At 38.4% G+C, this 144,179-nt stretch overlaps 2 protein-coding genes and 1 pseudogene across 7 annotated transcripts in view; 2 read left to right on the top strand and 1 right to left on the bottom strand.

Annotated features, from left to right (window-relative positions):
- Window positions 1-14,609, top strand: part of GRIA4 (glutamate ionotropic receptor AMPA type subunit 4) — a 666,530-nt gene extending 651,921 nt beyond the window's left edge. For 2 of the 4 annotated variants that reach the window (XM_069554788.1, XM_069554786.1), the window contains exons 15-17: window positions 5,801-5,915; window positions 8,069-8,203; window positions 12,090-14,609. In XM_069554788.1, the coding sequence (XP_069410889.1) occupies window positions 5,801-5,915; window positions 8,069-8,203; window positions 12,090-12,254 (415 nt within the window). In that variant the 3' untranslated portion in view covers window positions 12,255-14,609. Of the gene's footprint in view, window positions 1-5,800; window positions 5,916-8,068; window positions 8,317-12,089 lie in introns of all 4 variants that reach the window. The other 2 variants (XM_069554787.1, XM_069554789.1) reach the window with 2 other exon arrangements.
- A 32,932-nt stretch (window positions 14,610-47,541) lies between these two features.
- Window positions 47,542-95,026, top strand: LOC138421050 (splicing factor 45-like; annotated as a pseudogene).
- A 9,526-nt stretch (window positions 95,027-104,552) lies between these two features.
- Window positions 104,553-115,062, bottom strand: LOC138421313 (myb/SANT-like DNA-binding domain-containing protein 4). Of its 3 annotated transcripts, none has more exons than XM_069555447.1 (3): window positions 114,806-115,062; window positions 107,110-107,732; window positions 104,553-106,762 (listed from the first exon to the last, which is right to left on the bottom strand). In XM_069555447.1, exons 2-3 carry the CDS (start codon window positions 107,569-107,571, stop codon window positions 106,187-106,189), a joined length of 1,038 nt encoding a protein of 345 aa, XP_069411548.1. In that variant the 5' UTR covers window positions 107,572-107,732; window positions 114,806-115,062; the 3' UTR covers window positions 104,553-106,186. The 3 variants fall into 3 exon arrangements, with proteins under 3 accessions (XP_069411548.1, XP_069411546.1, XP_069411547.1); XM_069555445.1 differs by having other exon boundaries at window positions 114,752-115,049; XM_069555446.1 differs by having other exon boundaries at window positions 114,392-115,039.
- Between the last annotated feature and the right edge of the window lie 29,117 nt (window positions 115,063-144,179).

Below are 144,179 nucleotides of genomic sequence, written 5' to 3'. Positions count from 1 at the left end.
TTTCTAAGCAGTGTCTTTTTTAAAAAAGGTATACAGTTAGCAGAAATTATTAACCAGTGAGTGTTTCAGAGCTCTTCTTCACTGTAGAAGACAACGCAATCTAGAGATGGGAATATTCTGACTGAATTTCTTTCCTTACATATCTTCCACTGGTATGTAAGAACATTAAAAATTTTAAAGTATACATTCTTGTCTTTCTTTTAAATTCTAGAGTACTGCCCGAAACAAGAAGCCTTGCTCTTCTTCGGGTTCTTCCCTGGGTTACAAATTCTCTCACTTGGCTGGCCGCCAAGCCCAAAGCTCTATTTAAAAGGAGCATCTGTCTATTTTACATATAGTAGTGTAAAACTATTGCAAAATTTTAAAATAATTACCCTCCAATTAAAATAATTATTTTTTTAGAAAAGGAGTATCTGTCAAGGAAACTGCTAACCTCACCCTCTTTCAATGATGATAACTTCCCCCTTGATCCTGATCTGAAAAGCCTTTCAAATTCAGCTCCCTTGTGCATCCTGCTAGCCCTATTGCAGGAAGAGAAAGAATAAACTTTGCCAAATGATTATTTTGGCAATAGAAGGAGGCATGAAAGAAGACGAAAAAACAAAATGGTGTGGACACAATTCTCATCATTCATCTACTATCCCGAGGGAGAATATGAGCCCCCTAGAGAGCCATCAGGGTTCTTCTGAGATGATTCCCCTTTAAGGCACCTCCATTCAAGACACCAACTGTTTTCTTTAGGAGTGTTAACTCTTTTGTATTTTGGTGCCCCAACTTGCCTAGAACATTTCGGTCATATTCATAAAATATAAATACATACATAAATACGCACATAAACAGAAAATTACTCATTTACAATAATGACCTCTCCTTTATGCAAATTAGAAATGTAAGAAAATGTACTCTAATAGAACCAGAGAAAACAAAATTAAAGATATTCTATTCAGTTAGGAAAAGAAATTGTTTGCAAATTTATAGTTTTTGTCACAAATATAAACAACGTATAACATTGCTTAACATATAAAGTTTTCCATAAAAATAAATAATGAATTCCTGTTTTAGTGTACATTAAAGGCTCTTTCCACAGAAAAATAAGCAAAGAGAAGCAGAAATGTACACATAATGGAAAAAAATCTATGTAACAAAAGTCCTTTTAATTTATTTAAATAAGGGATTGGACAGCTCAATTGAATTTAATCTATTTGCATCCAACACATTGGTACATAATGGACACCAAATAAATATTTGCCATCTAAAGAAATAAATACGAAACTAACCTTGTAGTTTTCAAAAATCAAACTGCTTTCCCCTGTTACTTTCACCAAACATAAATTCTAAGATAATATTTTCAATTTTTTAGATATAAATTTAAGATATGAAAATATTATTTCATATCCTAATAAGTCATTTTCTGAAATGCTATAAAAATTAACATAAAATGCATGTTAATTATTATGTTCTATTTTCCCTCAAGAATTTTGATTTCATACTACAAAAAAATTTTAGTAGGTTGTGTACTGATATAATATTTGTCACCAATAGAATGGGTAATTATAATACCACCCTTAGGAGATGGTGAGGGACAGGGAGCCCTGGCATGCTGCAGTCCATGGGGTCACAAAGACTCGAACACAACTGGGTAACTGAACAACAATAAGTCTGCATCTATTTTAAAAGATGATATTTCAAATGGCCTGACCTAACTTAGAATTAAAGTAAGCTATCAGGAGGCAGTTGCTGCTTTTTAATTTTTGTTCTGTACCTTCTTTAGCTGACTGATTTTCTTTTTGAACTTACCTCACCCCTTCCATTTGGCCTGATCTTTATTGAAAAAGGTAAAAGGAGGAGAAATACTGAATTGGAAGATGATGCTGGCTTGTGGGCTTTGATAAGTATAAAGCCAAAGCAGAAGAGAAAATTAAATGCTACCAGTTTATCTACAATGCACATTGTGTACAGTATACATCCAGAGATCTCATCACAAGTATACAATTATCTGATGTGATCTGATTTTGAGATATACAGTCTTAGTAGGAAAAACTTAACTTTCCTAACAGTGACTCATCTGGTGAAGGGGGAAAAGCTTGGAAAGCTGTACCACACATGAATAGGTTCCAGTGAGGAGCCAATTAATCCACCTGTTATTTTCAGGACCGTAACAAGGAAAGACATCTCCAGACTTTCACACAATGGCATAATAGTAAAGTTGTGTTTTACCTGGGCCATGCACCAGTATCTGTGGATAAAAAAAATATATACATACTATTCATTCCATCAAGGAGCTTATGATTTAATACAATCAACAACTAAATTATTTAGAGTCACAGTGACAGCTTCCATTTGCACTCCATGGCTACAAAATAATCAGCTCAACTGATTGCCATTCCCAGAACCAGTGGTTCCACAAAAGAAATAAGGTAAAAAGTCTGATATGTAAAATGAAATAAAGTGGAAAAGCATGATTTGGGAGAGGATGAATTTGTTTGCTTGAAAAATTACTCATTTGAATGTTATTGTGCTGTGGCCATTTTTATGATCATAAGAAAACCATACTCATTTTTGTGAATAACAAAAACTCCCTAATTGACAGTGAACCAAATTATAAGTTTCACTGCAGTGTCTAAAACATATCCCCTTTGATTAATCTGATATGATTTAGTCGGAGCACAAACCATACACAGAATTTTATCCCTATTTCTTTGTGAATTGTTTAAACCAGGTTCTAACAGGAAATTTTGGCAATGCTTATAAACATTAATGACCCATAATGCTAATACTATCTACAAAATTATTGAATTTTTGCTTGTTTTATAGTTTATTCTCCTCATATACATATAATATATATACATATAGGCATACTCATAGATATAGATATTTATATTAAAGCCATTTTGTAAATGTGATTACCAAATAATGAGTTCTTTAGAGTATAGTAAATCACATAATATCCAGTTTTATTTTGACACTTTAAAGAATACAGCCTGACTAAAATATGTTATACTTGCAAATGGCCTTATCCACGGCCATGGAAACCAATGCAATAATAAAGGAATTATTATAGAAAACGTACATTCATAAGCAGGAAAAAATGTATTAAACAAAGATCAATCAGGAAAGCTAACCCTTAGAGAAGGACTCTCCTAGTAAAGAATTCCTTGCTCAGTGTCTGACAGTCCACCACTTGACCATTAAGTTTGGTTATTGATAAATAGCTTATACTCAAAATTCTAATCTAATTTTATCCTCTAAAACCAAATTACTGGAGTGAATAGCAGAAAGGTCAAAGAGGGAAGGGAAAAATGAAGCAGGTAGGAGAAATGATACCTTAAGAAGGGAGAGAGATAAGTCAAAGGCAGTCTTCATTTAATCCATAGTTTTGCGTTCAGCTTCCCTTCTATAAGAAACTTGAAGGAAACTGCTTTCAGTTTCCTTCTCTTTTCAGCATTAAATCTTCCTCTTCCCACCACAACCCATTCAAGAAGTGCAATGTGGGCTAATGTAAAGTACTCTATGCTTGTGTGCTCAGTCGCTTAAGTCATGTCCGACTCCTTGTGCCCCCAAGGACTGTAGCCTGCCAGGCTCCTTTGTCCATAGGATTTTCCAGGCAAGAACACTGGAATGGAATGCCATTTCCTACTCCAATAATGTACTCTGTACACGTGTTTAAAAGGCTTTAGTAGGCTATCTTGATGACCAAAAAACCCTTAGTATCAGTTTTAAAAAGTGCTTGTTCTGGATTCAAAATAATTCAAATGTAATAATTTTATAGAGCACCTAACCTGAGTCATATACCCTCGTAAGTATTTTACAAAGATGAATGATATATGTCTTCTATTCTCGAAGTTCACAGTTCTCCTACCAACACGCAGGTGTGGTTTTATAATAATCACTTAGTAAATGGAAGCAATAGATGTATGTGGATGTGGGGAGGTTATAGATAGTAAAATCTACATTAACTGGGGCTAAACAAGGACTCCAGTTGTTCATAATCCTCACCTCACCCCACCCCCAAACTCAGTTTTTAGTACAAAGGTTTAAATCATGCTAATGTTAGATTTTAATACAAAAAACTAATATAATATTCTAGGAATGTGGCAATTGCATATTTTTAAATTGAACAATAAACCTTGTAAGATCTTATAACATTGATACAAAAATTAAGTTGAATTCAAAAACCATATAACTGAAAAGAAAAATATATTTTAGAAACTTTTTTCAGAACCAACAATACCTTAAAAAAGTGAATTTTAGTTTAACTGTTAATCAGAAAACTCAACAAACCAGAAATTCCTATTTCTTGAGTCTTCTGTTGTTAATATTTTTAATTACACAGGCTATGAAAGTAGACCATTACAAACCCTGATTCAGCTCCTTCCTAGATGTGCCTAGATGAGTTAACCTTTCTGTGTTTTGATTTCCTCATTTGAAAATACAGGTGATAATAGCAACTAAACATGTAAAATACTTTTAATTGTCCTTTGATACACAGTAAGTGCTCAGTAAGTGTTAGGAATCATCATCAGCATCATTATTACTGCATTACCTAGTTGTGTAAATAGGTTTGTGGAATTAATTTCCTTGTAACCAAATAGATATACACTGTGTTTCTCCAAATGGATCCAACATTCCCTAGAAGTGAGGCATTAGGTGATACAGCCAGACAAAATGATTGTGGCAGCCTTAAAAATGTCAAGAGGAATGCTAGCAGTCTCTCTTTGAATGTTTGTAAAAAGCAAAAAGAAATGAAAACCAAACAACCACAAAAACAGAATAATAATATCTGTTGTTATAATAAAAACAGAAGGTCCTATGTTTTACCGCTTGCCATCCATCTCCTTAGCCTTTATTCTACACACAGAGGTTAACATGGGAATGAAAGAAGAATTCTTAGATTCCTCAGAACACTTATATTGACTGGCCAGTGAACATTTCCTCTCTCAGACTCCTTGTATAATATTTAGTATTGAAGGACTCAAGGATGATAGAAAAAAGAAAAGGAATTTTATAGTATGAAGAGTCTATTTATAAAAATCTTGGTTATTCCTAATCTATATTTGTTGGTAAGAATTTATAGAGTATAAAATAGTCACTGCACTTCAGAATATATCCATATGATAGATTTAAGATAGATGAAAATTATTTCTGGTGATATTTAAGTTAAATACTGCAATTCAGAAGGAAAATATCAGCATTGGCTTACACTTTAAAATAATGATTTACGTATTTGTCTTATAAGGACTTTCCTCTGCATGAGGTAGCTCTGTGTCAGTAACACTTGAATCAGAATCACCCTCCTCTTTAAATTAGGTCTTGGATGAGAGTGGCAGAGGAGTCAATTTAATGATGGATACTTACAGTATCTGTACTTTCAAAGCATAAAGCAAAATTTCATTAGCTGAATAATGATGCCTGCAAGAAACCAGTCCTATCTAGCTTCTATTTTTTTTAAGACTGTCAACCTATAGCCACTTTTGAAGAGATTCTAGATTTTGAATGACTCTGCATTTATGGTGGGAAAATTGAAAATGATGAAGAAACCCAATCCAGGCTAATAGTTTTGGATTCACAGTAATTGCATACATTTTGTTTAAAAATCCTCCCTAGCAGTATGTGCCTGTTACCTAAAGCGATGGAGCAGGCCCCAGTTTTATGTCTGATTCGAAACCTGGGCCTACAGTACAAGACATAACATCTACTGTGGCCTCTGCTCTGTCACTTTGCCATGCGATTCTAATGTAGTTTTACTTGAATAACATAAAATAACATATATAATGTTATTTATGTTATTTTCCACGTGAAGAACTCCTGTAAACCTTGCCGTTTTGAAACTCAGTGAGGCAGGCGTCTTAGACAAGCTGAAAAACAAATGGTGGTACGATAAAGGTGAATGTGGACCCAAGGACTCTGGAAGCAAGGTCAGTCACTGCAGTTCGGGGCCTCCTCTTGTGTTCACAAAGCAGTAAATGGGAGCAATTGTCAAGAGTATATGGAAACAGTAAAAACTAAATGTTTCTCTATACCTATCTAGACTAGAAACTAATGCAATAATTTAAGCCACAGGGATTATCTTTTCAGAAAATTGCAAACTGCTCCCCAATATTAAGGCTTTTAAATAAATTTAAATTAACTGTAAAAATATATAAAAAAATAAAATTCCTATATTATTCTCAAATATACGTACCACTAATAACAGTAGTGCTTTCAGGTTTGATTTTTGTTTGTTTTGGAGGCAAAGAACATCAAATCTGTTATTTCAAGAACTGATGTATTCTCAAAACAGGAAATGGGAAATTGGTCAGTAGTTTTCTACAGAAAGAAAATTTTAAATATTAAATGTTTCTTATTCAGAAGTTCAGTCTTTTGTCATTGTTTTGCCAATCATTCCACTTTAGTTTGAAGATGGTCTATTTTCGTTCTGACAGATAAACAGAGTTAAATTTTCGAACTCTGTTCTATCAAAATTATTTTAATAAATCAATGTTAATGAATAACACCCTCAACTTCTAAGATCTCATTCATGCAGAGATCTTATATCAATTATTTTTAGAACAATACATGAAGTTATAAGTCTGAGTACAAATGAAAATAGTGTTACAGTTATGTTTTCATTTAAAAACAAACTGTAACAATTTATCAGTGAATCTAAATACTTGCATAAATTAATAGAACATAATGCTTGAAAGCCGTGGTTGAGGATTTTTGAAATATATTTTCTGTATCTTGTAGAAAGAAAAAATCTATTAGCTACCCTACGACATTAAATAAGTGAGTTACCTATATAGGAAAATGTCAGTTAATTTAAGAAAGAGATAAAGTAATATTAACTGATCTCTTTTCAAGCATCTCCCTGTGTTTTAATCATTTCTGTCTGCCTTTGAACCAGAGTGGAATGAGACAGGCTTGTCCAAATAATGAAAAAGCTATTTCAAACCCTTATGTAAAGTCAGAAAAGCACAAGTACTTAATTTTTAAAATGAAGTTATCCTAAATTTTTGCTCTAATCAGTTGATATCATGGCTAAGTGGATATAGTGTGCATAATACTTAAACATTCTCCTAATAAAACTAATTAAGTTTACACAAGACACACAACTGAGAAGATGATGGCCTCAGGGCATTCTTTAGGTAGTCAACCTAAAATACCTACTCAAATAAGTTTATATAATATATATTTACAATTTATTTAAAATATGAATTATTGTTATAATTTTAATATCTTCCAATAATATGCTTGACTATTTCTGAATTTATTATAAAATAATATGTATATGAAAGCTCTGGAGAATATATGTTTAAAATATTAACTGATTAAGCATTTTAAAATGAAATAGAATCATATTTTAAAATCAATAAAAATAGTTTTAACTCTGTCCACAAATGGCTTCTTTTTCAATTGATCATGGAAAAATTTGTATATTTTTTTAAAGTTACCAATGTGCTGCATACATAGTTATTCCTAAATAGTATATAATATGTTAAAGTGCCACTTTCCAACAGATTTCCCAAACATATGTGACTAAACGAATAAATAACATGTACCTACACTATTTGCATATATTTGATGAATTCATGATAAACAAGATGTGAAACTGCTAGCTTAAAGTCCCTTACTTCTTTAAGTAGGAAACATGAAGTTAGCTTTATTGAAGAGAAACATCAAACATTAAAAATGTTCTAAGGGAAGGAAAGGGAAAACAGTTTCCCTTCTCATGTAATTGGGTTTTAAGCATGTCATTTTCAAACTTAACAATAATAAGCCCACTTCTGCTACCCTATGCTTATATATGGTTAAGTATAGTGCTCTTCTTTATACAGTTAACAATGATAAAATGTTACAGATTTTATTGAATGTAATTATATACAATTTATTGGTTATCATCATAATTTCATTTCTCTCAAGAACTATAAGCTTTATGTTTAAATTCATAGTGTTACACTAGTGACTTATACAAGTTAAATAATTTCAGGCTAAATTACATTGACTTTAATTAGCTGTTTGGATTTCATGTGCTCTTTCACCTTCTGGATGTGACTTTCCACAGTTAACTGAGATGTCTTTATCCCCCCAGGACAAGACGAGTGCCTTGAGCCTGAGCAACGTAGCAGGCGTCTTCTACATTCTGGTTGGCGGCTTGGGCTTGGCAATGCTGGTGGCTTTGATAGAGTTCTGTTACAAGTCCAGGGCAGAAGCGAAGAGAATGAAGGTGGCAAAGAGTGCACAGACTTTTAACCCAACTTCCTCGCAGAATACCCAGAATTTAGCAACCTATAGAGAAGGTTACAACGTATATGGAACCGAAAGTATTAAAATTTAGGGGTAGGACGTAGGGCCACTACAGTGAGTGGGTGATGCATTCTGTAAATGGAGTGTTGTGACCTGTCTGTCCAGTGATGGTACTGCTTGCTTCTAATTTAGAGCTTTATATTTTTGAAAACTTCAGTGCAAAGTGGTTCAGTTTTCTTTGGCTGCAGATGTACTGTTCAAAACTTTATGTTACCAATAGATATCTGCATTGAAAGGGTTTGAAAGACAAAAGTAAACCTCCAGAATTGCTCTGTAAAATTATTTAAATAGTATATTCTATCTGAAAATTGGGAGAAATTTGAAATTAGGTCTGAATTTTCTTGTACACAGAACAGACTTTTCTCTGGAATAATCTAATGCTAACAAAATAGCATAAAATTTTTTCAAATTATCAAAGCCTAGACAGTTGCCTATTTTGATAAGGGTGTATTGTTTTCTGAGAAAATACATGTAAAATCTCCAGGGCATATAGTAAACCCTTGGTGAGTTTAAGCTCTTCTGGTTTCTTTTACATTAGCCATCTTTCTATATTTTTAGAGGGAAACCCCGATGTTTGTTCATCTGGCAGCAGTCCTTGAACCAGACCTTTAGGCAGGAGTGACCATTAGAATATTGACTACAATTCACATTTATTAGATGAAATTCAATTTTCATTTTCACAACATCACTGAGGTGAATAGACATTTTAGGTAATTTCTCCATCAAAATGTCAGCAATATATTTTCTTTAGGAGAGACACAGTAAAAATAAAACTTGCAGTGAGTTTTATTGACTTTTGTTTTCATTTCAACTGCTTTTGAGTGAGCCAGATCAGTCTCACTTACATCTTCTCACCATGTGACAATAAAAAAAATTATAAGCATTCAGTGAAACACAGGATGAAGTTCATTTTTTAAGATTCTAAATGTCCAATACTTTTTCCCTTTGATGATAGAAAATGAATTTAAAATGAGACTTGGAAGCATTTGTTGTCGCTTTTCTTAAAATCAGGCCTCTAAAACCCATTTTCTGAAATTGTATATAAGAGCCATTCTGGTTATAATGACAAATGAAAATTTGAACCCACAAGAGACATTTAGTGCCTGAGGTATCCTAGAGTCAAACCCAATAGAATTTTTCTAAGAATAAGAAGTACACCTGAAGTTATGCCAGATAAATGTGCTCAATTTTTATATTTATTTATTTTAAAAAGCTATTGAGCATGTTCCCTGGTAGCCTAGTGCCTAGTGATTAGCAGTCCAAGCTTTCACAGGATACCGCAGGCCAGGTAGCACAGCCCAAAAAAGGCTACTGAAATACTTGTTAGTATCTTAAAGCAAAGAACAAAAGCTATTTCTTTACATCAAGATCTAATTGCTTTTATCCATAATCTAGAAATAGAATAGTGACTGAGTACAACTGCACATAGACAAGCCCAAAGTTTTTTTCTTTCCAAATTTTGTGGGAAGAATTGATCATGAAGTTGTCAATTCACTCAGATTAGAATGTTTAGAGCATGTCTTTTCTAACAGCAGAAAAGCAAACTGATAAGGTCAAGGTTTCTTAGTCATTACAGTAATGATTTCATCTTAATATTTACATAACTGAGGAGAGATTTTTTTCCAAACAGAAAAATAATATGTGACAAGTTTTTAGAGCCAATTATTTGGACTTCATTCTGTGATGAATTTCATAAAATATATTTTTAAAATTTTCCTTTAGCATACCAAATGCAATCTAGAAAAATTCTAGAAATGCTCACATGTGACAGTTTAATACAAAGTCCTGGGGAATTGCTCGAAAGAGATGTGCATTCTCATAGGAAAGACTTAATAGTATTCAGAGCAAATTAAATGATATGCACTTGTAGAGATTTGAGAGTAAGTGTTTTTAATTGTACTCCTATATTATATGGCTTTTTCCTTTCAAAAATTCTACTGAGCATAATTATGAAAATGACTGATAATTTAGATAATATTTAGTGTCAGAATTTCAAAAACAAAATCTGAATGTTTACCCTAAAAGTAATTATCCCTCAAGGAAACACATAAATAAATTTACAGCCATTGCCACAACAATCCAAACAGACTCAGACTATATGATAAATTTATAAGAAAGTTTTGTAGTTTGAGTAGTCTCAATAAGGTTACATAAAGATGAACTGAAATGACATTCTATGTAAGAAGCAGGAGATTTAAATGTAGAATATAAGAATGCAGAGAACTAAGAACACAAAGATTTAAAGAGAGAATAAGCAGTTGGCAGAATTATCAGCACTCAATTGCATTAATCTACAGAGAAGGAGAGATTACTTGAGAGGATATGGAATCCTTCCCACTTTTGATATTTTCATTTCCTTTTAAAGACAACCAAGAAAATAAAAGGAAGAAACAGATTTTATGACAAATCTCCTTAAAAGTCTCAATGCTTTTATTATGTATTAATTAGTATTACTAAATACTAAATTCTCTCTTCAAAAAACCAAAACTAATAGATTTTTTACATGATTGTTTTACTTAATATTAAATGTTGAAAAGGAATCTGAAGAAACAAATTCAGACTGCCATCTTGCTTGGTTTGTTTTAATTTAGTGATGAGTAGTTTCTGTAGAGATTGTCTCCTGACTCTTGATTATAAAGATAGATTTTAATTTTTGAGATTGTTCACTGAAGGCAAACTATAATAATGACCTTGATGTTTATCATAGATATGTCAGTAGTATTTTGACTTCAAGTTTCTGAAATTATCAGGGTAAATGATCATTAAACCTTTACATTATAACATTTTTAATCCAATTTTTATTTCATATTTAATATATCATTATTCTAATATTTAAGGTACAAGGTGGAATAAATGCAAGGATAGAATTTCCAAAAGAACTGGGTAAACTTAAATTCACAGCAAGGAATTAAGGTACAATATGAATTATGAGAAAATTATGATCTAAACTACAACAAATAACATTGAAACTCAGCAACTAGAAAGAATTTAAAGGCATGAATGAACAGTCAGTAGATTTCAATAATAATGCTGCCTGTTTCTCCTCAGTGTAGTATTATTACCTGCTACCTAATATGACAGAGCAAGAATATAATGAGGATTTCAAAGACCTGACCCCATAACATCAATCTGCGAAGTTTCCCAGTGATGACCATTCATGAAGCATTGAAACAGTGCACTTCCCTTTAAGCAGTTAAAGCTTCTTGAAACATGAGCCTTAACTTCCATTATAGGCATAGAATGAACTTTATGTGACTGATTTGCCTTTCTATAGCTGTCTATAGCAGCTGTAGTGAATGAGTGAAAGCATCTGTGGATAGATCCGTGTTCTATAAACAGGAAGATCTGTTATAAATAGTCTACATACAGTTCCCTTAGACAATTCATCATGATTTTAAGAGTACAATCATTTAACTGTTAAGATATTTTCTAACAGAAAAAAGAAAAGATACAAAGAAAGATTGTTGTCAAACCTAAGGGACCTTCTAAGTTCAACTGGAAATACTAGGGTGTAAAGTGCAGCAAGTTAAAAGATGTGTCCTGCCCAGATTTGCCAAACAAAATCTTGCAGGATTTTAGAAAATTAGTTCTTAAATAGGACCAGTAACTCTAAAGTGATTTATTCTTCCAGGTCGTTGAGTTTCTTTTTCCTGTGAAAAGTAGTTTAAATATGACCAAAAGAGTATGGGAAAAAATGCAGATGTCTAATTATTGATATTTTGGTGTTTGTTGTGTCATATTTTGCTGAAAAGACAGAAATATTGTAACACTCTGCATTCTTTCTGTTTCCTTTCCATGCAACCCAGCTGACCTTTTCTGAAGCCATAAGAAACAAAGCCAGATTATCCATCACTGGGAGTGTGGGTGAAAACGGTCGCGTCTTGACACCTGACTGCCCTAAGGCTGTACACACTGGAACTACAATCAGACAAAGTTCAGGATTGGCTGTCATTGCATCGGACCTTCCATAAAAACCAAAAAAATAATTGAGTGCCTTAATTAAACTGTTTGTGACTGATGGAAACGCAGCCCTGAGGGACAGGCTAAGCGCAGGTCTTCGCTCAAACAATCCTTTGGCTGAGAGCGGGAAGTTCGTCCTAAGGCGCTAAACATCAGCAACGTGTGCATGAGCTCAGCTCGAAAACCCAAACTCAGATTTTATATCAGGAAAACTCACAATTTAGATTTTTTTTCGGGTAGTGGGGGTCGGGGTGGGGGAGCTGGGATGGGTGTATCAACAGCAACAAATTTCACTTGAGTGGACTTAAAAACTAATCAGACATGCAAGTTAGCACATCAAAGTGTGAAGTTCTTGCTCAGAAAGGCCTCAGTCTTCACTTCAAGGCATAAAATAGTTATAGAAGTCAATGAATATGCTAACCTGTATCTCCAGAACACCCATATATTCAATGGAAGACTATCCAGCTGAGAAAACAAATCACTATACTCTGACAAGAAATAATAAACAAACATGTAAATCCTGTGGAAAAAAACCTTAAAGGAAGTAATTACACTTACTTTGGAGAAAACAAATACTGAAACATGCTTGCTTTTTAACTGACATAAATTCAGTAGAGGACAACACAATTCTTTTTTCTAACCATCTTAGGGACAATACATTGCAATAATTGAAATAAATGCCATCACTGTAATAAACTTCAGAGACCTTTTTAATATAAAAGTTGTTGGTCATTTTGTTTGCTGTAACCTTCACTCTGTCACATGAGTCAGTGTCCACAGATTGCATTTGTCTCACTACCAGGAACAAAATGAAGACAACATTAACATACAATCATCAGTCTACAATGTAGAATCAGAAGATACTATGGGTCATTCATGTTATCAATATTATTTATAATCTTGTTCTGTGTACAAAATTGTGGTTTTTGTACCCACCAAAAAGAATAAACAATATTTACATTCTTACAATATTTACAAAGCTTAAAGTTTTTTCTTATCATTATAAAAATTATTTGAGAAATTATGAGCCTATAGGTGGGATAGTAAAAGTAAACTGTAGGCCATATTGGAAAATGTAGCTAGCCCTTATTATTTTTGCATAGTAAGCTAATTTTTTACACAGATCTTTGCCTCATTAGCAGTTAAATTGTCAAAGATGGAACGTTTGAATTGGGGAATTTAATCATTGTCATAATAACAACATACCCGATAACTACATACTGAAATTTTACTTGGCTCTATTTTGCTGCATAAGATAATGTCTCTTGAGCTCCTCTCCACATTCCCATTTTTTGTTTAAATCATTTGAAGGCACTAATCAGTTTGTGGTAGAAAACATATGAAGAATTAGTCTTTGTTTTCAATTGAAAATTGTGAAAAAAATTATACATGATTATTTACAAAAATCACCTTTTTAGTTATGTAGGGATTAAATTAACAGTTCAAAAGAAAGCTTAGATCATTTGAAATAATAAGTACAACATAGATAAACATCGCAACACTTAGAGATCTTGGCAGAAAGCACAAGATAAGATGATTTTGAAAGTTTGGCCTTGAAGGATAAGTTGAGTTTCATAGGTGTTGAAAGCCTTATAGGTGAGCGATGACTCAATACATAGCTTGTCAATGGACTGTTTAAAGAGTGTATGCAACAGGAAGGGCTGGAGAGAAACGGGTGTGATATCATGGAAGATAAAATTGGAAAAGGTGAAAGACTGATCACCTTGCTTCAACTCTCAAGATTCCCATCCCCCATTCAATTTTTGTGCTGCAGTAAGAGCAATCCTAAAAAGTGCAAATCTGATAGCGCATGCACACACATGCGTGCGCACACACACACACACATACACACACACACAGCGTTCCCTCAGGAAAAACTGCAAGCTCTTGAGCAAAGCAAATGAGTCACTTTATAACCTGACCCTTACTTATTTCTTCCATGAACTCTCTCACCCCCTACCCAACCTCTGCTACCCATGAAAAACCTCAGAAGCAGGGACACTGCTATTTACTGCATTTACTATTTCCTCAATCTATAACACTTTCCTATCTTCTCTTTACCTGACTAACTAGTGCTCATCCTTCAGTACTCAAATCATATTTTACCTGTCATGGGAAGATTTCCATGACTGTCTCCCAGTCCCTGCCTATGAGACTGAGCTAGGTGCCCTTTTGATGTTTTGTCACTATCACAGCACTTACCATACTGCATTGTAATTGCCTGTGTACTTGTCTGTTTAACTACTAGACTGTAAGCCCTTTGAGGGCAGGGACTGTGTCTATCTTGTTCACAGTTGTATCCCCAGCACCCAGCACAGTGCCTGGCATATTGTAGGTGCTTAATAAATATTTGTTGAATGAATGAACTGAATTGAATTGAATCAAATTAATTTAGTAGAAACAGAAAAGACATCTTTCCTCATTAACAGTCTTTTTCTCATTAACAATGTGTATTAAGTATACCGTGAGTTAAAAAGAAGAGTAAAGGTTGGCTGATTTCATGACATTGTCTACTTCACTGTCTACCACACTAAAAAAACAGATGATCTGATAAATTTTATGACCAGATGGGAAGGTATTCCATGTAATTTTATCTACTTGTGGAATAATTTGTTTAGTTAGAGAAATTGTCATAGATAATTAAGGTTTAGCCATACTTCTAAAAGTAGCTTTCATTTAAGTCACTGAGTGAATTAGTTGTACACATTTAAAAGTAATATTTCTATATTAATAATCCTATTATATAGTTGAATTTCTGTATTTCTTATAGAATAATTTTGCCAAAAACAAAATTTTTAATTTGACTTTATTAAAAAGTGATATCTCTCTGGACTCCAATCTGAGGAAGTGCTATAAAACTAGGAAATGTTGTTTAAAAACACTTAAGTTGAAACTCTTAGTTCTATAAAGCTAAGAACTCAGTTACCAAGCAAGCATGATCACCATCTAGGGCAGAGCTTCCTGAACATATTAGGAAAAGCCAATTTTGAAACTAAATCAGCAAGTACATGATGACCACATTTGAAAGATATAGAGTCCTCAGGAGAACCATTTTATTGCACTCAGTTCAATAGATACTAATTGAAAATGGCACACTGTTTATACTTGCTTCAAGCTTGCTGCAGGCCGGTGCCTGGTTGTCCACCCATTGACTGGCAACTTATTCTGTTTCTCAAAGGCATAGCACATAGTAGGTGTTCAATACATTTCTCAATGCATAAGCATAACTGTAAATAGTCAGTATCAGTGAAAAATGGTCTGTTTTCCTGGAAAATAGAATATCCCAGTTGGAAAAACCAATAAAGTGTCAGTAAGAATAAAAGCTAAATGAAAAGTTATATCCAGGAGAGTTTCTGAAAAGACAAATTAAAATTGCACAGATTCATGTTCCTTATACTTATGAATATAATGCTGCATGAAAAATGTGCCTTTCGTGCATAATCATAAATAGGCTTTAATTTCATATAGTCCAGCAGGCTAGAGTACATAGCATTTGTAAAACCAAATGCAAATTTAATCAGTGGTATGTGTATATATTTTCTAAACCGCTAGTACCAGAAATCTTTTCAAAAGAGAACTGTTCTTTAAGAAAATATTTTGATAAATTATGAAGAGCAAGAGATGAGATTTGGAAATTATATCTAAAAAAAACAAAGAGCTAAATTACTTTTCATGAAATAAGAATAAACCAGTTTATTTATTTATCTCGCTTTGATTTTATTTCCTTTGGGTGAAAAAATGGACTGAGAAATGAAAAATAAAAGATAAGGGAAAAACGGAACTTTAAGAGAGTAGAAAGTCAGGTAAAAGGCAGATAGGAATCCCCTGGGTAACCAAAAAACGTATGGGAACAGGAATGTATGTCATGTGATTTTTCCCATGGTAGGTATTTAATTTTTGATGTATTTCTTCTTCTCATAACCTGCAGATTAAAATTTCCTACATTCCCCAGACTGGTATTTTTGGTTGGATTAAAGGAGGGAGTCAAGGAGAAAATTCTAAATCTTGTGTTTGGCTTGATGCTAGGCCAAAAGTAACCCTAATAACATGTCTCTTTCCCACACACAAAAAAATGTGCAGAAACCTAGATTGAGACTTGTCCTTCTACATGGCAAAGAATGAAGGTTCATTTTATTTTTTTCTGAATCTGAAGAAAATGGTAGGCCAGAACACATAACTGTCTTTTAGCCACTGGTGCTGGCTTAAAAGTATCATAAACAACAAAATAAAGCATAAAACATAGATCATTATTCAATTAGATAATAACATCATTAAGTAAATAATCTGTTATGTTATAATGTCCAATTCATGGCTTGAGTGAAGAATTTATTTACAAGATTTGTAATCCTATAATCCTAAACACAGAGAAAATCTACTTAAGTAAATTGTTATAACTTCCCTCTCAGAGTTTATACATTTGACCAACACGTCTAAATTCCTAAACATTTAGTAATGGCTGAAATCTGTGTCACTGGCAATCACTGTTTCAATATATGATTGATTGAACTGACTGACTAAATGAATAAAGGAATTAATGAGTGAAGACCAATTAAAGATATTCACGATCATTGCCTCTACAGAAAATTCTGCCAGCTCCTTAGCTATTTTTTCTGCATAAATGTGAATGCTTTCAATGTTTTCTAACAAAGAAGGTATTAGAAATAATTTAGACCATATCTGTCTCCATCTTGAGATTGACATTAGTCACTGAAAACTGGTGCTGTTTTAAACTTTTTAAATGTGGGGGTTGACTAATTCTGTCTGAGACTTTCTCAATGTCATCCTTCCCAACAATATTCTGTTTCTAACTCTAAATACAATAAAAGTCTATTAGCATCATTGATCTTTTAAGACCACCATCAGACAAAGTCAAAGCTTCCAGATCTTTGGGTGTTAGATGTGTACAGGAACTTCTGATACTTTGACTTGAGCTTCAGTTGGAATGTTCAACCCACTAGGCCTACATCCATGCCATTCTCTGTCACAAGAAGTTATCCCAATAGACTCTCTCTCTCTCTCATTCCACATTTTCCTTCCTACATTATCCTGCGCTTCTCATATTTCCATTCATTTTCTCACTGTTTTCCCCCTCTCCCTGACTTTGCCATCGTTCTTCTTAGCATCCTCATTAGAAAGTCAGGAAACTCCTGACAGCTACAGTCTCTCCCCAGAGCACTGCCCAATATCCTAATAATATCAGTCTACAATAGAGCAATGGAACCTAGAAGGAAAAAGAATGGCAACCCTTACAATTACACATCTTCTCCCATGCATAAAAAACCCTTCCTCTTTGAAGTGTATATCATGTAAACATGCTGTCACAATGGGCTGCCTACTTAGCCATTTTGTCTGCTGATTTCTCTGTCATTGCCTCATCAAGGACTATGGCATTTGGCTTATTCTTTTTTCCAAGTTCTATTATCATCTTGAACAACTTCAAGGTCAATGTATGGAAGCCTTGGCTCTGCAGTTCTTTTACTTTATGTTAAGTCACCTATACTAATAGACATGTAGCAGACCTTAAGATCATTTACCTTCCCATCTTCCTCCAGATAATGACTCAATTCTCTCCTTCCTTTCATACCCTAGTCACTGAAAAGAGTGACCTTTTTCCCCTTATTTAATCTCTCTATATAGTTTTCCCTTAATCCCCTGTTTATTCTTTCTCATTCTATTTTATGTTCCTTATTACCTCCAATCAAACCTGTTTATATTACCCAGGGTTGTGTTGTAGCCTCTTCCCTTTTCTTCTCATGACATAAATCACCCAGCTGATTTCACCATCATTAAGATGTCCATAAACATCTGTTTATTAGCTCAGAAATCCTTATCTTTCATTCCAGCCTCACTTATCCAATTTTCTAGTGGTTAGCTCTTTTTGACTTAATTGCAGCTTATCAAACTTTCGCTCTACATTCCTACCTCCTTTTATATCCCCTGTCTCAGTGAGTGGCACTAACATTTATCTCATTTCCCAAATTTAAAAAATGGGAATGATTCCAGAATGCTTTTCTTCATCATTCTTGCATATAATTAATCGACATCTTAACTTTCTTGCATACTCTAAATATCTCCTTACTCTGTCCCATGCTCTTCATCCATACCATGGCTGACTTAATCAAAGACTCAATCTCTCACTGTTACTACTACAGTTGTATCCTATTAGGTTTCCTTGCTTCATTTCTCACTTATATCTTCCTTAGTCCATTTTATATGTGGCTGCCAGATAGAATTTTCCAAAGCATAAATATGATCCTATCACCTTCCTGATTAAAATAACTCAGTGTCCATTCTGTGAGGCCTATAAATATCTCTGGTATGTTCTCTCATCTATGCTTCATTCCATTAACACCAAATTACTCTAACAGCTTGTTTTCAGAATACTTCATGTTCTTTCCCTTTTAAGTTTTGCCAGTTATTACTTCTATCTGAAATGTGTCTGTTTCAGAAAGGATTCCTAACCAAAAGAACCACTTTCATCCAGTTAAGCAAAAAAGTGAATTTATTAATAAATACTAGAGAATTCACAGAACTTCTGGGAAACACAGAGAGTCAGACCTGAAGGAAAAGCAGCCAGGAATAATGCATAAATTATATCTCTGACCTGCCCCTAACCACCAGTGGACACATATATCAGAACAAGGACACTGGGCAAGGGACACTGTTGTTAGGACTTCTGTTTCAACTGCCTCTGAAGATGAGGTGCCTCCCAGCATATTCTGTTACCTTCTCAGGAAATAAGCATTAAGTATGACCTCTTTCCAATTACAATTTCAGGCATGAATATCTAACTGGTAGTTTTAGATGACAACTTGGTTCTCTTCTTCCTTTTGCACCCTAGGGAGACAGGGAAACCAAACACTGGCTTCCACTTTAGGGAAACATATTATGGAAAATAAATGTAGGAAGATATTCAAAAGAAGCTGAGTGGGCACAAAGTATGGCATATATCATCTGTCCATTTGTGCCTAATTCCTACTCATCCAATAAGGATGATAGTTGGATTGTAGAAATCATATCTTTGGGTATACATTCCTGATTATCTCAGTTTGGAGATCCCTCTTTTTTATTTACCTATGTCCTGTGAGGCCTGGCGTGCTGTGATTCATGGGGTTGCAAAGAGTCGGACACGACTGAGCGACTGAACTGAACTGAACTATGTGTACCTCTATAATAGGATTTATGCCACTGTTGTTGTTCAGTCACCAAGTTGTGTCTGACTCTTCATGATTCCATGGCCTGAAGTATGCCAGACTTCCCTATACCTCACCATCTCCCAGAGTTTTCCCAAGTTCATGTCCATTGAATTGGCGATGCTATATACCCAAACTCATGTCCATCAAGTCAGTGATGCCATCCAGCTATCTCATCCTCTGTCACTCCCTTTACCTCCTGCCCTCAGTCTTTCCCAGCATCAGGGTCTTTTCCAATGAGCCAGCTGTTCACATCAGTTCACCAAAGTATAAAATAGCCACTGTTACATGGTTATTTTTGTAAACGCCTTCACTTTGTCTTTCTACACTCTTTGGTTCCAGAGGCAACAAGTGTTAAATCAGCCTTAGACTCAGACAGAACTAAGTGTACATCCTTGTTTAGGCATTTGCTTCTCTAACTTCGGTGGTGGGGCGGGGAGAGGGGGGGCAGGGAGGGAAGCCAATTGTTTCATATATAAAATGGAAACAAGAATACCTAACATTTGATGCTGCTGTGAAGTTGAGAATGTCAATTACAAATTGGCACATGCCATGGGTGCTTGCCATCTTCCTCGACAAGAATAAGATTATGTGCTGCTGCAGTTGCTGACTTTCTACACCCCCTGGAGGAGTTCAAGGTAGAGAGTAGAAATAAGGTGCTCTGTGTTCAGGGGATAGCTCATAGTACAGGACTTCAGATACCTAGATATTCTCAGGAGCTGATTTCATGAGCCCAATTCTTATATCTCCTCATATCTGGAAAAGCACTAAAATCCTTCATGGTGACAACTGTTTCTCATGCCTAGCAGAAGCTTCATGAGATTAGTATAAATCTTTTGGAAAAACATGTACTTGATTGCATATATTTCTCCCTTTACCAAAATAACATATATACTGACTTTTCCCCTGCCTCTTTAAAACAGTTTCTCAGAACTATCCTAGGTCCTATCTCCTGGGCTGTAGTCCTCACATTTCCCCAAATGAAACAACTCATAGCTCTCATATTTTGCTTTTTTTAGTCAATAAGAATGTTTACAAATTTCTTATTACATATCCAATAACAAGAGCTCAATAGGATAGATCACATCCTGGGCCATAAATCTAGCCTTGGTAAATTCAAAAAAATTGAAATCACTCCAAGCATCTTTTCTGACCATAATGCAGTAAGATTAGATCTCAATTATAGGAGAAAAACTATTTTAAAAATCCAACATATGGAGGCTGAAAAACACGCTGCTGAATAACCAACAAATCACAGAAGAAATCAAAAAAGAAATCAAAATATGCATAGAAACTAATGAAAATGAAAACACAACACCCCAAAACCTGTGGGACACTGTAAAAGCAATGATAAGGGGAAAGTTCATAGCAATACAGGCATACATCAAGAAACAAGAAAAAAGTCAAATAAATAACTTCACTCTACACCTAAAGCAACTATAAAAGGAAGAAATGGATAACCCCAGAGTTAGTAGAAGGGAAGAAATTTTAAAAATTAGGGCAGAAATAAATGCAAAAGAACAAAAGAGACCATAGCAATAATCAACAAAGCCAAAAGCTGGTTCTTTGAAAGGATACATAAAATTGACAAATCATTAGCCAGACTCATCAAGAAACAAAGGGAGAAAAATCAAATCAATAAAATTAGAAATGGAAATAGATCACAACAGACAACACAGAAATAAAAAGATCTTAAGAGACTACTATCAGCAATTATATGCCAGTAAAATGGACAATGTGGAAGAAATAGACAAATTCTTAGAAAAGTACAACTTTCCAAAACTGAACCAGGAAGAAATAGAAAATCTTAACAGACCCAGCACAAGCACGGAAATTGAAACTGTAATCAGAAATCTTCCAGCAAACAAAAGCCCAGGTCCAGACAGCCTCACAGCTGAATTCCACCAAAAATTTCGAGAAGAGCTAACACCTATCCTCCTCAAACTCTTCCAGAAAATTGCAGAGGAAGGTAAACTTCCAAACTCATTCTATGAGGCCACCATCACCCTAATACCAAAACCTGACAAAGATGCCACAAAAAAAGAAAACTACAGGCCAATATCACTGATGAACATAGATACAAAAATCCTTAACAGAATTCTAACAATCAGAATCCAACTACACATTAGAAACATCATACACCATGACCAAGTGGGCTTTATCTCAGGGATGCAAGGATTCTTCAATATCTGCAAATCAGTCAATGTAATATACCACATTAACAAATTGAAAAATAAAAAACATATGATTATACCAATGGTATTTTTCATAGAGCTAGAACAAATAATTTCACAATTTGTATGGAAATACAAAAAAACTCAAATAGCCAAAGCAATCTTGAAAAAGATGAATGGAAATGAAGGAATCAACCTGCCTGACTTCAGGCTCTATTACAAAGCCACAGTCATCAAGACAGTATGGTACTGGCACAAAGACAGAATATAGATCAATGGAACAAAATAGAAAGCCCAGAGATAAATCCACACACCTATGGACACCTTACCTTGGACAAAGGAGGCAAGAATATACAATGGATTAAAGACAATCTCCTTAACAAGTGGTGCTGGGAAAAGTGGTCATAAAAGAATGAAATTAGAACACTTTCTAACACCATACACAAAAATAAACTCAAAATGGATTAAAGATCCAAATGGAAGACCAGAAACTGTAAAACTCCTAGAGGAGAACACAGGCAAAACACTTTCCAACATACATCACAGCAGGATCCTCTATAATCCACCTCCCAGAATACTGGAAATAAAAGCAAAAATAAACAAATGGGACCTCATTAAATTTAAAAGCTTCTGCACAACAAAAGAAACTATAAGCAAGGTGAAAAGACAGCCTTCAGAATGGGAGAATATAATAGCAAATGAAGCAACTGACCAATAACTAATCTCAAAAATGTACAAACAACACCTGCAGCTCAATTCCAGAAAAATAAATGACCCAATCAAAATATGGCCCAAAGAACTAAATAGACATTTCTCCCAAGAAGACATACAGATGGCTAACAAACACATGAAAAGATGCTCAACATCACTCAATAACAGGGAAATGCAAATCAAAACCACAATGAGGTACCATTTCAAGCTAGTCCGAATGGCTGTGATCCAAAAGTCTATAAGCAATAAATGCTGGAGAGGATGTGGAGAAAAGGGAACCCTCTTACACTGTTGGTGGGAATGCAAACTAGTACAGCCACTATGGAGAACAGTGTGGAGATTCCTTAAAAGGCTGGAAATGGAACTGCCTTATGACACAGCAATCCCACTGCTGGGCATACACACCGAGGAAACCAGAATTGAAAGAGACACGTGTACCCTAATGTTCATCGCAACACTGTTTCTAATAGCCAGGACATGGAAGCAACCTAGATGTCCATCAGCAGATGAATGGATAAGAAAGCTGTGATACATATACACAATGGAGTATTACTCAGTCATTAAAAGAAATACATTTGAATCAGTTCTAATGAGGTGGATGAAACTGGAGCCTACTATACAGAGTGAAGCAACCCAGAAAGAAAAACACCAATACAGTATATTAATGCATATATATGGAATTTAGAAAGATGGTAATTATAACACTGTATGCCAGACAACAAAAGAGACACAGATGTACAGAACAGTCTTTTGGACTCTGTGGGAGAGGAAGAGGGTGGGATGATTTGGGAGAATGACATTGACACATGTATAATATCATATATGAAATGAATAGCCAGTCCAGGTTCGATGCATGATACTGGATGCTTGGGGCTGGTGCACTGGGATGACCCAGAGGGATGGTACAGAGAGGGAGGTGAGAGGGGGGGTCAGGATGGGGAACATGTGTATACTTGTGGCAGATTCATGTTGATGTGCGGCAAAATCAATACAATATTGTAAAGTAATTAACCTCCAATTAAAATAAAGAAATTTGTTTTTTTTTAAATCTCAATTAAAAAAACTATATTCATTTCATCTCTATAGCCTTGGCTTTCTGCTTTTACGTAGGAAATATAAAGTTACAAAAATATCACTTTCACCCTAGTAATAAGAAAAAGTCAAATTAAAAAAAAAATCATAACTTTTATTGCACAGGTCTTCTCATGGCATCCAAGTAATCAGAATTTGGAAGAAGAACAAATCCCTTCAGAAAGATACAGGATACAAAAAGTTTCACACTTGGTACAATGAAGAGGAGGTGATACTGTTCTTGTTAGCACAGGTCGATAAGAAGAATTTAGCTAATATTTCAAAAAAATTCTTGATGGCCAAGTGTTGACTGGTCAATTTGAAATAGCTAAGACCCTGGATCAAGACCCTGGGTCAAACATACTTGCAAGCTCTTTCTCCTGACCCTTCACTAAGTATTCAGAAGAAAGACAGAAAGATTGTGGGCAGGGTGAGAGACTCATTTGATGGAGCTGGTGTACATGAGGTGAATACCATCTACTGGGAGACATTCAAGATGTCCTGCCTGATTTCCCAGACCCTTTTGTTTTACAAATCAAAAGTCTCAAGCTACTGGAGGAGGAGCAACAAGTCCTTTTGTTTCCAACACCCAAAGAATTATGGTTTCTGGAGAAATAATTGAACTAACTGAACAGTTGAAATAATGAAGTCCCTCTGCAAGAGGTATTGGTATCTGTATGGGCCCAAGATTCTATACCAACACTCCACAAACATCTACTTCTACTGGCAAAAGGCAAGAATTCCTCACCCAAAATAGGCTGCAATCTTACTTCTAAAACATGGAAGAGCAGGAATGCTGAGAAAGTCTCACTTTAAATGCCAAAATAAAAACTGCCTACCTGTGACTGATAATGTATGGTCATGTATGGTCATATATGGATGTGAGAATTGGACTATAAAGAAAGCTGAGTGCAGAAGAGTTGATGCTTTCGAACTGTGGTGCTGGAGAAGACTCTTGAGAGTCCCTTGGACTGCAAGGAGATCCAACCAGTCCATCCTAAAGGAGATCAGTCCTGGGTGTTCATTAGAAGGACTGATGTTGAAGCTGAAACTCCAATCCTTTGGCCACCTGATGCAAAGAGCTGACTCACTTGAAAAGACCCTGATGCTAGAAAAGATTGAGGGCAGGAAGAGAAGAGGATGACAGAGGATGAGATGGCTGGATGGCATCACTGACACGATGGACATGGGTTTGGGTGGACTCCAGGAGTTAATTATGGACAGGGAGGCCTGGCATGCTGCGGTTCATGGGGTCACAAAGGGTCAGACATGACTGAGCGACTGAACTGAACCTATGACTGATGTTAGACAAGCATAAAAGAAAATCCTAGTTTGCTCCCACAACAAGACTAGTACTGATTAACGAGCTACATCTGTCTGCTACTGAGGGGAAGAAAAAGAGTGTGGAAAGAGACTTCTGCTTTGGCAAAGTTGAGAAGGAATCACTGAAAGCTTATGTGAGGAACAGAAATATAGAGAAAAACCCTCTTGCATCTCAGTCTACACATTATGCAGAGGGTAACAATGACCCTGGTGGCTCAGACAGTAAAGAAGCCACCTATAATTCAGGTGACCTGAGTTTGATCCCTGGGTCAGAATGATCCCCAGGAGAAGGAAATGGCTACCCCCTCCAGTATCTTGTCTGGAGAATTCCAAGGACAGAGGAACCTGGTGAGCTACAGTCCATGGGGTTACAAAGAGTCGGACATGACTGAGCAACTAACATTTTTCACTTTCAGTTTCTTCAACAGCAGCCCACCTCTAGATGACTTTGAAATCTGTAGAATACTGAAAGTTTTACTAATAACAGCAAAGCAGCACAACTATTAACTAGATTTACTCAACACTCTAAAAATAAAGTCCTGACCAAAAAATAGAAGTTCCATTTACACATGTAAATACCTTTCACTTCAGTTTCTACTGTTCTTCTGCCTGTAATATTCAACTTAATATTACTTTTAAAAAAGGGGCACACACACACACAGAGAAAGAAGGAAAGAACCCATAATCAAGAAATAAATCAATAAACAGAAATGTACAAAGATGTTGGAACTATAATACAGGGTCTTTGAACAAATTGGAATAGACCCTAATGATGAGAAAGATTGAAAGGTTGTTGAATCACGATGCCAGGATTCTTGGCCCCAAAGGAGAATAATTCAATCCGGGGCCAGAGACGAGGCTTGATCACTCAGAGCGTTTGTGTAATAAAGTTTTATTAAAGGAGATAGAGAAAGCTTCTGACATAGGCATCAGAAGGGGGCAGAAAGAGTACCCCCCTGCTAGTCTTCAGCTGGATGTTATATAGTCACTAGCAGTCTGTTAATGAAAGAAAGGAATGTCTTAAAACTCAGACTGGCACCAGGTTCCTCACCCATAAGATGTATTTTGGGATAATCTTGGCACCAAATGGTTCATCCTGGGCCATAAAATTATTAACTTGAATCTTGAAGAAGGGCAGATCACCACACAAATAGTTTCATTTACATAGATTAGAGGAACAATATCTGAGTAAAACACATTGGTTTGTCAAGTAGGTTCTGAGCCAAAAGACTGAACTGACTCGAAGACAGAGTTTGGGGTAAATGCATAGTATATTAGCATAGCTTAAGATAAACATTTCCATAAGAAAAAGGCATTGGTTAACTTCAGGTGAAACCAGGTGTCATTATGGCAACACAGAATTTTAAGAGAAACTTCCCTTTAAATTTGTATAGAGAAGGAAAAAATATTGCTAGTTTGTTTCCTCCTGCCACTTAAGAGAGAGAAAAATGTCTGACACTTGCAGGCTATTTGCTCTGTTTGGAGACCCCTGGCCTTCCTGCCTGTTACCCTCTCAAGATGAGAGCTGGAGGAGAAGGAGGCACAAAGGTTGAGATGGTTGCATGGCATCATTGACTCAATGGACTTGGTTTGAGCAAACTCCAAGAGATAGTGAAGGACAGGGAAGCCTGATATGCTGCAATGCATGGGGTCACAAAGAGTCAGAAACTGAACAACAACAACAACAAGCGGATGCATTAGGCAAAATTCTAAGATGGCCCCTAATGATGCAAGCTCTTATATAATCTCCTCTTCTTAAGTGGGGAGCACTGGGCAACACTGGTAGATTTGAGAGCCTGACACACCCTCGCTATGATACATTACATGGAAAATGGGTTTTTTTCCAGATATTATTAAGGTCTCAAACCAGCTGATTTTATCAAAAGGGAGATTGTTCTGGGTGGGCTTAACCTAGTAAAGTGAGTTCTTAGAAGGAAGTCCAGAGGTTAAAAAAAAAAGAAGAAGAAGAAGAAGAAGAAGAAGAAGAAGAGATGCAGTGCTGCTGGCATGAAGAATATCATCTTGTGAACAGTCAAGGTACTGAAGGGGTTAAAACACATTAAAATGTTCATGATGATAATGCTACAAAAGAAGGGAGGGGGTAATTGAAGGTATACTATGTGAAGTTTCTTACACTATACATAAAATACTGAATTATTTGACTGTAGATTTGATGAAATATGGTTCAGTTCAGTTCAGTTCAGTTGCTCAGTCGTGTCTGACTCTTTGGGACCCCATGAACCGCAGCACGCCAGGACTCCATGTCCATCACCAACACCCAGAGTCCACCTAAACCTATGTCCACTGTGTCGGTGATGCCATCCAACCATCTCATCCTCTTTTGTCCCCTTGTCCTCCTGCCCTCAATCTTTCCCAGCATCAGGGTATTTTCCAATGAGTCAGCTCTTCACATCGGGTGGCCAAAGGACTGGAGTTTCAGCTTCATCATCAGTCCTTCCAATGAACTCCCAGGACTAATCTTTAGGATGAACTGGTTGGATCTCCTTGCAGTCCAAGGGACTCTCAAGAGTCTTCTCCAACACCACACTTCAAAAGCATCAATTCTTTGGCATTCAGCTTTCTTTATAGTCCAACTCTCACACCCATACATGACTACTGGAAAAACTATAGCCTTGACTAGATGGATCTTTGTTGGCAAAGTAATGTCTCTGCTTTTTTAATATGCTATCTAGGTTGGTCATAACTTTTCTTCCAAGGAGTAAGCGTCTTTTAATTTCATGGCTGCAATCATCATCTGCAGTGATTTTGGAGCCCAGAAAAATAAAGTCTGACACTGTTTCCCCATCTATTTGACATGAAGTGATGGGATCAGATGCCATGATCTTTGTTTTCTGAATTTTGAGTTTAAGCCAACTTTTTCACTCTCCTCTTTCACTTTCATCAAGAGGCTCTTTAGTTCTTCTTCACTTTCTGCCATAGGGTGGGGTCATCTGCATATCTGAGGTTATTGATATTTCTCCTGGCAATCTTGATTCCAGCTTGTGCTTCCTCCAGCTCAACGTCTCTCATGATGTACTCTGCCTAGAAGTTAAATAAGCAGGGTGACAATATACAGCCTTGACACACTTCTTTCCCTATTTGGAACCAGTCTGTTGTTCTATGTCCAGTTCTAACTGTTGTGTCCTGACCTGCATACAGTTTTCTTAAGAGGCAGGTCAGGTGATCTGGTATTCCCATCTCTTTCAGAATTTGCCACAGTTTATTGTGATCCACACAGTAAAGGCTTTGGCATAATCAATAAAGCAGAAATAGATTTTTTGAGGGGACTCTCTTGCTTTTTTGATGATCCAGCATTGTTGGATCCCTCAAGGGGGCTACACATGCACACCAACATAGCGGCTGTGATGACGCACAAGCGAGGTTGAGAGGAGCTACCCCACATCCAAGGTAAGGAGCAGCAACGGTGCTTTGCTGGAACAGCCATGAAGATACACGTCCAAGGTAAAAGAAACCCAAGTAAGATGATAGGCTCTGAGAGAGGGCATCAGAAGGCAGACTGAAACCACAATCACAATTCATCCCACCATTGCCCTAACCCCTTGGTAATTATACATTTGTTCTTTGTGTCTGCCTCTATTTCTCCTTTGCAAATAGGATCATCTACACTATTTTTCTAGATTTAACATATATGCGTTAATATATGATATTTTTTCTCTTTCTGACACTTCACTCTGCATGACAGTCCTAGGTCCATCTATGTCTCTGTAATTGATACTATTCCGTACCTTTTAATGGATGAATAAGATTCTACTGTATATACACACCACATCTTTATCCATTCCTATGCTGATGGACATTTAGGTTTCTTCCATATCCTGGCTAAATGTAAATAGTGCTGAAATGAACATTTATATACATGTATCTTTTTGAATTATGACTATCTCCAGGTATACGCCCAGTAACAGGATTCCTGAGTCTAGATTGTTCTATTTTTAGTTTTTTAAAGATCCCCTGTACTATTCTCCCACTGTTTTCCAGGGTTTCCCCATCAGTTTGCCATGAAACAATGGGACTGGATGCCATGATCTTACTTTTCTGAATGCTGAGTTTTAAGCCAACTTTTTCACTTTCCTCTTTCATCAAGAGGGTCTTTAGTTCTTCTTCACTTTCTGTCATAAGGCTAGCGTCATCTGCATACTGAAGTTATTGATATTTCTGTTGGAAATCTTGATTTCAGCTTCTGCTTCACCCACCCTCACATTTCTCATGATGTACTCTGCATGTAACTTAATTAAGCAGGGTGACAATACACAGCCTTGATGTAATCCTTTCCAGATTTAGAATCAGTCTGTTGTTCCATGTCCAGTTCTAACTGTTGCTTCCTGACCTGCATACAGATTTCTCAGCAGACTGGTCAGGTGATCCGGTATTCCCATCTCTTTAAGAATTTTCCACAGTTTAATGTGATCCACACAGTCAAAGGCTTTGGTGTAATCAATAAAGCATAAGCAAATGCTTTTCTTCCAGAAAAACTTCTTGCTTTTTCAATGATCCAACGGATATTGGCAATTTGATCTCTGGTTCCTCTGCCTTTTCTAAATCCAGCTTGAACATCTGGAAGTTCATGGTTCACATACTATTGAAGTCACCTTGGAAGATTTTGAGCATTACTCTGCTAGCATGTGAGATAAGTGCTATTGTGTGGTAGTTTGAAGATTCTTTGTCATTGCTTTTCTTTGGGATTGAAATGAAAACTGAACTTTTCTAGTCCTGTGGCCACTGCTGATTTTCCAAATTTGCTGGCATATTGAGTGCAACACTTTCACAACATCATCTTTAAGGATTTGAAAGAGCTCCACTGGAATTCTATCACCTCCATTAGCTTTGTTTGTAGTGATGCTTCCAAAGGCCCACTTGACTTCACATTCCATGATGTCTGGCTCTAGGAGAGTGATCATACCATCGTGGTTATCTGGGTCATGAAGATCATTTTTGTATAATTCTTCTGTGTATTCTTGCCACCTCTTCTTAATATCTTCTGCTTCTGTTAGGTCCATAACATTTCTGTCCTTGATCGAGCCCATCTTTGCATGAAATGTTCCCTTGATATCTCTAATTTTGTTGAAGAGATCTCTAGTCTTTCCCGTTCTGTTGTTTTCTTCTATGTCTTTGCATTGATCACTGATGAAGGCTTTCTTATCTCTCCTTGTTTTTCTTTGGAACTCTGCATTCAAATGGGTATATATTTCCTTTTCTCCTTTGCCTTTCACTTCTCTTCTTTTCACAGCCTCAGAGAACCATCTTGCCTTGTTGCATCTCTTTTTCTTGGGGATGTCTTGATCTCCTGTACAATGTCATGAACCTTTGTCCATAATTCTTCAGGCACTCTGTCAGACCTAGTCCCTTAAATCTATCTCTCTCTTCCCCTGTACAATAATAAGGGATGTGATTTAAGTCATACATGAATGGTTTAGTGGTTTTTCCTACTTTCTTCAATTTAAGTCTGAATTTGGCAATACAGAGTTCATGATCTGAGCCACAGTCAGCTCGTGGTCTCGTTTCTATTGATTATATAGAGCTTCTCCATCTTTGGCTGTAAATAATATAATCAATCTGATTTTCGTATTGACCATCTGTAGATGACCATCTGTCCACATGTAGAGTTTTCTCTTGTGTTGTTGGAAGAAGGTGTTTGCTCTCACTGGTGCGTTCTCTTGGCAAAACTCTCTCAGTCTTTGCCCTACTTCATTCTTTACTCCAAGGTCAAATTTGCCTGTTAACTCCAGGTAGCTCTTGATTTCCTATTTTTGCATTCCAGTTCCCTATAATGAAAAGGACATCTTTTTGGGGTGTTAGTTCCAGGAGGTCTTGTAGGTCTTTCATAGCACCATTCATCTTCAGCTTCTTCAGATTTACTGGTTGGGGCATGGACTTGAATTACTGTGATACTGAACGGTTTGCCTTGGAAATGAACAGAGATCATTCGGTCATTTTTGAGATTGCACCCAAGTACTACATTTTGGATACTGCATAGTTAACTCTTGTTAACTATGAGGACTACTCCATTTCTTCTAAGGGATTCTTTTCCACAGTAGTAGATATAATGGTCATCTGAGTTAAATTCACCCATTCAAGTCCATTTTAGTTTCCTGATTCCTAAAATGTCGATGTTCACTCTTGCCATCTCTTGTTTGATCACTTCCAATTTACTTTGATTCATGGACCTAACATTCTAGGTTTCTATGCAATATTGCTCTTTACAGCATTGGATCTTGCTTCTATTACCACTTCCATCACATCCACAACTGGGTGTTGTTTTTGCTTTGACTCTGTCTCTTCATTCTTTCCATAGTTATTTCTCCACCTTTCTCCAGTAATTTATTGGGCACCTACCGACCTGGGGAGTTCATCTTTCAGTATCCTATCTTTTTGTCTTTTCATACTGTTCATGGTGTTCTCAAAGCAAGAATACTGAAGTGGTTTGCCATTCCCTTCTCCAGTGTACCACATTTTGCTAAAATCACTGCAGATGGTGACTGCAGCCATGAAATTAAAGATGCTTGCTCCTTGGAAGAAAAGTTATGACCAACCTGAAAGTGAAAGTGAAGTCGCTCAGTCGTGCCCGACTCTTTGTGACCCCATGAATAGTAGCCTGCACCAAGCTCCTCCGTCCATGGGATTTTCAAGGCAAGAGTACTGAAGTGGGTTGCCATTTCCTTCTCCAGGGAATCTTCCCAACCCAGGGATCGAACCCAGGTCTCTCACATTGTAGACATAGACACTTTACCGTCTGAGCCACCAGGGAAGTCCATGACCAACCTAGACAGCATATTAAAAAGCAGTGACATTACTTTGCTCACAAAGGTCTGTCTTGTCAAAACTATGGTTTTTCCAGTTAATCCTAAAGAAATTCAGTTCTGAATATTCATTGGAAGGACTGATGCAGAAGCTGCAACTCCAGTACTTTGGCTACCTGATGGGAAGAACTGACTCATTTGAAGAAACCCTGATGCTGGGAAAGATTGAAGGTGGGAGGAGAAGCAAATGACAGAGAATGAGATAGTTGGATGGCATCACCAACTCGATGGACATGAGCTTGAGTAAGCTCTGGGAGCTGGTGATGGACAGGGAAGCCTGGTGCAGTCCGTGCGGTCACAAGAATTGGACACAACTGAGTGACTGAATCTGAACTGATACTTTTCTCCATTGTGGCTGTACCAATTTGCGTTTACACCAACAGTGTAGAAGGGTTCCCTTCTCTCCATACCCTTTCTATCAGTTGTTATTTATAAAATTTTTGATGATGGACATTCTGACAGGTGTGAGGTGATACCTCATGGTAGTTTTGATTTGCATTTCTCTATGAAATACCTTTTTCCATCCCCTCACTTTCAGTCTAGTGTGTCTTTAGATCTGTAATGAGTTTCTTGTAGGCAGCATGTGTATGATTCCTATTTTTATATCCACTTAACCACTCTGTCTTTTGATTGGAGCATCTAGTCCATTTACATTTAATTACTGACTTCTATGTTCTTATTGCCATTTTGTTCATTGTTTTGGGGTTTTGTAGGTCTTTTTTGTTCCTTTTTCCTTCTTTTGTTCTCTTGTGATTTCACAACAATCTCTAGCTTTATGGCTGGATTCCTGGATTTATTTTTTGTGTATTATCTATTATAGACTTTTAGTTTGTGGCTACCATGAGATTTTTGAGTAACAATCTATATTTATATGGGTTTGTTTTAAGTTGCTTAGCTCTTAATTTCAAAAGTATTTTAGCTACCCTAAATTTGCACTCATCTTCCCTCAAATTTAGTGTTTCTGATACTGTGTTTTATATCTAATTGTTTTGTGCAGCTCTTAACTGTCCATTGTGAATATTCATGACTTTACTACTTTTGACATTCCTACTAGATTTGTGTGTGGATGCTTTCCTACTCTCACTGCATCTTTGCTTTTACTGATGATTTTCCTTTCATAATTTTCATGTTTCTGGTTGGGGCCTTTTCTTTTTTTGTTTAGAGAAATTCCTTTAGCATTTCTTGTGTAACTGGTTGTGGTGCTGGACTCTTAGCTTTTGCATATCTGTAAAATTTTTGATTTCTCCATGAAACCTGAAGGAAAGCCTTTCTGGGTAGAATATTCTTGACTATAGGTTTTCACTTTCATCACTTTAAATGTATCGTGCTGTTCTCCTTGGTCCTGAAGTTTCTGGTGACAAATCAACTGATAGCCTATGGGATTTCCCTTGTATGTTGTTTGTTTCTTTTCCTTTGCTACTTATAAGATTCTCTGTTTATCTTTAATTTTTTTCATTTTGTTTGCAATATGTCTTGGTATAGTCCTCTTTGGGTTAATCCTATATAGGATTCTCTGTGTTTCATGGGCTTTTATGACTGTTTCCTTTCCCAGGTTAGGAATGTTTTCAGCTATTATGTCTTGAATATGTTGTCACGCCATTGCTCTCACTTTTCTTTCTGGGACCCCTACCATTCAAATATTGATATATGATGTTGTCCTTTAGGTGTCTTAACCTGTCTCCATTTCTTTTCATTCTTTTTTATTATTTATGTCCAGTTTCAGTGATTTCCACTACTCTGTCTTCGAATTCACCAATGTGCTTTTCTATATCATTTAGTCTACTGTTGATTCCTTTCAGTGCATTTTTCATTTCAGTTATTGTGTTCTTCATCTCTGTTTGGCTCCTATTTATATTTTCTTACTCTTTTTATTTAAAACATCTAACTTCTCATACTGTGCATCCATTCTCCTCCCTCGTTATTTGATTGTCTGTATGATCATACCTCGAATTCTTTCTTTGGTAGATTGCTTATCTCCATTTCACTTAATCTTTCTTCTGGGGTTTTATGTTGTCCTTCATTTGAAACATGTTCCTCTGTTACCTCATTTTGCCTAAGTGCTGCATTTCTTTTCATGTATCTGGTAGGTTACTTACATTTCCAGGCTAAAAGGTCTAAAAGTGGCCTTTGTAGATGTTTTATGCTTCCCTCCACTTTCATCTCTTGAGCTGTATGTTCTAAGGGAGTCCTCCTATAAGAGCTGCATGGGTTTTTCATTTAGTTTGCAGGAGGGTAGGGAGCATGTCAACAGGCTATGGAGGTAGTGTTTCCTTGTGACTGGAGTCTGTCCCAGATAGATGAGACTTGTCTAGAAGCTAGAGATTCTAGGGTGGTTACTTGCCCACTAGTGGGTGAAGCTATTTCCTGGGGCTCTTGCTGATGTAATGGCTGGCAGAGCTGGGTCCTGGAGTCTGACTGCAGCACCCAGGGGTCTTTGAGGTGGTGTAGATTGCTGGTGGGTGGGGGGTTTTCTGACACAGTTGGTTGCAGTTTTTGGGGTGTCCTGAAGCTTATGGTGGGCTGGTAGTGGGTAGGGTCAAGACCCAAGCCATTCCACTGCAGGATCTAGCCTGTTGTTGGAGTGGAATGGGTCCACAGGCTGTGGAGCTGTTGCATTCTTGAGACTAGTGTCTGTCCCTTGGTAGGTTCAGCTTGTCTAGAAGTTAGAAAGGCTTCCTGGAGGGTGGGACTACATACTTGTTTTTTTACATAATGATGTGATATTGTAATTTATAAATATATATTTATGTATAAATTCCTCTCCATTTCTGGCACAGGGCTCTTGAAACACTTGCAATTTTTGAATAATAGAGATGTCTTTTGTTCTAATGAGGAGACTCTGTGTGGGCTCCTGGACAGCTCCTGGATGAATGGCCATTGACCAGAAAGACCAAACCATTATTAGAAGCTTAGAATTTTCAGTCCCACACTTATTCTCTTGAGACAGGCTGAAAATGGAGTTAATAATCCATCATGTCTGTGTGATAAAACCTCCATGAAAATCCTAAAAGTGTCTGCTGAGTTTCTAGTTCTTTCAATATCCATATGCTGAGAGTATGATGCACCTTCCACAAGGCAGAAGCTCTTGTACTCAGGAGTCTCCCAGCCTTTGTCCCTTGTATCCCTTTATCTGGCTGTTCATTCGTATTTCTTATCATATCCTTTCATGAACTGGTAAAGATAAGCATTTCCTTGAGATTATGAAATGCTCAGCAAATTATGAAATCCAACTAGAAGCAGGCAATGGGAAGACTTCATTTGTAGCCAAGTCTAACAGAAGTTATGGGTAACTTGGGAACCTACTATTTGCCATTGGCATCTGAAGTAGGGTGAGAGTAGTCTTATGGGGCTGAGCTCTTAAACTATGGGATCTGACACTCTCTGTCAAAGTTGATAGAAATTATAGTATGCCAGATGGTGTTGTGGAGAGTTGCTTGGTGAGGAGGAAAAAAACCTGAATATTTGGTGACCAGACTGTGAGATGTAAAGTGTTCTGTGTGAGGAGTAAGAGAGACACATAGAAGGAAGATCATTAAGTTTTTCTAACATATTGGTTGTCAGTTTCAGTAAAGTATTACCAATTAAATTCATTCATCAAAAAGCAATTTGTAGTGAGTATGAACATTAAGAATGTGTGCTTCTTTAAATGAATCTACCTCCTTTTCCAAGGCCAATATTAGAGTGAAATCAGTGAGGAATCTGCTTTCAGAGGAAAAATAAAGAGGAAACCAAATAACTCAGTATTCAAGTTAAACAATATTTTATTGCAATATTGTTTAAAAATTACTGCAAAATATTTTGATAAAAATATTAAAATTTTAAATAGAGACAATATTCAGAAAGATCCATGCCAAACTATTAGGGACCTTGAGATAATGAAAAAATGTCCCTATACACATATTTTAATTTGAATGACCTACCATTATTATAAAATATTAAGGTACTGGAAAAATATCAAAAATTTAGAAAATAGATATATTCTGTTCAGTTCTGTTGCTCAGTCATGTCCGACTCTTTGTGACCCCATGAACTGCAGCAAGCCAGGCCTCCCTGTCCATCACCAACACCTGGAGTTCACTCAAACTCATGTCCATCGAGTCGGTGATCCCATCCAGCCATCTCATCCTCTGTCGTCCCTTTCTCCTGCTCCTCAATCCCTCCCAGCATCAGAGTCTTTTCCAATGAGTCAACTCTTCGCATGAGGTGGCCAAAGTGCTGGAGTTTCAGCTTTAGCATCAGTCCTTCCAGAGAACACCAAGGACTGATCTTCTCTAGAATGGACTGGTTGGATCTCCTTGCAGTCCAAGGGACTCTCAAGAGTCTTCTCCAATACCACAGTTCAAAAGCATCAATTCTTCGGCGTTCAGCTTTCTTCACAGTCCAACTCTCACATCCATACATGCTGTTGCTGCTAAGTCACTTCAGTCGTGTCCAACTCGGTGCGACCTCATAAACGGCAGCCCACCAGGCTCCGTCGTCCCTGGGATTTTTCAGGCAAGAACACTGGAGTGGGTTGACATTTCCTTCTCCATACATGACTACTGGAAAAACCATAGCCTGACTAGACGGACCTTTGTTGGCAAAGTAATGTCTCTGCTTTTTAATATGCTATCTAGTTTGGTCATAACTTTCCTTCCAAGGAGTAAGCATCTTTTAATTTCATGGCTGCAATCACCATCTGCAGTGATTTTGGAGCCCAAAGAAATAAAGTCTGACACTGTTTCCACTGTTTCCCCATCTATTTGCCATAAAGTGATGGGATCAGATCTCTAATCTTTCCCATTCTGTTGTTTTCCTCTGTTTCTTTGCATTGATCACTGAAGAAGACTTTCTTATCTCTTCTTGCTATTCTTTGGAACTCTGCATTCAGATACGTATATCTTTCCTTTTCTCCTTTGCTTTTCACTTCTCTTCCTTTCACAGCTATTTGTAAGGCCTCCTCAGACAGTCATTTTGGTTTTTTTGCATTTCTTTTCCATGGGGATGGTCTTGATCCCTGTCTCCTGTACAATGTCATGAACCTCCATCCACAGTTCATCAGGCACTCTATCTATCAAATCTAGCCCCTTAAATCTATTTCTCATTTCCACTGTATAATCATAACTGGTTTGATTTAGGTCATACCTGAATGGTCTAGTAGTTTTCCCTACTTTCTTCAATTTAAGTCTGAATTTGGTAATAAGGAATTCATGATCTGAGCCACAGTCAGCTCCCAGTCTTGTTTTTGTTGACTGTACAGAGCTTCTCCATCTTTGGCTGCAAAGAATATAATCAATCTGATTTTGGTGTTGACCATCTGGTGATGTCCATGTGTAGAGTCTTCTCTTGTGTTGTTGGAAGAGGGTATTTGCTATGACCAGTGCATTCTCTTGGCAAAACCCTATTAATCTTTGCCCTGCTTCATTCCTCATTCCAAGCCCAAATTTGCCTGTTACTCCAGGTGTTTCTTGACTTCCTACTTTTGCATTCCAGTCCCCTATAATGAAAAGGACATCATTTGGGGCTGTTCTAAAAAGTTTTGTAGGTCTTCATAGAACCGTTCAACTTCAGCTTCTTCAGTGTTGCTGGTTGAGGCATAGACTTGGATTACCATGATATTGAATGGTTTGCCTTAGAAATGAACAGAGATCATTCTGTCATTTTTGAGACTGCATCCAAGTACTGCATTTCGGACTCTTTTGTTGACCATGATGGCTACTCCATTTCTTCTAAGGGATTCCTTCCCACAGTAGTAGATATAATGGCCATCTGAGTTAAATTCACCCATTCCAGTCCATTTTAGTTCTCTGATTCCTAGAATGTCGACGTTCACCCTTGCCATCTCTTGTTTGATCACTTCCAATTTGCTTTGATTCATGGACCTGACATTCCAGGTTCGTATGCAATATTGCTCTTTACAGCATCAGACCTTGCTTCTATCACCAGTCACATCCACAGCTGGGTACTGTTTTTGCTTTGGCTCCAACCCTTCATTCTTTCTGGAGTTATTTCTCCACTGACCTCCAGTAGCATATTGGGCACCTACTGACCTAGGGAGTTCCTCTTTCAGTATCCTATCATTTTGCCTTTTCATACTGTTCATGGGGTTCTTAAGGCAAGAATACTGAAGTGGCTTGCCATTCCTTTCTCCAGTGGACCACATTCTGTCAGACCTCTCCACCATGCCTGCCCACCTTGGGTGGTCCCACAGGGAATGGCTTAGTTTCATTGAGTTAGACAAGGCTGTGGTCCTGGTGTGATTAGACTGACTTGTTTTCTGTGATTATGGTTTCAGTGTTTCTGCCCTCTTGCAACACCTACCATCTTACTTGGGTTTCTCTTACCTTGGATGAAGGGTATCTCCTCACCGCCACCCCTCCTGACCTTGAACGTAGAATAGCTCCTCTATGCCCTCTGGCACTGGTGCACCCCCTACTCCTTGGACGTGGGGTCGCTCCTCCTGGCCGCTGCCCCTGGCCTCAGGCAGGGGTAGTTCCTCTCGGCTGCTCCTGCGCTGTCACAGCCTGGCACTCTCAGCTGCCCTCCCTGACCTTGGACATGGGATAGCTCCTTTCAGCCGCTACCCCTCAGGGGTAGGGTCCTCCGGACTTCTGCCCCTGACCTCAGACGTGGGGTACCTCCTCTCGACCATGCTCTGCATGTCATCGCAGCCACCAGAAGAGGTGGCAAGAATATACAGAAGAACTATACAAAACAGATCTTCACGACCAAGATAATCACGATGGTGTGATCACTCACTTAGATCCAGACATTCTGGAATGTGAAGTCAAGTGGGCCTTAGAAAACGTCACTATGAACAAAGCTAGTGGAGGTGATGGAATTCCAGTTAAGCTATTTCAAATTCTGAAAGATGATGCTGTGAAAGTGCTGCACTCCATATGCCAGCAAATTTGGAAAACTCAGCAGTGGCCACAGGACTGGAAACGGTCAGTTTTCATTCCAATCCCAAAGAAGGGCAATGCCAAAGAATGCTCAAACTACCACACAATTGCACCCGTCTCACATGCTAGTAAATTAATGCTCAAAATTCTCCAAGCCAGGACTCAGCAATACGTGAGCCATGAACTTCCTGATGTTCAAGCTGGTTTTAGAAAAGGCAGAGGAACCGGAGTTCAAATTGCCAACATCCGCTGGATCATGGAAAAAGCAAGAGAGTTCCAGAAATCATCTATTTCTGCTTTATTGACTATGCCAAAGCCTTTGACTGTGTGGTTCACAATAAACTGTGAAAAATTTTGAAAGAGATGGGAATACCAGACCACCTGACTTGCGTCTTGAGAGGCCTGTATGCAGGTGAGGAAGCAACAGTTAGAACTGGAAATGGAACAAAAGACTGGTTCCAAATAGGAAAAGGAGTACATCAAGGCTGTATATTGTCATCTTGCTTATTTAACTTCTATGCAGAGTACATCATGAGAAACGCTGGGCTGGAGGAAGCACAGGCTGGAATCAAGATTGCCAGGAGAAATACTGATAATCTCAGATATGCAGATGACACCACCCTTATGGAAGAAATTGAAGAGGAACTAAAATGCCTCTTGATGAAAGTGAAAGAGGAGAGTGAAAAAGTTGGCTTAAAGCTCAACATTCAGAAAACGAAGATCATGGTATCTGGTCCCATCACTTCATGGCAAATAGATGGGGAAACAGTGTCAGGCTTAATTTTGGGGGGCTCCAAAATCACTGCAGATGGTGACTGCAGCCATGAAATTAAAAGACGCTTACTCTTTGGAAGAAAAGTTATGACCAACCTAGATAGCATATTCAAAAGCAGAGACATTACTTTGCCAACAAAGGTCCATAGCAAGGCTATGGTTTTTCCAGTGGTCATGTATGGATGTGAGAATTGGACTGTGAAGAAGGCTGAGCACTGAAGAATTGATGTTTGTTGTACTGTGGTCTTGGAGAAGAGTCTCGAGAGTCCCTTGGACTGCAAGCAGATCCAACCAGTCCATTCTGAAGGAGATCAGCCCTGGGGTTTCTTTGGAAGGAATGATGCTAAAGCTGAAACTCCAGTACTTTGGCCACCTCATGTGAAGAGTTGACTCACTGAAAAAGGCTCTGATGCTGGGAGGGATTGCGGCCAGGAGGAAAAGGGAACGACAGAGGATGAGATGTCTGGATGGCATCACTGACTCGATGGACATGAGTCTGAGTGAATTCTGGGAGTTGGTGATGGACAGGGAGGCCTGGTGTGCTGCGATTCATGGGGTCGCAAAGAGTCAGACACGACTGAGTGACTGAACTGAACTGAACTGAACTGATGGGACCAGATGCCATGATCTTCGTTTTCTGAATGTTGAGCTTTAAGCCAGCTTTTTCACTCTCCTCTTTCACTTTCATCAAGAGGCTTTTTAGTTCCTCTTCACTTTCTGTGATAAGGGTGGTGTCATCTGCTTATCTGAGGTTATTGATATTTCTCCCAGCAATCTTGATTCCAGCTTGTGCTTCTTCCAGGCAAGCGTATACTAAACCAACAATATTATTTTAGGTTTAAATATTTTATTCATTTCAAAGCAAAGTGCATTCTCTTTTTACTTTCATCATTTAAATGAAGGCAAACACATAATATTTTAAAAATCAACTTATCTTCTTATCAATTGGGAAAATTGACATTTTTCTTACTTTTTAAAAATAAGTAAACACCTTCAGTAATTTTTAATCAATTTCATCTTACTGAAACTTCTTTTGCAAAGTGGCCACGTACCATCTGTTTTACTATGTCACTTTTTAAATGTCAAATTTTCATATTTTGTTTATTAATAATTTCGCATGAATTTTTATTAAAAAATGCATTAAAATAAATTTATCAATTACTTAGGTTTTTGGTTTCCCATTAAATTTTGCATTAGATCAAGGGCCACATTCTGTGCTACAGCCATAGAAAATCATTTTTCTACACCAAAGCATGCCAAGAATTAAGCTTCTGAGTCTTTCTCCATGCAGCAGCCTCTGACTGAAAGCTTTTCTATGCTCTGTTTTTGTCTTTCATTAAAAATTCTAAGACCCACTCCTAGGAAACTTCCTGAACACTACTCTCAAGAAAAACCAATCACTCTCTTCCTCAGGCGTCACTAAACCTTGCACGTGCTTCCATCATACTTATCACCTGCTTACTTCAAATGTGTTCATTGCAAGCCACTTTAAGGGTAGGAACAGTCTCATATGTTTTTGAAACATTTTTACTAGCACAGGCCCTCAGCAATACTTCATAAATATTGAATTAAGGAAGAGATGGAAACTAAAAGTGAGGAGGAAATGAGGGAGAGAAGAATGTAAGAGAATAGAGTTGTCTAATAAAAAAGAAAGAAGTGGATAGTTATCTGATAAGAATATCACTAAGGTAATTTACTTTTTTATTAAAGTTACCTGGATAAATAAGTTTTAAAACATGTTTTATGTAACAGAAACTCCAAATCAAACAACTTAATCTAACTCCCCCCCCCCACAACCCCGGCTAAAATAAAGGAATGGGGGAATGGGAGTGCTCTAAATTTATATCAGGAATTTAATTTACAGAGGTATGACTGAGTGACAACATGAAGAGGGGAAAGACTTCAAAGAAAATTTTTATTTCTTACATTTCCTAAAAGAAGGGAGAATGCCACACCATGCAGTATCACAGAAGTGTCAGGACTTTGGCTAGAGGCAGAAGAGTAATTGAAAAGCCTGGCCAAAGTTTTTGTTGGAGTCTCCATGGAAAAGCCATGGCAGAGCAGTTAAAACAACTTTGGACTGGCCAGTTTGAATAATGTTGCTTACCTGGTCCTGGGTTTAAGGTAGAGGAATTAGTAGCTTGTTGTATTATAGCTTGATAAATGAGGTCCCTGAGACATATAGACTCAAGGTTAGTTGGCTTACATATGAAATGCATATACCAGGCTATCTCTAAAAATTCACTAGTACTGAGAGAAACAGTCTCTACCCAGTCAAAGAGGTAACAAAGAGACCCTGTGATGAATGTACCCCAAATAGACAAATGTAGAATTCAGGAAAGTACAGAACAGGGAGAAATTCCCTGGTTCATAAAATCGAAAATTCAGAATTAGTGTCAATATCAAGTGAGGTTTTATTTGGGAGTTCAAGTGATCTCATTAAGAGCTCAACTTTACCCTCTCATTTCTATCTTCTCAGATAGGCTGTTTACAGAGACTTCCCAGCTATGCCATTCAATATAATAAAATGGCTTCACACCTCTGCAGACATGTCATCTCCATGGGAAACAGATGTCAAAGAGAAAGAAGGAAGTTTCTTTCTTAGAAGTTTCAACAAATACCTTCTTCAGTTTCATTTGCTCTGAATGAGTTATGTGCCTGTCTCTGAACCAACCATTGTAGAAAGAGAATGAAATATATGGATAGTTGAACTCATCTTACTCCTTTCCTAGAGCTTGGGATCAAGTCAACTTTACTTGGACTATGAAAATGGGAAATTTAGTGAATTCTAGAAAAAAATCTATAATGTCAGGAAGGGATAGGAATTCTGGGTATACCAAAATATGCCTGTTAGTCAGAATTTTTCATATTTCTTGTACCAGTTTGAAAAAGTGCCAGATTCCTCCGTTGGTACACTGTAGAAAAAGATGGGCGATCCCCCCTTCCTTTCAGGACAAAAGTGAATGGCTTTACCAGACAGTAACTGAAATAATTAGGAAACATTTAGAAAAACACACAATTTACTAATATGTGTTTTAACAAGTGGAGAAACATATTATTAATACCATTTTGATTCAACTGAAGCATTACTTTTACTAGTGCAGTCTTTCACATATTGGTCTACAACAAAGCACTAACATTGTATCATATTATTGTTTTCTCCAGATATATGCCCAGGAATGAGATTATAGGGTCATATGGTAGCTGGGTCATTTTTAGTTTTTAGGAATCTCATTGCTATCCTCTATAGTAGCTGTACCAATTTACATTCCCAACAATAGTGGAGGAGGTTTCCTTTTTCTACATATCCTCTCCAGCATTTATTGTGTTGACTTAAAAAAAATGCACAATGTGAAAGCTGCAAGTTAGGTTTTGTTGTTGTGGTTCATTTGCTAAGTCATGTCCAAATCTTTGCAACCCCATGAACTGCAGCATGCCAGACTTCCCTGCAATTCACTATCTCCCAGACTTTGCTCTCATCCTCTGTTGCACCCTTCTCTTCTTGTGCTCAATTGTTACCAACATCAGGGTCTTTTACAATGAGTTGGGTCTTTGCATCAGGTGGCCAAAATATTACTCTCCACCAAAGCAGTGGCTGCGGGTATACCCTAGGAAAGATAAAACCCATGCTTCAAATCCTGGTCTCCCATGAAAACCACTGGGCAACTACAGACTACATGGGGATGGTTCTACACAAGGACACCCACCTTCAGGACCAGGATAGGTAACTGTTTTGCCTGCTTTCAAGAATAAAACCACAGAAAGTCAAACAAAATGAGAGCAGAGGAATATGTTCCAAATGAAAGAACAAGATAAACCCCCCAGGGGAAAAAATAATGAAATGGAGATAGGTAATTTACCTGATAAAGACCTCAAAGCAGTAGTGACAAAAATTCTCACTGAATTTGGGAAAAGAATAGAAGAACACAGTGAGAACTTTGTCAAAGAACTAGAAAACATCAAAAAGAACTGATCATAAAGAAAAATACAATAAATCATCAGAAACGATCCAATTCAGAATGTCATATAGAATAAAATTTTACTTAGGATAGCTCAAGAAACCTCCAGGATAGAGTCAAGTTACAAGTATTTGTATTATAGGGGACCCAGAAAAAAGAGAGAGAGAGAATTAAAAGAATACATTTGAATCACTTCTAATGAGGTGGATGAAACTGGAGCCTATTATATAGAGTGAAGTAAGTCAGAAAGAAAAACACCAATACAGTATACTAACGCATATATATGGAATTTAGAAAGATCATAACGATAATCCTGTATGTGAGACAGCAAAAGAGACACAGATATATACAACAGTCTTTTGGACTCTGTGGGAGAGGGAGAGGGTGGGACGATTTGGGGGAATAGCCCTGAAACATGTGTAATATCATATAAAAAATGAATCGCACGTCCAGGTTTGATACAGGATACTTGAGGCTGGTGCAGTGGGATGACCCAGAGGGATGATATGGGGAAGGAGAGGGAGGGGGAGTTCAGGATGGGAAACACGTGTACGCCCATGGTGGATTCATGTTGATGTGTGGCAGAACCATTACAATATTGTAAAGTAATTAGCCTCCAATTAAAGTAAATAAATTTAAATTTTATAAAATAGAAATCAAAGAGGACACTAATAGATGGAGAAATATACTGTGTTCATGGATCGGAAGAATCATATAGTGAACATGAATATACCACCCAAAGCAATCTATAGATTCAATGCAATCCCTATCAAGCTACCAGAAGTATTTTTCAGAGAACTAGAACAAATGATTTCACAGTTTGTATGGAAATACAAAAAAACCTCAAATAGCCAAAGCAACCTTGAGAAAGAAGAATGGAAATGAAGGAATCAACCTGCCTGACTTCAGGCTCTGCTACAAAGACACAGTCAACAAGACAGTATGACACTGGCACAAAGACAGAAATATAGATCAATGGAACAAAATAGAAAGCCCAGAGATTAACCCACACACCTATGGACACCTTATCTTTGACAAAGGAGGCAAGAATATACAGTGGAGAAAAGACAATCTCTTTAAAAAGTGCTGCTGGGAAAATTGATCAACCATTTGTAAAAGAATGAAACTAGAACATTTTCTAACACCATACACAAAAATAAACTCAAAATGGATTAAAGATCTAAATGTAAGACCAGAAACTATAAAACTCCTAGAGGAGAACATAGGTAGAACATTCTCCGAGATAAATTACAGCATGATCCTCTATGATCCACCTCCCAGAATACTGGAAATAAAAGCAAAAATAAATAAATGGGATCTAATTAAACTTAAAAGCTTCTGCACAACAAAGGAAACTATAAGCAAGGTGAAAAGACAGCCTTTGGATGGGATAAAATAATAGCAAACAAAGCAGCTGACAAAGAATTAATCTCAAAAATATACAAACAACACCTGCAGCTCAATTTCAGAAAAATAAGTGACCCAATGAAAAAATGGGCAAAAGAACTAAATAGACATTTCTCCAAAGAAGACATACGGATGGCTAACAAACAATGAAAAGATGCTCACCATCACTCATTATCAGAGAAATGCAAATCAAAACCAATAATGAGGTACCATTTCATGCCAGTCAGAATGGCTGCTATTCAAAAGTCTACAAGCAATAAATACTGGAGGTGTGGAGAAAAGGGAACCCTCTTACGCTGTTGATGAGAATGCAAACTAGTACAGCCACTATGGAGAATAGTGTGGTGATTCCTTAAAATACTGGAACTAGAACTGCCATACAATCCAGCAAACCCACTGCTGGGCATACACACCGAGTAAACCAGGATAGAAAGACACACCATGCACCCCAATGTTCATCGCAGCGCTGTTTCTAATAGCCAGGACATGGAAGCAACCTAGATATCCATCAGCTGATGAATGAATAAGAAAGCTGTGGTACATATGCACAATGGAGTATTCAGTTCAGTTCAGTCGCTCAGTCGTGTCCGACTCTTTGCGACCCCATGAATCACAGCACGCCAGGCCTCCCTGTCCATCACCAACTCCCAGAATTCACTCAGAGTCATGTCCATCGAGTCAGTGATGCCATCCAAACATCTCATCCTCTGTCGTCCTCTTCTCCTCCTGCCCCCAATCCTTCCCATCATCAGAGTCTTTTCCAATGAGTCAATTCTTCGCATGAGGTGGCCAAAGTACTGGAGTTTCGGCTTTCGCATCCTTCCTTCCAAAGAAATCCCAGGGCTGACCTCCTTCAGAATGGATTGGTTGTATCTCCTTGCAGTCCAAGGGACTCTCAAGAGTCTTCTCCAACACCACAGTTCAAAAGCATCAATTCTTCAGTGCTCAGCCTTCTTCACAGTCCAACTCTCACATCCATACGTGACTGCTGGAAAAAACATAGCCTTGACTAGACGGACCTTAGTCAGCAAAGTAATGTCTCTGCTTTTCAGTATGCTATCTAGGTTGATCATAGCTTTCCTTCCAAGGAGTAAGCGTCTTTTAATTTCATGGCTGCAGTCACCATCTGCAGTGATATTGGAGCCCCCCAAAAAATTAAGTCTGACACTGTTTCCACTGTCTCCCCATCTATTTCCCATGTGTTAATACACTGTATTGGTGTTTTTCTTTCTGGCTTACTTCACTCTGTATATCGGCTCCAGTTTCATCCACCTCATTAGAACAGATTCAGATGTATTCTTTTTAATGGCTGAGTACATCTCCACTGTGTATATGTACCACAGCTTTCTTATCCATTCATCTGCTGATGGACATCTAGGTTGATTCCATGTCCTGGCTATCATAAACAGTGCTGCAATGAACATTGGGGTACAGGTGTCTCTTTATATTCTGGTTTCCTCGGTGTGTATACCCAGCAGTGGGATTGCTGGGTCATAATGCAGTTCTATTTCCAGTTTTTTAAGGAATCTCCACATTGTTTTCCACAGTGGCTGTACTAGTTTGCATTCCCACCAACAGTGTAAGAGGGTTCCCTTTTCTCCGCACCCTCTCCAGCATTTATTGCTTGTAGACTTTTGGATCTCAGCCATTCTAACTGGTGTGAAGTGGTACCTCATTGTGGTCTTGATTTACATTTCTCTAATAATAAGTGATGTTGAGAATCTTTTCATGTGTTTGTTAGCCATCCGTATGTCTTCTTTGGAGAAATGCCTATTTAGTTCTTTTGCCCATATTTTGATTGGGTCATTTATTTTTCTGGAATTGAGCTGCAGGAGTTGCTCGTATATTTTTGAGATTAGTTGTTTGGCAGTTATTTCATTTGCTATTATTTTCTCCGATTCAGAAGGCTGTCTTTTCGCCTTGCTTATAGTTTCCTTTGTTGTGCAGAAGCTTTTAATTTTAATTAGATCCCATTTGTTTATTTTTGCTTTTATTTCCAGTATTTTTGGAGGTGGATCATAGAGGATCTTGCTGTAATTTATCTCGAGAGTGTTTTGCCTATGTTCTCCTCTAGGAGTTTTATAGTTTCTGGTCTTAGTTTAGATCTTAAATCCATTTTGAGTTTATTTTTGTGTATGGTGTTAGAAAGTGATCTAGTTTCATTCTTTTACTAGTGGTTGACCAGTTTTCCCAGCACCGCTTGTTAAAGAGATTATCTTTAATCCATTGTATAATCTTGCCTCCTTTGTCAAAGATAAGGTGTCCATAGGTGTGTGGGTTAATCTCTGGGCTTTCTATTTTGTTCCATTGATCTATATTTCTGTCTTTGTGCCAGTGTCATACTGTCTTGATGACTGTGTCTTTGTAGCAGAGCCTGAAGTCAGGCATGTTGATTCCTCCAGTTCCATTCTTCTTTCTCAAGATTGCTTTGGCTAGTCGAGGATTTTTGTATTTCCATACAAACTGTGAAGTTATTTGTTCTAGCTCTGTGAAAAATACTGCTGGTCGCTTGATAGGGATTGCATTGAATCTGTAGATTGCTTTGGGTAGTATAATCATTTTCACTATATTGATTCTTCTGATCCATGAACATGGTATATTTCTCTATTAGTGTCCTCTTTCATTTTTCACCAGCGTTTTATAGTTTTCTCTATATACGTCTTTATTTTCTTTAGATAGATATATTCCTAAGTATTTTATTCTTTTCGTTGCAGTGGTGAATGGAATTATTTCTTTAATTTCTTTTTCTGCTTTCTCACTATTAGTGTATAGGAATGCAAGGGATTTCTGTGTGTTGATTTTATATCCTGCATTATTACTATATTACTGTATTCATTGAATAGCTCTAGTAATTTTCTGGTGGAGTCTTTAGAGTTTTCTATGTTGAGGTTCATGTCATCTGCAAACAGTGAGAGTTTTACTTCTCTTCCGATTTGGATTCCTTTTCTTTTTCTGCTCCGATTGCTGTGGCCAAAACTTCCAGAACTATGTTGAATAGTAGTGGCGAAAGTGGGCACCATTGTCTTGTTCCTGACTTTAGGGGAAATTATTTCGATTATTTCACCATTGAGGATAATGTTTGCTGTGCATTTGTCATAGATAGCTTTTATTATGTTGAGGTACGTTCCTTCTATTCCTGCTTTATGGAGAGTTTTTATCATAAATGGATGTTGAATGCTGTCGAAGGCCTTCTCTGCATCTATTGAGATAATCATATGGCTTTTATTTTTCAATTTGTTAATGTGGTGAATTACATTGATTGATTTGTGGATATTGAAGAATCCTTGCATCCCTGGGATAAAGCCCACTTGGTCATTGTGTATGATCTTTTTAATGTGCTCTTGGATTCTGATTGCTAGAATTTTGTTAAGGATTTTTGCATCTATGTTCATCAGTGATATTGGCCTGTAATTTTCTTTTTTTGTGGCATCTTTGTAAGGTTTTGGTATTAAGGGTGATGGTGGCCTCATAGAATGAGTTTGGAAGTTTACCTTCCTCTGCAATTTTCTGGAAGAGTTTCAGTAGGGTCAGTGTTAGCTCGTCTCTAACTTTTTGGTAGAATTCAGCTGTGAAGCCGTCTGGACCTGGGCTTTTGTTTGCTGGAAGATTTCTGATTATAGTTTCAATTTTCGTGCTTGTGATGGGTCTGTTAAGATTTTCTATTTCTTCCTGGTTCAGTTTTGGAAAGTTGTACTTTTCTAAGAATTTGTCCGTTTCTTCCGTATTGTGCATTTTATTGGCATGTAATTGCTGATAGTCATCTCTTATGATCCTTTGTATTTCTGTGTTGTCTGTTGTGATCTTTCCATTTTCATTTCTAATTTTATTGATTTGATTTTTCTCCCTTTGCTCCTTGTTGAGTCTGCTAATGGTTTGTCAATTTTATGTATCCTTTCAAAGAACCAGCTTTTGGCTTTGTTGATTTTTGCTATGGTCACTTTTGTTTCTTTTGCATTTATTTCTGCCCTAATTTTTAAGATTTCTTTCCTTCTACTAACCCTGGGGTTATCCATTTCTTCTTTTTCTAGTTGCTTTAGGTGTAGAATTCGGTTATTTTTTTGACTTTTTTCTTGTTTCTTGATATATGCCTGTATTGTTATGAACTTTCCCCTTAGCACTGCTTTTAGTGTCCCACAAGTTTTGGGTTGTTGCTTTTTCATTTTCATTCATTTCGATGCATATTTTGATTTCTTTTTTAATTTCTTCTGTGATTTGTTGTTTATTCAGAAGCGTGTTGTTCAGCCTACATATGTTGGAATTTTTAATATTTTCTCCTTGAGATCTAATCTTACTGCACTATGGTCAGAAAAGATGCTTGGAGTGATTTCAATTTTTTTTTTAAATTTATCAAGGCGAGATTTATGGCACAGGATGTGATCTATCCTTGAGAAAGTTCCGTGAGCACTTGAGAAAAGGTGAAATTCATTGTTTTGGGGTGAAATGTCCACCATCTATAAATGTCCATTTATAGATATGAATTAGGTCTAACTGGCCTATTGTATCATTTAAAGTTTGTGTTTCTTTGTTAATTTTGTGTTTAGTTGAACTATCCATAGGTGTGAGTAGGGTATTAAAGTCTCCCACTATTATGGTGTTATTATTAATTTCCCCTTTCATGCTTATTAGCATTTGTCTTACATATTGTGGTGCTCTGCAATATGTTGGGTGCATATATATTTATAATTGTTATATCTTCTTCTTGGATTGATCCTTTGATCATTATGTAGTGTCCTTCTTTGTCTCTTTTCACAGCCTTTGTTTTAAAGTCCATTTTATCTGATATGAGTATTGCTACTCCTGCTTTCTTTTGGTCTTTATTTGCGTGGAATATCTTTTTCCAGCCCTTCACTTTCAGTCTGTATGTGTCCCTTGTTTTGAGGTGGGTCTTTTGTAGACAATATATACAGGAGTCTTGTTTTTTATTCATTCAGCCAGTCTTTGTCTTTTGGTTGGGGCATTCATCCCATTTATGTTTAAGGTAATTATTGAAAAGCATTCAGGTATGACCTAAATCAAATCCTTATGATTATACACTGGAAGTGAGAAATAGATTTAAGGGACTAGATCTGATAGATAGAGTGCCTGATGAACTATGGAATGAGGTGCATGACATTGTACAGGAAACAGGGATCAAGACCATCCCCATGGAAAAGAAATGCAAAAAAGCAAAATGGCTGTCTGGGGAGGCCTTACAAATAGCTGTGAAAAGAAGAGAAGCGTAAAGCAAAGGAGAAAAGGAAAGATATAAGTATCTGAATGCAGAGTTCCAAAGAATAGCAAGAAGAGATTAGAAAGCCTTCTTCAGCAATCAATGCAGAGAAATAGAGGAAAAGAACAGAATGGGAAGACTAGAGATCTCTTCAAGAAAATTAGAGATACCAAGGGAACATTTCATGCAAAGATGGGCTCAATAAAGGACAGAAATGGTATGGACCTAACAAAGCAGAAGAAATTAAGAAGAGGTGGCAAGAATATACAGAAGAACTATACAAAAAACGATCTTCAAGACCCAGATAATCACGATGGTGTGATCACTCACCTAGAGCCAAATATCCTGGATGTAAAGTCAAGTGGGCCTTAGAAAGCACCACTACAAACAAAGCTAGTGGAGGTGATGAAATTCCAGTTGAGCTGTTTCAAATCCTGAAAGATGATGCTGTGAAAGTGCTGCACTCAATATGCCAGCAAATTTCAAAAACTCAGCAGTGGCCACAGGACTGGAAAAGGTCAGTTTTCATTCCAATCCCAAAGAAAGGCAATGCCAAAGAATGCTCAAATTACCGCACAATTGCACTCAACTCACACGCTAGTAAATTAATGTTCAAAATTCTCCAAGCCAGGCCTCAGCAATACATGAACCGTGAACTCCCTGATGTTCAAGCTGGTTATAGAAAAGGCAGAGGAACCAGAGATCAAATTGCCAACATCCGCTGGATCATGGAAAAAAACAAGGGAATTCCAGAAAATCATCTATTTCTTCTTTATTGACTATGCCAAAGCCTTTGACTGTGTGGATCACAATAAACTGTGGAAAATTCTGAAAGAGATGGGAATACCAGACCACCTGACCTGCCTCTTGAGAAATCTGTATGCAAGTCAGGAAGCAACAGTTAGAACTGGACATGGAACAACAGACTGGTTCCAAATAGGAAAAGAAGTATGTCAAGGCTGCATATTGTCACCCTGCTTATTTAACTTCTATGCAGAGTACATCATGAGAAATGCTGGACTGGAAGAAACACAAGCTGCAATCAAGATTGCTGGAAGAAATATTAATAACCTTAGATATGCAGATGACATCACCTTTATGGCTGAAAGTAAAGAGGAAATAAAAAGCCTCTTGACGAAAGTGAAAGTGGAGAGTGAAAAATTTGGCTTAAAGCTCAACATTCAGAAAACAAAGATCATGGCATCCAGTCCCATCACTTCATGGAAAATAGATGGGGAAACAGTGGAAACAGTGTCAGACTTTATTTTGGGGGGCTCCAAAATCACTGCAGATTGTGACTTCAGCCATGAAATTAAAAGACGTTTACTCCTTGGAAGAAAAGTTATGACAAACCTAGATAGCATATTCAAAAGCAGAGACACTACTTTGCCGACTAAGGTCCATCTAGTCAAGGCTATGATTTTTCCTGTGGTCCTGTATGGATGTGAGTGTTGGACTGTGAAGAAGGCTGAGCGCCAAAGAATTGATGCTTTTGATGTGTGGTGTTGGAGAAGACTTTTGAGAGTCCCTTGGACTGCAAGGAGATCCAACCAGTCCATTCTGAAGGAGATCAACCCTGGGATTTCTTTGGAAGGAATGATGCTAAAGCTGAAACTCCAGTACTTTGGCCACATCATGTGAAGAGTTGACTCATTGGAAAAGACTCTGATTCTGGGAGGCATTGGGGGCAGGAGGAGAAGAGGACGACAGAGGATGAGATGTCTGGATGGCCTCACGGACTCAATGGACATGAGTCTGAGTGAACTCCAGGGGTTGGTGATGGACAGGGAGGCCTGGCATGCTGCCAGGGGTCATGGGGTCACAAAGAGACGGACGCGACTGAGCGAATGAACTGAACTGAACTGAACTGAATCATCCCGTTGCCATTTACTTTATTGTTTTGTGTTCGGGTTCATACACCCTTTTTGTGTTTCCTGTCTAGAGAATATCCTTTAGTATTTGTTGGAGAGCTGGTTTGGTGGTGCTGAATTCTCTCAGCTTTTGCTTGTCTGTAAAGCTTTTGATTTCTCCTTCATATTTGAAAGAGTTCCTTGCTGGGTACAGTAATCTTGGCTGTAGGTTATTTTCTTTCATCACTTTAAATATGTCTTGCCATTCCCTCCTGGCCTGAAGAGTTTTTATTGAAAGATCAGCTTTTATCCTTATGGGAATCCCCTTATGTGTTATTTGTTGTTTTTCCCTTGCTGCTTTTAATATTTGTTCTTTGTGTTTGATCTTTGTTAATTTGATTAATATGTGTCTTGGGGTGTTTTGCCTTGGGTTTATCCGTTTGGGACTCTCTGGGTTTCTTGGACTTGGGTGATTATTTCCTTCCCCATTTTAGGGAAGTTTTCAACAATTAGCTCCTCAAGTATTTTCTCATGGTCTTTCTTTTTGTCTTCTTCTTCTGAGATTCCTATAATTCGACTGTTGGAGCATTTCATATTGTCCTGGAGGTCTCTGAGATTGTCCTCATTTCTTTTAATTAGTTTTTCTTTTTTCCTCTCTGATTCATTTATTTCTACCATTCATCTTCTATTTCACTGATCCTATCTTCTGCCTCCATTATTCTACTATTTGTTGCCTCCAGAGTATTTCTGATCTTATTTACTGCATTATTCATTATATATTGACTCTTTTATTTCTTCTAGGTCCTTATTAAACCTTTCTTGCATGTTCTCAATCTTTGTCTGCAGGCTATTTATCTGTGATTTCATTTTGATTTCAAGATTTGGATCATTTTTACTCATTATTTGGAATTCTTTATCAAATAGATTCCCTATCTCTTCCCCTTTTGTTTGGTTTGATGGGCATTTATCCTGTTCCTTTACCTGCTCGGTATTCCTCTATCTCTTCATCTTGGTTATATTGCTGCATTTGGGTGGGCTTTCTGTATTCTGGCAGTTTGTGGACTTCTCTTTATTATGGAGTTTCCCCACTGTGGGTGGGATTGTATCAGTAGCTTGTCAAGGTTTCTTGGTTAGGGAGGCTTGTGTCGGTGTTCTGGTGAGTGGAGCTGGATTTCTTCTCTCTGGAGTGCAATGAAGTGTCCAGTAATGAGTTATGAGATGTCAATGGTTTGGGAGTAACTTTGGGCAGCCTGTATATTGAAGCTCAGGGCTGTGTTCCTGTGTTGCTGGAGAATTTGTGTGGTATGTCTTGCTCTGGAACTTGTTGGCCCTTGCGTGGTGCTTGGTTTCAGTGTAGATATGGAGGCGTTTGATGGACTCCTATTGATTAATGTTCCCTGTAGTGAGGAGTTCTCTGATGTTCTGAGGTTTTGTATTTAAGCCTCCTGCTTATGGTTTTCAGTTTTATTTTTACAGTAGTCTCAAGACTTCTCCTTCTATACGACACCATTGATAAAACATCTAGGTTAAAGATGAAAAGTTTCTCCACTTGAGGGACACCCATAGAGGTTCACAGAGTTACATGGAGAAGATAAGAGGGAGGAGGTAGTTAGAGGTGACCTGAATGAGATGAGGTGGAATCAAAAGAAGAAAGAGCAAGCTTGCCAGTAATCACTTCCTTGTGTGCACTTCACAGTCTGGACCACTCAGAGATGTTCACGGGGTTATACAGAGAAGAAGAGAGAGAGGAAGGAGACAGAGGTGGCCAGGAGGATAAAAGAGGGAAATGAAAAGGAGAGAGACAGATCCAGCCAGTAATCAGTTCCCTAAGTGTTCTACAATCTCTGTCTGGAACCCACAGAGATTCACAGAGTTGGGTAGAGAAGAGAAGGGGGAGGGAGGAGACAGAGGCGACCTGGTGGAGAAAAAGGAGAGTCCAAAGGAGGAGAGAGCAGTCAAGCTAGGAATCTTGCTCTCACGTAAAAATGGGTACTGAAGATTTGGTTTTTGAAGGTACAAAATTGATAACAAATACCAAAAAGCAAAGATTAAAAATCTAGAGTAGAGGTTGGATTTTCAAAAATACAATATTAAAGAAAAGAAGAAGAAGAAAAAAAAATCACAAGAATTATTAAAAAGAAAAAAATATATACATGAAGTTTGCTTTAAAAATAGGGTCTTTTTTTGAAAAGTAATAGTAGGTTATAAAAATGAAAATTAAAGGAGAAAGAGAGGACTTAAAATTTAAAAATGTTTAAAAAAAAGAAGAAAACAACCAAAAAAATCATAGAAATAGTAAAGATAGATCTAGGACTTTCTCTGGTGTTGTTGTGGGCAGTGTGGGGTCAGTTCATTTTCGGGTAGTTTCTTTGTCTGGCTTATATTTCTCAAGATCTATAGACCCCTTCCTACGTTGTCAGTACTAACAACAGGGCTTTAATCTATTGCACCTGTCACTTCCAAGGTGGTTCCCTTTGTTTTAGCTTCTTCTATTTGCTGGTCTCTTCAGTGTCTGATTTCTGCCCTGACACAAGGGGGGCAGTGGTGGACACTTTTTTTAGGGTTACTTGTTCAGTCGCACTGTGGGGAGGGAGGGACGCTGGAAACAAATAACATTGGCATGTGTGCGTAGTGTCTCAGCCACACTGGGCCTGTCCCTGCTCACTGCACACACAGCTCAGGCTCTAGGTTGCTCCGCCGGGAACCGTCTGAGGCCAGCCCTGGGCTACATGCACCTCCCAGGTCTAAGCTGCTCAGGCTCAGTACTCAGGTAGTGCTCAGCAGTGCAGACTCATTTGGGCCTACACTTTTTGCCCTTCCCAGGTCTGAGTAGCTCTGGTGTTTGGTGAGCACGGTTGCTGTGACTTATCACCTCTCCCATCCCTGCTGCTCAGTTTTCTGGGTGTACAACTGGTGCACCTTCTCATGCGGATGATGACTGTCCAGAACCCCAAGAAGTCTTAATTAGCAAAGAAGCCTGTTTGCAGTTTGGTAGTTAATGTCTCTCTGGGGCTGCGATTGCCCCCTTCTGGCCCTTCCAGCTCTGGCTGCCTGTCACCGGAGGGGGATGGTCTGCAGCTGGCTAATTCTGTTCCATCCTTTGTTCTGTGTACAGTCCTGGTGGTGTCTTATGTTAGAGCTTTTCGCATGGTAACTATCCCACAGTCTGGTTTGCTAGCGCATTAGCTCACTCTGGTTATACTCAGGGCATTTGGGCCCTATCCTTAAAATGCAGTGCAACCCACACCCCCCTACCCAGCCCCCGCTTGCTAGTGGTGGATGCAGGTGTCTGTGCTGCTTCTCCGCTGGGGGAGTTACTGTTGGGCTGGTAATCTGTGGGTTTTAATTATTTATTTATTTTTCCTCCCTGTTACATTGCCCTCTGTGCTTCCATGGCTCGCCACAGACTCGGCAGTGAGAGTATTTCCCGGTGTTTGGAAACTTGTCCCTTTTTAACACTCCCTTCTCAGGATAGAGGTCCCTCCCTACCTCTTTTGCCTCTTTTTTTGTCTTTTATATTTTTTCCTACCTGTTTTCAAAGACAATGAGCTGCTTTTCTGGGTGCCTGATGTCCTATGCTGGCATTCAGAAGTTGTATTGTGGAATTTATTCAGCGTTGAAATGTTCTTTTGATGAATTTGTGGGGGAGAAAGTGGTCTCCCCATCCTATTTATCTTAGGACTTAAGATCTTAGGCCTTCCCCCAAATTGGTTTAATTTAGAAGCAATGGATAAATTGCCAGAAGCATACACTTGTCCAAGACTGTATCAGAAAGAAATAGAAAAACTGAATGTACTGAATACTAGTATTAAACTGAAGCAGTAATCAAAAAACTCCCCCAAAAAGAAAAAGTCCAGGACAGTAAGACTTCACAAAAGAATTCTATCAAATATTTACAAAAGAGTTTATACCCATATTTCTCAAAGTTCTGCAAAAGCCTGAAGGGACTGGAATACTTCCAAAGGTATTCTACTATGGTCAGTATTACCCTGATACCAAAAACAGACAAAGAAACTACAATAAAAGAAAATTAAAAGCCAACAACCCTGATTAACACTTACAAAATTCTTCAACAAAATAGTAACAAACAAAATTCAACCATACTTAAAGAGGATCATACATCACGATAAAGTGGAATTTATTCCAGGGATATAAGGATTATTAAATATCCATATCAATCAACATGACAGAATAATATTCACCTGATTACCTCAACAGATGCAAAAAAGTATTTGACAGAATGCAACTTGCATTTATGATAAAAATTCAACAAAGCTTGTATTAAGGGAACATAGCTAAATATATGTTGAGGGAAGAGCAGAGAAATAGCTCCAGAAAGAATGAAGAGGTTGAACCAAAGCAAAAATGATTCCTATTTGCAGATGTATTCCTATTTGCAGAAATATTTCATGCAAAGATGGGCACAATAAAGGACAGAAACAGCAAGAATCTAAAAGATGCAGAAGAGATTAAGAAGAGGTGGCAAGAATACGTGAAATAATTTTTTTTTTTAAGCCTTGATGATGCAGATAACCACAATGGTATGGTCACTCACTTACTTTCTAGTTGTGAAAATACAGTCCAATGCTGTAAATAATAATAATAATAATAATAATAATAATAATAATAATATCACATAGTAATCTGGAATGTTAGGTCCATGAATCAAGGTAAATTGGGTGTGGTCAAACAGGAGATGGCAAGAGTGAACGTCAATATTTTAGGAATCCGTGAACTAAAATGGATGAGAAAGGGTGAACTTAATTCAGATGACCATTATATCAACTACTTTGGGCAAGAATCCAATGGAAGAAATGGAGTAGCCCTCATAGTCAACAAAAGAGTCCAAAATGCAGTAGTTGGGTGCAGTCTCAAAAATGACAGAATGATCTCAGTTTGTTACCAAGGCAAACTATTCAACATCACAGTAATCCAAGTCTGTGCCCCAACCACTAATGCTGAAGAAGCAGGAAAACAATAGAATGGGAAAGACTAGAGATCTCTTCAAAAAAACTAGAAATACAAAGGAAATATTTCATGCAAAGATGGGCACAATAAAGGACAGAAACAGCAAGGACTTAAAAGATGCAGAAAGATTAAGAAGAGGTGGCAAGAATACATAGAAGAACTGTTTTTTGTGAGGTTTTTTTAAGTCTTAATGATGCAGATAACCACAATGGTATGGTCACTCACCTAGAGCCAGGTATCCTGGATCCTAAAGTCAAGTGGGCCTTCAGAAGCATTACTATGAAGTTAGTGGAGGTGGTATAATTCCAGCTGAGCTATTCCAAATCCTAAAAGATGATCTTGTTAAAATGTTTCACTGAATACATCAGCAAATTTGGAAAACTCAGCAATGGCCACAGGACTGGAAAAAGTCAACTTCAATTCCAACCCCAAAGAAGAGGAATGGCAAAGAATGTTCAAACTACCACAAATTGTGCTCATTTCATATGCTAGCAAGGTAATGTACAAAACCTTTCAAGCTAGGCCTCAACAGTATGTGAAAAAAGAACTTCCAGATGTATAAGCTGGATTTTAAAAAGGCAGAGGAATCAGAGATCAAATTGCCAACATTTGTTGGATCATAGAAAAAGAAAAAGAACAGGAAAGCATCTACTTCTGCTTCATTGACTATGCTAAAACATTTGACTGTGTGGATCACAACAAACTGGAAAATTCTTCAAGAGATGGTAATACGAGACCACTTTACCTGGCTTCTGAGAAACTTGTATACAGGTCAAGAAGCAACAGTTAGAACTGGACATGGAACAACAGACTGGTTCCAAATTGAAAAAGGAGTATGTTAAGGCTGTATATTGTCACTCTGCTTATTTAACTTATATGCAGAGTACATCGTGCAAAATGCTATGCTGGATGAATCACAAACTGGAATGAAGATTGTGCCGAGAAATATCAACAACTTCATATATACAGATGACACCACCCAAATAGCAGAAAGTGAAGAACTGAAGAACCTCTTGATGAAGGTGAAAGAGGAGAGTGAAAAGGATGGCTGAAAATTCAACATTCAAAACACTAAAATTATGTCATCCAGTCCCATCACATCATGGCAAATATATGGGGAAAAAATGATAACAGTAACAGACTTTATTTTCTTGGGCTCCAAAATCACTGTAGATGGTGACTGCAGCCACAAAATTCAAAGACACTTGCTTCTTGGAAGAAAAACTAAGATGAACCTAGACAGTGTATTAAAAACCAGCGACATCACTTAGCCAACAAAGGTCCATATAGTCAAAGTTATGGTTTTTCCAGTAGTCATGTACAGATGTGAGAGTTGGACCATCAAGAAGGCTGATAGTCGAAGAACTGATGATTTCAAACTGTGGTGCTAGAGAAGACTCTTGAGAGTCCCTTGGACAGCAAGGATATTAAACTAGTGAACCTTAAATGGCATCACTGACTCAATAGGCATGCATTTGAGCAAACTCTGGGAGACAGTGAAGGACAGGAATCCTGACATGTGGCAGTCCATGTGATCACAAAGAATTAGACATGACTAAGTGACTGAACAACAACAACAATCTCAACATAATAAAGGCCATTTACGACAAATCCATATCTAACATCATATTTAATAATGAAAAACAAAGTATTTCCTGTAAGATCAGGAACAAGACAAACAAGTCCAATTTGACTGTTTCTATTCAATATGTAATTAAAAGTCCTAGCCACAACAATCAGACAATTTTTAAAAAAATTTTTAAGCAAAATGGAAAAAAGCTCACTGTTCGCAGATGATATTACACTATATATAAAACCTGAAACTGTCATGATATTTTTTGTTAATTGGCTATGTTTAGTATTAGTTGCTCAGTCATGTCTGACTCTTTGCAACCTCATGGACTGTAGCCCACCAGGCTCCTCTGTCCATGGAATTCTCCAGGTAAGAATAAAATTTTCAGGATATGAGATTAATATACAGAAATTTATTATTTTTCTATGCATTAATAATTTACTACCAGAAAGAGAAATCAAGAAAATAATGTCATTTACAACTAAATCAAGAGGAATAAAATACCTTGGATAATTAAGGAGGCTAACTAAGGAGGTAAAAGACCTATACTTTGAAAACTAGAAAACACTGATGAAGGAAATTCAAGACAATGCAAATAAGTGGAAATGTATCCTATGTTCATTAATTTGGAGAATTAATATTGTTTAAGTGACCATATTAACTAGGCAATCTACAGCTTCAGTGCAATTTCTATCCAAATACCCATAATATTTTTTACAGAATTAGATCAAATAATCTTAAAATTATATGAATCTTAAAATACCCTGAATAGCAAAAGCAACCTTGAGGAAAAAAGAAAAAACCTAGAGGTATCAGGCTCCCTGACTTCAGACTATATTACAAAGCTACAGTAAGCAAAACAGTATAGTACTGGCATAAAAATAGACACATAAATCAGAAGAACAGAGCAAAGACCCCAGAAATAAACTCACGCATACAAGGTAAAAAAGGCAAAAGTATACAATGGAGAAAACACAGTCTCTTCAATAACTGTACTAGGAAAAGTAGACAGCTACATGTAAAAGAATGAAACTAGACCATTTCTCGCACTGGGTACAAAAATGAACTTAAAATGGATTAAAGAACTAAGGGTAAGACCTGTAACCATAAAACTCCTAAAATAAAATATGGACAGTATGCTCTTTGAGATCAGTTTTAGTCATAATTTTGAGGTACTCTGTCTCCTCAAGCAAGAGAACAAAAACAAAAATAAATGGGACCTAGTCAGATGTAAAAACATTTTAACAGCCAAGGAAACCTTTAACAAAACTAAGAGGCAACCTATTGGATGGAAGAAGATATTTGCAAATGACATGTCTGATAAGAAGTTAATATTCAAAATATATTTTAAAATTATACAAACAATATTTTTAAATGAACAATTTAATTTAAAAAACAGTCTGGCACCCAGCCTCTGGCCCAGGTGCGCAGCCATGGCTCAGGAGCATCGGCTAGGTGGACAGTCATTAAACTGGGAAGGTATCTCTGTACAATAACCTGGGAGTGAAGACCAGTGACTCAAAAACATAAGGCTGGTCCAAAACTTTCAAATTTCTTCAGTCTCAGCTCCAGATGAAGAAGGCAGCTCTCACTCAGACCAAGACCCAGAGGACAATACAAAGTACAGTCTTAGGTTCAGTAATCAACCTGAAGCAAGGTGATTCTTCAGATAAGTGGCACTCTTATCCCCCTCTGCACTTAGCCATGGGACTCAAGAACCTTGTTCCCAGGTTGTTTTCTGCAGAAGATTTGATCCTCTTATCTGATGAATATGAGCCCAGGTTTCCTAACGATTATGAGAAAGTAGTGAAGCACCAAAGAGAGGAGCAACAGATACAGTGGGAGCTGGAAAGACAGAAGGAAATAGAAGAGAGGGGAAATAAATGTAAAGACAGACGTGAAGTTAGTGGGTTTTCCAGGTGACCAGAACCAGATTCTGATGAAGATTATGACCAAGAGAGGAGCAAGATGGGTGGAGCTGTCATCACACCATCCACTTCTCTTATAGAAAAGGACAAAGAGTTACCCCAAGACTTAACCAGGAAGAGGATTCAAGACCTCACTCACAGTCTTCCAAAGGTGCTATTCCTCCCCCAATGTACAAGGAATAAGACAAACCCAGATCCCCAGTCAGCCTCAGCAACTCCTTCTTCACCAACATGGGGGTAGGGTAGCATATAAAATCATGCAGAAGTTTAGCTTCTGGGAAGGCCCAGTCTTAGGAAGCACCAGCAGGGCCTGAGCTCCACCAGCAAGTTGGGGGGGGGTGGGGGGGTGGGGGTAGGCATGGCAAGAGCATATGCCTGACACCATCAAGAAAGATTCAGCCAAAAAGTTGGATTTAGGGGGGGTGGTCCTAAAATGGCAGAGGAATAGGACGGGGAGACCACTTTCTCCCTCACAAATTCATCAAAAGAACATTTCAGCACTGAGTAAATTCTACAAAACAACTTCTGAATGCTGGCAGAGGACATCAGGCACCCAGCAAAGCAGATCATTGGCTTCAAAAACAGGTAGGAAAAAATATAAAAGATACAAAAAGGGACAAAGGAGGTAGGGAGGGAGAGAGTCCCATCCTGGGAAGAGACTCTTAAAAAGAAAGGTTTTCAAACACCAGGAAAAATTCTCACAGCCGCGTCTGTGGTGAGCCTTGGAAGCACAGAGGGCAACATAACAGGAAGGAAAAATAAATAAATAATTAAAACCAACAGATTACGAGCCCAACTGTAACTCCCCCAGTGGAAAAGCAGCGCAGATGCTTGCATCCACCACTAGCAAGTGGGGGCTGGGCAGGCAGGAGCGGGAGGCACAGGCGGCAGTGCTTTTTAAGAATCATGCCATGGGAGGCTCAGGCTACAGTGCTTTTTTGAGAATCGGGCCGGAACACCCCACGCGTGGCCAGAGCGAACTAACTTGGGCTAGCAAACCAGACTGTGGGATAGCTGCCACATGAAACGCTAGAACATAAGACACCTCCAGGACCGTGCACAGAACAAAGGACGGAACAGAAATAGCCAGCTGCAGACCATCCCCCTCCGGTGGCAGGCAGCCAGAACCTTAAGGGCTGGAAGAGGGCAATTGCAGCCCAAGAGAGACATTACCGACCAAAATGCAAGCAGGCTTCTTTGCTAACTAAGACTTCTGGGGGTTCTGGACAGTCATAATCTGCCTGAGAAGGAACGCCAGCAGTACTCCCAGAAAACTGAGCAGCAGGGAAAGGCCATAAGTCACAGAGATTGCACTCGCCAAACTCCTGAGCTACTTGGACCTGGGAAGGGCACAAAACTCAGGCCCAACCAAATCTGCACCTCTGAGGGCTTCCTGAGCACCCAGCCTGAGCAGCTTAGACCAGGGAGGTGCATGAAGCCTAGGGCCGGCCTCAGACAGTTCCCCGGCGGAGCAACATAGAGCCTGAGCGGTGTGTGCCGCGAGCAGATGAGATACTGCAAGCACACGCCAGTAATATTAGTTTCCAGCATCCCTCCCCCCACCCCCCCGACAGCATGCCCCCACCACCTTCTATGTGTCAAGACAGAAATCAGACACTGAAGAGACCAGCAAACAGAGGAAGATAAACAGTGGGAACCGCCTTGGAAGTGACCCCACACAGCCCACAACACCAGCGAAAGGGCCAGATATACCTTTACTACTTTTACGATCATTTTTTTTCAGTTGATGTGGTTGCGTGATTGTTTTTTCTTTTCTTTTTCTTCTTTTTTTTAACTTTCTTAAATTTTTAAGTCCTCTATTTCTCTAATTATTATTTTTATAACCTATTATTACTTTTCAAAAAAAGGGACCCTATTTTTAAAGCAAACGCTGTATATAGTCTTTTTGTGGTTGATGTTTTTGTTTTTTAATAATTCTTGCGGCTTTGTTTTTTTGTTTTGTTTTGTTTTTTTCTTCTCCTTCTTCTTGTTCTTTTCTTTAATAGTGTAGTTTTGAAAATCCAACCTCTACTCCAGATTTTTAATCTTTGCTTTTTGGTATTTGTTGTCAATTTTGTACATTTAAAAACTCAATCTTCAGTACCCAATTTTACCTGAGAGTGAGATTACTGGCTTGACCACTCTCTCCTCCTTTGGACTCTCCTTTTTCTCCACCAGGTCGCCTCTGTCTCCTCCCTCCCCCTTCTCTTCTCTACTCAACCCTGTGAATCTCTGTATGTTCCAGACAGTGGAGAACACTCAGGGAACTGGTTACTGGCTGGATCTGTCTCTCTCCTTTTCATTTCCCTCTTTTATCCTCCTGGCCACCTCTGTCTACTTCCTCCCTCTCTTCTTCCCTGTATAACTCCATGAAAACCTCTGAGCGGTTCAAACTGCGGAGTGCACATAAGGAAGTGATTACTGGCTAGCTTGCTCTCTCCTCTTTTGATCCCACCTCATCTCATTCCAGTCACCTCTAACTATCCCCTCCCTCTTCTCTTCTCCATGTAACTCAGTGGACCCCTATGGGTGACCCTCAATGTGGAGAAACCTTTCATCTTTAACCTAGATGTTTTATCATTGGTGCTTTATAGATGGAGAAGTCTTGAGGCTATTGTAAAAATAAAACTGAAAACCGGAAACAGGAGGCTTAAGTCCAAATCCTGAGAACATCAGAGAAATCCTGAATCCAGGGAACATTATTCGATAGGAGCTCATCAAATGCCTCCATACCTACACTGAAACCAAGCACCACCCAAGGGCCAACAAGTTCCAGAGCAAGACATACCATGCAAATTCTCCAGCAACACAGGAACACAGCCCTGAGCTTCAATATATAGGCAGCTCAAAAATACTCCAAAACCACTGACGTCTCATAACCCATTACTGGACATTTCATAGCACTCCAGAGAGAAGAAATCCAGCTCCACCCACCAGAACTCCAACACAAGCCTCCCTAACCAAGAAACCTTGACAAGCCACTGATACAACCCCACCCACAGTGAGGAAACTCCATAATAAAGAGAACTCCACAAATTCCCAGAATATACAAAGGCCACCCAAACGCAGCAATATAACCAAGATGAAGAGACAGAGGAATACCCAGCACGTAAAGGAACAGGAGAAATGCCCACCAAACCAAACAAAAGAGGAAGAGATAAGGAATCTACCTGAGAAAGAATTCCAAATATAGATAGTGACAATGATCCAAAATCTTGAAATCAAAATGGAATCACAGATAAATAGCCTGCAGACAAGGATTGAGAAGGTGGAAGAAATGTTTAACAAGGACCTAGAAGAAATAAAAAAGAGTCAATATATAATGAATAATGCAATAAATGAGATCAGAAATACTCTGGAGGCAACAAATAGTAGAATAATGGAGGCAGAAGATAGGATCAGTGAAATAGAAGATAGAATGGTAGAAATAAATGAATCAGAGAGGAAAAAAGAAAAACTAATTAAAAGAAATGAGGACAATCTCAGAGACCTCCAGGACAATATGAAATGCTCCAATGGTCGAATTATAGGAGTCCCAGAAGAAGAAGACAAAAAGAAAGACCATGAGAAAATACTTGAGGAGATAATAGTTGAAAACTTCCCTAAAATGGGGAAGGAAATAATCACCCAAGTCCAAGAAACCCAGAGAGTTCCAAACAGGATAAACCCAAGGAGAAACACCCCAAGACAAATATTAATCAAATTAACAAAGACCAAACACAAAGAACAAATATTAAAAGCAGCAAGGGAAAAACAACAAATAACACACAAGGGGATTCCGATAAGGATAACTGCAGATCTTTCAATAGAAACTCTTCAAGCCAGGACGGAATGGCAAGACATACTTAAAGTGATGAAAGAAAATAACCTACAGCCAAGATTACTGTACCCAGCAAGGATCTCATTTAAATATGAAGGAGAAATCAACAGCTTTACAGACAAGCAAAAGCTGAGAGAATTCAGTACCACCAAACCAGCTCTCCAACAAATGCTAAAGGATATTCTTTAGACAGGAAACACAAAAAGGAAGTATAAACCCGAACCCAAAACAATAAAGTAAATGGCAACGGGATCATACTTATCAATAATTACCTTAAACGTAAATGGGATGAATGCCCCAACCAAAAGGCAAAGACTGGCTGAATGGAAACAAAAACAAGATCCCTATATATGCTGCCTACAAGACACCCACCTCAAAACAAGGGACGCATACAGACTGAAAGTGAAGGGCTGGAAAAAGATTTTCCATGTAAATAGAGACCAAAAGAAAGCAGGAGTAGCAATATGCATATCTGATAAAATAGACTTTAAAACAAAGGCTGTCAAAAGAGACAAAGAAGGCCACTACATAATGATCAAAGGATCAATCCAAGAAGAAGATATAACAATTATAAATATATATGCACCCAACATAGGAGCACCACAATACGTAAGACAAATGCTAACAAGTATGAAAGGGGAAATTAACAATAACACAATAATAGCAGGAGACTTTAATACTCCACTCATACCTATGGACAGATCAACTAAACAGAAAATTAACAAAGAAATGCAAACTTTAAATGATACATTAGACCAGTTAGACGTAATTGATATCTATAGGACATTTCACCCCAAAACAATGAATTTCACCTTTTTCTCAAGTGCACATGGAACCTTCTACAGGAAAGATCACATCCTGGGCCATAAATCTAACCTTGATAAATTTAAAAAAAATCGAAATCATTCAAAGCATCTTTTCTGACCATAGTGCATTAAGATTAGATCTCAATTACAGGAGAAAAATATTAAAAACTTCAACATATGGAGGTTGAACAACACACTTCTGAATAACCAACAAATCACAGAAGAAATCAAAAAAGAAATCAAAATATGCATAGAAACGAATGAAAATTAAAACACAACAACTGAAAACCTGTGGGACACTAAAAAGCAGTGCTAAGAGGAAAGTTCATAGCACTACAGGCATACCTCAAGAAACAACAAAAAAGTCAAATAAATAACTTCACTCTACATGTAAAGCAACTAGAAAAGGAAGAATTGGAGAACCCCAGAGTTAGTAGAAGGAAAGAAATCTTAAAAATTAGGGCAGAAATAAATGCAAAAGAAACAAAAGAGACCACAGCAAAAATCAACAAAGCCAAAAGCTGGTTCTTTGAAAGGATACATAAAATTGACAAACCATTAGCCAGACTCATCAAGAAACAAAGGGAGAAAAATCAAATCAATAAAATTAGAAATGAAAATGGAGAGATCACAACAGACAACACAGAAATACAAAGGACCATAAGAGAATACTATCAACAATTATATGCCAATAAACTGGACAACGTGAAAGAAATGGACAAATTCTTAGAAAAGTACAACTTTCCAAAACTGAACCAGGAAGAAATAGAAAATCTTAACAGACCCATCAGAAGCACCGAAATTGAAACTGTAATCAGAAATCTTCCAGCAAACAAAAGCCCAGGTCCAGACGGCTTCACAGCTGAATTCTACCAAAAAGTTAGAGAATAGCTAAAACCTATCCTACTCAAACTCTTCCAGATAATTGCAGAGGAAGGTAAACTTCCAAACTCATTCTATGAGGTCACCATCACCCTTAATACCAAAACCTGACAAAGATGTCACACAAAAAAGAAAACTACAGGCCAATATCACGGATGAACATAGATGCAAAAATCCTCAACAAAATTCTAGCAATCAGAATCCAACAACACATTAAAAAAAATCATACACCATGACCAAGTGGGCTTTATCCCAGGGATGCAAGGATTCTTCAATATCCGCAAATCAATCAATGTAATTCACCACATTAACAAATTGAAAAAAAAAAAAGCCATATGATTATCTCAATAGATGCAGAGAAGGCCTTTGACAACATTCAACATCCATTTATGATAAAAACTCTCCAGAAAGCAGGAATAGAAGGAACATACCTCAACATAATAAAAGCTATCTATGACAAATGCACAGCAAACATTATCCTCAATGGTGAAAAATTGAAAGCATTTCCCCTAAAGTCAGGAACAAGACAAGGGTGCCCACTTTCATTGCTACTATTCAACATAGTTCTGGAAGTTTTGGCCACAGCAATCAGAGCAGAAAAAGAAATAAAAGGAATCCAAATTGGAAAAGAAGAAGCAAAACTTTCATGTTTGCAGATGACATGATCCTCTACATGGAAAACCCTAAAGACTCCACCAGAAAATTACTAGAGCTAATCAATGAATATAGTAAAGTTGCAGGATATAAAATCAACACCGAAATCCCTTGCATTCCTATACACTAATAATGAGAAAGTAGAAAAAGAAATTAAGGAAACAATTTCATTCACCATTGCAACGAAAAGAATAAAATACTTAGGAATATATCTACCTAAAGAAAATAAAGACCTATATATAGAAAACTGTAAAACACTGATGAAAGAAATCAAAGAGGACACAAATAGATGGAGAAATATACCATGTTCATGGATCGGAAGAATCAATATAGTGAAAATGAGTATACTATCCAGAGAAATCTACAGATTCAATGCAATCCCTATCAAGCTACTAGTGGTATTTTTCACAGAACTAGAACAAATAATTTCACGATTTGTATGGAAATACAAACAACCTCGAATAGCCAAAGCAATTCTGAGAGAGAAGAATGGAACTGGAGGAATCAACCTGCCTGACTTCAGGCTCTGCTACAAAGCCACAGTCATCAAGATAGTATGGTACTGACACAAAGACAGAAATATAGATCAATGGAACAAAATAGAAAGCCCAGAGATAAATCCACACACCTGTAGCCACCTTATCTTTGACAAAGGAGGCAAGAATATACAATGAATTAAAGATAATCTATTTAACAAGCGGTGCTGGGAAAACTGGTCAACCACTTGTAAAAGAATGAAACTAGATCACTTTCTAATACCACACACAAAAATAAACTCAAAATGGATTAAAGATCTAAACATAAGACCAGAAACTATAAAACTCCTAGAGGAGAACATAGGCAAAACACTCTCCGACATAAACCACAGCAGGATCCTCTATGATCCACCTCCCAGAATACTGGAAATAAAAGAAAAAATAAACAAATGGGATCTAATTAAAATTAAAAACTTCTTCACAACAAAGGAAACTATAAGTAAGGTGAAAAGACCACCTTCTGAATGGGAGAAAACAATAGCAAATGAAACAACTGACAAACAACTAATCTCAAAAATATACAAGCAACTCCTGCAGCTCAATTCCAGAAAAATAAATGACCCAATAAAAAAATGGGCCAAAGAACTAAATAGGCATTTCTCCAAAGAAGACATACGGATGGCTAACAAACACATGAAAAGATGCTCAACATCACTCATCATCAGAGAAAGGCAAATCAAGACCACAATGAGGTGCCATTTCACACCAGTCAGAATGGCTGCGATCCAAAAGTCTACAAGCAATAAATGCTGGAGAGGATGTGGAGAAAAGGGAACCCTCTTACACTGTTGGTGGGAATGCAAACTAGTACAGCCACTATGGAAAACAGTGTGGAGATTCCTTAAAATATTGCAAATAGAACTGCCTTATGACCCCGCAATCCCATGGCTGGGCATACACACCAAGGAAACCAGAATAGAAAGAGACACCTGTACCCCAATGTTCATCACAGCACTGTTTCTAATAGCCAGGACATGGAATCAACCTAGATGTCCATCAGCAGATGAATGGATAAGAAAGCTGTGGTACATATACACAATGGAGTATTACTCAGCCATTAAAAAGAATACATTTGAATCAGTTCTAATGAGATGGATGAAACTGGAGCTGATTATACAGAGTGAAGTAAGCCAGAAAGAAAAACACCAATACAGTATACTGACACATATATATGGAATTTAGAAAGATGGCAATTATGACCCTGTATGCGAGACAGCAAAAGAGACACAGATGTGCAGAACAGATTTTGGACTCTGGGAGAGGGAGAGGGTGGGATGATTTGGGAGAATGGCATTGAAACATGTATACTATCATGTAAGAAATGAATCGCCAGGCTAGGTTCGATGCAGGATACAGGATGCTTGGTGCTGGTGCGCAGCAATGATCCAGAGAGATTATATGGGGTGGGAGGTGGCAGGGGGGTTCATGATTGGGAACTCATGTACACCCATGGTGGATTCATGTCAATGTATGGCAAAACTAATACAGTATTGTAAAGTAAAATAAAGTAAAAATAAAAATTTAAAAAATAATTTAAAAATTTTTAAAAAAAAATAGCATATCTAGGAATAAACCTACTTAAGGAGAAAACAGAACTGTAAATGGAAAATTATAAGACACTGATGAAAAAATCAAAGATGTTATAAACAGATGGGGAGATATTCCATGTTCCTGGGTAGGAAAAATCAATATTATGAAAATGACTAAACTACCAGACTCAGTTTACAGATTCAATGCAATCCCTATCAAATTACAAATGTCACTGTTCACAGAACCCTAAAAAAAAAATTTCACAATTCGTATGGAAACACAAAGGACCTCAAATAGCCAAAGCAGTCTTGAGAAAGAAGAATGGAGCTGGAGGAATCAACCTTCCTGACTTTAGGCTATATTACAAAGCTACATTCATCAAGACAGTAAAGTACTGGCACAAAAGCAGAAATATAGACCAATGGAACAAAATAGAAAGCCCACAGATAAACCCATGCACCTATGCATACCTCATTTTTGACTAGAGGCAAGAATATAAAATGAGGCAAAGACAGCCTTTTCAATAAGTGGTGTTTGGAAAGCTGGACAGCAAAAGAATGAAATTAGAACATTTCCTAACATCATACACAAAGATACACTAAAAATGGATTAAATACCTAAGTGGAAGACCAGAAACTATGAAACCCTTAGAGGAAAACATAGGCAGAACACTCAATGACATAAATCAAAGCAAAATTCTCTATGACTCACCTCCTAGAGTAATGGAAATAAAAACAAAAATAAACAAGGGGGACCTAGTTAAATTTAAAAGCTTTTGCACAACAAAGGGAATTATAAACAAGGTGAAAAGACAACACTCAGAATAATAATAGCAAAAGGAACAACTGACAAAGGATAAATTTCAAAAATATACAAGCAGCTCATACAACTCAATACCAGAAAAACAAACAACCCAATGAAAAAGAGGGGGAAAGACTTAAATAGACATTTTTTCAAAGAAGACATATAGATGGCTAATAAACACATGAAAAGATGCTCAACATTGCTCACTATTAGAGAAATGCAAATCCAAACTCCAATGACATATCACTTTACACCAGTCAGAATGGCCATCATCAAGAAGTCTACAGACTATAAATACTGGAGAGGGTATGGAGAAAAGGAAAACCTCTTGCATTGCTAGTGGATGTAAAGTGATTCGGCCACTATGGAAAACAGTATGGAGATTCCTTTAAAAACCTAGAAATAAAATGACCGAGCAATCCCACTCCCAGGCATATACTTGGAGGAAACCAAAATTGAAAAAGACACATGTGCCCCCATATTCATTGCAGCACTATTTACAATAGTTAGTACATGGAAGCAACGTAGATGTCCATCAACAGATAAATTGATAAAGACGTTGTGGTACAACTGGTAATATACAATGGAATATTACTCAGCCATAAAAGGGAACACATTTGAGTCTGTTCTAATGAGGTGGACAAACCTCAAGTCCTTCACACAGGGTGAAGTAAGTCAGAAAGAGAAAGATAAATACCATGTACTAATGTATATATATGGATTCTAGAAAGAAGGTACTGATGAATATAGTTGCAGGGCAGCAATGGAGAAACAGACTTAGAGAATAGACTTATAGACACAGGGAGAGGGGAGAAGGGAGAGGGTAAGATATGTGGAGAGAGTAACATAGAAACTTACACTACCATATATAAAACAAATAGCCAATGGGAATCTGCTGTATGACTCAAACAGGGGCTCTGTAGCAATCTAGAAGGGTGGGATGGGGAGGGAGTTTCAAGAGAGAGGAGACATGGGTGTATCAATGGCTGATTCTTATTGATGTTTAACAGAAAACAACAAAATTCTGTAAAGCAATTATCCTTCAGTTTAAAAATAAATATTTTTTTTTAAGGAAACTCAAGGTAATATCCAAGGTTGGCCAGAGCAGTTGAGTGTAAGAAGTACTGTTCAAATAGCAGAGACTGAGGAAGAAAAGAGGTTTATGTGTGGTTTTGGTGATAGCCAAGGACTACAGATTGGACACTGTACAACTGCAACATTAAGCATGAAAGTAGCAATAGCTTACACAGTACTCACTATATATCAGACACTCGTGGATGCATTTTAGACTTTGGCTGGTCTAATCTTCAAGATAACCCTGGTTGAGGGTTGTGACCCATCTCCTCACTTGATAAAGCAGGACATCAAAGTAACCTATCTTAGGTGACACTGCCAAGTATCATGGAAGTGGACACATAAACAAAACAGTTATGTAGGTAGACTTATGACTCAGAATATATAGTTCTAAGCTGATTTTTGAATGCTCAAAATTCTCCAAGCTAAGCTTCAACAGTATGTGAACAGAGAACTTCCAGCTGGATTCAGAAAAGGCAAAGGAACCAGAGATCAAATTGCCAACATCTGTAGGATCATAGAAATAGCAAGAGAACTCCAGAAAAACATCTACTTCTGCTGTATTGACTACACCAAAGCCTTTGACTGTGTGAATCACAACAAACTGTGGAAAGATTTAGGAATAACAGACCACCTTACTTGTCTCCTGCAAAACCTGTATGCAGGTCAAGAAGCAGCAGTTAGAACCAGACAGGGAACAACAGACTGGTACCAAACTGGGAAAGGAGTACATCAAGGCTGTATATTGTCACCCTGCTTATTTAAGGTATATGCTGAGTACATCATTCAAAATGCCAGGCTGGATGAAGCACAAGCTGGAATTAAGATTGCCAGAAGAAATATCGATAACCTCAGATATGTAGATGACATCACTCTTATGGCAGAAAGTGAAGAAGTAAAGAGACTCTTGATAATGGTGAAACAGAAGTCTTAAAAAAGTTGGCTTAAAACTCAGCATTCAAAAAATGAAGATCATGGTATCCAGTCCCATCATTTCATGGCAAATAAATAGGGAAACAATGGAAACAGTGACAAACTTTATTTTGGAGGGCTTCAAAATCACTGTGGACAGTGATTGCAGCTATGAAATTAAGATGCTTATTTCTTGGAAGAAAAGCTATGACAAATCTACACAGTGTACTAAAAAGCAGAGATTTCACTTGCTAACAAAGGTCTATCTAGTCAAAGCTATGCTTCTTCCAGTAGTCATGTATAGATATGAGAGTTGGACCATAAAGAACTCTGAGTGCAGAAGAACTGATGTTTTCAAACTGTGGTGTTGAAGAAGACTCTTTCAAGTCCCCTGGACTGCAAGGAGATCAAACCTGTCAAACCTAAAGGAAATTAGTCCTGAATATTTATTGGAGGACTGATGTTGAAACTGAAGCTCCAATACTTTGACCACCTGGTGTGACAAAACTGATTCACTGGAAAAGACCCTGATGCTGGGAAAGATTGAAGGCAGGAGGAGAAGAGGATGACAGAGGACGAGATGGTTGGATGTCATCACTGACTCAATGGACATGAGTTTGAGCAAGCTCTGGGAGATGGTGAAGGACAGCAAAGCCTGGCATGCTGCAGTCCATGGGTCTGCAAAGAGTCAGACATGACTGAGCAACTGAACAACAACAACAAGCTGAAGACCACCAATTGTTGGCCATCAAGAGTTTCGATGATCAGTAAATTTCATAGCTCTGTAGACAAGAATATAAGCAGAAAAAAATGAAGCACCTTTCTGTTTTGATAATTTGATGAAACGATATAAAGAAAGATTTTTAAAAGCATGGTGAAATATCACCTCACACATATCAGAATGGCTATTGTCAAAAAGATAAGAAATAACAAGTGTTGGTAAGGAAGTGGAGAAAAGGGAGCCCTCATGTACTCTTGGGCAGGTATGTAACTTGATAACAGTAGGGATGTTGTTCAAAAAATGAAAACTAAACCTATCATACAATTCAACCACTTCACTCCAGGATATTTATTCAAAAAGAACGAAAACATTAAACCAAAAAGGTATACACACCCTAATGCTCACAGTAGAATTATTTATTATAGCCAAGATATGGAAGCAGTCGAAGTATTCACAGTTAAATTGATGAAGATGGTAGTATATACATATGCAATGAAATATTAGCCACGAAAAAGAAAGAATGAAATTTTGCCTCTTGTGAAAACATTGATGTAGTTAGAAGGTGTTGTAGTTAGGGAAGTAAGTCAGAGAAAAAGAAATATTGTATATTTTCACTTATAGGTGCAATCTAAAACATAAATAAATATAATAAAACAGAAACAGACTCACAGATACATAGAACAAAGTGGTGGTTACCAGAAGGAAGAGGGATGAGTTGACGACCAAAATAGGTGAGGGGCACTTAGAGGTGTAAACTACTCAGATTAAAATAAATAATTTACAATGATACATAGCAAAAGGAATATAGTCAATATTTTATAACTCTGTATGGAATATAGTCTATAAACACATCAGATTACTATGTTGTATATCCAGAACTAATGTAATATTTTGTCAACTATGCAGCAATTTTTAAATGACATCAATTTTATATGATAAAATATTTCCATTTTATTCAGTGAAATTCATTTTTATAGTTTAAATTGTGGTAGAGAATAGTAGAAATGGCAATGTCCCCAGATCTGAAAAAGCATTTCTCACTGACTGTCACTGTAGGATAGAAATTGAAAAGTTCAAATGTGAAAGCAACATGATCAAAAGAAAATGCATGGGGCATTTGGAAAGAAGCTTGAGAAACCTATTTATGCTGGTATATGAGATAATTTTAGACAGGATAGGCAAAGACCATGTGAGGACATCACACTTGTTTCACAGGGAATCCTTATCAGAGATTTAAAAAAAAATTATAATAACTTTAAGTTGATTTCTAAATTCTAACTGCATTCTCATAGATTAATTTTATTATTATAAATACAGTGAGAGTTAGGCAAGACATAATATTCAATGCAATAGAGACAAAGAACCACAAAGCTGAGAGACACCAACTGCCCCAAATAACCCAGCTGATAAAGTGAAGCTGAGAGTGTACCTATGGTTTTTCCAGAGCTCTGCTCCTCTTCCACTATTTTATGTCCTATTAATTCTAGGGCATAATGAATGCAGTACTTTGTGAAACCTATTCTGGAAGTGTCAAACAGGAAGAATTAAATAGAAAGGAACTGAGAATCAAGAATCCTCAAACTACCACACAATTGCACTCATCTCACACGTTAGTAGAGCAATTCTTAAAATTTTCCAAACCAGGCTTCAGCAATACGTGAACCATGAACTTCCAGATGTTCAAGCTGGTTATAGAAAAGGCAGAGGAACCAGAGATCAAATTGCCAACATCCTCTGGATCATCGTAAAAGCAAGAGAGTTCCAGAAAAACATTTATTTCTGCTTTATTGACTATGCCAAAGCCTTTCACTGTGTGGATCACAATAAACTGTGGAAAATTCTGAAAGAGATGGGAATACCAGACCACCTGACCTGCCTCTTGACAAACCTATATGTAGGTCAGGAAGCAACAGATAAAACCGGACATGGAACAACAGACTGGTTCCAAATAAGAAAAGGAGTACGCCAAGGCTGTATACTGTCATCCTGCTTATTTAACTTATATGCAGAGTACATCATGAGAAACGCTGGGCTGGAGGAAGCACAGGCTGGAATCAAGACTGCTGGGAGAGGTTATATCAATAACCTCAGATATGCAGATGACACCACCCTTATGGCAGAAAGTGAACAGGAACTAAAAAGCCTCTTGATGAAAGTGAAAGAGGAGAGTGAAAAAATTGGCTTAGAGCTCAACATTCAGAAAAGGAAGATCATGGCATCTGGTCCCATCACTTTATGGGAAATAGATGAGGAAACAGTGTCAGATTTTATTTGGTAGGGGGGGCTCCAAAATCACTGCAGATGGTGATTGCAGCCATGAAATTAAAAGACGTTTACTCTTGGAAGGAAAGTTATGACCAACTTAGACAGGAAATTAAAAAGCAGAGATATTACTTTGCCAACAAAGGTCCACCTAGTCAAGGCTATGGTTTTTCCAGTAGTCATGTATGGATATGAGACTTGGACTATAAAGAAAGCTGAGCACCAAAGAATTGATGCTTTTGAACTGTGGTGTTGGAGAAGACTCTTGAGAGTCCCTTGGATTGCAAGGAGATCCAACAAGTCCATGTTAAAGGAGATCAGTCCTGAATATTCTTTGGAAGGACTGATGATGAAGCTGAAACACCAATACTTTGGCCACCTGATGCAAAGAGCAGACTCATTTGAAAAGACCCTGATGCTGTGAAAGATTGAGGGCAGGAAGAGAAGCAGACAACAGAGGATGAGATGGTTGGATGGCATCACGGACTCAATAGACATGGGTTTGAGTGAACTCTGGGAGTTTTTGATGGACAGGGAGGCCTGGCGTGCTGCGGTTCATGGGGTCACAAAGAGTAGGACACAACCGAGCGACTGAACTGAACTGAACGGAGAATCAAGAGACTGCTGAAATAAAGGTTGCAAATGTCACGGTGCTAAAGACTACATGTGAAATTGAAGGAGGTTGATATGAAGCAGCTAAAGAAAGTCAGAACTTGATAAAAAAACATGAATAGATTAAAGATGGCAAGGAATTAGAAAACAACACTAAATTTCCAACCAAATAATCAGATGTTACCTAACAACAAATGTTGCCAACTGTATAAGGGAGATAATTTACAGATAAGAGAAAGTGAAGTTAATAAGTTTTATTCTGGGATGTACCAGGTATTTCAGGAAACACAAAAATATGCTAAAAATTTTTTGTAAAATTCCTTCAGTTCAGTTCAGTCGCTCAGACATGTTTGACTCTTTGCGACCCCATGAATTGCAGCACGCCTGGCCTCCCTGCCCATCACCAACTCCCGAGTTCACTCAAACTCACGTCCATCAAGTCGGTGATGCCATTCAGCCATCTCATCCTCTGTTGTTCCCTTCTCCTCCTGCCCCCAATCCCTCCCAGCATCAGAGTCTTTTCCAATGAGTTAACTCTTTGCATGAGGTGGCCAAAGTACTGGAGTTTCAGCTTTAGCATCATTCCTTCCAAAGAAATCCTAGGGCCAATCTCCTTCAGAATGGACTGGTTGGATCTCCTTGCTGTCCAAGGGACTCCCAAGAGTCTTCTCCAACACCACAGTTCAAAAGCATCAATTCTTTGGTGTTCAGCTTTCTTCACAGCCCAACTCTTACATCCATATATGACCACTGGAAAAACCATAGCCTTGATTAGATGGACTTTTGTTGGCAAAGTAATGTCTCTGCTTTTGAATATGCTATCTAGGTTGGTCATAATTTTCCCTCCAAGGATTAAGCATCTTTTAATTTCATGGCTGCAGTCACCATCTGCAGTGATTTTGGAGCCCCAAAAAATAAAGTCTGACACTGTTTCCACTGTTTCCCCTTCTATTTGCCATGAAGTGATGGGACCAGATGCCATGATCTTCCTTTTCTGAATGTTGAGCTTCAAGCCAGTTTTTTCACTCTCCTCTTTCACTTTCATCAAGAGGCTTTTTAGCTCCTCTTCACTTTCTGCCATAAGGGTGGTGTCATCCACATATCTCAGGTTATTGATATTTCTCCTGGCAATCTTGATTCCAGCCTGTGCTTCTTCCAGCCCAGCGTTTCTCATGATGTACTCTGCATATAAGTTAAATAAGCAGGATGACAGTATACATCCTGGACGTACTCCTTTTCCTATTTGGAACCAGTCTGTCATTCCATATCCAGTTCTAACTGTTGCTTCCTGACCTGCATACAGGTTTGTCAAGAGGCAGGTCAGGTGGTCTGGTATTCCCATCTCTTTCAGAATTTTCCACAGTTTATTGTGATCCTCACAGTCAAAGGCTTTGACATAGTCAATAAAGCAGAAATAGATGTTTTTAAAATTCCTTAGAACAATTGAAAATATAGGTTTATAGTTCAATTCAAATGTTGGAACTGGAAATTTAGGCTTGAGAAGAATTGACACCAAATTAGAAGAATTTTATATTTCAATTTGTTAAATGTTTTAAAGATGAATGAATCTTATCAGAAAAAATAAGTGGTAAATAATAAAGGGTATTCTCTAATAAAATTTTGTCAAGAAAGTTTTTCTCAGAATATATTTATCAAAATTCAAACTTTATAGTCTTCATTTCTCATTTCTTCTGGTCTCAGTTTAATTCACCGTGGTTTCAGTGCCTCTGTCTACAATGGTGCATTTATCTCCTGAGATTTAATCTTTCCAAGAATATATGTTCTTTGGTTGTCTTCCTGCTATGTGTGGGTTAAATACTTTTTGATATGCAGGGAAATTTCAAAGTCATAATTTGACTTTTCTCACTTGGGTATAATTAAGGCACTGCAGAAAATGCCACTTGATATGCATGATGTAAAAGATCCGCACATGTCAAAAAGAAGTTAGAGGTTAAAAAATGAAACAAGTGTTTAATATTCTGGGAGCTTTAGAAGTTATAACTTCAAGTGTGATAGTGATTAGAAAGCCTTGACAGTTAAAAGTCAAACCTTTGAATTGCATAGGTTGAGCGGTCCACTTATATGCAGATATTTTTCAATAAATATACTGGAACTTTTTGTGACAATTTGAAAAACTTCCTGAATGGAACTTCATAGCCTACAAATATAAAACATAAGAAAAATTTAGGTATGTCATGAATGAATAAATATGTAGGAACTAGTCTATTTCACCATTTACTATCATAAAATATACAACCATCTGCTATAAAAAGTACAATTTATCAAAACTGACATACTCAAACACTGACAGACCACACATGGCTCCATTCATAGTCCAGAGAAATGTAAACAAATGTAAAGATCCAGCATAAAGTCATAAGTGCAGAAATTAACTGTAGCAATTATTATATTACTATAATAATTTCATAGCTACCTCTTGTTGCTATTGTGGTGAGCTTGTGTTGTATCAGCTTAAAATGCCATGTGATGCTAAATATTTCTATGCGAGTAGTTTAATCTCTTAAGTAACTAGCATAGCACAAAAAAAGTGACCTCTCACAGTTCCTGTGTATTTTTCATTGTGTTTGGCACAGTACCATAAAGCTTGAATAACACCATGGGACCCATACAAAATGCCACAAGTGGTGCTGAAAGTGTTCCCAAGAAGCAAATTCATAATTTTATAAGGAAAAGTTTAATTGCCCAATATGCAGAGTAGATTAAGTTTAACAAATGTGGTTACCTGCCATTTCAAAACACATGGATTTAGCCTAAGGATCACTGTAAAAAAGGAAAAGAAAACCTGTAAAGCTGTCACTGTGGCTACACCAGCAGGTGTGAAAATCTCGTACATTTTGCAAAGTATTTTTTAAATCTTTTTTTACTGGATTATATTTACTTCACAATGTTGTGTTAGTTTCTGCTGTATAACAAAGTGAATCAGTTATATGTATACATATATCCTCTCCCCTTGAGCCTCTCTCCTACCCCACCATCCATCCTATCCTTCTAGGTCATCACAGAATACTGAGATGAACTCCATGTGCTATACAGCAGTTGCCCACTACCTGTTTTACACATGGAAGTGTGTGTATGTTAGTGCTATTCTCCCAATTCATTCCACCCTCCCCTCCCTTTTCCCCGTGTCCATTAGTCCATTCCCTATGTCCGTATCTCTATTCCTGCCCTGAAAAGATTCCATATATATATATATATATATATATATATATATATATGCATATATGTATATATATATATATATGTTTTAATACATGAAATTTGTTTTTCTCTTTCTGAGTTACTTAACTCTATCTGATAGACACTAGGTTCATCCACATCACTACAAATGACCCAATTTCATTCCTTTTAAAACATCTTTATCCATTCCTCAGTTGATGGACGTTTATGTTACTTCTGTGTTCTGGCCTAGTGCTTCAGTGAATACTGGGATACATGTTGAATTATGGTTTTCTCAGGGCGTTGGCCAACAGTGGCATTGCTGGGTCATATGTTAGTTTTATTTCTAGTTTTTTAAGGAAACTCCATGTTGTTCTCCATAGTGGTTGTTATCAATTTACATTCCTACCAACAGTGCAAGAGGGTTCCCTTTTCTCCACATCCTCTCCAGCATTTAATGTTTGCAGATTTTTTTGATGATGGCCATTCTGACTGGTGTGGGTGATATCTCATCGTATATTGCAGTTTTGATTTGCATTTCTCTAATAATAAGTGATGGTGAGCATCTTTTCATGTTTTTATTCGCCATCTGTATGTCTTTTGAGAAATGTCTGTTTAGGCCTTCCATCCATTTTTTTATTGTGTTGCTTATTTTTTTATATTGAGCTGCATGAGCTGCTTGTATACTTCAAAGATTAATCCTTTGTCAGTTGCTAATTTACAATATTTTCTCCCATTCTAAGGGTTGTCTCTTTGTCATGTTGATGGTTTCCTTTTGCTGTGCAAAAGCTTTCAAGATTAATTAGGCCCATTTGTTTTTGTTTTTTATTTTCATTACTCTAGGAGATGAGTCAAAAAAAGATCTTGCTGCAATTTGTCTCAGAGTGCTCTGCTATGTTTTCCTCTAAGAGTTTTATAGTGTCTGGCCTTAGGTTTAAGTCTTTAATCCATTTTGAGTTTATTTTTGCATATGGTGTTAGGAATATTCTGATTTCATTCTTTTATCTGTAGCTGTCCAATTTTCCCAGTACCACTTATTGAAGAGACTGTCCTTTCTCCATTGTATATTCTTGCTTCCTTTGTCAATGATAAAAGTGGTCACAGGTGTGTGGACTTATCTCTAGGCTTCTGTCCTGCTCCACTGATGAATATTTCTGTTTTTGTGCCAGTGTCATACTGCCTTGTTTACTATAGCTTTGTATTAGTAGTATAGTCTGAAGTTGGGGAGCCTGATTCTTCCAGCCATGTTTTTCTTTCTCAAGATTTGCTTTGACTATTCTGGGTGTTTTTGTTTCTATAGAAATCATAAAATGGAAAGATGATGGAGGAGTAGGTGGACGTGGAGTACATCTATCTCCACGGATACATTGCTCCATGGAATATACCTTCGGACATAGAAGTGCTTGCAGAGCACCAGCTGAGAGTGGGTAGGAGTACCTGACCCCTGGAAAGAATATATAGAACCATGCAAAACTCAGTAGGACAAAGGGACTAGGGGGGGAAAACAGGAGTGTTAGTAGGACTGGACCTGCCCTTGGTAGGTGGGGGAACTGAAGCAGGGGACCTATCCCCACATTGGGGCAATTGTCTGGGTCAGAGGAGAAACATTTGAGGCTGAGAAAGAAGCAGCTGATATTTAGGCTGTGACAGCCTAAATGGAATGAGAATCAGACAATAATTTTGCCACAGCCATACGAACCATGGACGGGGATGCAGGTGCCCTAAAAGGCACAGCAGCTGGGAGTTGGAGCATAGGGATTGTGGAGCAATCCCAGGGCAAGGGCTGCTGTTGACTGCTGGGAGAAGGTCCGAGGGGATGTCAGGGAGGAGATTGTGGTGGAAAGCCAGGCAACCATGGAAGAAAGGTGATACTGCTGAGTCATGCATAACGGGTGGAGCCCTCACTGTAGCCTCTCTCTCCCCACACGTCATCACCAGCACCTGAACAAAAGAGAAGTTGGCCCATCAAGCACCAGATAGACAGAACTACAGAGTAGAAGTCCACCCAATGTACCCATTTAAGCACCTGTTGCACCAAACAACAGACTAGGACCCCAGCCAAGATGGCCACTTAATGTGCCTGACTCACTAAACAGCAGAGAAGGACCCCAGCCAAGGGAGCCCTCTAACTGCCTGAATGGGCAGAGCAATAGAGAAAGACTGGCCAAAGAAGCCTTCTGATCACCAGCTGCCAGAGGCTCGAAAAAGACTCTGATAGGGCCTTAACTCCTGCAGTGGGGCCAGTTCATGTCCCTGTACACTTGGCACCACCATGGTCCCCATGACCCAAGCAGCTGCACAACCTTCACGCTCAACCCTCATTGGAGCAGAACTGTCACAGGCAAAAAAAAAAGTCCTGCATCTATAAACATGGGATCGCTTTGGCCGTGTCCAACTCTTCGTAACCCTGTGGACTGTGGCCTGCCAGGCTTCTGTCAGTGGGGGTTCTCCAGGCAAGAATGCTGGAGTAGGTTGCCATATTCTTCTAGAGCACTATATTCCCTGCTGCCCTAGCCACCAATTTCCTTAGCATCTGGTGCTTCCAGGGCCTCTGTGACCCAAGCAGCTGCACCATCTCCACACTTGGCACTCACGGGAGCAGACCCAAGTCCTCCAGGGCAGTCTCAGGAGCAAACCCCAGTGGATGACCCACATGCAGAGGTGGAGATAAAACCACAATTGAAACCAAGGGGCAGTGTGGCTGAGGAAGAGGACCCAAAATGTTCCCATGAGCTGTACAGCTGCAGGTGAAATCCACATGTTCAACTAGGCAGACTCTGTGTCTGTGGAATATATAAAAGGACATTGAGAGTTCCCACAAAAGAAAATGCACTAGTTCTGATATCTGTGGACATTGGAAGCAAGAACACACAGGAGGAGGACCAGATTAGAGTCTGAGCTGCCCCCACAGCAGGTCCAGAGACCAGCACATTGTTGCAGGGCATCCAAGGGAGGTGAAGTAGACTGTGAGTCCCAGAGAGGGAAAGGACACTGACAGCATTGACTCAAGAAAAAAAATTATTATTCTTATATTTTGACTTGTTCTGTAGTTTCTTTCGGATTTTTTTTACATTTCATTTTACTATCTCCCCCCGCCCCCCCCCAGTTGTAGTTGTCTATTTAATAGCACTATAAAATCTATTTAAGCTTTTGAGAATTTTTTTTCAATCATACTTTTTACTTCTGTTATAAACTTCTGCCTCTACGTTGGCTTTTGCAGTTCTGTAGCGTTTTCCTTTTTTTCTCTTTTTCTTAATTTTAATTTTTAAATCTTTAAACTCACTATTATTTTTTCTACATACATTCCTTTCTTTGCTTTTCCTACTGTTCTTTTCCCCTTGCAGTTAATCTTCTTTGTCTACCTCTATTTAACTTTGAATTTCTATTCTTTATTTCTTTTCTTTCTTTCTTTTCATTCTCACCATATTTGTTAGTTTTGTTTTCATTGCTTTATTCCCCAGTTGGTACCTTGCTTTGGTGCTGTTTTTCAGTTTGTGCTTTAGTTAGTTTTGTTCTTAACTGGTGGATATCATTTTTGGTTTCCTTTGTTCAGTCAATCTACTGTACTTTATTTTTATTGAACTGTTTTGATTTTGCTTATGGGTGTATATGTCTGTGTGTATATTCCATTATTTTAAATATTATTTGTCTGATTTTGTAACTGCCATTAGTCTGGGGTTTATCTTTGATATCTCATTTTGGGGCATTTGTTTTAATCCCATTTAATGCTGGAACAAACCACCTGTAGAATCTCTGTTTCTGGCCAGAGATCAAGACGTGAGACTTTGAAGTGGGAGCACTGACTCCAAGACCCTAGAATACCAGAGAACTCCTAACCCCTATCTTTTTTTCCCTGATAGACAGCAGCTTTATTCACTATTGGAGAAGGAAATGGCAACCCACTCCATTATTCTTGCCTGGAGAATCCCATGGACAAAGGAGCCTAGGAGGCTAGAGTCCATAGGTTTGCAAGAGTCAGACATGACTTAGTGACTAAACCACGACTTATTATTAAAACTCTTCAAAAAATGGGCATAGAAGGAATCTACCTCAACATAGTAAAGGCCATATATGAGAAGCCCACAGCAAGCACTATCAGGAACAAGACAAGTGTGTCCACTCTCACCAATATTGTTCAAAATAGTTTTGGATGTCCTAGCTACAGCAATCAGAGAAGAAAGAGAAATGAAATCCAGACCAGAAAAGAAGAAGTAAAGGTCTTGCTATTTGCAGATGACATACTGTACATAGAAAATCCTAAAGATACTATCAGAAAATTACTAGAGCTAATCAGTGGATTTAGCAAAGTCACGGGATACAAAATCAACACAGAGAACTCACTTGCATTCTTATATACTAACAAAAACAAACCAGAAAGATACATTAAGGAATCAATCCCATTAACCACTGCAACAAAAAGAATAAAATATCTAGGAATAAATCTCCCTAAAGAGAAAAAACTGTATATGAAAAATTATAAGACATTGATGAAAGAAGGATGACATATACAGATGGAGAGATATTCCATGTTCCTGGGTAGGAAGAATCAATATTATGAAAATGACTATACTACCAAACTCAGTCTACAGATTCAATGCAATCCCTATCAAATTACAGGTGCCATTGTTCACAGAACTAGAACAAAAAAATTCACAATTTGTATGGAAACGCAAAGGACCTCAAATAGCCAAAGCAGTCTTGAGAAAGAAGAATGGAGCTGGAGAAATCAACCTTCCCGACTTCAGGCTATACTACAAAGCTACATTCATCAAGACAGAACAGTACGGGCACAAAAGCAGAAATATAGACCAATGGAACAAGATAGAAAGCCCACAGATAAACCCATGCACCTATGCATACCTCACTTTTTACCAAAGAGGCAGGAATATAAAATGGGACAAAGACAGCCTTTTCAATAAGTGGTGTTTGGAAAGCTGGACAGCAAAAGAATGAAATTAGAACATTTCCTGACATCATACACAAAGATACACTAAAAATGGATTAAATACCTAAATGGAAGACCAGAAACTATAAAACCCTTAAGAGGGAAACATAGGCAGAACACTCAATGACATAAATCAAAGAAAGATTCTCTATGACTCACCTCCTAGAGTAATGGAAATAAAAACAAAAATAAACAAGGGGACCTAATTAAATTTAAAAGCTTTTGCACAACAAAGGAAATTGTAAACGAAGTGAAAAGGCAACCCTCAGATGGGAGAAAATAAGAGCAAAGGGAACAACTGACAAAGGATAAATTTCCAAAGTATACAAGCAGCTCATACAACTCAATACCAGAAAAACAAACAACCCAATGAAAAAGAGGGGAAAAGACCTAAACAGACATTTTTCAAATACATACAGATGGCTAATAAACACGTGAAAAGATGCTCAACATTGTTCACTATTCAGTCAGTTCAGTCGTTCAGTAGTGTCCAACTCTTTGTGACCCCATGAATCACAGCACGCCAGGCCTCCCTGTCCATCACCAACTCCCGGAGTTCACTCAGACTCACATCCATTGAGTCCGTGATGCCATCCAGCCATCTCATCCTTGGTCGTCCCCTTCTCCTCCTGCCCCCAATCCTTCCCAGATCAGAGTCTTTTCCAATGAGTCAACTCTTTGCATGAGGTGGCCAAAGTACAGGAGTTTCAGCTTCAGCATCATTCCTTCCAAAGAAATCCCAGGGCTGATCTCCTTGGATGGACTGGTTGGATCTCCTTGCAGTCCAAGGGACTCTCAAGAGTCTTCTCCAATACCACAGTTCAAAAGCATCAATTCTTTAGCGCTCAGCTTGATGAAAGTGAAAGAGAAGTCCAACTCTTCACAGTCCAACTGTGAAGAGTCCAACTCTCACATCCATATGTGACCACTGGGAAAACCATAGCCTTGACTAGACGGACCTTAGTTGGCAAAGTAATGTCTCTGCTTTTGAATATGCTATCCAGGTTGGTCATAACTTTTCGTCCAAGGAGTAAGCGTCTTTTAATTTCATGGCTGAAGTCACCATCTGCAGTGATTTTGGAGCCCAAATAAATACAGTTCTGATGCTGCTTCCACTGTTTCCCCATCTATTTCCCATGAAGTGATGGGACCAGATGCCATGATCTTCGTTTTCTGAATGATGAGCTTTAAGCCAACTTTTCACTCTCCTCTTTCACTTTCATCAAGAGGCTTTTGAGTTCCTCTTCACTTTCTGCCATAAGGGTGGTGTCATCTGCATATCTGAGGTTATTGAGATTTTTCCCGGAAATCTTGAATCCAGCTTGTGTTTCTTTCAGTCCAGCATTTCTCATGATGTACTCTGCGTGTACGTTAAATAAGCAGGGTGACAATATACAGCCTTGACCTACTCCTTTTCTTATTTGGAACCAGTCTGTTTTTCCATGTCCAGTTCTAACTGTTGCTTCCTGACCTGCATACAGATTTCTCAACAGGCAGGTTAGGTGGTCTGGTATTCCCATCTTTCTCAGAATTTTCCACAGTTTATTGTGATCCACACAGTCAAAGGCTCTGGCATAGTCAATAAAGCAGAAATAGATGTTTTTCTGGAACTCTCTTGCTTTTTCCATGATCCAGTGGATGTTGGCAATTTGATCTGTGGTTCCTCTGCCTTTTCTAAAACCAGCTTGAACATCAGGGAGTTCACGGTTCACGTATTGCTGAAGCCTGGCTTGGAGAATTTTGAGCATTACTTCACTAGCATGTGAGATGAGTGCAATTGTACGGTAGTTTGAGCATTCTTTGGCATTGCCTTTCTTTGGGGTTGGAATGAAAACTGACTTTTTCCAGTCCTGTGACCACTGCTGAGTTTTCCAAATTTGCTGGCATATTGAGTGCAGCACTTTCACAGCATCATCTTTCAGGATTTATAGGTGTGAAAAGAAGAGAGGCGAAAAGCAAAGGAGAAAAGGAAAGATATAAGCATCTGAATGCAGAGTTCCAAACAATAGCAAGAAGAGATAAGAAAGCCTTCTTCGCCAATCAATGCAAAGAAATAGAGGAAAAGAACAGAATGGGAAAGACTAGAGATCTCTTCAAGAAAATTAGAGATACCAAGGGAACATTTCATGCAAAGATGGGCTCGGTAAAGGACAGAAATGGTATGGACCTAACAGAAGCAGAAGATATTAAGAAGAGGTGGCAAGAATACACAGAAAAACTGTACAGGAAAGATCTTCATGACCCGGATAATCACGATGGTGTGATTACTCATCTAGAGCCAAACATCCTGGAATGTGAAGTCAAGTGGGCCTTAGAAAGCATCACTATGAACAAACCTAGTGGAGGTGATGGAATTCCAGTTGAGCTATTTCAAATCCTGAAAGATGGTATGAAGTCTTCTTTAAAAAACTAGAAATAAAACCACCATATGACCCAGAAATCCCACTCCTAGGCATATGGTTGGAGGAAACCAAAGTTTAGAACGACACGTGTCCCATTGCTCTTTGCAGGACTATTTACAATAGCTAGAACATGGAAGTAACCTAGATGTACATTGTCAGATGAATGGATAAAAAAAGCTGTGGTACATATACACAGTGGAATATTACTCAGCCTTAAAAGAGAAAGCATTTAAGTCAGTTCTAATGAGGTGGATGAACCCTGAGTCTATTAAATAGAGTGAAGTAAGTCAGAAAGAGAAAGATATAACACATATATATGGAATTTAGAAAGATGATACTGATTATCATTTATTTGCAAGGCAGCAATGGAGAAACAGAGAACAGACTTCAGGGAGAGGGGAGGAGAGGGTGAGATGTATGGAGAGAGTAACATGAAAACTTACACTACCATATGCAAAACAGATAGTCAATGGGAATTTTCTGTATGACTCAAACAAGGGCTCTGTAACAATATAGAGGGGGGGGATTGAGAGGGAGATGGGAGGGAGTTTTAAGAGGGAGGTGACATCCATACACCTATGGCTAATTCATGTTGATGTTTGACAGAAAATAATAAAATCCTGTAAAGCAATTATCCTTCAATTAAAAAATAAATTTTTGAAAAAAATCATATAGTCAAGAAAATACCAGCAAAAATCCTTATGTTTCAGTAGATTCTTGAAGTAGGAGAGGAAGCAGAATTCAGCAATGTTGGTAATGAGATTGCAAGCAAAATGAAAAGACAAAGACCCAAACACGCTTACTTGTGTTAAAGTAACAAAAACTTTGTGCCTAGAGCACTGTGGTAAAGGTGGACAGCAGCAGGAGAGGATATAAAAAAAGATTATGGAAGACTTAGGGGAAGGCAAGAAAAGCCATAGTTCTAATGGAATCTCACTCAACCATAAAAAAGAATAAAACCCTGCTTTTTACAACAAACATGGATAGATCTTGAAAGTATTATACTAAGATAAATCAGAGAGAGAAAGAAAAATGCCATTTGATTTCACCCATATGCAGAATCTAAAAGCAAAACAAATAAACAAACAAAAATAAACAAAAACCAAACAGAACACATTAGTGATTGAGGTTGTTCAAGTCGCCCAGTCATGCCCAACTCTTTGCAACCCCACGGTCTGCAGCATGCCAGGCCTCCCTGTCCATCACCAACGCCCAGAGCTTGCTCAAACTCATGTCCATTGAGTCAGGGATGCCATCCAACCATTTCATTCTGTGTTGTCCCCTTCTCCCCCTGCCTTCTGTTTTGCCCAGCATCAGGATCTTTTCCAATGAGTCAGTTCTTCACAACAGGTGGGCAAAATATTGGAGCTTCAGCTTTGGCTTCAGTCCTTCCAACAAACATTCAGGACTGATTTTCTTTAGGATTGACTAGCTTGATGTCCTTGAAGCCCAAGGGACTCTCAAGAGTCTTCTCCAACGTCACAGTTCAAAAGTGTCAATTCTTCGGCACTTAGCTTTCTTTATAGTCTAACTCTCACATCCATACATGACGACTGGAAGAACCATAGCTTTGTCTAGACAGACCTTTATCGGCAAAGTAATGTCTCTGCTTTTCAACACTATGTCTAGGTTTGTCATTGCTTTAGATTAGTAGTTATCAGAGGGGACATGAAGGACAGCGGGTAAATAGGGTGAAGAAGATGATATATGGCAACTATATTTGTGGTAGTGATAACTCTGTAGTATACATAGATGTCAAATCATAATGCTGTACTCCTGAAATATATTTTTAAAAAATAAGAATAAAATTTGCAAAACAATAAAAAAGAAATCATAAAATGTTTTGTTCAAGTTCTGAATAAAAGGCATTGGTAATTTGATAGAGATTGTATTGAATTTGGGAGTAATGTAGTCATGTTCACAATACTCATTCTTCGAATCCAAGAACATGGTATATCTCTCCATCTGTTTGTGTTGTCTTTGATTTCTTTCATCACTGTCTTATCATTTTCTTCACAGGTATTTTGTCTCCTTAGGTAAGTTTATTCCTAGGTATTTATTCTTTTTTCTGCAGTGGTGAATGGGATTGTTTCCTTAATTTCTCTTTCTGATTTTTTGCTGTTAGTATATAGGAGTGCAATAAATTTCTGTGTATTAATTTTATATCATATGACTTTAGTAAATCCATTGATTAACTCTAGCAGTTTTCTGGTGGCATCTTTAGGATTTTCTATAGTATCATGTCATCTGCAAAAAGTGACAGAAATTACGACTGACACTGCAGAAATGCAAGGATTCCTAAGAGACTACCACAAGCAACTATGCCAATAAAATGGACAACCTGGAAGAAATGGACAAATTCTTGGATGACCTTCCAAGAATGAACCAGGAAGAAATAAAAAATATGACCAGACAGTTCACAAGTACTGAAACTGTGATTAAAATCTTCCAACAAACAAGAGGCCAGGGTCAGATGACTTCACAGATGAATTCTATGAAACATTTAGAGAAGATCTAACACATTCCCTTCTCAAAATCTTCCAAAAAATTGAATAGGGAGAAACACTCATTCTATGAGGCTACCAGCACCCTGACACCAAAACCAGACAAAGAAACCACACAAAAAAGGAAAATAACAGGCCAATAGAATTGATGAACATGGATATAAAAATCCTCAACAAAATACTAGCAACAGAATCCAGCAATACATTAAAAGGGTGATACTCTATGGACAACTGGGATTTATGTTAGGAATGCAAGGATTCGTCAATATATATAAATCAATCAATGTGATACACCATATTAACAAACTGAAGGATAAAAGCATATGATATGATATGATAATCTCAATAGATGCAGAAAAAGTTTTAGACAAAATTCAAAACCCATTTATGATAAAACTCTTCAGAAACTTGGCATACCTTTATTTAATAAAGTCCATATACAAGCACATAGCAAACATTATTCTCAATGTTGAAAGCATTTCCTCTAAGATCAGGAACACACCTAGGGTGCCCACACTCACCACTATTATTCAGCATAGTTTTGGAAGTCCTAGCCATGGCAATCAGAGAAGAAAAAGAAATAAAAAGGATCCAAGAAAAGAAAATGCAAAATACTTATCTTATATTGAAAGTGCAACTTTCATTTGGAGGCAGGGTTGCTAAAAGAAATGCATATCAATAGACTCTAATATGAGTCAAGAAAAAGCAAAATAGTTACATGACAATTTAAAGCAAGCAGGTAATAGATCAAAAACTGGAGAATTTAATGCTAGCAAAGGATAGTTTAATAATTTTAAAAAGGTTTTTTAGTTTGTTTGTTTTTTGTTTTTTGTTTTTTTTTAACGTCAGGACCATAGGAGGAGAACCTTATGGTAACTAAGAGGCAGCAGACAAGTTCCCAAATGCCATTAGAATGTCATTGAGGAGAATGGCTATCTTCCTGAATAGTTCTTTTTTGTTTGTTTGTTTAATACAGACAAAAGTGCCCTGTTCTGGAAATAAATTCCATGCAGGACATTTATTACTAAAGAAGAGATATGAGCACTAGGATTTAAGGCAGGGAGGGATAGGCTAACTACTGACCTGTGCAAATACAATGGAGTTTACAATCAGCACTGCTCTTATTTATAAAATTGCTAACACTTGTGCCTTGAAGATAACAGATAAACACCAGCTGCTAGTCTTAGTTGTACAACAAGAAGGACTGAAAGTGAGAACAGTTTTTCTGGATTGGTTCCATTGAAGCTTTGTCCTTGAAGTTAGAAAGTATCTTGCCAGTAAGGAGCTGCCTTATAAGTTATTTAGCTATTGGACAATGCCACTGGCCACCCAGAACCCCGTGAGTACAATTATTGAGTTCAGCATTGAAGGCATCAAAGTGATCTACTTCCCCTCAAACACAACATCTCTAATTCAGCCTCTAGATCAGAGGGCCCTAGGGACCTTTAAGGCTCATTCCACATGGTACTTTATGGAAAGAACTATCAACACAATGGAAAAGAACCCTGATAGAGAGAATATGATGAAAGCCTGGTAAGACTGCATCACTGAAGACACCATGATTATTTTGTAAAAAGCCATTAAGCCTGAAACAGTAAATTCTTGTTGCCAAAAACTGTTCAGATGTGTTACATGACTCCACAGGATTTATGATAGAGCCAATCAAGGAAATCATGAGAGAGATCGTGAATATAACCTAAAAAGGGGGGGGAGGCTGTGGAGGAAGGGTTTCAAGATAAAGATCTTGGAGAAATTCAGGAGCTGATAGACATCACATTCAGAGGAGTTAACAGAAGACAACTTGATGAAGATGTGTGCTTTTGAACTAGATGGGAAAGAATTTGTAGAAGCAGCAGTGCTAGAAATCAAATTGACATTAGACAATCTGGCAGAAGGGCTCCAATTATGCAAAACTGCATTTGACTTCTTTTACAACATGGACCCTCTGTAATATGAGCAATGAAACTAAAGCAAATACTGTAAGGACTGGTACCATGTTAAAACATTTTTAGTAAAAAGAAAAAAGTAAAAAAGACAGAAATTACAATGTATTTCCATAAAGTTACACAGAATGTGCCTGCCTCTCCTGACTCCCCTTAGAACTCCTCTACCTCTTCTGCCTCTTGCTACCCTGACAGCAAGATTAGCTTTCTTTGTGTCCCCCTCCTCAGACTACTCAAGGTAAATACTATGAGAATGAAGACCTTTAATATGATCCATTTCACTTAATGAATAGTAAATAATCACCCTGCTGTTAATAAACTTATCTGTTGTGTTTATATGTCTTCATGTGAAAATCTAATAACTGTACGGCAAGAACTGTAAGAGATAGTTTCATGTCATAATCATCTCCTAAGTATTCATTATATAGAATACCATATGCAAGATTTGTATTTAAGTGGAAAGCCTATCATTCTATAGGCATAAAGAGATATTTCTTAAGATTCATAATGTGTTAATCTCCTTGCTACTTTATACCTTGTTTTCAAAGTATTATATTACTGTAGGGTATGCCTCTCTCTCATAACTGGGAAAACAGTATCAGCCTATCATCGTGATTTTTTAATGTAATGTTTCCAATTTGTACCATGACTATTACTGTTTACTATATGCCATAAAATTCTTATAATCATTCACTTTTATTTTTATTGAAGGATAATTGGTTTACAGAATTTTGTTGTTTTCTGTCAAAACTCAACATGAATCAGCCATAGGTATACATATATCCTCTCCCTTTTGAAACGCGCTCCTCATCCCACCCCTCTAGATTGATACAGAACCCCTGTTTGAGTTTCCTGAGCCATACAGCAAATTCCTATTGGCTATCTATTTTACGTATTGCAATGTAAGTTTCCATATTACTCTTTCCATACATCTTACCCTCTAATCCCCTCTCCCCATGTCCACAAGTCTATTCTGCATTGTTTCTCCATTGCTGCCCTGTAAGTAAATTCTTCAGTACCATTTTTCTAGATTCCGTATATGTGTGTTAGAATACGATATTTACCTTTCTGTCTCTGACTCACTTCACTCTGTATAATAGGTTCTAGGTTCAACCACCTCATTAGAACTGACTCAATGGTGTTCCTTTTTATGGCTGGGTAATATCCATTGTGAATTTCTTCTCTGATCTTAGTGATTTCTTTCCTTCTAGTTTGGGGAAAGGGGAAGATTGTTCTTCTTTTTCCAGTTCCTTTAGGTGTAAAGTTAGGTTTTCTATTCGATGTTTTTCTTGTTTCTGAGGTAGGATTGTATTGCTATAAACTTCCCTCTTAGAACTGTTTTTGCTGCATCCCATAGGTTTTGAGTTGTGTTTTCACCGCAATTTGTTTCTAGAAATTTTTTATCTCCCTTTTGATTTCTTCAGTAACCTGTTGGTTATTTAGAAACGTATTGTTTAAAGTCCCTGTGTTGTATTTCTTACAGGTTTTTTTTTTCTTGTAGTTTATATCTAGTCTCAGACCACTGTGGTCTGAGAAGATGTTTGCTGCTGCTGCTAAGTCGCTTCAGTCGTGTCCGACTCTGTGCGACCCCATAGATGGCAGCCCAGCAGGCTCCGCCACCCCTGAGAGTTTCACGGCAAGAATACTGGAATGGGTTGCCATTTCCTTCTCCAATGCATGAGAGTGAAAAGTGAAAGTGAAGTCGCTCAGTCGTATCTGACTCTTCAAGACCCAATGGACTGCAGCCTATCAGGCTCCTCCATCCATGGGATTTTCCAGGCAAGAGTAGAGGAGTGGGTTGCCATTGCCTTCTCCAGAAGATGCTTGATACTATTTCAATTTTCTTAAATTTACTGAGGTTTGATTTGTGACCAAAGATGTCTATCATGAAGAATGTTCCATATCCTGGAGAATATCCACAAGAAGGTATATTTTTCTGCAATTGGATGGAATGCCCTGAAGATATCGATGAGATCCATCTCATCTAGTGTATCATTTAAGACGTGTTTCCTTATTAATTTTCTGTTTTGATGATTGGTCCATTGGTGTGAGTGGGTTATTAAAGTCTCCTACTCTTATTGTGTTACTGTCAATTTCTCCTTTTATGTCTGTTAGTGTTTGTCTTATATATTGAGGTGCTCCTATGTTGGGTGCATAGATATTTACAATTGTTATGGCTTCCTCTTGGATTAATCCCTTAATCATTATATTTTGTCCTTCCTTATCTCTTGTAATCTTTATTTTAAGGTCTATTTTGTCTGATATAAGGATTGCTACTCCGGCTTTCTTTTTCCCATTTGCATGGACTATACTTTTCCATCCTCTTGCTTTCAGTCTATATGTGTCCTGAGGTCTGAAGTAGGTTTCTTATAGACAGCATATAGAGTGAGATTTGTGCTGAGTTTTTTGTTGGTGTTGTTTGTTTGCTTTTCCTCTGATTGGCAAGGCTGAGTGAGATGGTAATCCTATCTGCTGATGATGGGTTTGTATTTTTGTTTTGTTTGTTTAGATGAGGTGTCCTGCCCAGGGTGATACTGGTGGTTGGGTGATGTTGGGTCTTGTATTCAAGTGGTCTCCTGTGTGTGAGTTCTCACTATTTGATACTCCCTAGGGTTAGTTCTCTGGTAGTCTGGGGTCTTGGAGTCAGTGCTCCCACTCCAAAGGCTCAGAACTTGATCTATGGTCAGGAATGAAGATTCCACAAGTGGTTTGTTATGACATTGAGATTAAAACAAATACCCAAAAATGAGAAACCAAAGATGAACCCCAGACAAATGACAGTTACAAAATCAGACAAATAATAATTGGAATAATGGAACATACACATATACATATACACCCAATAAGCAAAGTCAAAACATCCCAACAAAATAAAGTACAGTAGATTGACCCAGCAAACAAAGGAAATCCAAAGTTATATTTACCAGTTAGAAATGAAACTAACTAACACAAACGAAAGCAAGATGCCAAGTGGAGAATAAAGGAATGAAAACAAAACTAACATATATGTTGAGAGGAAGGGAAAGAAAGCAAGAATAGATGCGCAAGGTTAAATAGAGGTAGATGAAGACGATTTATATACATTAAAGATTAACTGCAAGGGGAAAAGAACAGTAGGAAAGGCAAACAAAGGAGTAAATGTAGAAAAAGTAAATAGTTTAGAAAAATTAAAAGTTAAAATTATAAAAAAGAGAAAAGAAAAAAAAAAGGAAGAACAAAGAGGAAAAGGAAACATCCATAGAACTGTAAAGCCCAATGTGGAGGCAGAGGTTTATAACAACTATAAAAAGTGTGACTGAATATACACATATACATATACACCCATAAGCGAAATCAAACAGTCCAACAAAAGTAAAGTACAATAGATTGACTCAGTGAACAAAGGAAACAAAAAATTATATCTACCAGTTAAGAATGAAACTAACTGAAGCACAAACTGGAAAACAAAACTAAGGCAAGGTGCCAATTGGGGAATAAAGCAATGAAAATAAAACTAACAAATATGTTGAGAGGAAAAGAAAGAAAGAATGAACTGATATGAAAAGTTAAATGGAGGTAAATAAAGAAGATTTCTATACATTAAAGCTTAATGGCAAGAGGGAAAGAAAAGTAGGAAAGGCAAATGAATAAATGTAAAAAATAATATGATAGGTTTAAAAAAATTTTAAAGAGAAAAGAACAACAACAACAACAACAAAAAGGTAAACTCCACAGAACTGGAAAAGCCCAATGTAGAGACAGAGGTTTATAACAACAATAAAAAGTGTGACTGAATATACACATATACATATATACCCATAAGCAAAATAAAAACAGTCCCACAAAAATAAAGTATAATAAATTGATCCAACAATAAAGGAAAACAAAAATTACATGTACTAGTTAAGAATAAAACTAACTAAAGTACAAACTGGAAAACAAAACTAAAGCAAGGTGTCAAGTGGGGAATAGAGCAATAAAATAAAACTAACAAATATGTTGAGATGAAAGGAAAGAAAGAAAAGAAATAATTGATATGCAAATTTAAATAGAGGTAGATGAAGAAGATTTATATACATTAAAGTTTAACAGCAAGGGGAAGAGAACAGTAGGAACAGCAAACAAAGGCATAAAAGTAGAAAAAATAATAGGTTCAAAAAATTAAAATTAAACATAAAAAAAAAGGAAAACTCCACAGAACTGCAAAAGCCCAACGTAGAGGCAGAGGTTTATAACAACAACAAAAAATGTGACTGAGAAAAAAAAAAAAAAAGAGCTCAAAAGCTTAATTAGATTTCATAAGATTTCAAAGTATTAGTAAAATAAACAACTATAACATAGGTGGAGGAGAAAGCAAAAGAATCTACAGAACAAGTCAAAACATAAGAATAATAAATGGTTTTCTGGAGTCACTGCTGTCAGAGTCTTTTCTCTCGCTCAGAGTCACAGTCCACCTCCCTGGGATAACCCCCAACACTGTGCTGGTCTCTGGACCTGCTGTGGGGGCAGCTCAGACTCTAATCTGGCCCTACTCCTGTGTGTTCTTGCATCCAATGTCCACAGCTATCAGAACTAGTGCATTTTCTTTTGTGGGAGCTTTCAATATCCTTTTATATATTCCACAGACAGAGTCTGCCTAGTTGATCGTGTGGGTTAAGTCTGCAGCTTGTACGCCTACTGGAAAGGTTTTGGGTCCTTTTCCTTCATCACATTGTCCCTGGGTTTCAATTGTGGTTTTATCTCCACCTCTGCATGTGGGTCATCCACTGAGGTTTGCTCTTGAGGCTTCTCTGGAGGCCTTGGGTTTGTCCCTGTGATGACCAGGTGTGGAGGTGGTGCAGCTCCTTGGGTTGCAGGGGTTCTGGCAGCACTGGGCACTCAGGGGTGTTGCTGGATAGGGAAGTGGGAAATATAGTACTGTGGAAGGGTGTGGCATATTGGGCACCTAATGACCTGGGGAGTTCTTCTTTTGGTATCCTATTATTTTGCCTTTTCATACTGTTCCTGGGGTTCTCAAGGCAAGAATATTGAAGTGGCTTCCCATTCCCTTTTCCAGTGGACCACATTCTGAGACATCTCCACCATGACCTGCCCATCTTGGGTTGCCCCACAGGCATGGCTTGGTCTCATTGAGTTAGAAAAGGCTGTGGTTCTAGTGTGAGTAGATTGACTAGTTTTCTGTGAGTATGGTTTCAGTGTGTCTGCTCTCTGATGCCCTCTTGCAACACCTACCATCTTATTTGGGTTTCTCTTATCTTGGTCGTGTGATATCTCTTCACGGCAGCTCCAGCAAAGCACAGACGGTGCTCCTTACCTTGGACCGGGGTATCTCAATGCCGCTGCTGTTCCTGACCTTCAACGTGGGATCAGTGGAGAAATAACTCCAGAAAGAATGAAGGGATGGAGCCAAAGCAAAAACAATACCCAGCTGCGGATGTGACTGGTGATAGAAGCAAGATCCGATGTTGTAAAGAGCATTATTGCATAGGAACCTGAAATGTCAGGTCCATGAATCAAGGCAAATTGGAAGTGGTCAAACAAGAGATGGCAAGGCTGAACGTCAACATTCTAGGAATCAGAGAACTAAAATGGACTGGAATGGGTGAATCTAACTCAGATGACCATTATATCTACTACTGCAGGCAGGAATCCCTCAGAAGAAATGGAGTAGCCATCATGGTCAACAAAAGAGTCTGAAATGCAATACTTGGATGCAATCTCAAAAACGACAGAATGATCTCTGTTCGTCTCCAAGGCAAACCATTCAATATCACAGTAATCCAAGACTATGCCCCAATCAGTAACGCTGAAGAAACTGAAGTTGAACAGTTTTATGAAGACCTACAAGACCTTTTAGAACTAACACCCCCAAAAGATGTCCTTCTCATTATAGGGGACTGGAATGCAAAAGTAGGAAGTCAAGAAACACCTGGAGTAACAGGCAAATTTGGACTTGGAATACGGAATGAAGCAGGGCAAAGACTAATAGAGTTTTGCCAAGAAAATGCACTGGTCATAGCAAACACCTTCTTCCAACAACACAAGAGAAGAATCTACACATGGACATCACCAGATGGTCAACACCGAAATCAGATTGATTATATTTTTTGCAGCCAAAGATGGAGAAGCTCTATACAGTCAACAAAAACAAGATTAGGAGCTGACTGTGGCTCAGATCATGAATTCCTTATTATCAAATTCAGACTTAAATTGAAGAAAGCAGGGAAAGCCACGAGACCATTCAGGTATAACCTAAATCAAATCCCTTATGATTATACAGTGGAAGTGAGAAATGGATTTAAGGGCTTAGATCTGATAGATAGAGTGCCTGATGAACTATGGAATGAGGTTCGTGACATTGAACAGGAGACAGGGATCAAGACTATCCCCATGGAAAAGAAATGCAAAAAAGCAAAAAGGCTGTCTGGGGAGGCCTTACAAATATCTGTGAAAAGAAGAGAAGTGAAAAGCAAAGGAGGAAAGGAAAGATATGAGCATCCGAATGCAGAGTTGCAAAGAATAGCACGGAGAGATATGATAGCCTTCCTCAGTGATCACTGCAAAGAAATAGAGGAAAAGAACAGAATGGGAACGACTAGAGATCTCTTCAAGAAAACTAGAGATACCAAGGGAACATTTCATGCAAAGATGGGCTCGATAAAGGACAGAAATGGTATGGACCTAACAGAAGCAGAAGATATTAAGAAGAGGTGGCAAGAATACACAGAAGAACTGTACAAAAAAAGATCTTCATGACCCAGATAATCATGATGATGTGATCACTAATATAGAGCCAGACATCTTCGAATGTGAAGTCAAGTGGGCCTTAGAAAGCATCACTACAAACAAAGCTAGTGGAGGTGATGGAATTCCAGTGGAGCTGTTTCAAATCCTGAAAGATGATGCTGTGAAAGTGCTGCACTCAATATGCCAGCAAATTGGGAAAACTCAGCAGTGGCCACAGGACTGGAAAAGGTCAGTTTTCATTCCAATCCCAAATAAAGGGAATGTCAAAGAATGCTCAAACTACCACACAATTGCATTCATCTCACATGCTAGTATAGCAATGCTCAAAATTCTCCAAGCCAGGCTTCAGCAATACGTGAACCATGAACTCCCTGATGTTCAAGCTGGTTTTAGAAAAGGCAGAGGAACCACAGATCAAATTGCCAACATCTGCTGGATCATGGAAAAAGCAAGAGAGTTCCAGAAAAACATCTATTTCTGCTTTCTTGACTATGCCAAAGCCTTTGACTGTGAGGATCACAATAAACTGTGGAAAATTCTGAAAGAGATGGGAATACCAGACCACCTGACCTGCCTCTTGAGAAATCTGTATGCAGGTCAGGAAGCAACAGTTAGAACTGGACATGGAACAACAGACTGGTTCCAAATAGGAAAAGGAGTAGGTCAAGGCTGTATATTGTCACCCTGCTTTTTTAACTTATATGCAGAGTACATCATGAGAAACACTGGGCTGGAAGGAACACAGGCTGGAATTAAGATTGCCGGGAGAAATATCAATAACCGCAGATATGCAGATGACATCACCCTTATGGCAGAAAGGGAAGAGGAGCTAAAAAGCCTCTTGATGAAAGTGAAAGAGGAGAGTGAAAAGTCGGCTTAAAGCTCAACATTGAGAAAACTAAGATCATCGCATCAGGTCCCATCACTTCATGGGAAATAGATGGGGAAACAGTGGAAACAGTGTCAGACTTTATTTTTGGGGGACTCCAAAATCGCTGCAGATGGTGGCTGCAGCCATGAAATTAAAAGACGCTTGCTCCTTGGAAGAAAAGTTACGACCAACCTAGATAGCATATTCAAAAGCAGAGACATTACTTTGCCGACTAAGGTCCGTCTAGTCAAGGCTATGGTTTTCCCTGTGGTCATGTATGGATGTGAGAGTTGGACTGTGAAGAAGACTGAGTGCTGAAGAATTGATGCTTTTGGACTGTGATGTTGGAGAAGACTCTTGAGAGTCCCTTGGACTGCAGGGAGATCCAACCAGTCCATTGTGAAGGAGATCAACCCTGGGATTTCTTTGGAAGGAATGATGCTGAAGCTGAAGCTTCAGTACTTTGGCCACCTTGTGCGAAGAGTTGACTCATTGGAAAAGTCTCTGATGCTGGGAGCGAATGGGGGCAGGAGGAGCAGGGGACAACCGAAGATGGGACAGCTGGATGGCATCACGGACTCGATAGATGTGAGTCTGAGTGAACTCCAGGAGTTGGTGATGGGCAGGGAGGCCTGGCATGCTGCGATTCATGGTGTCACAAAGAGTCGGACACGACTGAGCGACTGAACTGAACTGAACTGAACTGAGAAGGGTGTGGCAACCAGTATTGGCCAATATGCTCCAGTATTCTTGCCTGGAGAAATCCCCTACCTGACAGAGAAGCCTAGCAGGCCAGTTTGCAGGGTGGCAAAGATTTAGACATGACTGAAGCAACCCTGAACACATAGATGAAAATTTTTCTTTTTTTGCTTGTGGCGGTTCTGCCCTAGTTAGAGTTGAGCTTGAAGGTGGCACAGCTGCTTGACTTGCGGGGACCCTGGTGGCACAAAGTTTGCAGGGACATGGACTGCCTCCACCCTAGGAGTTATGGCCCTATCAGAGTCTTTTTTCGAACTTCTTGTAGCTGGCCATCAGAAGGCCTCTTTGGCCCATCTTTCTCTGTAGCTCTGCCTGTTCAGGCGCTTAGAAGGCTCCCTTGCCTGGGGTTCTTCTCTGTTGTTGGGCGCATCAGGCACATAGAGGGGGCCCCCCTGGCTGGGGTCCTACTCTGTAGATCAGTGCATCAGGCACTTAAACAGACACCCTGGTTGGGGTCCTACTGTGTAGTTCAGGGCATCAGATGTTTGGTGGGCCAGCCTCTCTATTGTTCAGCTGTGGATGCCAGACTGTGGAGAGAGAGAGACTATGGTAATGGCTCCACCCCCTACGTGTGACTCAGCAGTATCACCTTGCTTCCATGACTGCCTGGCTTTCCTCCACAGGCATTTCCCATCATGTTCTCCTCCCTCACACCCCCTGGATTCATCTGTCCATAGTCAACAGCGGCTGTCACCCTGAGATTGCTCCACAATCCCTAAAGTCCAGCTCCCAGCCTCTGCACCTTCCTGGGGACCTGCATCCTTGTCCAGGGTGTATATGGTTGCGGCAAGGACTGTCTGTTCTCGTTCCATTTAGGCTGCCACAGATCAGCTGTTTCACTCTCAGGCTTAAATGTTTCTCCTCTGACCCAGACAATTGCCCCACTGTGGGGATCAGACCCCTGCTTCAGTTCCCCCACCAACTGAGGGCAGGTCCAGTCCTACTAACACTCCTGTTTTTCCCCCTAGTTCCCTCATCTTACAGAGTTTTGCATGGTTCTACATATTCTTTTCCGCTGGTCAGGTACTCCTGTCCACTCTCAGCTGGTGTTCTGCATGCACTTCTGTGTCTGAAGGTACGTTCCTGATGTATCAGTAGAGAGAGATGTACTCCATATCCACCTACTCCTCCATCATTTTGTTCTTTCTAATGATTCACTATTTTAGTGTGTAGGCTAGGCTACCATGAAGTAATTATATTGATTACACTAAGCTAACATAGGCAATCACATTGCTGCTTCTTTATTATCAATACATGAATCATTATACCTGTAAATAAATTTTCGCATAATCTTTACATTTTTGATATCTAGTACTAATACAAAAATAAGACAATATTGATGGAGATACTGCCAAGACAGATAATTCATCTTGTATGTAGATGTTGTAAACTTAAAGTATAGATAAATACAGTAGGGTACTGTTAAATGTATTTTCTTTTTCTCATGATTTTCTTAATAACATTTTCTTTTCTCTAGCTCACTCTATTGTAAGAATACAGAACATAATACATGTATAAAATATGTTAAACAACTGTTTATCAGTAAAGCTTCCAGTCAAGAGTAGGTTATTAGTAAAGTTTTCAGGGAGTCAAAAAGTATATGCAAATTTTCTGCTGCATGGGCAGAGGGGTGAGTGCCCCTAACCTTCAATATCATTTAAGGGGTCATCTGTATTTAAGAAATTAATTTATCAGGGGGAAGTATAATGTTAAAGCAAATATAGAGCAAACCAATGAAAATTATTTTCATTTCAAAAAATTAAGGAGAGATATGAAAGGTAGCTATCAATTTAAAATAAAATATTCTAGAAAGGCTATGATCTGCTTTTATTTTCAGGATTTAATGACAAAGCATGAAGAGGTAGAAAAATGAAAATAGAGAGGCAAAGTAATAATAGGAAAAAAAGGACAATTTAGGTAGAAAACAAAAGAAGAATTCTCTTCAGTTACAGACTAATGTGTTTAATTTATAAAAAGCCTGAGCACACACTTTGTTTTTCTGCAAATGTATGGCTCCTATCTTCTTTAAAATCAGCATCCTTACAAAAGGTATTCTTCATGATCAGAATGACAATATAATTTAATGCCCATATTAGGGTATTTCTGTCTAGAACTAATGCTAAACCAGATAAACTACCAATACCACTGACATAATCGGGAGCATCCAGATAAACCAGAATGGCCATGTAGTAGATTATGAGAATGAACACAATTCCTTACCCCTCTCTGTATCCATTTCTTTTCAGAAAGACTTTCAGTTCACTTCAGTTCCTAAGTCGTGTCCGACTTTTTGTGACCCCATGAACTGCAGCATGCCAGGCCTCCCTATCCATCACCAACTCCCAGAGTTTATCCAAACTCTTATCCATTGAGTTGGTGATGCCATCTAACGATCTCATCCTCTGTAGTCCCCTTTTCCTCCTGCCCTCAATCTTTCGCAGCATCAGGGTCTTTTCAAATGAGTCAGCACTTCGCATCAGGTGGCCAAAGTATTGGAGTTTCAGCTTCAACATCAGTCCTTCCAATGAACACCCAGGACTGATCTCCTTTAGCATGGACTGGTTGGATCTCCTTGCAGTCCAAGGGACTCTCAAGAGTCTTCTACAACACCACAGTTCAAAAGCATCAATTCTTCGGTGCTCAGCTTTCTTTATAGTCCAACTCTCACATCCATACATGACTACTGGAAAAACCATAGCCTTGACTAGACAGAACTTTGCTGACAAAGTAATGTCTCTGCTTTTTAATATCCTGTCTAGGTTGGTCTTAACTTTCCTTCCAAGGAGTAAGCATCTTTTAATTTCATGGCTGCAGTCACCATCTGCAGCGATCCCAAAAAATAAAGTCTGACACTGTTTCCCCTTCTATTTCCCATGAAGTGATGGGACCTGATGCCATGATCTTGGTTTTCTCAATGTTGAGCTTTAAGCCAACTTTTCACTCTCCTCTTTTACTTTCATCAAGAGGCTCTTTAGTTCTTCATATTCTGCCATAAGGGTGGTGTCATCTGCATATCTGAGGTTATTGGTATTTCTCCCGGCAATCTTGATTCCAGCCTGTGCTTCTCCATCCGGCATTTCTCATGATGTACTCTGCATAGAAGTTAAATAAGCAAGGTGACAATATACAGCCTTGATGTACTCCTTTTCCTATTTGAAACCTGTCTGTTGTTCCATGTCCAGTTCTAACTGTTGCTTCCTCACCTGCATACAGGTTTGTCAAGAGGCAGGTCAGGTGGTCTGGCACTCCCATCTCTTTCAGAATTTTCCACAGTTCATTGTGATCCACACAGTCAAAGGCTTGGGATAGTCAAGAAAGCAGAAATAGATGTTTTTCTGGAACTCTCTTGCTTTTTCCATGATCCAGCAGATGTTGGCAATTTGATCTCTGGTTCCTCAGTTCTGCATATCAAAAGGTGACACTCTCCCCCACCTTTCAACTCTGGTATGACCCAATGATTTGTTTTCGCCAATATCATGCAGCAGAAGTGAAGTGCCAGTCCTGAGCCTTGGCCTCAAAACACCTTGATCATCACTTCTTTCATTCTTGAACTCCTGCTATCCTCACTAAAATAAGTCCTGTTAGATAATTAAACACCATCAGGAGAGCTGAGACAAACCCCTCACCCCAAACCAATACCCAGTTAACACCCCCCAGAAGCTGAACAGCCTAGCCAACCTGAAGCTGACCATGAGAAAACACCCAAATCAGAACTACCCACCTGAGTTTAGCCTAACTGCCTCTAAAATAATAAGCAACATGAGTCACTAAGTTTTGGACTGGTTTATTACACTGAAACAGCTAACTAAAATGATTTTGAGCTCCAAATCAGTGCAAATGGTGACTGCAGCCACAAAATTTAAAAAACACTCGCTCCTTGGAAGATAAGCTGTGACAAATCTAGACAGCAAATTAAAAAGCAGAGACATCACTTAGCCAACAAAGGTACATATAGTCAAAGCTATGATTTTTCCAGTAGTTATGTACAGATATGAGTTGGACAATAAAGACTAAGCACCAAAGAATTTGCTTTTGAACTGTGGTGCTCGAGAAGACTCTTGAGTGTCCCTTGAACAACAAGATCAAACAAATCAATCCTAAAGGAAATCAACCCTGAATATTCATTGAAAGGACAGATGCTGAAGCTGAAGCTTCAATACTTTGGCCACCTGATGCAAAGAGCCAACTCACTGGAAAAGACCCTGACACTTGGAAAGATTGAAGGCAGGAGGAGAAGGGAGAGACAGAGGATGAGATGGTTGGATGGCATCACTGGCTCAATGGACATGAGTTTGAGCACTCTCCTGGAGATACTGAAGGACTTGGAAGCCTGGTGTGCTGCAGTTCATGCAGGTCACAAAAAGTCAGACATGCCTTAGCGACTACACAACAGCAACAACAAATTACACAGAAACAGCTAACTAAAATGACTCACTCCAACTGTGCATACTTCAGAAATGCAGCAATGAAGTTTCCTACTACAGTGAACCAACTGAATCCATCTATACCTGGGACAGTGTTAAGAAGTTCAAAGCTCTTCAACCAAAGCCCTGGAAGATAGTAAGCTGATGCTTCCTTTTTTTTAGGTCTCTTACTTCTTGGAACCAAGAGTGCTCCAACCATAAATAATACTTTCTATCTTCAATGCTTACTTCTAGGAAGTTAAAAATCTATTGATCTTAAATGTTAACACTAGTATCAACTTGCCTTTAAAATAGCATTTTATTTTATATATTATTAACAAAAAAAGAACTATGAAGCATACGTAGAGCAGATATCATTACACTCATTTTACAGATGAGGAAATCAAATCATAGTTTAAGTTAAATGACTTTCACAAGTAGCAAGGAACTAAGCTACAATAATTATAACTACATCTATAAACCTTCAGTACTCCTTCTCCTTAGAGCTTTATGCTAAAATCTTGGGTCAGTATTGGCATATCACTTTTTTATGTATTTTTTTTAATTTTTATTTTTAAATATAAATTTATTTAAATTGGAAGTTACTTTACAATATTGTATTGGTTTTGGCATACATCAACATGAATCTGCCACAGGTATACACGTGTTCCCCATCCTGAAACCCCCTCCCTCCTGCCTCCCCATACCATCCCTCTGGGTCATCCCAGTGCACTAGCCCCAAGCATCCAGTATCATGCATCGAACCTGGACTGGCGATTCATTTCATATATGATATTATACATGTTTCAATGCCATTCTCCCAAATCATCCAACCCTCTCCCTCTCCTGCAGAGTCCAAAAGATTGTTCTATACATCTGTGTCTCTTTTGCTGTCTCGCATACAAGGTTATCATTACCATCTTTCTAAATTCCATATATATGCATTAGTATACTGGAGAAGACTCTCGAGAGTCCCTTGGACTGCAAGGAGATCCAACCAGTCCATTCTGAAGGAGATCAGCCTGGGATTTCTTTGGAGGGAATGATGCTAAAGCTGAAAGTCCAGGACTTTGGCCACCTCATGCGAAGAGTTGACTCATTGGAAAAGACTCTGATGCTGGAAGGGATTGGGGGCAGGAGGAGAAGGGGACGACAGAGGATGAGATGGCTGGATGGCATCACTGACTCGATGGACGTGAGTCTGAGTGAACTCTGGGAGTTGGTGATGGACAGGGAGGCCTGGCATGCTGCGATTCATGGGGTCGCAAAGAGTCAGACACGACTGAGCGACTAAACTGAACTGATACTGTATTGGTGTTTTTATTTCTGGCTTACTTCACTCTGTATGATAGGCTCCAGTTTCATCCACCTTAGAAATGACTCAAATGTATTCTTTTTAATGGCTGAGTAATACTCCATTGTGTGTATGTACCACAGCTTTCTTATCCATTCATCTGCTGATGGATATCTAGGTTGCTTCCATGTCTTGGCTATTAGAAACAGTGCTGCGATGAACACTGGGGTACACATGTCTCTTTCAATTCTGGTTTCCTCGGTGTGTATGCCCAGCAGTGGGATTGCTAGGTCATAAGACATTTCTATTTCCAGTTCTTTAAGGAATCTCCACACTGTTCTCCATAGTGGCTGTACTAGTTTGCATTCCCACCAACAGTGTAAGAGGGTTCCCTTTTCTCCACATCCTCTCCCGTATTTATTGCTTGTACACTTTTGGATCACAGCCATTCTGGCTGGCATGAAATGGTACCTCATTGTGGTTTTGATTTGCATTTCTCTGATAATGATGTTGAGCATCTTTTCATGTGTTTGTTGGCCATCTGTGTATCTTCTTTGGAGAAATGTCTATTTAGTTCTTTGGCCCATTATTTATTCTTTAATTAAACTGATGAATTACTGTTTCCTTTCTTATAAAAATCGGGCCAAAATGACTCAAGGCTTAAGAAACAAAATAATGCATGAAAAGCACATAGCATAATCCCTAACACAAATGTTAGGCCCCTTGCCACCACTCACCAGGATAAAGCTCTCTTCCAGCCTTGACAATCTCAACCCTCACGGCATTGAGCATCACTTGAAATGATAAATATTCACACAATTAGTATCAGCAAATTCATTTCTATGGTAGAAGCATTTATTTCAATTATACAAAAATAACACTATTCCAAACGCAAGGTAACTAAAATGTATATTTTTGCCTCATATACCATACTCAAATGTTACAGATGGTTTCAAGACATTCTTAAATTAACAAGAACCAATTTAGAATCAAGGTAGTATCTGTCAATAGAACAGACGTATTAAGGCTACTTATCCTGGAAATGGGAAAATACAAATTGATCTCATGCAGTGATTCTCTTTAGTGTGCGTCAGAATCATCTGGACAGTGGAACAATTACCTTTAGGAGACTGAAGGCAAATCACCAGATTAAGTAAACCCTCGGTCTCAGAATAAATACCAAAACGACTGACTAAAGATACAAACTCTGTTTCACAGGGAGGAACAAAGACAAAATGCATCAAGATATATGAAATTAGTCATTTAAGTGAAGTGTGAGTTCTCTAAGCCTCAGGTTCAGGAATACTACTCTCAAGACTTTTTCTACAGATTATGTCAGATAGTGTGCAATAGTGCTTCCCTAATTCATAATACACCACTACTATCATTATTTCATCACCATCATTACTATTGGATACAGAGGACATTCTCCCCCACCCCCATTCCCAGTTCCAAATAGTTATTATCTATTTTAAAAATTAAATGACCAACTACTGAGCTTCAGTTCATTGACTACTGGCACCATTTTTAAACTGGTAACATTCTTACTAGCTTCAAACAAGTATATTAGGATTTCAGTACATGGTTGAAATGACAATTTTTGTCTAAACTACCGGCTTAGTCAATGGAGTCAGAAGAAAGCGTAAAGCTTACAAAAATGTGTGCTGTTTCTAAAGCACTGAAGGCTAAATGAATGAACTGCTTTGCAAAGTAACCCACTTTAGACAACCTCTGATGTTGCCTATATTCTTTTCTGACTCTCACATTATCTACAGATGGAAACCAAGGAATAAAACATCTATAATCTTCATCACACCTATAGTCAATATAGTATACTGTTTCATAGTTAAAGTGTGGGGCCATTTAAGTAATTCCTACATAAATATCTGCGGTTTTAACATTTTGAAACTGAAACATAGCTAGAAGAGGTGCTCAGCCAGGCTAAGACAGGGTTCTTCAACTTCAGCAATATTGCCATTTTGGATTTGATCATTCTTTTTAGGGGGGAGGGTGGAAACTGTCCTGTGCATTGCAGGATGTAGGCATCCCTAGCCTCTATATACTACATGCCAGTAGCAATGTGCCCAACTCTCCAATCCTGACAACCAAAAAATGTCACCAGAGATTGCTAAATGTCTTTGGGGGGGGCCAAAGTCACCCCCAGTTAACAACTACTGAGCTAGAATTTTACACAGACATAATTGTAAACTGAGTCCATAGATTATACAAGACTGTAATTTTACTAAAGAGTATAGTACAACAATTTCTGCTACATTGTTTATGCTAGGGCACATAGTTTTCATAGACGACTTAAGCATATAATTATCCACAAATAATCATCTTTTTCCTACTGAAAACACTATTATTAAACAGGGGAAAAGAAACCAACAATACAGCTAACCCTGCAATGATTTTTAAACTGAAACCTATGGTTTACAAACATTTGATAAATGGAGACCTAGATAAATCACTGCAAGTGTCCTTCCTTCTGAATTCGTAGTCTCTCTTTCTCTACTTGTAAGCGTTCCTTTTCAATCTGCAGCTTCTCTGATTCAAATTTCAAAAACTGCAGCCTATCTTTTTCCAGTTGTAAGCGTTCTCTCTCAAGTTTTAACTTCTCAGTTTCTATATCCTGTGGCTGATGTATGGACTTTTCCCCTTGACCAAGTTCACTTTCCAAAGATGGCTTCTCTGAGTTGACTATCTGTAACCTCAGCTTCTCTCTTTCAATCTGCAACCGCTCCTTCTCCAGCTGAAGTCGCTCATGCTCCATGTCTAAATGTCGCAGCCTCTCTTTCTCAATCTGTAGGCGTTCCTTCTCTACCTGCAGTCTTTCAGCCTCAATATCAAGCCTTCGTTTTTCCAGTTCTAGTTTCTGTTTCTCTATGTTTACAAGCAAATGGGGCTCATCATATGCAGACCTAGATGGTGTTGAGTTCAGAGTAAAAAATTCATCAATGTGGGGGAAATCAGGAAGTTCATTTTCCCTCCTGGAATCTGGTATGACTGATGACAACATTTCTTCTTCCTCTTCAATCTCAAACTAAAAGAGAAAAGTAGTTCTCAGTATTTATTTATATTCATGGTTTTAAATTTGTTTAGGCATTTCTTTAAAGCTTTCTGTATTTGAGCACACAAAACCATTTATTTTGAATTTTGAAAAATATTTACAACTGTGTGACATTACTAATAATGTACAGTTACAAGAGTACATTGAGGTGAGAAGAGATTAATGACGGTAAGATAGTAAAAAATGGAATGACTCTGTTATGTACTATTTTTAAAGTTAGCTTGAAAATCTGGGAATTTCTTAACTGTTCTTGGTCTATAACAAACTCTCATATCAGAAATGAAGAAATAAAAAGAGGGTTCACATAGGCTAATACTTACTTCAGGACTCTGGGGATCTCTTTCTTCCTCTTCCACCTTGACCTCAGTTAAGGATCCACCTGCATCCCTGAAATCTGCCACATTTTGCCAATCAAAATTTGTATCACTTCGGAATCCAATCTTTTCATCTATCTCTTCAGTGAGAGAGTCATCTAAATCAGATGTGGGAAGGGGAAACCCTGAACCAACTAGCTTAATGTTTGCCTTCATCTTCTTTCTCTTCATAAGGGCTCGCCAGTCAAGGTACCTTCTTTTCACTTCTGTCCCTGTTCTCTGTTCTCCTTCTCCTACAGCATTCACACACTGTGCAATCTCCTCCCAAGCCATTCGCTTCATTACATTAATTGTTGTATTGAGCTGCTTGGAAAAAATTACTTCTTTCCTTTTCGTAATTTCTTTCAAAAGGGTCTGAGTTTCTTGTACACTGAAATTGCTTTTCCTTTTCCTCTTCAATTGCTTCATTTTCTAACTTAAATGCAGTTTTTACAGTAAGGAAAGATGTGAAAAGAATTTGAGGAAGAATTTTTCTACAAAGTACAAAAATCAAGGACAATTCCTTGTTAGTACTTTGTTTAAATCAGAGTTTTCCATTCATCTAGTAGCACAGGCTGGCTGGATGACTCCTAAAGAGAAAAGAGTAAAAATCAATCAGCTTGCAACTTTTGCAATATATTTAACAGAGTAAGTTATATAATTTAAAAACAAACAAAAGCCCTCTTAATACGGCTTAAAACTGACTACATTTTCTGTCTCTGCCAGCACTACCACAGTCCAAGCTACCATCTTCTCTCACCTAGGCTGCTGTAAAGGTTCCTAACTAACTGCCAGTATTTACTCTTGATCTGCTCCCTACTTCTGCTCTCCCCAAATCATCCTCTAACTGCAAAGGCCTTCTTTAAGTCACCCACTGTTGTCAATCTCTTTCCCTGTTCAGGGTTTTTGTACACACTATTCCCTCTGACTAGAAAATAGATTGTTCCCTGTTTGGCCTACTTAATCCCTCCTCATCTTTCAGCTTGCAGATTAGACATCTGCTCCTCAGTGAATCCTCTCCTGACAAGTAAATTACTCATTTTCCTCACCTAAATGTTACACCTGTGCTAATATACAACTAAGAGTGTCTCTTTTCCATTTCACTGTTAATTTCAGAAGACAGCAATATTTCTGCTCACCATCCTGTCTCGAGAGTCTAGCAGAGATCCTGGCACATGGCAGGCATACATACTATAAACACTTTTGAATGAATAAATCAGTCAACCTGCCAAAGTGACCACTAGATGTTAAAAAGCAAAAAAAAAAAATAAGACTGAAAGAGGGTATACCTGAAACTTGTTAAACTTTTAGGTAAACTTTTCAGGCCCCACCCCAGACCATTTAAATACAGCACTCTGGGGGCAAGATCTGGCAATCTGTTTCAATAAGTCTTCCAGATGATCCTAATACTTGCTAAAGTTTGAAAGCCATGGTGCTGACCCACATCAGTAAACAAATGCTTTAAACACCTGATTCTCTCACACACTTTGATTTCAAGTCTTATACAAATGTATCTCTTTGGTGGAATCTAAAGTACATTCAGATCCTCAATACAATAGCTGGTAAATGTAGTTTTTCTGCTATCTAACCTTTGCATTATGGGAAGGCACACAAACTGGAAAAGATGTTGAATGGGTCTTTTCCTTGGTAAAGAGATTTTAAAAGTATGTAATGAGGAACAAGGGCTTTCCTGGTGGCTCAGCAGTGAAGAATCTGCCTGCCAATGCAGCAGACAGATGTGGGTTTGAATCCTGGGTTGGAAGATCTCTTGGAGAAGGAAATGGCAACCAACTCCAATATTCTTGTCTGGAGAATCCCATGGACAAAGAAGCCTGGGGGGGCTATAGTCCATAGTGTCACAAAGTTGGACACGCCTGAAGTGACTTTGCACACACACATTCACACAAACCACATTTTGTGACTTCAAATTCACTCAATGATCACTGCTACAGAGTTTCTTTTTTCCTTCCTTTACAAAATGAGAGGGTAGGCTGTTAAGGTGCCCTCCTGCTCTATCATTGTAGGATCATAAACATTTCCTGCCAATAGAAAAAAAATACCAGTATCATTAAATTCCATGTTCCATCACTAAGTCTGGATAAAGTTCTATATGTAGCCAGAAAACTCTCCAAAGTTTCAATCAGTTATGTTTCACTCTACCACAGTTTCTTCACTGAAAAACTTTAATATTTGCCAGTTTAAAATTTTACTAGTAGAGTGAAAAATATTTCTCTGGTAACTGACAGTATAAATAGTATTTTCTACTGAAGCAAAAGTATAGTAAGGTAACTAAATTTAATCAGTAAATGCACAAATCTTTTCTATCACTATTAAACCTCTTCTCTCCAGGGCTTAAAAATGGATGCAAATCCCTTATTTCTAAACTCTAAAAAATATATATTTTTTATTAAGATTTCACTGCTTGTATGCATTTTTTCCAGGTTTCCAGTAATACTTATTCAACTGATCTTGTGTGTGTCTAGTAACATCATCAAAAAAATGCCCACCAATGCATCTTTTTGTTTCTAACCACTGATGTACAGTAACCATCTCCTGAACTACTCCTTGATGATAAAATGAAGACCAGAGAGAACTAAAACCTTAAAAGAGCAGAAAATAAACCCTTAAAAAGTCACTGTCAATTTCGTACACCCACAAAAAGGGCAGAGCAGGCAAAAATACGGGAAAAAAAAAAGATTGCAGCAAACTATTCTAAAGCAGACTTCCAATTACTTGAGACATTTAATAATAAAATTGAAATCCACTAAATTAGAATGCATAATCAAACAGTGGCAGCACTTTTGATCCTGTCTTAGCAAATACTGCCATTACAGTCAAATATAAGCCTCTTGTCATTAGAGTATAAGCAAACATATTCATACATTTAAAAAGCATCAAAACAGGCTGTGGCTCAGTGGTAAAGAATCTTCCCGCCAATGACCCACTGGAGAAGGAAATGGCAACCCACTCCAGTATTCATGCCTGAAGAATCCCATGGACAAAGTAGCCTGGCAAGTTACAGCCCATTGGGTTACAAAGAGTTGGACACGACTGAGCATGCACACATTCCAACGCACAGTGTAATGGTTATAAGCACACGTTGTGCAGTCAGATGCCTGGTTGGAATCCCAGTTCCACAACTTCCTAGCTTTGTGCCTTAGTTATTTAATTTCCCTATGTGCAATTCCATTGATAAAATAATATTATTACTTCATAGAAATACTATAAGGATTAAAGGATTTAGTAAAATATGGAGAATAGGTCCTGGCACACAGTAAGTTAAGTTCACTATTATTGCATGAAAGGCAAATCTCTAAAGGAAGAAAAAGGCCACAATAATATTGGTATTGTTCTAGTTCATAGGTCAAGTGGTAAATCTGTTGGTCTTTATTACTATGCTTTATAAACTAGGAGTATATTGGAGCCTGCTGATATGAGCTGGTGAAGGTCATTGTACACTTCCCAACTCCATATTCAGTAATGTCATGTTGGGAACTAGAAACTGGCCAAGATGGCAGTATTTACAACACAGAAATGGACAAATGTTGCAAACTAGTATGTTTTTCTTTTCAGTGGTCAAGGAGCTGGTTTACTAGTATACTTAAAGCTACATGATTTTTCAATATTTCAAATATTACCTAATAAAAAATAAGAAAATGGCATGTTTTAACATCTGATCCTACAACAGTTTAGTGAACATTCTAGAAGCCTTGTAATTTTAGAGGATCTCATTTAATTAGCACTGACCTAACATTCCTTATGTAATTCAAGTTCTCGGTTGAGCCGGGCAAGTATATTGCTTTTCTCTAGAGGCAACTGAATAATAATCATTAAATATTATATTTATGGGACTTCCCTGATGGCTCAGACAATAAAGAATCTACCCACAATGCAAGAGACCTGGGTTCGATCCCTGGGTCAGGAAGATCCCCTGGAGAAGGGACTGGCAACCCATTCCAGTATTCTTGCCTGGAGAATTCCAAGGACAGAGGAGCCTGGTTACAGTTCATGGGTTGCAGAGTTGGACACAACTGAAAGACTAATGCTTTCTTTCTTCACTATATTTATAAGCACCATAAAAAAGGAACTGAAGAAAACTGATTTACACATTATTTGCACATCATTAAACCAGCCCCAATATACTTCTCTTTAGTACCTATAGGACCATTGCATCACATTTCAAAGAATTAGTGCAGTCAAATTTCGTTTCCTCCTTCCTCTACCATTTGCTCCACCCTTATGAGGATCTAGAAGATGGTACCCCACCTGCTCCAAAGACAGTATCTTCAATACATAACATTGTGCCTAATAGGAGGTAAAAATGCAACATAAAATAAAAAAGTGATTGAGGGAGGGGAAAGAGCAGAAAATCAAACAGACAATAACTCAAGTAAGGTAAGCTAGCAAAACAAACTGCTACAGACAAAGTATATATTTAAAGAAAAAGGCAGCCCAAGTCAATATAGGCAAGAAGCAGTTTATGAGATTAAGTGAAGACCTTAAATTACCTACCCTATAACTATACTAAAAAACATAACAGTTAACAAGTTATACGAAATTCTGAAAATAATATTTTAAATAAATAGGCTATGAAGAACTACTTAGGCAGTATGAATTAATGAGGAGCAGATTATTAAAAATATATTTAAGAAATGGAATCAGCAGGCCAGATGTCCTTAAAAATAGAAAAGATTGCTAAAGTTACACCAAATTCCATATCAAATTAAGGATGACTTTTTGTTTCCAAAAGATACAGAATGTTTCAGATATTTAAATGGCTTCTTGAACCATTTAAAAGGTAGAAGTATGGTAAAAATATAAATATTCAATAAGGGATTATATGAATAAACTGCAGTGCAGCCACATAATCGAATACCCAATTAGATTATGAATATGGCTTAGCACAACATTATTAGTATGTTAATGCAAGCCAACAAAATCAGAAAAGGAATATATATTTATGTCTATGCTGTATACATATTCACAGAAGCTCAGTTTTCAACCTAAGAATATTTCTAGACAGAACATGCTATGCTCTACAAGTTCACTCACTCTGTCCACCATCATTCACCAGCTCTAGAGATCACATATATGGTCATTTATCTCAGTCATATAGCTGTTTGTTGGCCTAGCCACATGCTTCCACTAATAGGCTATTATAATCACTTACTTTACATTAAAAGCAATAATGGATCAAAGATGAATATACTATTTCTAACAAATAATCTATAATCTATTAAAACATATATGCATAAAATTTACATGAAAAACTTCATAATGGAGACTATAAACAGAAAGTTTTAAATAGAGACTACCAAGGCTTGTATATTAATTCCACTACTTAGAAGCTCTATGATCTGAATACATTACTTAACCTTTTAAACTTATTTCCTAATTTTGTAAATGGGAAAAATAATAGAATAATACAATATTTTGAGGAGTAAATGAGACAACCCAAACAAAAAGCTTATAATATCTAAGATATAATAAGCCCTTAACAAATATCAGCTATTATCCACTTCCTAGTATAGTCTGGACACAGTAAATGAATACTTCTTTACTCGATGAATAATGTGAATGTAGGAAAAGTGCATGAAGAGAAATACTAACAAAATATCCTGGGTGTTCAGAAGGCGTAATTTTTGGTTGGATCAAGGAAAGTTGTCAGGAGGAATTGGCATTTTATTTGGAGGGGCAGTAATACATGGCAGAAGTATCAGGAATCAATGTTAAATAGGTTGGGGACAAATGTCAGGTTGGCTTGAAAGGCCCTACTCTTTGCTAAGAAACTTACTGCAAGAGGCAAATATATCTGAAAATTCTTTTTTTTTTTTTTTGAAATTCAAGCAATATGTATGCCTTTTATATGGAAGCACTGTTACACAAACTATAACATACAAAATACAAGTGCATAATAAACAATGATTACAGTTGCCAACAGAATCTTAATTTAGACAAAAATCTGTAATCAGATTTTGCTGCTCTTAGAATGTGAGGTCAATTGTGTAATGATAGAAATAACAATCCTCTTAAAACTATGCCTGAGTCAATATATTCTTAAAATTTGGGCAGCAGTTTCTACTATTTGCATATTCTGTGCACTCCCGCATCCCTTTGTCTTTGACCTATGTTCCTAACCCTTTGTTCTATACCAAACTGATGGAACTAGTTCACTGATAAAATGCACTTTTTTAAAAAAATTTCTGGCTGACAGGCATGGCTTATGGGAATTTTCCAACCAGGGAATTCTGGGCCACAGCAATGAAAGCACAGACCCTAACCACTAGACCACTAAGGAACTCTTGATAAAAGGCATTTGCAGTTTAACACACATTTTCTACCTCACTGAAATTGATATCAAAAGGTATCTTAGACTTCCGGTCAGTCATGGCTTAATTGTGTGAAAATCTTTGACACCTTCTGATTAATGTAAGATAGTACCCAAATCAAAGCAACCTTGAGTTGATATTTGGTTGCTATGCTTGCATGAATAGAAACTAAGCTGTTTTCAGGAATTTTTTTCTCTCTTCTCCTTTACATTTTTGTACTCATGTAACGGTTTGGGTTTTCATCATCCATTACCCAATAATTTTATTCAAATATATCAAGCTCCTACTATGTGCCAGGCACGTATTCTTGGTGCTGGGGCTAAATACCTCACAAAATATTTTTAAAAGCCATATTAGATGTCAAATACTATCCCTTTTATATTGGTTGTCTTCCGTATCTTTACAAAAGGGAATTTAGTAGTTGCAACCTCTAAAAATTCATAGTTTTTCCATACCCAATCACAGAGAACAGCCATTTTCCTGAAATCTCATTTCACAATCATTCTTCATTGGGTGAAAATAGGTGTAAGTAGTTCACTTGCATAATCCTTGTGAAGATGGTGTGCCACCAAAGGCATATTACACCTGGGTAATTTTTTTCTAAAGACTAACACCTGAGAATGAAGTTCCTAAATACCGCATGATAAGACAGAATTAAGAGGTCTAAGTAAAATCGGAAATAAATTCTGGGTCAAAAATTTTTTTTAGGTACTCATTAGATTGTGCATGAAGAAAAACATCACAAAATCTACAAACTTCCCCCAATCCTCTTTGAAGTGGGTGTCCCACCTCCCACCAACACCGGGCCCTACTGTCTCTACTATACTCTCAGAGGACATTCAACTCCCTGCCTGTAACTTGTGGTAGGTAAATGGCTAAAGTTTACTTAAGAGTCCCCTGTTATCACATTAATAAAGTACCTTTCACTCCCATCCTCTCCCTTTGGAACAGCCCCTTGGGAGAATACAGGAAGGCTGATTTCCCAGGAGGCCATCCAGGAGGAGGGGGCGCGCCGCAGACTCGGCCACAGCCACAGCTGCACCTGACAGGATACAGGGCAACCTGGAAGAGAGTGCTCGCTCCGCAAATCAGATCCCTGAGAGGGGCCTGGAAACTTTTCCAGCCTTGCTGCAGAGGCCTGGGCCCTCCCCACCCTCCCAGGTCAGGCTGAAGCGGCGAGTTCTATCTCTCCTGAGCGTTGTGGTCCGCGACGCGGCGAAGCTGGGTCCAAAGCCAGCGGCGGGGTGACTGCGGCCTGACACCACCCCGCTGGCACCTACCGTCCGCGGAGAGGCCGCCCCTCTCACAGCCTCTTTCGCGGCACCGCCGCTCACCTGCAGGCCGGGGAGCGCCTCCCCGCCGTCGCCTCTGGGGTGTGTATGGGGCGGGGTGGCAAACAGAGATGCTTTATCAATTCCCCGCCCACGGACTCGGCCCGCCCCTGCCTCTACGCCACTGGCTGCCGCGGCCGCCGCTCGTCTAACGAGGCTCGTCCGTTGGCCCGGAGGACGCTGCCGTTCTGGCTGAGGGCCCACCCGGGTCCGGCCTCACAATGGAAAACGCGTCCCAAGCCGTTCCGGGTTAGTGCCCTGACTCCGCCCCCCGTGACTCGGCCTCCCGCCGGAGCTCCTTGGCGCCGGGCCCCGTCAATCTAGAGCGCTGTGGGGAAGGATTGGCCCCTGGCGGTCGCCCGCTGCGCCGTTCTGCCCGATTGGAGCACAGTCAGCTTCATCTCCAAACCATTCCTGTCCTTGACCCAAACCTGTTAAAAGGGCAAAGAGGAAGTGGAACCCTCGCATTTCCTCAGCTGGTTCCGAACCCAGCATCACCTTCTGCTCAGCCAACGGTGACCTAATTTTGCTTCAGTCATTCCCTCTAAAACTACCCCTCCAAAGGTCACTGGTGATTTCCTTTCGACTAAATCTAGTCATCACTTCTCAGCCCTTGATGCTGCTGCTGCTAAGTCGCTTCAGTTGTGTGCGACTCTGCGTGACCCCATAGACGGCAGCCCACCAGGCTCCTTTGTCCCTGGGATTCTCCAGGCAGGAACACTGGAGTGGGTTGCCATTTCCTTTTCCAATGCATAAAAGTGAAAGTGAAGTCGCTCAGTCGTGTCCGACTCTTCGCGACCCTATGGACTGCAGCCCACCAGGCTCCTCCATCCATGGGATTTGCCAGGCAAGAGTACTGGAGTGGGGTGCCATCGCCTTCTCAGCTCTTACCTCCTCATAAATATTTGACTTGTTGACCTTTCTTCATTTGATTTCTATAATGCTTCCCCTGGTTTTCTTCCCTCTCAGTTCTCTTCTCTATCCCCTTTGCAATTGCGGAGGCTTTAGTTGCTATCTCAAATTCTAGTTCTGGTGTTACTAATGAGTCTGTTTTTCCATTGCCTTTGTTCAGGCCGCCATTGAAATCCTCAGTTACATCAGTAGCATCCTTACTCGGCTGTCAATCATACCTCCAAGAGGACTGTAGTCTATTCTTCGTACTGAAGCTAAGACAGGCTGCTTACAGGTCACTAGTGGAACCATACTCATAATAAAGTACAAACTCTTTATAAGAGTTTCTTCTATTTTTCTCTCAGGCTTCATCTTTCATCAACATTACCCCTCTTTCATTTACCTTCTTCCTTACCCCAATTACTTTGGCTTCTTTCAATTCCTGGACTTAACAGTGGCCTTGGGACTTTTAGTTTGCATTGCATTTTTTCCACTCAGAATGATTTCTCCCTGCCTATTCCCTGCTATGCCCAGAATTTGTTTTAGAAGTTATTTTCCAAGTAAGCCTTCCTTTCTCTTCATTCGCCCTATCTCCACTTATAAGTTGTCCCCCTAATGTAGGTTTGCCAGATAAAAGACAGGATACTCAACTAAATTTGTTGTTCAGATATGTAACATAATTTTTAGAATAACCGTATCCTATGTAATATTTGACATCCTGTATTTTTATTTGGTAAATCTGCCAACCCTACTTCAGAATGTTCCCAAGGTAGTTAGCTCCTTTCCTCTGACAGCTCTTATCACATATTCCAGGTGGGTAGGTCTTCCTTGTCCACTGCTGAAATTTCTTTTCAGTGCCTGAAATATAATAGGCACTCAAAAGAGTTTTCTTAAATAAAGGAATATTCTGGGTGAATTGTGAATACTTGCTCAATATTCCTGAAGGAATTCTCTTCCATAAAATAGAAGCACTTATGAAATAATGCTCTTTGAAATGTAAACAGTTTTGTTTTTGGAAAAATATGACACCTTGTATTTTATAGTTTGGGGTTTTGTTTGTAGTAGACATTTTCTATGTGAGTGTATTGAAAAGGCAAAAGGACTATCCATCCGCATTATGAACAGACTCTTTCTGACCTTTTCAGAGTCTGTCTACTATTTAAATCTATTTATTTACCTACGTAAAAGGGTTAAGGCCTTGTAAGTCAGTAAGTATTAAGAACTTTCTACCTTTATGTCGTGAACTCTTTAAGCTTCCTCCAATTACCTTAGTCTCTTTGCTGACTGAGAGATCTTTTCCATATACCCTCTTTTTTTGGTCTCATCTGTATCTTGTCTGAGTAAGCACAGAGCAACAAGGGAGAGATGAAAGATAATCCAAAATGCCTAACATTAATATTAGTACCCCATTACTAACCTGATAGTAGTCTTCTTGTGAATTTGATTTTTGAGATAGTAATTTCAGGCAAGAAAATTGACCTAATACTTATTCTAGAACTGAGTTTGTTTCACTGCAGGAGCCACTTGGTAGATGAGCCCTTGAGATTTGGCTACTACAACTGAGTAACTGAATTTTAATTGTATTTAATTTTGATTTTAAAACTAATACTCAATTCAGTTAATGGATAATGTCTAAGTATGTTTGGGAAACTTGAGTGATGTGAATCTACTTTTTCAATTATAAACTTTTTGATATATAAGTACAGATTGAATATTGCTGGTAAAGAATATCTGAATTGAGATGTGCTCTAAGTTTAAAATATATACATGATTTTGAAGATTTAACATAAAATGTAAAATGTCACACTGATCATTTTATATTGATTATACTAAAAAGTTGGAATTATAATATATTGCATAATTATGTTAAGGAAATATATTATTAAAATTAATTATACCTGTAAATTTTTTTATTTTTAAAATGAGTCCAATAAGAAATTTAAATGTATATATTTGCATAGTATTATATTTCTCAGAAAATGCTGTACTAGACTGTGCCTGGCCATAGCTTATCAAAAATTTCAGAGTGGAAATATAATTGTTAACTAAAATCTACCTATTTCATTGTCTACTATTTAACCAAAAAAAAATCACTTTTCCTGTCTCTTCCACATGCCGCTGCTGCTGCTCCTAAGTCGCGCCAGTCATGTCTGACTCTGTGCGACCCCATAGACGTCAGCCCACCAGGCTCCACCATCCCTGGGATTCTCCAGGCAAAAATACTCGAGCGGGTTGCAATTTCCTTCTCCAATGCATGAAAGTGAAAAGTGAAAGTGAAGTTGCTCAGTTGTGTCCAACTCTTCGCAACCCCATGGGCTGTAGCCTACCAGACTCCTCCATCTGTGGGATTTTCCAGGCAAGAGTACTGGAGTGGGTTGCCATTGCCTTTTCCCAAACATAATTTAAGATAAAAACCCAGTGAACATATTATGTATGTTGTTAACTGTACCTAACTGTATCAGTGCTGTTATCAGTCGCCCTTTTTGCCTTTGCACATGCTATTTCCTTTTCCTTAGCACATGTACTGCTTCCTCCTTGTCTTGTCCATATGACATACTCTTATTACTCTTTAAAACAAACTCTTCCCTGACAGTGTTAGGGATCAGCATTTCCTTTTTTCTATGAGTTTTACACTTATACTGTTGCTATTATTATTGTTCAGTTCCTAAGTTCTGTCTGACTCTTTGGACCCCATAGACTACAGCATGTCAGACTTCCCTGTCCATCACCATCTCCTGGAGTATGCTCAGATTTATGTCCATTGGGTCGGTGATGCCATCCAACCATCTCATCCTCTGTTGTCCCCTTCTCCTCCTGCCTTCAATCTTCCTCAGCACCAGGGTCTTTTCCAATAAGGCTCTACATATCAGGTGGCCAAAGTATTGGAGCTTCAGCTTCAGCATCCAGTCCTTCTCATGAATATTCAGGAATGATTTCCTTTAGGATTGACTGGTTTGATTTCCTTGCCGTCCAAGGGAATCTCAAGAGTCTTCTCCAACACCACAGCTCAAAAGCATCAATTCTTCAGCTCTCTGCTTTCTTTATAGTCCAACTCTCACATCTATACATGACTACTGGAAAAATCATAGCTTTGACTATATGGACTTTGTCGCCAAAGTAATGTCTCTGCTTTCTAACATGTTATTGAGGTTTGTCATAACTTTTCTTCCAATAAACAAGCATCTTTTACTTTCATGGCTGCAGTCATTTTGGAGCCCAAGAAAATTAAGTCTGTCAGTTTCCAATGTTTCCCCATCTATTTGCCCTGAAGTGATGGGACCAGATGCCATAAACTTAGTTTTTTTAACATTGAGGTTTAAGCCATCTTTGGCACTCTTGTCTTTCACCTTGATCAAGAGGCTCTCTAGTTCCTCTTTGCTTTCTGCCATAAGGGCAGTGTCATCTGCATATGTTAAGTTACTGATATTTCTCCTTGCAGTCTTGATTCCACCCTGTCCTTCATCCAGCTTGTGATTCATCCAGCCCAGCATTTCTCATGATGTATTCTGCACATAAGATAATAAGCAGGGTGACAATATACAACCTTGACATATTTGGCTGTATATTTGGAACCAGACCATGTGACATGTCCAGCTCTAACTATTGCTTCTTGACCTGCATACAGGTTTCTGAGGAGGCAGGTAAGGTGGTCTTGTATTCCCATCTCTTTAAGAATTTCCCACAGATTGTTGTGATCTGCACAGTCAAAGGCTTTAGCATAGTCAGTGAAGCAAAAGTAGATGTTTTTTTCTCCAATTCTCTTGCTTTTTCTATGATCTAACAGATGTTGGCAATTTGATCTCTGATTCCTCTGCCTTTTCTAAATTCTTCTTGAACATCTGGCAGTTCATGGTTCATGTGCAGTTGAGGCCGAGCTTGTAGAATTTTGAGCATTATTTTGCTGGTGTGTGAGATGAGTGCAATTGTGTGGTACTTTGAGCATCCTTTGGCGCTACCTTTCTTTGGGATTGGAATGAAAACTGACCTTTTCCAGTCCTATGGCCAGTGCTGCATTTTCCAAATTTGCTGGCATGTTGAGTGCAGCCCTTTCCCAGTACTATCTTGAAGGATTTGAAATAGCTCAGCTGGAATTCCATCACCTCTACTAGCTTTGTTAGTGGTGATGTTTCCTAAGGCCCACTTAACTTTGGACTACAGGATATCTGGCTATAGGTGAGTGATCACACCATCATGGTTATCTGGATCATTAAGATCTTTTTTGTATAGTTCTTCTGTGTATTCTTGCCACCTCTTCTTAATATCTTCTGCTTATGTTAAGTCCATACAGTTTCTGTCCTTTATTGTGCCCATCTTTGCATGAAATTCCCTGGTATCTCTAATTTTCTTGAAGAGCTCTCTAGTCTTTCTCATTTTATTGTTTTCCTCTATTTATTTGCATTGATCACTTAGGAAGGCTTTCTTATCTCTCCTTGCCATTCTTTGGAACTCTGTATTCAGATAGGTTTATCTTTCCTTCTGTCTTTTGCCTTTAGCTTCACTTCTTTCCACAGCTATTTGTAAGGCCCCCTTAGACAATCATTTTGCCTTTTTGCATTTCATCTTCTTGGGGATGGTTTTGATCACTGCCTCCTGTACAGTGTTACAAACCTCTGTCCTTAGTTCTTCTGTCTCTCTATCTATCAGATCTAGTCCCTTGAATCTATTTATCTCTTTCACTGTATACTCATAAGGGATTTATTTAGGTCATACCTGAATGGTCTAGTGGTTTTCCCTACTTTCTTCAATTTAAGTCTGAATTTTGCAATACAGAGTTCTTGATCTGAGCCATAGCCAGCTCCTAGTCTTGTTTTTGCTGACTGTATAGATCTTCACCAACTTTGCCTGCAAAGAATTTAATTAATCTGACTTCAGCATTGACCATCTGGTGATGTCCATGTGCAGAGTCTTCTCTTGTGTTGTTGGAAGAGTGTGTTTGCCATGACTAGTGCATTCTCATGGCAAAACTCTGTTAATCTTTGCCCTGCTTCATTTTGTACTCCAGGGCCAAACTTGCCTGTTATTCCAGGTATCTCTTGACTTCCTACTTTTGCATTCCCGTCTCCTGTGATGAAAAGGGCATCTTTTTTTGGTGTTAGTTCTAGAATGCCTTGTGCTGCTTCTGCTAAGTCGCTTCAGACATGTCCGGCTCTGTGCGACCCCATAGACGGCAGCCCACCAGGCTCCCCCATTCCTGGGATTCTGTAGGCAAGAGCACTGGAGTGGGGTGCCGTTGCCTTCTCCAAGAATGCCTTGTAGGTTTTCATAAAACCATTCAACTTCAGATTCTTTAGTATTAGTAATGTGAGCATAGACTTGGATTACTGTGATATTGAATGGTTTGCCTTGGAAATGAACAGAGATCATTTTGTCATATTTGAGATTGTAACCAAGTACTGCATTTTGGACTCTTTTTGAGTATGAGGGCTGCTCATTCTAAGGGATTCTTGCCTGCAGTAGTAGATATAATGATCATCTGAATTAAATTCACCCATTCTTATCCATCTTAGTTCACTGATTCCTAAAATGTTGATGTTCGTTCTTGCCATCTCCTGTTTGACCACTTCCAGTTGCCTTGATTCATGGACCTAACATTCCAGGTTCCTATGCAATATTGTTCTTTACAGCATTGAACTTTATTTCCAACACCAGTCACATCCACAACTCTGTGTTGTTTTTGCTCTTGCTCAGTTTCTTCATTCTTTCTGGAGCTATTTCTCCACTGTTCTCCAGTAGCATATTGGGCACCTACCAACCTGGGGAGTTCTTCTTTCCGTCTCACATCTTTTTGCCTTTTCATACTGTTCACGGGGTTCTCAAGTCAAGAATACTGAAGTAGTTTGCAGTTCCCTTCTCCAGCGGACCACATTTTGCCAGAACTCTCCACCATGACCTCTGTCTTTGGTGGCCCTACACAGCATGGTTCATAGTTTCATTGAGTTATACAAGGCTCTGATCCAAGTGATCAGTTTGGTTAGTTTTCTCTAATTGTGGTTTCCATGTTGTCTACCCTCTGATGGATAAGGATAAGAGGCTTGTGGAAGCTTCCTGATAGGAGGGACTGGCTGTGTGGGAACCTGGGTCTTGCTCTGATAGGCAGGGCCATGCTCATTAAATCTTTAATCCAGTTTTCTGTTGGTAGGTGGGGCTAGGGGTAATGGCAGTAATGGCTAACTCCTTCAAAATACTTATTCCAAAACTATTTTATTCAGTGCCCCTGACCCCACAGAAGGCCACTGTTGACCCATGCCTCCTCTGGTGACTCCTGGACAGTCACAGGCAAGACTCCAGGAAACTCACTGACTCAGTCTCTTGTGGGGTCATTTCTCCTTTCTCCTGGGTCCTGTTGCACACAAGGTTTTGCTTGTGCCCTCCAAGAGTCTGTTTTCCCCATCCTGTGGAAATTCTGTAATCAAATACCACTAGCCTTAAAAGTCAAATTTCCTGGGGGTTCTCGGTCCCTTTGCCAGATCCCCAGGTTGGAAAATTTGTTGTGGGACCTATAACTTTCACAACAGTGTAGAACTTCTCTAGCAGCTCCTGCTATATTTTCTATTATATAACTTCAGAGTCATACTCTGCCTTTTCAAATAGCATGTTCTTCTATATGAAATTATTTGATTTTTCAAAAACTTTGCAATTGAGAAACTAAAGACAGACAAACATAAAATAGACCCATGTTATGTCCTTTCTGAATTCCTTCCATTTCTATAGTTTCCAGCTAGAAAATGTAACAACTGCTAAAATTGCTAGATTCTTACTAAATACTATGGACTTCCCTCATGGTTCAGGTGGAAAAGAGTCCACCTGCAAAGCAGGAGACCCCAGTTCAATCCCTGGGTCAGGAAGATCCCCTGAAGAAGTAAATGGCAACTGACTCCAGTATTCTTGCCTGGAGAATTTCATAGACAGAGGAGCCTGGTGGGCTACAGTCCATGGAGTTGCAAAGAGTTGGACACAACTGAGCAACTTTCACTCCTTTCTAAGTACAATGCCTACATTATCTCTTTAAAGGGGTTTATAGTTTGGGAAAATAAGTCAGGGGGCTTAGTTTATATTTAGCTATGTAGGCCATTTTGGATATTTTGGAAACTAATCCCTCATCGGTTCATCGTTTACAAATAGTTTCTCCCATTCTATACTTCATCTGATTTGTTTTGATTATGGTTTCCTTTGTGGCACAAAAGCTTTTAGGTTTATTTAGGTACCATTTTGTTGTTGTTGTTGTTGTTTTTATTTCTGTACATCTAAAAAAATAGATTCAAAAAAGTATTGCTGCAATTGGTATTAGAGTGATCTAAATATGTTTCCCTCTAGAAGTTTTATAGTATCTGGTGTTACATTTAAATTCATAATTCATTTTGAGTTTATTTTTATGTGTAGTATTAGAGAATGTGCCAATATCATTCTTTTACATGTAGCTGAATTCTTGCTCCCATCGTCATAGATAAATTGACCATAGGCTCAAGGGTTTATTTATGGGATTTCTATACAGTTCCATTGATCTATGTGTCTGTTTTTCTGCCAGTACCATTGACTATTATAGCACTATAGTATAGTCTGAAGTCAGAGAACAATCCCTCCAGCTTTATTCGTTTTTCTCAAATTTTTTTTGACTATTTGTGGTGTTTTGTGTTTCAATACAAATTGAAAACTTGTTTTTTCTAGTTATATGTAAAGCACCATTGGTAATTTGATTGGGATGGCATTGAATCTGTACATTGTCTTGGGTAATATAGTCATGTTAACTGTATTGATGCTTCCAACCCAAGAACATGATATATCTTTCTATCTGTTTGTGTTATCTTCAATTTCTTTTATAAGCTTCTTACACTTTTTGGACTACAGGAATCTCAGCCTCCTTGGGTAGTTTTAGCCATAGGTATTTTATTCTTTTTGATGCAGTGGTAAATGGGATTCTTTCCTTAATTTCTCTTCCTGATAGTTTTTTGTTAACATATAGAAATGCACAGATTTCTGCATATTAATTTTCAATTTGCTACATCACTGAATTCATTGATGAGCTCTAGTAGTTTTCTGGTGGTATCTTTAGGATTTTTCTGTGCATAGGATCATGTCATCTGCAAACACCGATAGTTTGTTGGTTTTTTTTTTTTTTTAATCTATCTTTAGAGGTCTTTTTAAAGAAATAAATACATTTCAATTTTCTTCATTTCTTTATTGGGTTATAAATGATATACAGTATTGTTAGGATTTCAGGAGTACAACAAAGTGAATCTGTTATACATATACGAATATCTACTTGATTTTAGATTCTTTTCCCATAAAGGCCATTGCAGAGTATTGATTAAAGTTCCCTGTGCTATACAGTAGGTCCTTATTAATTATCAATTTATATATAGTAGTGTGCATATGGGGCTTCCCATGTGGCGCAATGGTAAAGAATCTGCCTGCAATGCAGAAGACACAAGAGACATGAGTTCAATCCCTGGGTACAGAAAATCCCTTGGAGTAGGAAATGGCAACCCACTCCAGTATTCTTGCCTGGGAAATCCCATGGGCAGAGGAGCCTGGAGGGCTAGAGTCCAAGGTATCACAAAGAGTCAGACACGACTGAGTGACTGAGCACATATGCAGTGTGTATATATCAATCCCAGTCTCCCAATTTATGCTTCCTCTTATCTCCCCCTGTCCTGGTAACTATAAGTTTGTTCTCTATGTCTGTGACTCTATCTCTGTTTGGTAAATAAGTTCATTTGTACCATATTTTTTAGATTACACATAAGATATGATATTTCCCCTTCACTGCCTGACTTACTTCATTCAGTATGACAGTGTCTAGGTCCATCCATGTTGCTAAAAAAGGGCATTATTTCTCTTTTATGATTGAGTAATAGTCCATTGTAGATGGATGTATAGGTTGCTTCCATGTCCTGGATAGGGCCACGATGAATATTGGGGTGCATGTATCTTTTCAAATTTTGGATTCCTGCAGATATATGCCCAGGAGTGGAATGGCTGGTTCATATGCTAGCTCTATTTTTACTTTATTGAGGAACCTCATTACTGTTCACCGTAATGACTGTACCAAGCTATGTTACCACCAAAGTGAAAGGGGCTTTCATTTTCTCCACATCCTCTCCAGCTTTTATTGTTTGTAGAATTTTTGATAATGGGCATTCTGACCTGTGTGAAGTTATACTGCATTATAGTTTTGATTTGCATTTCTCTAATAATTAGCAACGTCAAGCATCTTTTCATGTGCATTATGCCATCTGTATGTCTATTTTGGAGAAATATCTTCTGCCTGTTTATTTTGATACTTTATTTTTTTAATTGAAGGATAATGCTTTACAGAATTTTGTGGTTTTCTGTCCTTTTTTTTATTAGTTTGTTTGCTCTTTTGATTTTGAGCTCCATAAGCAGTTTTTATATTTTAGAGATTAATACCTTGTCATTTGCAAATATTTCTCACATTCTCTGGGTTATTGTTTTCTTTTATGTGTGGTTTCCTTCACTGTGCAAAAGCTTTGAAGCTTAATTATGTCCCATTTGTTTATTTCTGTTTTTATTTTCATTACTCTAGGAGGTGGATCAAAAAAGATCTTGCTGTGGTTTATATCAAAAAGTGTTCTGCGTACATTTTTCTGTAAGATTTTTAACTATCCAGGCTTACTTGTGGTCTTTAATCCATTTTGACTTTATATTTATGTATGCTGTTATGGAGTGTTCTAATTTCAATAGCAGTCTAGTTTTCCTAGCACCACTTATTGAAGAGACTGGCTTTTCTCCATTTTATATTCTTGCCTCCTTTGTCATATACTAGGTGACCATAGTTGTTTGGGTATATCTCTGGACTTTCTATCCTATTCCAGTAATCTGTATTTCAGTTTTTGTGCCAGTACCATACTGTTTTGATGGATGTAGCTTTGCAGTATATTCTGAAGTCAGCTGACTCCTCCAACTCTATTTTTCTTTGGCAGGATAGCTTTGGCTATTTGTGATCTTATGTGTTTCCATGAAAATTGTAAAGTTTTTTGTTCTAATAGTGACTATTTTTGTTCTTCTTTTCCAATATGGTTTCCTTTTATTTGTTCTTTTTTTCTGTTTGCCATGGCTATGACTTCCAAAACTATGTTGAATGTCCATTTTCTGGAGTTTTTGTTATGAATTGGTATGAAATTTTATCACAAGCTTTTTATGCATGTATTTAGTTGATCAAATGGTTTTACCATTCAGTTTGTTAATGTGGTATGTTAATTTTCAGAAACTGAAAAATATTTGTTTACCTAAGATAAATCCCACTTGATCATGGCATATAATACTTTTAACGCACTGCTGGATTCAATTTGCTAGGATTTTCTTGAGGATTTTTGCATCTGCTATACTGGCCTGTACTTTTGTGTTTTGTGTGTTATTTTTCTGGTTTTAGTATCAAAGTAATGATAACCTCCTAGAATGAATTCAGAAATGTTCCTTCCACTGGAATTTTCTGGACTGTTTTCAGAAGGGCAGAGAATTTTATTCTCTAAATGTATGGTAAAATTCATCTGTGAAGTCATCTGGTCCTGGATTTGGGGGGTTCAGTTCAGTTCAGTCGCTCAGTCATGTCCGACTCTTTGTGACCCCATGAATCACAGCACGCCAGGCCTCCCTGTCCATCACCATCTCCCGGAGTTCACTCAGATTCAAGTCCATCGAGTCAGTGATGCCATCCAGCCATCTCATCCTCTGTCGTCCCCTTCTCCTCCTGCCCCCAATCCCTCCCAGCATCAAAGTCTTTTCCAATGAGTCAGCTCTTCGCATGAGGTGGCCAAAGTACTGGAGTTTTAGCTTTAGCATCATTCCTTCCAAAGAAATCCCAGGGCTGATCTCCTTCAGAATGGACTGGTTGGATCTCCTTGCAGTCCAAGGGACTCTCAAGAGTCTTCTCCAACACCACAGTTCAAAACCATCAATTCTTCGGTGCTCAGCCTTCTTCACAGTCCAACTCTCACATCCATACATGACTACTGGGAAAACCATAGCCTTGACTAGACGGACCTTAGTCAGCAAAGTAATGTCTCTGCTTTTGAATATACTGTCTAGGTTGGTCATAACTTTTCTTCCAAGAAGTAAGCATCTTTTAATTTCATGGCTGTAGTCACCATCTGCAGTGATTTTGGAGCCCAAAAAAATAAAATCTGACACTGTTTCCACTGTTTCCCCATCTATTTTACTAAAGTATTAATTCAATTTCAGTACTAGTAATTATCCCATTCTAATTTTCTATTTCTTCCTGTTTCAAGCTTAGGAGATTGTACCTTTCTAAGAATTTGTCCAGCTCTTCTAGGAGCTGGACAAATTTGTCCATTTTATTAGTGTGTAGTTGCTCATAGTAGTCTCTTATGATCCCTTGTATTAATATCTTCTGTGGTGTTAATTGTCACTTCTTTTTCATTTCTGAGTTACTTGATTTTGGCACGCTCCCTTTTTATTCTTGAAGAGACTGGGAGGGGTCCTAAGATGGCAGAGGAATAGGACGGGGAGACCACTTTCTCCCCCACAAATTCATCAAAAGATCATTTGAATGCTGAGTAAATACCACAAAACAACTTCTGAACGTTGGTGGATGGCACCAGATACCCAGAAAGGCAGCCCATTGTCTTCAAAAGGAGGTAGGACAAAATATAAAAGATAAAAAGAGAGACAAAAGATTTAGGGATGGAGACCCGTCCAGGGAGGGAGTCTTACAAGAGAAGTTTCCAAATACAAGGAGACCCTCTCACTGGTGGGTCTGTGGGGAGTTTTGGAATCTCGGGGGGGGGGGGGGGCAACATAACCGGGAGGAAAAAATAAATAAATAAAACCCACAGATTACGGGTCTAACTACAACTCCCAGACGAGAAGTAGCCCAGATGCTTGCGTCCAACACCAGCAAGAAGGGGGAGCTGGACAGGGAGGTGCAGGCTGCATTGCTTAGTGTAAGGACCGGGCCTGAATGCCCTGAGGGCAATCTGATGGAGCTAACATGAGATAACAACCCAAACCAAGGGATAGCTGGATGGGGGAGGAGGAAAGAGAGAGGGAGAGAGAGAATTTTCCCGTGAAAACCTCTAACCTAAAGGCACTGCTGGGCCCACTCACAGAACAAAGTATTGAGCAAATACCAGAGGAGACCTAGCCGGCTGCAGACTGGCCCATCCCCCGCCAGAGGCAGGGAGGCAGGCGGGTGCCAGCCAGAGCCAGAAAGAAAGGGGCAAACTTGGTGACAGACAGCATCCCCTACCAAACTGTGAGGAGGCTCTCAGTCACTAACCAAGTCTTCCTGGGATCCTGGATGGTTGACATCCATCAGGGGGGTCACAGCCAGAGATCAGCTCCCCAGAAGAGACACACCGCACACCTGTGATGCAGCTGCACACCAGGAAACAGAGTGGTTGGGACTAGGGTGGTGATAAGATGCACCGCACCTGGGGAGTGTGTCCTTGCCAAACACCTGGTCACCTGAGTTGCTCAGACCTGGGAAGGGCACAAAACATGGGCACAAAAATGCAGGCCCAACTGAGTCTATGCCTTTGTGGAGCACCCAAGAACCTGAACCTGAGTGGTGTAAATCTGGGAAGTGCATGCAACCCAGGGCCTACCCCAGAAAGTTCCCCAGCGGAGCAACCTGGAACCTAAGCAGTGTAGACCCGGAAACCACACACGCTGTAAGCAGGGTCAAACCCAGTGTGACCCAGACACTGTGAGCATGCCCCACACCCATTAGTGATATTTGTTTGCAGTGTTCCTCCCTTCCCACAGCACAATTGAACAAGTGAGCCTAAATAAATGACCATCTTTGCCCATTTGTGTCAGGGCAGAAGTTAGATACTGAAGAAAGTTGCAAACAGAGGAAGCCAAAATAAACCAAGAAGAGGGAACGGCTCTGGAAATGACAGGTGCAACAGATTAAAGACCTGTAGTAAACACTGACTACATTGGAAGGGACCTATAGACTTTGAGAAAAAGTATAAGGTGGAACAAGGAACTATCTGAAACTGAACTACCACACACTGTCCTCAACACCTGCAGAGAAATTCCTAAATATATGTTACTATTATTGTTTTTTAATTTTTAAATTTTGTATTAATCCTTTAATTTTCATTTTTAAAACCTACTGTTACCTTGGGGGGGGAGACTATTTTTAAAGAAAATTTCATATTGTTTAATATAATTTTTGTGATTTTTTTTAATATTGTATTTTTGAGAGTCTAACCTCTACTCTAGATTTTTAATCTTCAGTAATTTTTTTGTTAACTTTTATCAATTTTGTATCTTTAAGAATCTAATCTTCAGTACCCATTTTTACTTAGGAGTGTTATTACAAGCTTGATTGCTCTCTCCCCTTTTGACCCTCCTTTCTCTCCCCCAGGTCACCTCTATCTCCTCCCTTCCCCTTCTTTTCTCCACTTAACTCTGTGAATCTCTTTGTATGTTCCAGGCTGTGGAGAAAACTTAGGGAACTGATCACAGGCTAGATTGGTCTGTCTCCTTTTGACTCCCCCTCCTCTTCTCCTAGTCACCTCTATCTCCTTCCTCCCTTTTCTCTTCTCTATGGAATTCTATGAACCTCTCTGAGTGTTCCAGACTGTGGAGAGCAAATAGGGAATTGATTACTGGTTAGACTGCTCTCTCCCCTTTTGATACCCCCTCTTCTCTTCCTGGTCACCTCTATGTTCCTCCTCCCACTTCTCTTCTTCAAGTAACTCTGAACCTCTCTGGGTGTCCCTTACTGTGAAGAATCTTTTCACCATTAACCTAAATGTTTTGTCATCAGGGCTGTATGGATGGAGAAGACTTGAGGTTACTACAAGAATAAGACTGAAAGTCAGAGGCAGGAGGCCTAAATCCAAAACTTCAGATCACCAGAAATCTCCTGACTCCAGGGACCTACACTTAATCAACAAAAGCTCATCCAAAAGCCTCCATACCTACACTGAAACCGAGCTCCATCCAACCAAGCTAATTCTCCAACCACACAAGAACATAACTCTGAGCACAAAAATACAGGCGGCCAAAAGTCACACCAAACCCATAGACACCTCAAGACTGGTTACTGGACACTTCATTGCACTCCAGAGAGAAGAGATCCAGCTCCACCCACTAGAACACTGAAGCAAGCTTTCCTAACCAGGAAACCTTGACAAGCCACTCGTCCAACCCCACCCACAGGGAGGAACCTCCACAATAAAGAGGAACCACAAACTTCCAGTACACAGAAGGCCACCCCAAACACAGCAATCTAAACAAGATGAAAAGGCAGAGAAATATTCAGCAGGTAAAGAAACATTATAAAAGCCGACCAAATCAAACAAAAGAGGAGGAGTTAGGTAGTCTACCTGAAAAGGAATTCAGAATAATGATAGTAAAAATAATCCAAAAATTTGAAAATAAAATGGAGTTACAGATAAATAGTCTGGAGACACAGATTGAGAAGATGCAAGAAAGGTTTAACAAGGACCTAGAAGAAATAAAAAAAAAAGTCAATCAATATGCAATAGCTGAGATCTAAAGCACTTTCAGTTCAGTTCAGTGTAGTTACTCAGTTGTGTCTGACTCTTTGCGACCCCATGAATTGCAGCATGCCAGGCCTCCCTCTCCATCACCAACTCCTGGAGTTCACTCAGACTCACATCCATCGAGTCGGTGATGCCATCCTACCGTCTCATCCTCTGTCGTCCCCTTTTCCTCCTGCCCCCAATCCCTCCCAGCATCAGAGTCTTTTGCAATGAGTCAACTCTTCACATGAGGTGGCCAAAGTACTGGAGTTTCAGCTTTAGCATCATTCCTTCCAAAGGGCACTCTAGAGGGAACCAATAGAAAAAAATGGGGGAGAAGATAGGATAAGTGAGGTGGAAGATAGAATGGTGGAAATAAATGAAGCAGAGAGGAAAAAAGAAAAAAATAGTTAAAAGAAATGAAGACAACCTCAGAAACATCTGGGACAATATCAGACGCCCCAACATTTGAATCATAGGAGTCCCAGAAGAAGAAGATGAAAAGAAAGGCCATGAGAAAATACTTGAGATAATATTTGAAAACTTCCCTAAAATGGGGAAGGAAATAGCCACCCAAGTCCAAAAAATAGAAGAGAGTCCCAAACAGGAAAAATCCAAGGTGAAACACCCCAACACAATATTAATCAAATTAATGAAGATCAAACCACAAAGAACTCATATTACTAGCAGCAAGAGAAAAACAACAATTAACCTACAAGGGGATCCCCATAAGGATAACAACTGATCTTTCAATAGAAACTCTTAAAGCCAGAAGGAAATGGCAGGACATACTTAAAGTGATGAAAGACAAAAACTCACAACCCAGATTACTGTACCAAGCAAGGATCTTATTCAGATATGAAGGAAAAATCAAGAGCTTTACAGATAAGCAAAAGCTGAGTATTCAGCACCACCAAACTAGCTCTCCAACAAATACTAAAGGATCTTCTCTAGACAGGAAACACAGAAAAGGTGCATAAAATTGAACCCAAAACAACAAGTAAATAGCAACGGAATCATACTGATTGATAATTACCTTAAATGTAAATGGATTGAATGTCCCAACCAAAAGACAAAGACTGGCTGGATGGATACAAAAACAAGACCCCTTTATATGCTGTCTACAAGAGACCCACCTCAAAACAATGGACACATACAGACTGAAACTGAAGGGCTGGGAAAAGATATTTCACGCAAATATAGACCAAAAGAAAGCAAGAGTAGCAATACTCATATCATATAAAATAGACTTTGAAATAAAGGCCTTGAAAAGATACAAAGAAGGACACTACATAATGATCAAAGGATCAATACAAGAAGATATAACAATTATAAATATATAGGTTCCCAACATAGAAGCACTGCAATATGTAAGGCAAATGCTAACAAATATGAAAGGGGAAATTAAGTAACACAATAATAGTGGAAAATTTTAATACCCCACTCACACCTATGGATAGATCAACTAAACAGAAAATTAGCAAGGAAACACAAACTTTAAATGATACAATGGACCAGTTAGACCAAATTGATATCTATAAGACATTTCACCCTAAAGCAATGAATTTCATCTTTTTCTCAAGTGCACACAGAACTTTCTTCAGGACAGATCACATACTGGGCCATAAATCTAACCTTGGTAAATTCAAAACAAAATTGAATTATCTGAAGCATGTTTTCTGATCACAATGTGGTAAGATTAGATGTCACCTACAGGAAAGAAACTATGAAAAATACAAACATATGGAGGCTAAACAACATACTTCTGGCTAACCAGCAAAATCACAGAAGAAATCAAAAAAGAAATCAAAATATGCATAGAAATGAATGCAAGTGAACACACAACAGCCCAAAACCTATGGGATTCAGTAAAAGCAGTGCCAAGGGGAAGGTTCATAGCAATACAAGCCTGCCTCAAGAAACAGGAGAGAAATCAAATAAATAACCTAAATCTACACATAAAGCAACTAGAAAAGGAAGAAATGAAGAACTCCAGTGTTAGTAGAAGGAAAGAAATCACAAAAATTAGGGCAGAAATAAATGCAAAAGATCAAAAGAGATTATAGCAAAAATCAACAAAACTAAAAGCTGGTTCTTTGAGAGGATAAATAAAATAGAAAAGCCATTAGGCAGACTCATCAAGAAACAGAGGGAGAAGAATCAAAAAAGCAAATTTAGAAATGAAAATGCAGAAATCACAACAGACAACACAGAAATACAAAGGATCATAAGAGACTACTATCAGCAGTTATATGCCAATAAAATGGACAACTTTGAAGAAATGGAAAAATTATTTGAAAAGTATACTTTCCAAAACTCAACTAGGAAGAAATAAAAAATCTTAACAGACCCATTACAAGCACAGAAATCAAAACTGTAATCAGAAATCTTCCAGCAAACAAAAGTTCAGGACCATAAGTCTTCACAGCTGAATTCTACCAAAAATTTAGAGAACAGCTAACACCTATCCTACTCAAACTCTTCCAGAAAGTTGCAGAGGAAGGTAAACTTCCAGACTCATTCTATGAGCCCACTATCACCCTAATACCAAAACCAAACAAAGATTCCACAAAAAAGAAAATGACAGCCCAATACCACTTGTGAACATAGATGCAAAAACCCTTCACAAAATTCCAGCAAACAGAATCCAACAACATATTTAAAAGATCATACACCATGACCAAGTGGGCTTTATCCCAGGGATGCAAGTATTCAATATTTGCAAATCAATCAGTGTGATACACCACATTAACAGATTAAAAGATAAAGACCATATGATTATTTCAATAGATCCAGAGAAAGCCTTTTGACAAAATTCAACATCCATTTATGATTTAAAAAAAACCCTCCAGAAAGCAGGCATAGAAGGAATATACCTCAACATAATAAAAGTTATATATGACAAACACACAGCAAACATTATCCTCAATGGTGAAAAATTGAAAGCATTGCCCTTAAAGTCAGGAAAAAGACAAGGATACCCACTCTCACCACTGCTGTTCAACATAGTTTTGGAAGTTTTGGTGACATCAATCAGAGCAGAAAAAGAAATAAAAAGAATCCAGGTTGGGAAAAAAAGTAAAACTCTCACTGTTTGCAGATGACATGATCCTCTACATAGAAAACCCTAAAGACTCCACCAGAAAATTACTAGAGCTAATTAATGAATATAGTAAAGTTCCAGGATATAAAATTAACACACAGAAATCCCTTGCATTACTATACACTAACAATAAAAAAACAGAAAGAGAAACTAAGGAAGCAATTCCATTCACCATTGCAAAGAAAAGAATAAAATACTTAGGAATATACCTATCTAAACAAACAAAAAACTTACATATAAAAAACTATAAAACACTGATGAAGGAAATCAAAGAGGACACAAATAGATGGAGAAATATACCATGTTCATGGATCAGAAGAATCAATATAGTGAAAACGAGTATACTACCCAAAGCAATCTATAGATTCATTGACATCCCTATCAAGCTACCAACGGTATTTTTTTCAGAGAATTAGAACAAATGATTTCACAGTTTGTATGGAATTACAAAAAACCTCGAATGGCCAAAGCAATCTTGAGAAAGACAAATGGAACTGGAGGAATCAACCTGCCTGACTTCAGGCTATACTACATAGCAACAGTCATCAAGAGAGTCTGGTACTGGCACAAAGACAGAAATATAGATCAATGGAACAAAATAGAAAGCCTAGAGATAAATCCACACAGCTATGGACATCTTATCTTTGACAAAGGAGGAGAGAATATACAATGGAGAAAAGAAAATCTCTTTAACAAGTGGTGCTGGAAAAAGTGGTCAACCACTTGTAAAAGAATGAAACTAGAACACTTTCTAACACCATACACCAAAATAAACTCAAAATGGATTAAAGATCTAAATGTAATACCAGAAACCATAAAACTCCTAGAGGAAAACATAGGCAAAACACCCTCTGAAATAAATTACAGCTGGATCCTCTATGACCCACCTCCCAGAATAATGGAAATAAAAGCAAAAATAAACAAATGGGATATAATTAAACTTAAAAGCTTTGCACAACGAAGGAAACTATAAACAAGGTGAAAAGACAATCTTCAGAATAGGAGAAAATAATAGCAAATGAAGCAACTGACAAAGAATTAATCTCAAAAATATACAAGCAGCACTTGCAGCTCAATTCCAGAAAGATAAGTGACCCAATCAAAAAATGGGCCAAAGAACTAAACAGACATTTCTCCAAAGAAGACATACAGATGGCTAACAAACACATGAAAAGATGCTCAACATCACTCATTATTAGAGAAATGCAAATCAAAACCACAGTGAGGTACCATCTCACACCATTCAGAATGGCTGCTATCAAAAAGTCTACAGACAATAAATGCTGGAGAGGGTGTGGAGAAAAGGGAACACTCTGACACTGTTGGTGGGAATGCAAACTAGTACAGCCACTATGGAGAACAGTGTGGAGATTCCTTAAAAATCTGAAAATAGAACTGCCATATGACCCAGCAATCCCACTGCTAGGTATATACACCGAGGAAACCAGAATTGAAAGAGACACGTGTACCCCAATGTTCATCACAGCACTGTTTACAATAGCCAGGACACGGAAGCAACCTAGATGTCCATTGGCAGATGAATGGATAAGAAAGCTGTGGTACATATACACAATGGAATATTACTCAGCTATTAATAAGAATGCATTTGAATCAGTTCTAATGAGGTGGATGAAACTGGAGTCTATTATACAGAGCAAAGTAAGTCAGAAAGAAAAACACCAATACAGTATATTAACACATATATATGGAATTTAGAAAGATAGTAATGATGACCTTGTATGCAAGACAGCAAAAGAGACATAGATGTAAAGAACAGACTTTTGGACTCTGTGGGAGAAGGTGAGGGTGGGATGATTTGAGACAATAGCATTAAAACATGTATATTAACTTCTGTGAAATAGATCCCTAGTCCAGGTTTAATTCATGAAGCAGGGTGCTCAGGACTGGTCCACTGGGATAACCATGAGAGATGAGATGAGGTGGGAGGGAGGGTCAGGATGGGGAACACATGGACACCCATGGCTGATTCATGTGAATTTATGGCAAAACGACCACAATATTGTAAAGTAATTAGCCTGCAATTAAAATAAAAGAAAAGTAATTTATAAAAAGAAGAGACTGAGTAACAGTTTACAATTTTTTTTGTTATTTTTAAAAGAATATTTAATGTTTCTTCTAACTTCAAATGATTGTTTTATTTGAACACATTTTTTGATTGGTCAGTAATACTTCTTACATAGAATTTACTTCTGATAAATTGGAAATTGAAACTGTTAAATATTCAAATTCTACTTGCTTTGTTTTTTTCATTTATTTTTGTGAAGAATGAACTTTTAGTTTCATTCATCTTTTCTATTGCTTTCTTAGTCTCTTACTTATGTCTTTTCTAATCTTTATAATTTCTTTCCTTTTATTAAATGTGGACTTTGTTTGTTCTTCTTTCTCTAGTCAATTTAGGTGTAAAGTTAGGTTGTTAAGATTTTTCTTGTTACCTGAGGAAAGCTTCTATCTCTAGAAATCTCCCTTTTAGTACTGCTTTTCCTTCATTCCATAAGTTTTGGTTTTCATTTTCATTTGTCTCTAAACAGCCATTAAATTAAAAGACACTTGCTCTTTGAAAGAAAATCTATGGCCAACCGAGACAGTATTAAAAAGCAGAGACATTACTTTACCAATAAAGGTCCATCTAGTCAAAGCTATGGTTTTCCCAGTAGTTATGTAAGGATGTGAGAGTTAGACTATAAAGAAAGCTTAGTGCTGAAGAATTGATGCTTTTGAACTATAGTGTTGGAAAAACCTCTTGAGAGTCCCTTGGACTGCAAGGAGATCCAACCAGTCCATCCTAAAGGAAATCAGTCCTGAATATTCATTGGAAGGGCTGATGCTAAAGCTGAAACTCCAATACTTTGACTACCTGATGCAAAGAACTGACTCACTTTTGAAAAGACCCTGACTCTGGGAAAGATTGAAGGCAGGAGGAGAAGGGGGCAACAGAGGATGAGATGGTTGGATGCCATCACCGCCTCAATGGACATGAGTTTGAGTAAGCTCCAGGAGTTGGTGATGGACAGGGATGCCTGGCATGCTGCAATCCATGGAGTCGCAAGGAGTCAGACATGACTACGTGACTGAACTAAACTAAACTGATTTTTTAATTTTTTCCTTTGATTTCTTCATTGACATTGGTTGCTTAGTAGCATATTGTTTAGCCTCTACATGTTAGTGTTTTTTTGCAGTTTTCTGTTTGTTGTTGGTTTCTAGCCTCAAAGCATTGTGGTAAAAATGTTTGATATGACTTCAGTTTTCTTAAATTTACCAAGGCTTGCTTTGTGGCCCAGCATGTGATCTATCCAGGAGAATGTTCCATGTACACTTGAAAAGAATGTGTATTCTGCTGCTTTCAGATGGAATGCTCTATAAATATCCATGAATTCCATCTGGTTTAAAGTGTCATTTAAGTCCTGTGTTTCTTTATTGATTTTTCTGTCTAGATGATCTGTCGCTTGATGTAAGAATGCTGAAATCCCCCCCATATTATTGTGTTACTATTGATTGCTCCAATGTTACATCTGTTAACATTTCCTTTATATATGGGAGTTTTCTTCTGTTGCATACATATGTATTTACAGTTGTTAGAGCTTCTTTTTAGATTGATCCTTTACTTATTATATAGTGTCCTACTTTATGCTTGCAACAGTCTCCATTTTTTTCTAATATATGTATTGCTACTGCAGCCTTTTTATGATTTCCATTTGTATGAATAACCTCTTTCCAACCCCTCATTTTCAGTCTGTGTGTATCTCTAGATCTGAAGTGAGTCTCTTATAGGCAACATACATACAAGTCTTGGTTATCTTTTTGTTGTTGTTATTGTTTGTGTGGGGTTTTTTGTTATTGTTTTTGTGGGTTTTTTTGTTTTTGTTTTTGTTTGTTGTTGTTTTTTGTTTTTTGTCTATTCAACTTGTCTGTCTTTTGGTTGAAGCATTTAGTCCATTATTTTTAAGATAATTATAGATATGCATGTTGCTGTTGCCATTTTGTTATTTGTTTTGAATTTGTTTTTCTAGGTCTTCTTTTCATCTTTCTACTTGTGATTTTTTTTCTCTTGTAATCTGATGCCCATCTTTAGTGTTATGTCTGGATTCCTTTTCTTTTTTGTATGTATATCTACCATAGATATTTGGCCTGAAATTACCATGTTTTACTATAAGAGTCTCCCTCTCTCCTTTCTCTGTCTCTTGCCCTCTCTGTCTGTCTCCCCTTACATTCTCTCTCTATAAATAGAGAGAGACTATATGTATGTGTGTGTGTGTGTGTGTGTGTGTGTGTGATGTTGCTAATCTCTTAATTAAAAGATTCTTACTCCTTGGAAGGAAAGTTATGACCAACCTAGATAGCATATTAAAAAGCAGAGACATTACTTTGCTAACAAAGGTCCGTCTAGTCAAGGCTATGCTTTTTCCAGTAGTCATGTATGGATGTGAGAGTTGGACTGTGAAGAAAGCTGAGCGCTAAAGAATTGATGCTTTTGAACTGTGGTGTTGGAGAAGACTCTTGAGAGTCCCATGGACTACAAGGAGATCCAATCAGTCCATTCTAAAGGAGATCAGTTCTGGGTGTTCTTTGGAAGGAATGATGCTAAAGCTGAAACTCCAGTACTTAGGCCACCTCATGTGAAGAGTTGACTCATTGGAGAAAACTCTGATGCTGGGAGGGATTGGGGGAAGGCAGAAAAGGGGACGACAGAGGATGAGATGGCTGGATGGCATCACGGACTTGATGGACATGAATTTGAGTGAACTCCGGGAGTTGGTGATGGAGAGGGAGGCCTGGCGTACTGCAATTCATGGGGTCACAAAGAGTCAGATATAACTGTAGCGACTTAGCAGCAGCAGTAGCAGCAGCCACTAATGATTGCTGTTTTTGATACCATATTTCCTTATAATTATTTTGTGTATCCATTAGCCACTTATTGTGGATACATGTGATTTTATTACTTTTGTCTTTTAAACTCCCTATGAGTTTTTTTGTGTATTATTCCCTGTCTTTAGTATATGCTTGCCTTTACTGGTGAGCTTTTTCATTCTCTTAATTTTCTTGTTTCTAGTTGTGACCTTTTTTTTTCCACCTAGAGAATTTCCTTTAATATTTTTTTGTAAAGCTGGTTTAGTGGTGCTTTTAGCTTTTGCTTATCTGTATAGCTCTTGATTTCTCCATCAAATCTGAAGCGCCTTGCTGGGTACAGTATTCTTGGTTGTAGAGTTCTCTCTTCATTACTTTAAATATATTGTGCCATTCTATTCTAGCATGCAGATTTTCTTTTGAAAAATCAGCTGATAGTCTTATGGAAGCTCCCTGTATGTTATTTATGTTTCTCTTGTTGCCTTTAGTAGTCTCTCTCTTTATTTTTTGTCATTTTAATTATAAGCTGCCTCAGTATGTCTCTCTTTGGGGTTAACCCTGTATGATATTCTCTGCATTTCCTGGACTTGGGTGACTGTTTCCTTTCCCAAGTTAAGAAATTGTTTTCAGCTCATTATCTCTTCAGATATTTTCTAGGGTCTTTTCTCTCTCTCTCTCCTCTTTCTTGTACCTTATAATGCAAATATCAGTGTGCTTAATGTCCCAAAGGTCTCTTAAACTGTCCTCATTTCTTTTCATTCATTTTTCTTTTTTTCTGTTCTGCAGTAGTAATTTATTTTTCTCTGTCTACCAGCTTTATGATCCATTCTTCTGCAACATTTAATCTTCTATTGATTCTTTCTAGTATATTTTCACTTAGTTCTTCTGGGGTTTTGTATTACTCTTTCATCTGAAATATAATCCTCTGCCACTTCATTATATCTAAGTTGCTGTTTGTATTTTTAGTTATGTGGTGTTAGTTACATTTTTCAACCTTGGAGAAGTAGCCCTCTACTGGAGATATCCTATGTGGCCCCAGAATACATGCCCCTTTTCACATAAGAGCCAAGTTTCTAAGGTAAGGTCTAGCCTGCATTTTTTTTCCCAACAATCTGTTGTATTTTATTTTTGTTTATTATTATTATTATTATTATTATTATTACTTCTGATGTCTGCCTCTTGATGAGTGGGGTGGTCTAGAAACTTGTGCAGGCTTACTGGTTGTAGGGCCCACTGGTGTGTGTAGTTGGGCCTTGTCCCTCTGGTGGACAAGGCTGTGTCTAGGGGCGCATCATGAAGTGGCTGTTGGCCCAGGATAACTTTAGGCAGCCTATCTGCTTATGGGTGGGGCTGTGTCCCTGTCCAGCTAGTTATTTTTCCTGACGCATCCTTGTACTGGAGATGCAGGCTGTTGGCTGGGACTACATTTTGGTGCTAATGACCCAAGATGTCAGCCACTAGGAGGGTGCAGACACATACAACTTCCTAATATGTCTCTCATCAGAGCCACAGCTTCCACACAAGACCGTCCAACAGGTGGTTCTTGTCCATATTCCCACCGAGTTACTTTTTTCCCCCTTTTCCTTTTGCATGTGACATTTCATTGGCATCTCTTAAGGGTAAAGTCTCTCTAACCCCTGCCCCCTCCACCACCCAGCCTTTTGGAGTTCCTGAAACTAAGCCTCACTGGCTTTCAAAGCCATATTCTTTGCGAGTTCCTCTTCTTGGTGTTGGACAGTCAAGCTGCAGAAGCTGATGTGGGGCTCAGAGCTCTTACTTTTATGGGAGAACCTCTGCAATATAATTGTTCTCTAGTTTCTGGGTCTCCCACCTGGATTTATGGGAGTTGATATATCATAAGTCCACAGTGCCTACCTGTCTTATCATTATTCTTCTTTATGACTTTATTTGTAGAAGATCTTCTCTGGTAGGTTCCAATATCTTTCACTGATGGTTGTTCTGCAGCTTTTTGTGATGTTTTTGTGCTCATGGGAGAAGCTGAGCTCAGGGTGTTTCTACTCTACCATGTTTGCTGCTCATTGCTCAGGCCAAATGTATTGGTGACATCTTCAACTTTTCTATTTCATACCCTATGTCCCATCCATCAGGGATTCTTGTAGATGCTCCCTTCAAAAAATAACCAGCAGCATCATTTCTTCTGCTTTTCCTGGTCCACAGTCATATCCCATATAAATTAGTTGTAATAACCTCTTATTCTCTCTGCTTCCACTCTTCCACCCCTGAAATCTGTTCTCAACACAACAGCCAGAGTGGCATCATTAAGATAAATGTGGATCAGATCTCATTTTTCTGCTCAAAACCTTCCAATTACTCCAAATTTCTATAAGAAAACCAAAGGCCATACAGTAGACCTTTTCCTTCTTATCTTTCTCACCTCCTCACTTACTGTTTTCCACTCACTCAGCACAGGTAGTTCTTCTTAATGTCTTTCATAGTGGCTGTTTCCTTTGATTGAAATATTCTTCTCCCAGTTTTCTGCATAGCTAAATCCCTCTCTACCTTCAAAGCTAACTCAAATGTCACCTTCTCAATGACACAAACTCTAGTACACTGTTTAAACCTACAATCATCCCAGTTTCCCTAAGACTCCAGTCACTCACCCTGTGCTCTTCCTTTACCCATGGCATGGCTCAACTTTTAACACACTATAAAGTTATATTTTATATCTCCCTCAAATAGATTTTAAGTTCTGTTAAGATCAGTGTTCTTAATCTTCAGTCTATTGTTTCACTGATACATCTCAGGTACCTAATAGCTGGTACACAGTGGGTGCCTAAGAGATATTTCTTGAGTAACTAAATGAGATTTTAGAAACTGCATATTTTACCTGTTTCAGTATCAGAATCAGGCCAAAATGAATTTAAATACATTAAAAGAGCTTCGGCAAGGCCTTCAGGAGGATTGTGACTCAGCCTCTGGGCCCAAGGCAGAGCTCTCAGACACCGGTGATGCTGGCAGCGACAGTCCCGGTGGCGCTGAGGCCTAGGGACAGTCCTGCTGTCGCCAGAGATTGGTTCTCTAGGTTTCTGAGGAGGGTGACCTTCGCGGCGCACCGGAGCCGGCTTGAGGGGCCGCCTAACCGGGTCGACCAGCATCTCCCCGTGCCCCTGCCAGGCCGCCGCGGTGGGCAGGGAGAGGGTCTTCCCTGCCCGGAGCGCCTGGACTCGGGCTCGGCGGTCAGGACTCCTCCTGGGCTATCCTCAGGAGCGTTTGCTTCGCCCTCGGCCCCACTCCAGAGGTGGGGACCGGCCCAGACGGTGGCTTGGAGGTCGCCGGAGGGCACGCCTGGGTCCGGGCCCAGCAGTATAACAATTAGCATTAACTATTCTAGGTGATAACTGTTTTCTGAATGTAAATCATATCTCATCTAAGGCCAGTTCCAGATAAAATTTTTGAGAGAGATTAGCTAGTGTTTTTCCTTCTACTAATCTTTCCTCCTTTTCTTATTTTTATAATCTGTATCCCATTTTGGACACCTACTGATCTGGGGGGCTCATCTTTCAGCGGCATGTCTTTTTGCCATTTTGTACTCTTCATGAGGTTTTCAAGGCAAGAATACAAAAGTAGTTAGCCATTCACTTCTCCAGTGCATCACATTTTGTCAGAAACTCTCCACCATAACCTATCCATCTTAGGTGGCCCTGCACAGCATGGCTCATAGTTTTGTTGAGTTGCACAAGGCTGTGATCCATATGATCATTTGATTACTTTTCTATGATTGTGATTTTCACTCTGGAGGCCATGGGATTGAAGTTCTTGATTCTTCTATTTGCCCTCTGATGAATGAGCATAGAACAAATGCTCTCAGTGCCCCTGACTCTGCATGAGGTCATTGTTAACCCACACCTTTATTGGATATTTCCAAGCAGGCAACACTCACAGGCAAGTCTGGCTCAGTCTCAAAAAAAAAAAAAAAACAAAACGAAGACTAGTCATGCTCAAAACCGTTCAAACTATGCTTCAGCAGTATGTGAACTGAGAATTTCCAGATGTGCAAGCTAGGTTTAGAAAATTCAGAGGAATCAGAGATCAAATTGCCAAATTCCTTGAATCACAGAGAAAACACAAGAATTCAGAAAAATATCTATTTTGGCTTCATTGACTATCCTAAAGTCTTCGACTGTGGTGATCACAACAAATTGTGGACAATTCTTAAAAAGAAGAGAATATCTTACCACCTTACGTGTCTCCTGAGAAACCTATATGCAGGTCAAAATGCAACAGTTAAAAGCAGACATGGAACAACAGAATGGTTCAAAATTGAGAAAGGAGTATGACAAGCCTAAATATTGTCACCTGCTTGGTGAACTTATATGCAGAGTACATCATGTGAAATGATGGGCTGGAAGAATTGCAACCTGAAATCAATATTGCTGGGAGAAACATTAACAACCTCAGATATGCAGATGATGCCATTCTAATGGCAGAAAGTGAAGAAGATCTAAAGACTACTTTGATGAGGATGAAAGAGGAAAACGAAAAAGCTGGCCTGAAACTCAACATTCAAAAAACTAAGCTCATGGCATTTGGTCCCAACAATTCACGGAAAATAGAAGGGGAAAAAAATGGAAACCATGACATATTTTATTCTCCTGGGCTCCAAAATCACTGTAGATGGTAGCTGCAACCATGAAATTAAAAGATGCTTACTCCTTGGAAGGAAAGTTATGACCAATATAGACAGCATATTAAAAAGCAGAGACATTACTTTGCCAACAAGGTCCGTCTAGTCAAGACTATGGTTTTTCCAGTAGTCATGTATGGATGTGAGAGTTGGACTATAAAGAAAGTTGAGCACAGAAAAATTGATGCTTTTGACCTGTGGTGTTGGAGAAGACTCTTGAGAGTCCCTTGGACTTCAAGGAGATCCAACCAGCCCATCCTAAAGGAGATCAGTCCTGGATGTTCATTGAAGGACTGATATTGAAACTGAAAGTCCAATACTTTGGCCACCTGATGTGAAGAATTAACTCATTTGAAAAGACTCTGATGCTGGGAAAGATTGAAGACGGGAGAAAGGGATGACAGAGAATGAGATGGTTGGATGGCATCACCAACTCAATGGACATGAGTTTGAGTAAACTCCAGGAATTAGTGATGGACAGGGAGGCCTGGCGTGCTGCAGACATGGCGTCACAAAGAGTCAGACACAATTGAGCAACTGAACTGAACTGAACTGATAGAGATTTTCCACCTTTGGCTGCAAAGAATGTAATTAATCTGATTTTGGTATTGACCATCTGGTGATGTCCATGTGTAGAGTCATCTGTTGTGTTGTTGAAAGAGGATGTTGGCTATCACCAGTGTGTTCTCTTAGAAAATGTCTTAATCTTTGCCCTGCTTCATTTTGTATTCCAAGACCAAACTTGTCTGTTACTCCAGGTATCTCTTGACTTCCTACTTTTCCATTCCAGTGCCTTAAAATGAAAAGCACATCTTTTTTCTGGTGTTAGTTCTAGAGGGTCTGTAGGTCATCACAGAACTGTCCAGTTTTGGCTTCTTTCGCATTAGTAGTTGGGGCATAAACTTGGATTACTGTAATATTGAACTGTTTGCTTGGAAAAAACAGACATAATTCTGTCATTTTTGAGATTGCACCCAAGTACTGCACTTTGGACTCTCTTGTTGACTATGAGGGCTACTCCATTTCTTCTAAGGGATTCTTGCCCACAGCAGTAGATATAATGGACATCTGAATTAAATTCATCTATTCCAGTCCACTTTAGTTCATTGATTCCTAAAATATCGATGTTCACTCTTGTCATCTCCTGTTTGACCACTTCTAATTTATCTTGACTCATGGACCTAACATTGCAGGTTCCTAGCCAGAGTAGGAAGTACTAAAAGACAAATCGCCAGATAGAAAGCCTCCTATAGGCAATTGCAAATCTTAGATGTGATGTCTCTAAGACTCTAGAAGAGATATTTTACCTACTGGAAAGTCCATGATAAGGAGGGATAAGTCATTAGGAGCCTTGCTCACTGCACCTATAGATGGGGGAATATCAAATAGACACTA

The sequence above is a fragment of the Ovis canadensis genome, chromosome 15 (assembly GCF_042477335.2).
Source record: "Ovis canadensis isolate MfBH-ARS-UI-01 breed Bighorn chromosome 15, ARS-UI_OviCan_v2, whole genome shotgun sequence".
NCBI classification, from domain to species: domain Eukaryota; kingdom Metazoa; phylum Chordata; class Mammalia; order Artiodactyla; family Bovidae; genus Ovis; species Ovis canadensis.
The sequence above is the reverse complement of the archived record's forward strand: the minus strand, read 5'-3'. Positions and strand labels throughout refer to the sequence as shown.

What these genes read in the sequence shown, in the direction of transcription:
- LOC138421313 (XM_069555447.1), bottom strand. Translation starts at nt 107,571, where the DNA reads ATGAAGCAATTGAAGAGGAAAAGGAAAAGCAATTTCAGTGTACAAGAA. An exon ending in GAGATCCCCAGAGTCCTGAA is followed by an intron (nt 106,763 to 107,109) that starts GTAAGTATTAGC and finishes TTTCTCTTTTAG; the next exon opens with TTTGAGATTGAAGAGGAAGA.